The sequence below is a fragment of the Ornithorhynchus anatinus genome, chromosome 2, assembly GCF_004115215.2.
Source record: "Ornithorhynchus anatinus isolate Pmale09 chromosome 2, mOrnAna1.pri.v4, whole genome shotgun sequence".
NCBI lineage: Eukaryota > Metazoa > Chordata > Mammalia > Monotremata > Ornithorhynchidae > Ornithorhynchus > Ornithorhynchus anatinus.
In genome coordinates this window covers 104,113,289-104,220,486 of record NC_041729.1, presented here as the reverse complement: position 1 = coordinate 104,220,486, position 107,198 = coordinate 104,113,289, and the positions used below count along the sequence as shown (strand labels likewise).

The 107,198-nt window shown below is 48.3% G+C and overlaps 2 protein-coding genes and 1 non-coding gene across 4 annotated transcripts; 2 read left to right on the top strand and 1 right to left on the bottom strand.

Moving 5' to 3' along the window:
* Positions 1-2,861: 2,861 nt before the first annotated feature.
* On the top strand, positions 2,862-2,999 carry LOC114809456. The gene has a single exon (XR_003757240.1). It is a non-coding gene; the product is annotated as a small nucleolar RNA SNORA7 (small nucleolar RNA).
* A 10,736-nt stretch (positions 3,000-13,735) lies between these two features.
* Positions 13,736-106,065, bottom strand: MCM9 (minichromosome maintenance 9 homologous recombination repair factor). Of its 2 annotated transcripts, XM_029057292.2 has the most exons (14): positions 106,000-106,065; positions 97,501-97,676; positions 95,595-95,946; positions 90,290-90,603; positions 88,818-88,899; positions 87,014-87,214; positions 83,813-83,938; positions 82,105-82,224; positions 52,728-52,902; positions 29,796-29,998; positions 23,567-23,770; positions 22,699-22,781; positions 21,413-21,558; positions 13,736-16,334 (listed from the first exon to the last, which is right to left on the bottom strand). In XM_029057292.2, exons 3-14 carry the CDS (start codon positions 95,902-95,904, stop codon positions 14,942-14,944), a joined length of 3,357 nt encoding a protein of 1,118 aa, XP_028913125.1. In that variant the 5' UTR covers positions 95,905-95,946; positions 97,501-97,676; positions 106,000-106,065; the 3' UTR covers positions 13,736-14,941. The 2 variants fall into 2 exon arrangements, with proteins under 2 accessions (XP_028913125.1, XP_028913129.1); XM_029057296.2 differs by lacking the exons at positions 13,736-16,334; positions 21,413-21,558; positions 22,699-22,781; ... (1 more) ...; positions 29,796-29,998; positions 52,728-52,902 and adding an exon at positions 81,582-81,955.
* On the top strand, positions 59,265-79,214 carry ASF1A (anti-silencing function 1A histone chaperone). Its single transcript, XM_029057302.1, has 4 exons — positions 59,265-59,628; positions 68,789-68,904; positions 74,410-74,586; positions 78,737-79,214. The coding sequence occupies exons 1-4, from the start codon at positions 59,520-59,522 to the stop codon at positions 78,947-78,949; spliced, it is 615 nt and encodes a 204-aa protein (XP_028913135.1). The 5' UTR covers positions 59,265-59,519; the 3' UTR covers positions 78,950-79,214.
* Positions 106,066-107,198: the final 1,133 nt, after the last annotated feature.

Sequence of the window (107,198 nt, the reverse complement as noted above, 5' to 3'; positions counted from 1 at the left end):
CCCCGCTCCGGTCTATTCTTCACTCCGCTGCCCGGCTCATCTTCCCGCAGAAACGATCTGGGCATGTCACTCCCCTTCTTAAACAACTCCAGTGGTTGCCTATCGACCTCCGCTCCAAACAAAAACTCCTCACTCTAGGCTTCGAGGTTTTCCGTCACCTTGCCCCTTCCTACCTCTCCTCCCTTCTCTCTTTCTACCGCCCACCCCGCACGCTCCGCTCCTCTGCCACCCACCTCCTTGCCGTCCCTCGGTCTCGCCTATCCCGCCGTCGACCCCCGGGCCACGTCCTCCCGCGGTCCCGGAACGCCCTCCCTCCTCACCTCCGCCAAACTGATTCTCTTCCCCTCTTCAAAACCCTACTTAAAACTCACCTCCTCCAAGACGCCTTCCCAGACTGAGCTCCTCTTCTCCCTCTACTCCCTCTACCACCCCCCCTTCACCTCTCCGCAGCTTAACCCTCTTTTCCCCCATTTCCCTCTGCTCCTCCCCCCTCCCTTCCCATCCCCTCGGCACCGTACTCATCCGCTCAACTGTATATATTTTCATCACCCTATTTATTTTGTTAATGAAATGTACATCGCCTTGATTCTATTTAGTTGCCATTGTTTTTACGAGATGTTCTTCCCCTTGACTCTATTTATTGCCATCGTTCTCGTCTGTCGGTCTCCCCCGATTAGACCGTAAGCCCGTCAAACGGCAGGGACTGTCTCTATCTGTTGCCGACTTGTTCATTCCAAGCGCTTAGTACAGTGCTCTGCACATAGTAAGCGCTCAATAAATACTATTGAATGAATGAATAAATGAATGAGTGCTTACTGTGTGCAGAGCACTGTACTAAGCGTTTTGGAGAGTACAATATAACAGACACATTCCCTGCCCACAGTGAGCTTACAGTCCAGTAGAGACGAGCACTGCCAAAGATGCAGCGTGGTTTTCTGACTTGACAGATCGGCAATTTATCTGAAATCCGACTGTAAAGTTCAGGACAAAAAATGCTCTACCACCACTACCCACCCCAACTCCCCTCACCCAACCAGCAAGGGCAACTAAGTGGAAGAGGAAAGTCACAGAAAAGCCATTAAGCACATCCCCTGTGGGTTTGAATGTGGTTTTCTACTAGGCCTTCCCTGCGCGTCTCAGCACTGATTAACCTGAGCAAAAAGGCCGAGAGCTGGTGTTAGTCAGCCGTGCTGTTATCCCCTTGAGCAATTATATCTAAATATGTCCCCAGCAAGTCATCGTGTTCAGAAAGACCAAGAGTGAAAAATTTAGTTGGCAATTTGTACCCCTGCAGGATGGTAATTAATTAATTATGGTATTCGTCAAGTGCTTACTATATGCCAGGCACCGCACTAAGCACTGGGGAGGGTACAAGCAATTTGGGTTGGACACGGTCCCTGTCCCACATGGGGTTCACATTCTCAATCCCCATTGTACAGATGAGATAACGGAAGAGCAGAGAAGTGAAGTGACTTGCCCAAAGATACACAGCAACGTGGTGGAGCTGGGATTAGAACCCATGACCTTCTGATTCCCAGGCCCGTGCCCTCTCCACTATGACAGGCTGCTTCTGTGTCAGTACATACATAGTATTTTACATGTTCCATTTATTTATTCATTTGTCTCTACTCTCCCTATTTTCAGCTGTAGGTGTTCTTTTTTATGATATTTGTTAAGTGCTTACTATGTTCCAGGCACTGTACTAAGCACTGGGGCAGATACAGTATTTATAATAATGATGATGGCATTTGTTAAAAACTTACTATGTAAGCAGTATTCTAAGCACTGAGGTAGATACAAGGTAATTGGGTTGTTCATGTGGGGCTCACAGTCTCAATCCTCATTTCACAGATGAAGTAACTGAGGCCCAGAGAAGTCAAGTGACTTACCCAAGGTCACACAGCAGACAAGTGGCAGAGCAGGGATTAGAACCCATGACCTCTGACTCCCAAGCCTGGGCTCTTTCCACTAGGCCACGCTGCTTCCCTAGTTAATCAGGTTGGACACAGTCTTAGTCCCCATTTTGTCTTGCCCTGTCTTACATTGTCGAGTTATCTCTGACCCATAGCGACGCCACGGACACACTGAACAGATGAGGTAATTGAGGCACAGAGAAGTTAAGCGGCTTGCCCAAGGTCACACAGCAGGCAGATGGGGGAGTCAGGATTAAAACCCAGGACCTTCTGACTCCCAGGTCTGTGCTCTACCCACTGGGTTGCACTGTTTTCCTCTTGCTCCCACTATCTTTATACAAGATGCTTCTACCTGTCTCCCCCATCACAGTTTGAGCCTCTCCAGGGCAGACATTCTATCTCTTATCTTCACTGATTTTTTTTCTAAGGACTCAGTATAGCAGGTGCTCAGTAGATACCACTGCATAAATGAATGAATGAATGATGGCTCACTAGCACATTCCAGTGTTTGTGAAGATAGATGCAGACCACTGTAATAATAATAATAATTATGGTTCTTGTTAAGTGCTTACTATATGCCAAGCAGTGTACTAAGCGCTGGTGTAGATACAAGAGAATGGGGTTAGGCACCATCCCTTCCCCACATTGGGCTCAAAGTCTTAATCTCCAGTTTTCAGATGTTGGAACGCAGGCACAGAGAAGTTAAGTGACTTACCCAGGCTCACACAGCAGACAAGTGACAGAACTGGGATTAGAACCCAGGTCCTCCCGACTCTCACGCCTATACTCTTTTCACTAGGCCACGCTGCTTCTCTACTGGCCTGAGCACCAACCATGCTTAGAGCTTTACTAACCACCTACCATATGCAGAGCACTGAACTGGACATCTACCATGTGAAGAGCTGTACTAAGTACCTACCATTTGCAGAGGACTATATGAGGCAGCTCCACCTCTCAGAGTCGCACCTGGAGAGTTTCCAGTACTCTATCGGTCTCGACTATGGGAGGGAGAGTCAAGCAGAGGCCTAGCCATGCCATTCCTAACTTGGGCAGTGGCTAGCGAGCGGAAGGCAATCTGCTACAAGTCAAAACTCACCTGTGCTGGGCAACAGAGGCACGGGAGACAGTCGAGGGAGGAGACTTGAGTAGACTCTGCGGAAGGAGACACTGGTAAACCACTTTTATATTTTGACCAAGAAAACTCTCTGGATCCACCACCAGAACGATTGCGGATGGAGGTGGGGCGTTCTGGGAGAGATGTGTCCATGGTGTCGGTATGGGTCGGACACGACTCGACGGCGTAAGACAACAACAGCAATATCAGGCATCTGTTATCAGGCACTGTTCAAGTGCCTAATGCTTAGAGAACCACTGTACTGGATCCTTGAGAACACACCAAAGTAGAAGACACAGTCGCTGCCCTCTGGGAACTACAGTCGATCAGAACAGACAACGTGTATACAATATAGAATACACATTGTATACATAAAATAGGTAAAACAACAACAATAACTATCACAGTATTTGTTAAGCATTTACTATGTGCCAGGAATTGTACTAAGCACTGGGGTGGATACAAGTAAATCAAATTGGACACGGTCCCTGTCCCATGTGGGGCTTATCGTCTCAATCCCCATTTGACAGATGAGGTAACTGAGACACAGTGAAGTGACTTGCCCAGGGTCACAAGGCAGACAAGTGGCAGAGCCAGGATTCGAACCTATGACCTTCTGACTGCCAGGCTCATGCTCTATTCACTAGGCCATACCACAAGACAGAGCAAAGACAGAAGTGATTAGAAGAAAAGTAGGGTTGAGTAGTCCCTCAGTTCATAAATATGAGTGTTTGTGAGGGAAAATTTCTTGCAGATTTGCACACTTTGTTCCTGAGAATACAATAGTGCAGGTTTTCTGTTTCCTTGCAACTTGAATGAGCACTGCTAGCACATCAAATAATAATGTGGGGCTCAAAGTCTAAGTATTAGACTTAGACTAATATCACAGTATTAGACTTAGACTAATATCACACACTAATACAGTCCGATTAGACTGTAAGCCCGTCAGTGGGCAGGGACTGTCTCTATCTGTTGCCGATTTGCACATTCCAAGTGCTTAGTACAGTGCTCTGCACATAGTAAGCGCTTAACAAATACCAACATTATTATTATAGTAAGCGCTCAATAAATACTATTGAATGAATTAGTAGGAGGATTCAGACTGTGAGCCGCACACGGGACTGGGACCATGTCCAACTCGATTTGCTTGAATCCACTCCAGCACTTAGCACAGTTAAGTGCTTAACAAATACCATTTTCATTATTATTATTATTATTATTATTATCATCCTGGTGGAGCAGAGTGGGTGACTGGAATGGGGCACAGGAAGTGAGTTGGGCAAAGACCATGGAAGAGGAAGGGGGCAATTTTGAGTTTCCAGCTGCCACATCCTGGCAAAAGCAATCCACTGGGTTACTGTTTAGGTTCTGTAGTTCAAAGGCCCTGGTCCGAGGGAAACTGGACTGAATCCGAAACAAATCTGACAGCGAGCAAGACGGAAGTTAGATAGGAAAGGAAACCGAAGTGCTGCTTGTTTGCTTTAATGATGGCCCAGCCTGCACTGGGGACTGAGGATCCAACTGATTCTGATCGGGTCAGTCCCTTCAATGAATGCGTGTCTCTAGAGCTTGGGATATTGGAGCCAGGTGAACAAGAAACCCAATGGTTGGAAACATACCGTCTCTTTGAAATGCATCTGCCCTTTCCAAGATTTTTCTCCTTCAGCTGAATTACAGGAAGGCGCCAACCTTCTTACTAATAATTCAGGAAGTGGGGGACGCTCAGGAGTTGGGAGGAAAGATGGAATCCATTATTAATGAAACTACCGCCACCATCCAGGGGAATACAGAGCACTTAATACTCCGGTGACCTCATCTTTCCCCGTCCATAAATGCTTCCTTGCTGAGAGGGCCCTGGGGCTCTGAGATTGCCTCTGCTGCCTCCTAGACATTCCCCTTCCAGACAGCATACCTGGAGTGATTAACCCTTCTCCAGACAAAAAGCCCACATCAAGCGAGAGGTGCAAAAGAGGACAGCAGTGTCCTTTTGCTAGAATTCATCCTTTCCTCTCCATCTGAACTGTAACCATGAACCAAGAACTTATCATTTCCCACCTTAACTACTACATCAGCCTCATCTCCCTGTCTCCTGCTTCTCCCCTCTCCACTCTGTTCCACACTTCACTCTGTTGCCTGGATCATTTTTCTACAAAAGCTCTCAGTCCACTTTTCCCCACTCTTCAAAAACCTCAGATGGCTGTTCATCCATCTCTGAATCAAGCAGAAACTCCTTACCCGCTTCGATTTTATATGTATATGTACATATCTATAATTCCACTTATTTATATTCGTGCCTGTTTACTTGTTTTGATGGATACATATCTATAATCCCATTTATTTATACTGATGCCCATTTACTTGTTTTGATGTCTGTCTCCTCCCTTCTAGACTGTGAACCCACCGTGGGTAGGGATTGTCTCTGTTGCCAAATTGTACTTTCCAAGCACTTAATACAGTGCTCTGCCCCCAGTAAGCGCTCAATAAATACTAATGAATGAATGAATGGTTTTAAGACATTCAGTCAGCTCTCCCCCTCCTACTTTCCCTCACTATCTCCTACTACAAGTTAACCATACACTCCACTTTTCTAATGCCAATTTACTCACTCTACCTCGACCTTGTCTTTCTCACTGCCAACCCCTTGTTCATGTTCTCCTTCTGGCCTGGAACTCCCTCCCATTTATATCCAGCAAAACACGACACTCCACATCTTCAAAACCCTGCTAAAATTTTGTCTCCTTCGAGAGGCCTTCCCCAGTTAAGTCCTCACTTTATTTGCTGCATCACCTATGTATTTGCATCTGAAACCGCTAAGTACTTTAATTTCCACCCCACCCCCACAGCATGATGTACATATCCATCTGTAATTTACTGGAATATTGGTCTCCTGTCCCAAGGTGACCCTGGGGTACAGGCCATCTCAAGGTCAAATGTTATCTCGTGACCGCCTCATCCAGCAGGTGGAACTTGGAAGTGAGGGTGGGATACCGCCCACTCAACCAGAACTTCTAGATTTACAGCCCAAGCCGGGAATATAGAAGGTGTCCCTCTACCCCATGCCAATCAAATTAGGTATGGAGGAGGGGGGAGGGCAGAGACTGGATAAACTGAGGCCGGAGGCACCAATTCCGAACGAACCCATCCCCAGGTGATGGATGACATCTGTTTTTAAGCTTCTTATGGTCAGGGATCAGGTCTGCCTTATCCTAAAAAAACTTTCTTTGACCCCGACTCCCTCCAGTTGTTGCTCCATCTCCATATCATTCCTCTCCAAAATCTTTGCAGAGTCGTCTACACCCACTGCCTCCATTTCTGTCCTCCAATGCTCTCCTTGACCCCCTCCAACCTGACTTCCGCCCCCTTCACTTCACGGACACGGCCCTCTTTAATCATTTCTCTTAAAAAAAAACCCAACAAAACTGTTCAGTCCACATCTCCCCACTCCTCAAGAACCCCCAGTGGTTGCGCATCCACCTCTGCCTCAAACAGAAACTCCTTACTGTGCTTTCAAAGCATTCAATCAGTTTGCCTCTTCCTATCTTACTTCATGGATTTCCTATTATAACCCAGTCCACACGCTTGACTCCTCTAATGCCAACCTACTCCTGTACCTCCATCTCACCTTTCTTGCCCACATCCTTCCTGTAGCCTGAACCTTCCACTTCATATATGACAGATGATCGCTTTCCTCTCCTTCAAAGCCTTAATTAAAATTACATCTCCCCCAAAAGGCCTTCCCCGACTAAACCCTCATTTCCCCTCTTCCCTTCTCTGTTCTTCTGTACCCTTTAAGCACCTGGTATTCATCCTAACCTCAGTCCTACAGCACAGATGTACATATCAGTAATTTATTTTAATTTCTATCTCCCCCTGTAAACTATAAGCTCCTTCTGGAGCTTACTCATTGGTACTCAGTGGTATTGTACTCATCCAAGCACTTAGTACAGTGCTCTGCACACAGTAAGCACTCATTAAATACAACTGACTGATTGTGAACAGAGCGCCATATTGGGTGCCCATTCTGTGCACCTTACTGTGTTCCCACTGCGAGCTGGGCACTGTACTGGGCGCCCATTGGGGGCAGATAACTAATAATAATATTGGTTAAGCACTTACTCTGTGCCAGGCACTGTACTAAGCGCTGGTACAGACACAAGCAAATTGGGTTGGGCACTGGCCCTTGTCCCACGAGGGCCTCACAGTCTCAATCCCCATTTTACAGATGAGGTACCGAGGCCCAGAGAAGTGAAGTGACTTGCCCAAGGTCACACAGCAGACAAGTGGCAGAGCCAGGGTTAGAACCCATGACCTTCTGACTCCCATTACGCCATGCTCCTTCTAGAAGTACTACACTAGGTTCTTGGAAGAATACAATAAAGGGAGAAGACCATCCCTACCCTCAAGGAGTTTATAATTTAATGGGGTTGCTTTATAATTTGATGGGGTTGCTCCAGGGGACCCAGGGAGTCTAAACAAAACAGGGTCAAGGCCTGACCTGGACTAGTGGGTAGTCACCCACTTAGTGAGTGTCCCTTCCCTTGGCCACGTCCCATCCTGCTCACAACCTAGCTGTGATTCGACCTAGGAGGCAGGGTGGAAGAAATAGCCGGAAGAGTGAGACAGGTCTAGGGGTCCTATATGGCTGCTTGAGGAGGCCTGTCTCAGCCTGGAATTTTTTTTTTAAATGCCATTTATTAAGTGCCTACTATTTGCCAGACACGCTACTAAGTGCTGAGGTAGATATAAGCTAATCGGGTTGGGCACAGTCCCTGTCCTACAGTCTTACTCTCTGTTTTACAGATGAGGGAACAGAGGCACAGAGAAGTGAAATAACTTGTCCAAGGTCACACAGAAGACAAGTGGCAGAGTCGGGATTAGAACCTAGTTCCCTCTGACTCTGAGGCCGATGCTCTATCTACTAGGCCATGCTGCTTCTCTGCGTTCTCCCAGGCTGAAGGGTATGGGGAGATTGTCAGTCAGTCAGTCAATCATATTTATTGAGCACTTACTGTGTGCAGAGCACTGTATTAACCACATGGGAGAATGCAACAGACACATTCCCTGCCCACAAAAAGCTTTCAGTCTAGAGGGGGAGGCAAGCATTAATATAAATGAATAAAATTACATATATGTACATAAGTGAAACAGTATGGCATAGTGGATTCTAGATTGTGAGCCCGTTGTGGGCAGGGATTGTCTCTCTTTATTGCTGAACTGTACTTTCCAAGCGATTAGTACGGTGCACTACACACAGTAAGTGCTCAATAAATACTATTGAATGAATGAATGAATAATTATGGACCTGGGAGTCAGAAGGTCATGGGTTCTAATCCCAGCTCTGCCACTTGCCTACTGTGTGACCTTGGGCAATTCGGTTCACTTCTCTGTGACTCGATTCTCTCATCTGTAAAATGGAGATTGAGACCGTGAGTCCCACATGGGACAGGGACTGTGTCCAACCCGATTTGCTTGTATCCACCCCAGTGCTAAATACAGTGCCTAGCCCAGAGTACTATTATCATTTTTATTATTAAGGTGTTTGTTAAGCGCTTACGATGTTCCAAGCACTGTTCTAAGCTCTGGGGTAGTAATAATAATTATGATGATGTTGGTATTTGTTAAGCGCTTACTATGTGCAGAGCACTGTTCTAAGTGCTGGGGTAGATACAGGGTAATCAGGTTGTCCCACATGAGGTTCACAGTTAATCCCCATTTTACAGATGAGGTAACTGAGGCACCGAGAAGTGAAGTGACTTGCCTACAGTCACACAGCTGACAAGATGTGTAGCTGGCATTAGAACCCACGTCCTCTGACTCCCAAGCCCGGGCTCTTGCCACTAAGCCATGCTGCTTCTCACTTAAGCAGAGTAAGCACTTAACAAATACCAAAATTATTATGATAAGTGCTGTGGGGCTGGGAAGATGGATGAATAAAGGGAGCAATTACTCAATTGTGGGGCCGAGCTGGAGTTTGGGGTGACGGCTACCCGGGTGACAGGTCAGAGGGGATTTGACAAATGGCTTAATACCCTGTTGGCATAAAATGAAACCGTGTTCCTCATTGCACGTGGAGCCCAGGGTTACGGACCGAAAGGGTCAAGACATGGAAATCTGGAGAGACCAAGGCTGAGGGGGAATCTGGATTGGCGTCTACAGAACCATGAAGAGTTTGGCAGGATGAATGTAGAATTGTTGCTCCCTAGATCCTGCAGATTGCAACCACTTGAGCTTAATAATAATAATAATAATGTTGGTATTTGTTAAGCGCTTACTATGTGCTGAGCACTGTTCTAAGCGCTGGGGTAGATACAGGGTAATCAGGTTGTCCCACGTGAGGCTCACAGTTAATCCCCATTTTATTCATTCAATAGTATTTATTGAGCGCTTACTATGTGCAGAGCACTGTACTAAGCGCTTGGGATGAACAAGTCGGCAACAGATAGAGACAGTCCCTGCCGTTTGACGGGCTTACAGTCTAATCGGGGGAGACGGACAGACGAGAACAATGGCACTAAACAGCGTCAAGGGGAAGAACATCTCGTAAAAACAATGGCAACTAAATAGAATCAAGGCGATGTACAATTCATTAACAAAATAAATAGGGTAACGAAAATATATACAGTTGAGCGGACGGGTACAGTGCTGTGGGGATGGGAAGGGAGAGGTGGAGGAGCAGAGGGAAAAGGGGAAAATGAGGCTTTAGCTGCGGAGAGGTAAAGGGGGGATGGCAGAGGGAGTAGAGGGGGAAGAGGAGCTCAGTCTGGGAACGCCTCTTGGAGGAGGTGATTTTTAAGTAAGGTTTTGAAGAGGGAAAGAGAATCAGTTTGGCAGAGGTGAGGAGGGAGGGCGTTCCAGGACCGCGGGAGGACGTGACCCAGGGGTCGACGGCGGGATAGGCGAGACCGAGGGACGGCGAGGAGGTGGGCGGCAGAGGAGCGGAGCGTGCGGGGTGGGCGGTAGAAAGAGAGAAGGGAGGAGAGGTAGGAAGGGGCAAGGTGATGGAGAGCCTTGAAGCCTAGAGTGAGGAGTTTTTGTTTGGAGCGGAGGTCGATAGGCAACCACTGGAGTTGTTTAAGAAGGGGAGTGACATGCCCAGATCGTTTCTGCGGGAAGATGAGCCGGGCAGCGGAGTGAAGAATAGACCGGAGCGGGGCGAGAGAGGAGGAAGGGAGGTCAGAGAGAAGGCTGACACAGTAGTCTAGCCGGGATATAACGAGAGCCCGTAATAGTAAGGTAGCCGTTTGGGTGGAGAGGAAAGGGCGGATCTTGGCGATATTGTAGAGGTGAAACCGGCAGGTCTTGGTAACGGATAGGATGTGTGGGGTGAACGAGAGGGACGAGTCAAGGATGACACCGAGATTGCGGGCCTGCGGGACGGGAAGGATGGTCGTGCCATCCACGGTGACGGAGAAGTCTGGGAGCGGACCGGGCTTGGGAGGGAAGATGAGGAGCTCAGTCTTGCTCATGTTGAGTTTTAGGTGGCGGGCCGACATCCAGGTGCAGACGTCCCGGAGGCAGGAGGAGATGCGAGCCTGAAGGGAGGGGGAGAGGACAGGGGCGGAGATGTAGATCTGCGTGTCATCTGCGTAGAGATGGTAGTCAAAGCCGTGAGAGCGGATGAGTTCACCGAGGGAGTGAGTGTAAATGGAGAACAGAAGAGGGCCAAGAACTGACCCTTGAGGAACTCCAACAGTTAAAGGATGGGAGGGGGAGGAGGCTCCAGCGTAGGAGACCGAGAATGATCGGCCAGAGAGGTAAGAGGAGAACCAGGAGAGGACAGAGTCCGTGAAGCCAAGGTGAGATAAGGTATGGAGGAGGAGGGGATGGTCGACAGTGTCAAAGGCAGCAGAGAGGTTGAGGAGGATCAGAATGGAGTAGGAGCCATTGGATTTGGCAAGAAGGAGGTCATGGGTGACCTTAGAGAGAGCAGTCTCGGTAGAGCGGAGGGGACGGAAGCCAGATTGGAGGGGGTCTAGGAGAGAATGGGAGTTAAGGAATTCTAGGCATCGATTGTAGACGACTCGTTCTAAGATTTTGGAAAGGAAGGGTAGTAGGGAGATAGGACGATAACTGGAGGGGGAAGTGGGGTCAAGAGCGGGTTTTTTTAGGATGGGGGAGACGTGGGCATGTTTGAAGGCAGAGGGGAAGGAGCCCTTGGAGATTGAGTCGTTAAAAATAGAAGTTAAGGAAGGGAGGAGGGCAGGGGCGATGGTTTTAAGAAGGTGAGAGGGAATGGGGTCCGAGGCGCAGGTGGAGGGGGTGGCACTTGCGAGGAGGGAGGAGATCTCCTCTGAGGATACTGCAGGGAAGGATGGGAAAGTAGGGGAGGGGGTCGTTGGGGGGGAGGGGAGAGGCGGAGGGGTGACTTTGGGGAGCTCAGACCTGATCGTGTTGATTTTCGTGAGGAAATAGGTGGCCAGATCATTAGGGGTGAGAGATGGGGGAGGGGGAGGAACAGGGGGCCTAAGGAGAGAGTTAAAGGTCCGGAACAATCAGCGGGGGTGACGGGCATGGGTGTCGATGAGGGAGGAGAAGAAGCTTTGCCTGGCGGAGGAGAGGGCAGAGTTAAGGCAGGAAAGGATAAATTTGAAGTGTGTGAGGTCGGCTTGGTGCTTGGACTTTCGCCAGCAGCGCTCAGCAGCTCGAGCATAGAAGCGTAGGAGGCGGACGGAGGAGGTGATCCGGGGCTGTGGGTTAGTGGAGCGAGAGCGGCGGAGGGAAAGGGGGGCGAGAGAGTCGAGATGAGTAGAGAGGGTGGAGTTGAGAGCGGAGACCCGCTCGTCGAGAGTGGGAAGAGAGGACAGGGCGGCAAGGTGAGGCGAGATGCTATTGGAAAGACGGATGGGATCGAGAGAGCGGAGGTCTCTGTGGGGCAGTAGAGAAGATTTGCAGGGGGAGGGAGTGTGAGAGATGAGGCAGGTGAGAAGGTTATGGTCAGAGAGAGGGATTTCAGAGTTGGTGAGTGAGGAGATAGTGCAGCGGTAGGAGATGACGAGATCGAGGGTGTGACCGAGTCGGTGAGTGGGCGCGGTATGGTGGAGGAGGAGGTCGGCAGAGTCGAGGAGGGATAGCAGGCGGGCGGCAGAGGAGTCGTCGGGTACATCCGTATGGATGTTGAAGTCTCCGAGGATCAGAGTGGGCAGAGAGAAGGAGAGGAGGAAGGTGAGAAAGGGGTCAAGGTGGTTGAAGAAGTCGGAGGTGGGACCGGGAGGGCGGTAGATGACGGCGACAAGTAACCGGAGTGGGTGGTAGAGGCGAATGATATGGGCTTCGAAGGAGGGGAAGGAGAGGGAGGGGGGAGGAGGGATAGTGCGGAAGCGGCATCGGGGCGAGAGGAGGAAGCCGACGCCTCCTCCCTTACCGGTGAGTCTGGGGGAGTGGGAGAAGGAGAGGCCTCCGCCGGAGAGAGCGGCGGCGGAGACCGTGTCTTCGGGAGAGAGCCACGTTTCCGAAAGGGCGAGGAGGAGGAGAGAGAACTGAGGCACAGAGAAGTGAAGTGACTTGCCCACAGTCACACAGCTGACAAGTGGCAGAGCCGGGAGTCGAACCCATGACCTCTGACTCCGAAGCCCAGGCTCTTTCCACTGAGCCACGCTGCTTCCCGTGAGGGTGAGCTTGAGGGTGGTGAATTCGGAACAAACAACAGGAAACCCTACTTCACAAATTAGAGACGAACCAGGGACAGAGCCGGCAATGCTGGCGGGTTCCAGGAGGTGGGTGAGTGGGTCAAGTGTGGTCATGGGTGGGAAAATTAGGAATGGGGAGAGGAGAGTTAGGGGTTTTGGATGGTCCATCACTTACCATGAGGGTGGTTGTCCAAGAGGATGACCAAGTGTCCTGGTGTCACTGACGGAGACAAGAGTCCTGGGCCAGATGCAATCCATCGATTGATCAATCAATGCCATTTACTGAGCGCATACTGTGTGGAGAGCACTGTCCTACGTGTTTAGGAAAGTGCAAGAGAGTTGTACATGTTTCCTGCCCACAAGGAGTTTCCAGTCTAGAAGGGGATGCACTGGAGGGGTGAGTGAGGGATGGCATTGTTCAGGGTCTGCTGTCCTTTGAGTACCGCTCTTTTTATTTCATTCCTTCAGAGCAGAAATCCCCTCCCAAGCAAGGATCTCATTCACCCCTTCAACAACCTAGGGGATTAGGGTCTTCTTGTGTGTGTGTGTGTGTCCCTGTGTGTGTGTCCCTGCCTCAGACCTCCCTTACCAATCCCTGACCACCAGGCCTGGCCTTCAACCAGTCTGGCCCTCAGAAAAAGCACATGGAAATCCTTCTTCCTTCTCCTTCCCATCTGGGGGCTCTTAGATGGGGGGGGGGGGAACGGGACTCTGGAGGTGCCCAAGCCTCCCCAAGAATTGGGGGTTGCTGCAGGGTGAACAGAGAGATCCTAGCAGGCCTGGAGTGCCTTGGGCTCAGAGCCTGGTCTGCAGGCCCCCTTCCACCCCCTCTCACCATCCAAAAGCAGAAGCCCCTCAGTCCCGGGCAAGGAGGCGAAGAGATGGGCACAACAGAAATCAGGGCCTCACACAACAGCTTGAAACTAAAAAGCTTTGTCCCCAGGTTCGCCACAGAATTTCACAATTCTCTTTTCCCATGTCACGGGGGAAACAATTCTTCTCTCTCTGGGAGATGACTGGGTTCCTAGCTCTGCCTACTTTAGGTTTCAGTTAAACTGGATAATAAGGTGAATGAGACAAGAGCTCTTTACTCTCTTTATTTGTGGAAAATAAAATAAAATAAAATATAAACCCTAATACCGATTGATCGTGCCACAATTTCAGCATATCTAGGTATCTGGGCATGAATAGTGCAGCTGAAATCTTTAGTCTATACCATTCAGTTTTTTGTAGTCAAGTGGTCCGCCATTTTACTACCCAAAATGGTTTCCATGAGTTCCCTAGTGGTTGATAGATTTTCTGACCGAAGCTGATTCAGTGAAAACAGGGAACATTTCTCCCTTTTAGATGAAGCACCCGGCCCTTCAGGTGATGTATGTTTTCTGTTCACACTATGGTCTGTGTCCTGAGCTGACTGACCCATGATGAACATCTTATTACTCTTGCCATTCTCTGGAAGAGAAACATTTTGGGCTCAAATAGAAGGTAAGAAATGCTGAGGGCTCTCAGAGAGGCCACATTGCTGCCGAGAAAGAAACCTGTTTTCAATCCAATGTTCAAGGCAGTGAAATGGACTATTTCTCCTCCACCCCTGAGCCCATGGGGCTGGTTCCCCAAGAACTTCAAGTTTGGGAGCACAAACTGCGCTTCTTGTTGAGGTGAGGAAGCTCCATCTGTTTTGGTAGCCTTACAGCTGCGGGTGGAGGTTCTAGCTGACTGAGGTACCTGGGCATTCGTTTGACATTGGATCATAGGCTCTCCCCTCCTCCCCTTCCCTTCCCAAATGGAGGGAAGGAGAGGTGACAGGGAGAAATAAAAGAGCAGCCCAGATGCAGGAGTTCCAGGCTAAAAAGCAGGCAGCTCCACATCAATCTGTGCCCACGGGAATGTGACCAGAGGTATGGAAAAGAAAGAAAAGTCCCAGGGGCCACGGGGTTCCAGCATGGTCAACAGACAAGACGTTAAGGGTGCAGGCTCTGGGACTGAGAATTTGGGGCTGCCCACGAAGCTCTCTGTTTTTTGGAGCTCCCTGTTCCCAGTTGGACAGGGATGCCCGGAGGAGATGTCTGCTGACATCGCATGGAGCCTTCCCTCCATTTGCAGAACAGGTCCTGAATCTACAGGTCCAGCTGCAGTGGAGCGGTGGTGGGGGAATGGACTCTGATCCCAACACCCAGTGGGGAGTCCGGCCTCGGTCTCTTTCAGGAGCCGACAGGACGGCAGCCCGCAGCCAGCCAGGAGCAGACGCGTCCGGGTGAGACAGAGGACTTGGTGAAGACAAGTCCATTTTATGACTTTGGGTTCTGCCTCATCTCATCGTCCCAGTCGAAGTCGAATGCGTCGTCATCATCCGACTCGGTGACGGTGAAGAGGGATTTTCCGGGAATGGCTTGTTTCTCACAGGTCCCCTCCAGTTGGAAGGTTTTCCTTCTTAAGTCGGGTCTGTCAGGAACTTCGGGAAGCCGGCCTTCCCCGCTGGCATCCGAACCGGCCTTTGACTTTGATTCGGTAGGCGACGTGAAGGCGAAACTTGCCAATCTGACTAGGGTACAGGCCCGTACCTTACTGGGGCCCTCTCCCTGTTTTCCTTTCTCTACAGCAGGGAGAGGCTTCTCCACCTGGTTTCCAGTGGCCTGGGCTCCTCTCTGCTCTTCCGTCTCCACAGCTGGGTGCTGGGCGTCCCCGCGGGGTCTCGGAGCCCGCTTTCTGCTCCTGGAGCTTGGGGTCGGCCTCTCCGGCCCCTGCCCAGGTGGGCCACTTTCTCCCCCTGGCCGTTCTCTCTCCCCCGTGCCGCTGCCCAACCTAGGCAGCTCTCTGGCCGCCTCGCTGGCTCTGGGGAGGCAATCACCCTGTCCGCCGTCTGCAGAATGGACCAGTTTTGCCCTCTGCTGGAAGGAAAACCTGGCCAGCTTAGCCGACGGGGCTGACCCCTCAGTCCCTTCTGGACCCCGGGACCGGGCTGCCTCTTCTTCTTCCCCAGCCCTGTCTTTCTTTCTCTTTCTTCTGGAAGTTGCCGTTTCTCTCTCCGGCGAGGCGTTGCTGAGGCGAGGGGGAGCGGAATTTGCCGACGGGGAAGAGGAAGAGGGAGCAGACTGGGCGTCCGGCGCATCCGCCTCCACCTTCAGAGCCCTTTCCCCCTGAAGCCGCCCAAGTTTCCTGAGCACCAGGTTGGGCTCCTCTGGGCGTGTTTCTGGGCGCTCCTCTGGAAGCATTTCTGTTTCTTGGGCCTTTGTGCCAACCCGGGAGGACCTCGCCTGCTTCCCTTTTGGAGTACCCGCATTTACCACAGTTGCCGGATGCTTCCTGGAGGTCTCTGCTTTAGGTCCCTGGCTCGTCACCCTCTTCCCAGACCCCGGGGGTGGGTCCCCCTGCGGCTCGGGGTGGCCGTTTCCAGACCCGACTCGGGCCCCAGCTGGGGTATCAAACCAGGCCGGGCTGGTGCCGCCGCTGCCGACCTCGTGTACCTCTGAAGGCCGGTGGCCTCTCCTTTGCACGGGGTCTCCTGGTGGAAGTGCGGGGCCCGGGACAGGTGCTGCTGAAGCGGCCCCCCTGGCAGAGGAAGAGGAGGAGGAGAATTGGGTTTTAGCCTGGGCTTCTTGGGCCTCTGAAGGAACTCTCGGAGCAGTTCCCACTTCCTCTCCTCCAGGTGGAGACGGGGATGGAAAATTCTGGTTCTGCAATCTGTGGAAGGGATAGATACGGAAAACACGTAAGCGTGAGAAAGATGTGTTTTGAGCAATTATCCCTTTGGGTCCAGGATGCTTGGGGAGGAGGCAAAGGAGCGTTCTACCCTGGGCCGGTCCCCCAAGAAATCAATCAGGAAAGAAATTTATCTTCTTCAAACAATATATATCTCTGCTCATTATCCTGGGTGACCTTCCCTAAGGAGTTGGGAAGGCTAATCGCAGTTAAACCCAGCCATGCTCCTTGCTTCTCAGTTAAGGAAGCCGGCTAACAGAGGGGCTAAAGCCACACATGCTTTTAGCAGTTAGTGGGGTCGGTGTCTCTCGAGTCCTTTCAACTCCCTCAATCCTGCTCTAAAGAGAAGCTGGTGGGGAAGGAGGGGAAAAGGGAAGGGAAGAGAAAGAAAGGGAATTGAAGGAATTCCACTGCCCTAGCCCAATCCCATTCTGCCCATCATCTCTCTCTGACTCAGGTGCAGGCAGCCTGTGTGTCCCCAAGGGATTCTGAGAAGTGGAGGGGAAAGACTGCTCTTCTCTACTCATCTGGGTCAGCAGGGAGGTCTACACTGGGAGTGGCTCCCTGAGGTAGGTCTCCCACGACCTGGCCTCCCCAAAGACCCATCCCCCTTTCAGGAGGAGCGGTCCCGGACAGAATGGGTTTAGGGTTCGATGGGGCCGGGGGGAAGGGGAAGGGCATATTGGGGTTCACCTGGCTTGATTTGACTTTATCGTGCTCACTGCCTACTGGGTAGAGCGAGGTTGGGCAGCACACCGCAGCAAGGAAGGTGGTTCAGAGGTTGGAGGGCATCTTTTGCCATCTCAGATTTTTGCCTTTTATTATTATTATTGTATTTGTTAAGTGCTTACTATGGTCCATGCACTGTACTAAGCGCTGGGGTGGATACAAGCAAATTGGGTTGGACACAGTCCCTGTCCCACAAGGGGCTCACAGCCTCAATCCCCAAGCACTGTTCTAAGCGGTGGGGTAGATACATGGTAATCAAGTTGTCCCATGAGGGGCTCACGGTCTTATTTCTCATTTTACAGATGAGGTCACTGAGGCACAGAGAAGTTAAGTGACTTACCCAAGGTCAGAGAGCAGGCAAGTGGCAGAGCCGGGATTAGAACCCATGTCCTCTGATTCCCAAGCCTGTGCTCTTTCCACTGAACCACGCTGCTTCTCCAATACTATTGATTGATTCCTGGCCGTTGGGCAGTCAGGTCAGATCCACAACCATATCAGGAGGGGGGAGGCTGGGGTAAGGGTGCATTGGAAGGAGGACCTCTGAGATTCCATGACTTTCACCCAACTCCCCTGAACAAGCACTAAAATCCACATCATCTGCTATGCCAGCTTCTAAGCTCTTTACTAGATTGTAAACTCTCTGAGGGAAGGGATTAAAGCCTACCAACTCTGTGTGTTGTACTCTTCCAAGCACTTAGTCCAATGCTCTGCACACAGTAAGCGCTCAATAAATACCTTTGAACGATTCACCGAATGATCTGCAGAGCTTCCCTTTAAACCGAGGAAGGAGACTGGGGCAGAGGGCATCAAGTTCTGTAACTCTGGTTGCAAAGTACTTTCTCTGGAATTTGGCTCTGACTTCCTAAAGACTTTGGTCAAAAACATCCCCTCAGATTGAAGCTGTCCATATTTGGGACCAAATAAAATGTAGACACAACTTTCAGGAGGGAGTTAGAAGCTCTCCCCAAGAAAATTTCCCGAGCTATAGCTACAAACCTAGGAATTTGGAAGTCAAGAATACCTGAATGTATATGCATGTGTGTGTCTCTTTATGTGTTTGAAGTGCAACGTATATATGAGTTTATGAGAGAGTGTTTGTGTGTGTGACAATGGGGGTGTGAGAATGTGTGAAGGCACACCTGAGCATCTGGGTGTAACTGTGTGTATATGAACTTGTAAAAGAGTGTGCTTCCGGGCGGATATGAGCATATAATAATAATAATAATGGCATTTGTTAAGCGCTTACTATGTGCCAAACACTGTTCTAAGCAATGGGAGGGATACAAGGTAATCAGGTTGTCCCACATGGGGCTCACAGTCTCAATCCCAATTTTACAGATGAGGCAACTGAGGCACAGAGAAGTGAAGTGACTTGCCCAAAGTCACACAGCAGACAAGTGGCGGACCCGGGATTAGAACCCATGACCTCTGGCTCCCAAGTCCGTGCTCTTTCCACTGAGCCACGCTGCTTCTCGTGGTTCGTGTGTTTGCTGCATTTGCATTTTGTTCATGTGCCTGAGTGATACGAGTGTATGTCTGTGTAAAGGTAAATTTGTTGTTTGAGGGTGCCGATGAGTGTATATATTTCTGGGTGCGTCATATTTGTAGAGAGATGTGGGGAGGAGGGAGACTGCAGGATGGATTTAGGCTGAGAGACCTTTTCTCAGTGGACTGGGAGGATGGCCTGAACCTGGCTCTGAAATAGACCCTTTGGGCTCATATTGGGGAATGTGGATGCTGCTCAGCTCTGCTCCTCCATGTGACTTCCACAGAATGCATGGCCCTTCCTCCTCCCTCCTTCTCTAGCCGGGACTTAGTGTGGTTAAAGAGGCAGAGAGCTAAAAAGGACTGTGAGTTCCACAGAAGGAAGACATTTCCCTCATGTCCATCTATAATGGTCAGTAATTCTAAGTGATTTTCTTCATGCGTTATAGTTAACTGTGGGGAGAAGAGAGGAGAATGAATTCCTTCCCAAAGGTCCAGGAAGATTCTCACCTATTTGACAGTCTCCTGCTTTTTCCTCCCCACAGTGCTAAGACCTTGGCCTGCCTTTGGTGGAATCTCTGCAGGCCCCGGGCCTGGGCTGGGCCTACCGGCAGGGGTGGCCTTCCCATGGACCCAGATCTCACCATCCCAGGATCCCAGCTCTCCTTTCAGCTCTGCCTCTTTGGTCTGTGGTCCAGGAGGGATTCTCTCTTTTCATTCCAGACACGGTGGGTAGGGGTCACCAGGGCCTGGCAGAGAGCTCTCTGGGGGTCTTCCCTGAATTATCAGTAATAATAACAATAATAATCACTGTGGCATTTGTTAAGCACCTAGTAGGTACCAAGCACTGTACTAAGTGCTGGGGTAGATACAAGATAATCAGGTCAGACACAGTTCCTGTCCCACATGGGGCTCACAGCATGGCATAGTGGATGGAGCATGGACCTGGGAGTCAGAAGGGACTGGGTTCTAATTCCGCCTCTATCACGTGTCTGCTCTGTGACTTGGGACAGGTCACTTCACTTCTCTATGTCTCAGTTACCTCATCTGTAAAATGAGGATTAGGACTGTGAGCCCCTTGTGGGACAGGGACTGTGTCCAACCTGACTAATTTGTATCTGCCCCAGCACTTAGAACAACCAACCTGACTAACTTGTATCTGCCCCAGCGCTTAGAACAATGCCTGACACACAGTAAGCACTTACCAAATACCATTATTATTATTACTATTAATAAAGTGGAGGGAGAACAAATATTTAATCCCCATTTTACAGACGAAGGATCTGGGGCAGAAGGAAATCAAAGAAATAAAAAAAAAGTGACTTGCTCAAGGTCACACAGCAGGGTAGTGACAGAGCAGAATTAGAACCAAAGTCCTCTTGATGCTTTTTACCAATTATTGTTATTAATTGAATGATTATTTTGTGTAGAGCCTAGTACCACACTCTTGGAAGAGTATAATAATTCATAGACACAATCCCAACCCTCGAGAACATCACAATTTAGCAGACTCAGGACCAACAGATTCACGCTACAATGTATAGCCCTTCCAGAGTCTCCGCTGAGACAGTTGAGCTTCCCTAAATTACTCTTAGGTTCAAAGTAGTGATGATCCACTCAATGCCCTTTTCAAGTTGAGACACAGCCCCTAAGGGTGGACTGGGAAAAGGAGGGAGGGGCCAGCTGGGCAGCATCCTGAGAGGAGAGAGGCCAGGTGCCAAGACAGAGACACATGGATGTGGGGGGAGAAGCGGTGGTGCTTCTTGACAAGACTCCCAGCTCCCAGCATCCCTGAGGGTCGGAGCAAGGCCCCCAGCTTCTTACCTCCCCAGGGGCAGGAGCAAGGCCCGCCCTGATCCCACTTTCCCCTGAAGCAGGAGCAAGGCCCCAACCTCCTACCATCCCTGAGGGTAGGAACAAGGCCCCCCTGTTCCCGCTTTCTCCAGAGGCAGGAACAAGGCCTGCTTCTCCTCAGTCCCTGAGGATAGGAGTAAGCCTCCGCCCCCAAGCCCCGCTCCTTATCTCCCCAGGGGCAGGATTAAAGTTCCCAGTTCCCACTTTCCCCAGAGGCAGGAACAAGGCCCCCAGCTCCCATCTTTGCTGAGCGTAGGACTAAATCTCCCATCTCCTACTTTCCCCAAAGGCAGGAACAAGACCCCCAGCTCCTGCTTTCCCCAGAGGCAGGGACAAAGCCCCAGCTCCCACTCTCCCCAAAGGCAGGACACAGGTCTCCAGCTCCTACTTTCCTCGGAGGCAGGAACCAAGGCCCTCAGCTTCTACCATCCCTGAGGGTAGGAGCAACCCCCCCACCCCACCCTAACAACCCCCACTGCCCGCCGCAGCTCCTGCTTTCCCCAGAGACAGGATCAAGGCCTCCAGCTCTCGCTCTCCCCAAAGTCAGGAACAAGGTCCCCAACTCCTACGATCACTGAGGTAGGAATAAGATCCCCAGTTCCTTATCTCCCTAGGGGCAGAAGCAAGGCCTTCTGCTCCCACTTTCCCTAGAGGTAGGAACCAAGTCCCCCAGATCCCATCATTCCTAAAGGTAAGAACAAGACCCTCAGTTCCTTAACTTCCCGGGGACAGGAACGAGGCTCCCTGCTCTCACTCTCCCCAGTGGTAGTAACAAGACCCCCAGCTCCCACTCTCCCTGGGAATGTGGGGCAGGGAACATGTCTTCCAACTCTGTAATATTTTTCTTGCCCAAGTGTTTAGTACGGTTTGGCTTGCAGACAGCAAGCGCTTAATAAATACGATTGATTGATCGATTGATTGCCGTCAGTAGACCGGCCCCCAGCTCCCACTCCCCCGGCTTGTGAAGTGCCCCCAAGTGTTTCTTTCCTCACCGGTCCAGCCGTCGCAGCTCCTCCTCCAGCAGGGATGGCAGCTCCAGCTTTTCCAGGATCAGCTCACATTGCACCCGGTACTGCTCCAGGGGGTTTTCTGGGAAGGAGGTGTGCAGGGCGTTCACCCCTCCCAGCAGTCCACCTCCCTGTGGAGGCCAGAGAAATGGAAACATTTCGACTCTTCCCCACCCTGACTGGCCCCATTACAGGCCAGTGAGAGCGGTCAGAGGACATTCCTTCAGCTTAGTCAACGACCACATCTGACCGAGCCAACCATACCCTCGGGAGAGATCTTCTCCGAACCTCTTATCCATCTCTCACTCTCGATTCCCCTGCCTCCAACCCATCGTTCCCCATTCATTCAATCTATCAATCACATTTTTTGAGCACTTATTTTGCGCAGAGATCTGTACTAAGTGCTTCGGAGACTACAAAAGAGTTAAGTAGACATGATTCCTGCCCTCAAGGAGCTTAGGGTTGGGGAGCGAGACATCCAGCTTCTAGGAACCCAGGATCCCATCTTGATCTGAGCAGCTTCTCAATCAGTTCAATTCAATTGTTATCTATTGAGTGCTTACTGGGTGCACAGCACTGTACTAGGAGCTTGGGAGAGTCCAATATAACAATAGACAGAGTCTTGAGCTTATAGTCTAGATTCTAGTATGGTCTAGGAAGGTCCTGTGCTCTGGGGCTTTTGTTTCTAGGACTCTGGCACTTGGGGTGAGTTGACATTGTGAGGGCAGTGCTAGGGTGTTCTTTGGGTATTTCTGCTCCCTTTGGTTCTCTCCCAGAGAGAGAGGAGATCGAGAGAGAGAGAGACAGAAGGAAATAGAGGACCTGTATACAATGGAGGAAAAACCTAGTCCTTCAGAATAAATGCCTGATCCCTTTTTGATGATCACACCCTAATGGCCTGACACCTTGGGAAATAGTTCTGGAACCTTTCCCTTTCCCAGGTTGAATCTTCCCTAATGGCAGTGGTGAGGACAGGAATCCGGCAACCTCCCACACCCTGCCTCATGGCCTCGTTCTCAAAGTAGCTGCCAGGAGTATGAGCTTTGCAGACAACAGAAGGCAACCCTGCCGACAGCCATGAGGAACATATGATTACAAGTTCACCTCCGATAAACACGAGAAACCTAGCCCTCCGCCCCCCAACAAGGAAACGTGACAGCCTGTTGAACAGTCCTTTCCGGTTCAGAGATCCAGGGTGATTCATTGGTTTTTGTTTTTTTTACATCTTTTACTAGCGAAGTTCAGGGTCCGGGTTGTCCAGGGCCCCTTACCTGCATAGATGATTCCATCACGGACACCACGGTAACGGCATCTTCCACGGTCACCGTGTCCCTGAACATCAGCCGGGCGTGAGCTGGTAACACAAGCAGCATTTAGAGCCACAGATCATTTGCTATCCAGGAGTGACTGGGGCCGGCAAGAATAATTTCCCTACTGACCCGTGGAAAATCCTGCCTCCTGGAGGCTACCGATGACAAATTAATAGGCCCAGAAGGGCTAAATAGCTTTCGGGGCCTGCCGTTAAGACTGACGGTGTGCTTTTCCATCAAACTTGAGTCCCAGCTGATTGTGCATTAAAAAGAAGGACTCTATTCTCCTTCCAGGAGGGAGGCTGTAAAAATTCAGTAGAATAGCTGGCTCATTGCTCACCCTGCTGGGGAGTTTGTAAAACCATGAAATGCTTGTGTTCAGTTCCTGTCCCTGCAACTCAGGCAGGATGGGATACTGCTGGAGAAGGGGGAGCAGAAGGCCAAACATGATGTTCCGGGTGGGGGAATGAAGAAAGTTTTGCTGCCCACAACAAGCTTACGGTCTAGAGGTGGGTCCAGGCCTCTGCTGAGGCTCCGAGGATGTGGCCCCAGGAGGCGGTGCCCGCGTGAGCCGTACGGGCCTCAGTCCGGATAGCCCCAAGATGCGTAAGCTCAGTGGTGGCTGGGAACAACCTCTGATTTCAGGGTGTGGGGTGTCCTGGAGGTGACCCCCATCCAGAGACCTCTCCGCCCCACTTTCAGGATGTTGGGATTCCCAACCGAAAGGCCCTATTTTGTTCTGTTTGGAACTGGCGGGCCAGAGAGCAGCGCTTAGAGCTTTATTTCAGAAACAAGAGGCCGTGGGGACCCCAGCTCGTTTCCGCCTTACCTTCCGCCAACCGGACCAGGCTCTCCAACAGCCGGATGGTGGTCCGGGCGGCATTCCGGCAGTCATTCTGCCGCTGCAACTGGTAGTATCGGAGCAGGACCTGGTTCCCCTCATCCGACAGGGTGGGCTGCAGCTGCTTTATGAGGCAGAAGTAGGTTTTCATCTTATCCATGCTCCATAGCTTCTGAGATTTGTTTGGACAACCTGTGGGGCAAGGGCCAAGTCAGCTGCGATCAGTCAGTGGTAGCTGCTGAAGGGAGTGATGGGACTAAGCGCTCGAGGCAGTATGATAGAGTTATGAGACTCGATCCCTCGAGGATCATACAATCTAGCATGGGAGATAGATGCTACAGTAAAAACATTACAGGGAGGGGAAAGCAATTGATAATAGTAATAATAGTAATACTTGTAGTATTTGTTTAAAGGTTATTATATGCCAGGCACTGTACTAAGCACTGGGGTGGATACAAGCAAATCGGGTCGGATGTAGTCCCTTTCCCACATGGGGCGCACAGTCTTAATCCCCATTTAATCCTGTTCAAGACATGTCACCAGCCACCACCCTCGAAAAACTCCAGTGGTTGTCCAGCCACCTCTGCATCAAACAAAAATTCCTCACCATTGGCTTTAAAGCAGTCCATCACCTTGCCCTCTCTTACCTGACCTCACTTCTCTCCTTCTACAACCCAGCCCACACACTCTGCTCCTCCAGTGCTAACCTTCTCACTGGGCCTCCGTCTTGTCTGTCTCGCCGCTGACCCCGGCCCACGTTCTATCTCTGGCCCGGAATGCCCTCCCTCCTCAAATCTGCCAGACAATTACTCTCCCCACCCTTCAGAGCCTTATCGAAGGCACTTCTCCTCCAAGAGGCCATCCCAGACTAAGCCCCACTTTTCTTCTTCTCCCACTCCTTTCTGCATCACCCTGACCTGCTCCCTTTGCTCTTCCCCTCCCTTCCAGTCCCACAGCACTTACGTACATACCTGTAATTTGATTATCTGTATTGATGTCTGTCTCCCACCCTCTCCCAGACTGTGAGCTCGATGTGGGCAGGAAATGTCCCCGTTATTGTTGTATTGTACTTTCCTAAGTGATTAGTACAGTGCTCTGCACATAGTAAGCACTCAAGAAATATGACTGAATGAATGTATTTGACAGATGAGGTAACTGAGGCACAGAGAAGTTAAATGACTTGCCCAAAGTCACCTAGCAGAGTGTACGAATAGATACATAAGTGCTATGGGGAGTGAGGGTGCATAAGTGTTTAAGGGATCAAAGACTCAAGCGTCACAAGTGATGCAGTTGGGAGAGAAACAGGGAGGAGAAAGGAGATATTAGTCAAGTACGGCTTCCAAGAGCAGCTGTGATTTGAGTAGGGCTTTGAAGATGGAGAGGGTGGTGGTCTGTTGGATATGAAAGAGAAAGGAGTACCAGGTCAGAGGGAAGACATGAGCAAGAGGTCAACGGTAAGAGAGAAGCATTCATTCATTTATTCAATCATATTTATAGGGCACTTACTATGTGCAGAGCACTGTACTAAGCCCTTGGAATGTACAATTCGGCAACAGAGACAATCCCTGCCCAACAACGGACTCGTAGTATGGTCTAATAGAAAGAGCAAGGGGCTGGGAGTCAGAGGACCTGCTCTAACCCCTGCTCTGCCATTTACCTGCAAGTCAGTTCCCTCATCTGCAAAATGGGGGCTCAATACCTGTTCTTCCTCCTCCTTAGATTATGAACACTATGTGGGACCCCGCCCTTAGTACAGTGCTTGGCTCACAGTAAGCGCATAACAAAAGACCATTATTATTATTATTACCATCATTATTACATCGACACACAGTAAGTTGCTATAGAGGAGTAAAGCGTGCAGGCTGGGTTGTAGTGAGTGAGGAGTGAGGATGGGTAGGAGGGAGAGAGCTGATTATGTCCCTTAAAGCGATTGGTGAGGAGTTTCTGTTCGATGCGGAGATGGGTGAGTAACCACTGGAGGTTCTTGAAGAAGTGGACTGAGGGTTATTTTAGAAAAACGATCTTAGTGGCAGAATGAAGTATGGACTGGAGAGGGGAGAGGCAGGAGCAGGGAAGTCAGCGAGGAGACTGATGCAGTAGTTGAGATAGACTGCGTCCGGTGTTGCGTACAAGGATAGGCAGAGAACTCCTGATGATTATGGTACTTGTTAAGCACTTACTATGGGTCAAGCACTGTTCTAAACACTGGGGTAGATACAAGTTAATCAGGTCGATTAAGGTTGGAGGCCTTCCCAGACTGAGCCCTCCCTTTCTCTCTGCCCCTTCTCCCCTTCCCATTCCCCCATTCCCTTCCTCTGCTCTACCCCCTTCCCCTCCCCACAGCACTTGTCTATATTTGTCTATATTACCTATTACTTAATGATGTTTATATATCTATGATTCTATTCATTTATTTTGAAGGTATTGATGCCTGACTACTTGTTTTGCTGTCTGTCTCCCCCTTTTAGACTGTGAGCCCGTTGTCAGGCAGGGATTGTCTCTATCTGTTGCCGAATTATACATTCCAAGCCCTTAGTATAGTGCTCTGCACACAGTAAGCACTCAATAAATATGATTGAATGAATGAATGAAGGTCGGACAGAGTCCTTGTCCCATTTCTGTGGGTTATTTTAGACTTCATGAGACCCTTTTGTCTTTTTTGTTTCCTTGAAGAATGCACAGGGCTACTCCAGCTCTTGAGCAGGGGCCTTTGCAAAAGAAAGGGGGCCCTCCCTGACCTTTCCCTCAGGTATGTACCTGGGTCCCAGGAATCCCAGAAGCCTAGCCAGTTCTCCACAGAAATGAGGGGTGGAGAAAGCAAGAAAGGAATCATTGAGAAGCAGTATGGCCCCAGTGGAAGGAGCATGGGCCTGGGAGACCCAGGGCCTGGGCTCCAATTCTGGCCCGGAAGGAGCATGGGCCTGGGAGACCCAGGGCCTGGGCTCCAATTCCGGCCCGACCACTTGCCCTCTGTGTGACTGATTTCCCAGAAAGGTTTGGGGGTTCTTGGCCTTGGGCCTCCCTCTCCAGAGGGCCACCGGTCGTGATGTTGCCCAAGTCCCATCCCTCTGCCAGAGTGGGAGTGTTGAAGCAGGGCCAAAACCATTCTACATTTCAGGACGCTGGGGACTTGGAGGTTCCTACACAGTGGATGGGGAAGAGGAAGGACTAGAATTGGTTTCCAAGTTTCACTGCTTGCTTTTTCTCTGTTTGTCTTTCCCCCTAGAATGTACGATCCTTGGGGACAGGAACTGTCTTCACTGTATATACTTTAGCCACAGGTTTTATCATTGGTAATATTACTATGGTAATATAGGCATGCAGCAAATAATGGAAAGAAGCATGGCTTAGTGAACAGAACACTGGGTTCTAATTCTGGCTCTGCCACATGTCTGCTGTGTGTCCGTGAGCAAGTCACTTTGCTTCTCTGTGCCTCAGTGACCTCTTCTATAAAATGGGATAAGAGTGTGAACCCTATGTGGGACAGGGACTGTGTCCAAACTATTAACTTGTATCTATCACAGCACTTAGATCAGTGCTTGCCACATAGTAAGCGTTTAACAAGTACCACAATTATTAATTCATTATTATGATAAATACACTTAACCTTTTCTTGAGCAGCCATCACCACTGGGTTGCTCCTGAGGTCTAAGACTGCTCTACGCACTGCCCACTCTTCTTCCAGACAAAGTGGCCAAGGAAGCTAAATGAGTGGCAGTCAGCTCGCTGTTCTGAATCCAAGGGGCCTGGGATTTGAATGGCAATTTGGGTCGGTCCTACCAAACTTGTGGCACTCATTTTCTGAAGGGAAATCTACAAAGAGAGAGAAGAGGAGAGGGCGAGAGCGAGAGACAGGAAGAGGAGAATGGGAGGGAAAGAAAAGGCTTTCACTTCTTGCTTCCTGGGGAGTCTCAGACTCTCCCCATTTGTAGGGGACAGAGAAGCAGCATGGTTTTGTGGATAGAGCACAGGCCTGGGAGTCAGAGGACTTGGGTTCTAATCCTGGCACTGTCTACTGTGTGACCTTCCTCCTGGGCTGGGCTTCCTACTGCCCAGCATCTTTAACATTTTTAAATGCAACATCAGTCATCAGCCCCAGTGAATCTCAGGCAACTATAAGCAAACTACACCCATTTAATCCTGCTTCCTGTCACCATAATGAATCTCTTCTCATCCCCAATCATTCTGGTTCCCTTTCCTTTGGAATTCTCTGCAATCAGCTGGCATCCTTTGGTCACCACGCTGGTTACCACACAGGGAATATTACTGCTTATTGTTGTTTTGTTCTTTCCCAAGTAAGCACTCAATAAATACGACTGAATGAATGAATTTGACAGATGAGGTAACCGAGACACAGAGAACTTAAGTGTGACTTTGGACAAGTCACTTCACTTCTCTGTGCCTCAGTTACCTCATCTGTAAAAAGGGGATAAGAGTATGAACCCTATGTGGGACAGGGACTGTGTTCAAACTATTAAGAAAGAGTGCAGGTCTGGGTTCGGAGAACCTGGATTCAAATAATAATAATAATAATAATTACGGTAGTTGTTAAGCGCTTACTATGTGCCACGCACAGTTCTAAACGCTGGGGTAGATACAACAAAATCAGGTTGGCCCATGTAGGGCTCACAAACTTAATCCCCATTTCACAAATGAGGTAACTGAGGCACAGAGAAGTAATATCCCAGCTGGATTATTGTGTCAGCCTCCTCTCTGATCTCCCTTCCTCCTCTCATGCCCCACTCCAGTCTATTCTTCACTCCACTGCCCAGCTCATCTTCCTGCAGAAACACTCTGGGCATGTCACTCCCCTTCTTAAACACCTCCGGTGGTTGCCTATCAACCTCCGCTCCAAACAAAAACTCCTCACTCTAGGCTTCGAGGCTCTCCGTCACCTTGCCCCTTCCTACCTCTCCTCCCTTCTCTCTTTCCACCGCCCACCCCGCACGCTCCGCTCCTCCGCCGCCCACCTCCTCACCGTCCCTCGGTCTCGCCCATCCCGCCGTCGACCCCCGGGCCACGTCCTCCCGCGGTCCCGGAACGCCCTCCCTCCTCACCTCCGCCAAACTGATTCTCTTCCCCTCTTCAAAACCCTACTTAAAACTCACCTCCTCCGAGAGGCCTTCCCAGACTGAGCTCCCCTTCTCCCTCTACTCCCTCTACCACCCCCCTTCACCTCTCTGCAGCTTAACCCTCTTTTCCCCCCATTTCCCTCTGCTCCTCCCCCTCTCCGTTCCCATCCCCTCGGCACTGTACTCATCCGCTCAACTGTATATATTTTCATTACCCTATTTATTTTGTTAATGAAATGTACATCGCCTCGATTCTATTTATTTGCCATTGTTTTTACGAGATGTTCTTCCCCTCGACTCTATTTATCGCCATTGTTCTCGTCTGTCGGTCTCCCCCGATTAGACCGTAAGCCCGTCAAACGGCAGGGACTGTCTCTATCTGTTGCCGACTTGTTCATTCCAAGCACTTAGTACAGTGCTCTGCACATAGTAAGCGCTCAATAAATACTATTGAATGAATGAATGAATAAAGTGGCTTGCCCAAGGTCACAGAGCAGACAAGTGGCGGAGCTGGGATTAGAACCCATGGCCTAGAACTCCCAAGCCCGTGTTCTTTCCACTAAGCCCCGCTGCCTCAAACTCCGGGTCTGCAACCCGTCTGCCCCATGGCCTCCGGCAAGTCGCTTAATTTCTCTCTGCCTCAGTTACCTCATCTGTAAAATGAAGACTAAACCCTTCTCCCTCTGATTTAGACTGTCAGCCTCATGGGGGACAGTGACTGTGGACAACCTGATTATCTTGCACCGGTGCCTGGCACATAGTAAGCAATTTAAAAAATGCCACATGCACACACACACATAAACACACACACAATATCCTTTTGGTCCCAACTAGAAGGGAATTTGCCATCACCCTAGTACCATGTCAAACAACACAGACACAACCTCTCTCTCTCAAAGTCTCTCTCTTTCTCTCGCCCCAACCTTCTCTCTCTCTCCCTCCCTCCCGCTGATCAAAAATCTACAAAACCATCATGCGGTTCCCTGCGACCCTGTGCAATTACACGCTTGAATTTCCTTTGTTTTCTGCTGCCATCCCCAGGCTACTCTAGGAATTAAAAATTACCGTTTCCTAGAGTGCGCTCCGAGGCCAACATCGCTTGACCTCATCTTTCCGGCCCCTTCCATCCCGTGGTATTCACTTACCCTTGTTTTCTAAGATAAAGGAGGAGATGATGCGATCCCAGTCTTCATTTCTGGTGTCAAGCAAGACTAAGACCAGGTCGAACCGGCTCAAGAGGGGGCTGCCCAGGGCAATGTTCACCGCCAGGGACTGGCTGGGGTCGTACTGGCCTTTGGGGTTAGTGGCTGCCAGGATGGTCGCCCTGGTGTTCAGCTTGCACACGAGGCTGCAGGCGAACGACAACGTTCGATTACGGACATTTGCCATGAAGTGAGTGTGAGTTCACTACACACCGGAGTGCAGAAGTCTCTCCCCAGTGCTGACAGAAGAGACCTAGTTATAAGCAAAACCGACTTTTGGGAACTATTGTTTCAGAGGATATGGGGTGATGCTCTCCAATTGCCTCCTTCCACTGACTTCTCAATGCTCCAAAGCTACTGTAAAGCAGAATACACCCTCTGGGAAACACCCAACTCCTAGTCAAACCCCACATGTGATTAATAATAATAATAATAATAATAATTGTGGTATTAAGTGCTTAATAAGTGCCAGGCACTATACTAAGAGCTGGGGTGGATACAAACAAGTCGGGTTGGACACAGTCCCCTTCCCACACGGGGCTCACAGTCTCATATCCCCATTTAACATATGAGATAATCAAGGCCCAGAGAAGCAAAGTGACTTGCCCAAGGTAATAATAATAATGTTGGGATTTGCTAAGTGCTTACTATGTGCAGAGCACTGTTCTAAGAGTTGGGGTAGATACAGGGTAATCAGGTTGTCCCTCATGAGGCTCACAGTCTTAATCCCCATTTTACAGATGAGGTAATTGAGGCATAGAAAAGTTAAGTGACTTGCCCACAGTCACACAGCTGACAAGTGGCAGAGATGGAATTTGAACCCATAACCTCTGACTCCCAAGCCCATGCTCTTTCCACTGAGCCACACTGCTTCTCCAAGGTCACACAGCAGACAGATCCTTCTGACTCCCGGGCCTTGCTCTATCCACTAGTCTATGCTGCTTCCCTATATCTATATCTACTAGCGAGGTTATGTTTTACCTAAATCCCCCTTGCTGTGCAATTGATGTCCATGATGCACAAGGCCACAAAACCACCATCCTTTGTTATTTTCCCTCACTTTTTCTATTCTTTTTAATCTCATTTCACTAAGGAATTCATGGGCAGTTTTTTTCGGTGAACTTTTGGTGTGAATCATTCAGATGTGAAATTGGTGAGATAGAGACTGTTTTTAGATCATGACAACTGTACCTATTTCTTTTCACTAACACCCTTACTTCATGTGAAGGAAAATGAACCAAAAGGTTTAAAATACAAAAAAAAAAAGGAAAAGTAGAGATTACTCAGTGAGATATCTCACAAGTTATTTAACAGAACTGAACATTTTAACTATTTCAAAAAAGGACAGTGAGCTTCTTGTGGGCCAGGATTGTCTATACCTATTCTTTTGCATTGTACTCTCCCAAGGGCTTAACACAGTGCTCTGCACACGGTAAGATATCAATAAATACCACTGATTGATTGACTGATAGTTAACTAATGGTTAGATCCCTAGCATCCAAGGAGATAAAGCCTTGCAGATGAGGTGGAAGGTGGATGCTATAGGATTTCACTCAGTGATATATGAATTTCCTCCTCTAAATCTTTTGCTCTGTGGAAACGATTTTGAGTTTCTACGGGCGTTTTCCACACTAGTCACCAATCAATCAATTGTACCATAATAACTTGGATGATTCCCACTATCAGATATTTTCCCCTCATGGCCTATTTCTGAGATGGAAATAACATATATATGAAAAAAGGTAGGGTTTGAGCCGTAAAGTTTTATTTTTTGAAGAGTATGTGCCTTGAGATAGGAAGAGGAGAGGGAGGGAGATAACCCAATTCACCAAGCGCTTATTTTATCCAGCTACTGAGTGTCCAATAGAAGTATCTATTTATCTATTTTGATGGTATTGATACCTGACTGCTTGTTTCGTTTGGCTGTCTTTCCCTCTTTTAGACTGTGAGCCCGTGGTTGGGCACGGATTGTCTCTATCTCTTCCTGAATTGTACATTCCAAGCCCTCAGTACAGTGCTCTGCACAGAGTAAGCACTCAATAAATACAATTGAATGAATGAATGAAAGTGTCCTTTTAGCTTTCTCTTCCTTCTCCTCTCCATTCCTCCTTTTTTTTTCCTTCTTCTCCCATTAATCTTAAGCCTCATTTCCCTCTTAATGCCTCTCCCCACCATTTTGGGGTTGCAAAAATTTTGCAAAACACTGGAGCAATCATGAGAGTACATACGGTACTTACTGTGTAGATTACTAAGTGATTGGGAGAATACTACACTGTAGAGTTGGTAGACATGATCCCTGACCTTGAGTAATAATGTTAATAATGTTGGTATTTGCTAAGCGCTTACTAGGTGCCGAGCACTGTTCTAAGCGCTGGGGGAGATACAGGGTCATCAGCTTGTCCCACGTGGGGCTCACACACTTTTAATCCCCATTTTACAGATGAGGGAACTGAGGCACAGAGAAGTGAAGTGACTTGCCCACAGTCACACAGCTGACAAGTGGCAGAGCCGGGAGTCGAACTCATGACCTCTGACTCCGAAGCCTAGGCTCTTTCCACTGAGCCACGCTGCTTCTCCAATCTAGTGGGGGAGACACACTGAAATCAATTACAAGTAGAGTGAAGCAACTGGATAGTACATATGTGCTACAGGGGGAGGGGCTAGGGGAGTGAGGACCCTCTAGACTGTAAGCTTACTGGGGGCAGGGAATCGTTCTATTTTACTCTCTCCCAAGTGCTTGTTACAGTGCTCTGCACACAGTAAGCGCTCAATAAATCCGATTGGATGAATGAATGCCCCAAGTGAACCAGGAGGGCTGAACTGGCGGTAGGGGTAGAATTAGGGTGGGGAGATGAGAGGTTAGTCAGGGAAGGCTTCCTGAAGGAGATGTGATTTCAGAAGGGATTTGAAGGTGGGAAGAAAAGTGGTCTGCTAGATGTAGAGGAGGAGGGAGTTCCAGGCGGGAGAGGGGGGAACATGGACAAGGAGTCAATGGTGAGAGAGACGAACTGGAGGTACAGCAAGTAGGTCGGCAATAGAGGAGTGAAGTGTGCAGGCCGGGAGGGAGATGGAGAGGAGTGAGGATAAGGAGGGCGAGAGTTGGTTGAATGCCTTAAAGCAGATGGTGAGGAGTTTCTGTTTGTTGTGGAGGGTGATGGGCAAGCACTGGAGGTTCTTGAGGAGTGAAGAGATGTGTGCAGAATGATTTTCTAGGAAAACAATCCATGCAGCAGAGTTTGGACTGGAGAGGCAATATAGCCAGTTCTCTACACCAGGATGGCCAAGTGGTTAAGGAGTTGGATTTCATTCAATAGTATTTATTGAGCGCTTACTATGTGCAGAGCACTGTACTAAGCACTTGGAATGTACAATTCGGCAACTGATAGAGACAATCCCTGCCCACTGACGGGTTTACAGTCCAAAGGACGTGTGTCCATGTGGGTTCGAGCCCCACTCCCGCTAGCTTCTTTGAGAAGCAGCACGGAGCAGTGGGTAGATCACAGGTCTGGGAGTCAGAAGGTCATGGGTTCTAATCGTGGCTCTGCCACCTGCCTGCTGTGTGACCTTGGGCAGGTCACTTTACTTCTCCGGGCCTCATTTACCTCATCTGTAAAAGGGGGATTGAGACTTTGAGCCCAACCTGGGACAGGGACTGTGTCCGACCTGACTTGCTAGAAGCCACCCCAGCACTTAGAACAGTGCTTGGCACAAAGTAAGCGCTTAAGAAATACCATGATTATTATTATTATTGGAGAGGGGAGAGGCTGGAGGCAGGAAGGTCAATGAGGAGCTGATGCAGCAATCAATTCAGGAAATCCACCAATCAGTCAATCACTATAACATAATTGTGTGAAGAGCACTGTACGAAGTGCTTGGGAGGGTACAATATAACAGAGTTGGTAGCCACATTCCCCGCCCACAACTTCTGGACTGTGAGCCTGTTGTTGGGTAGGGATTGTCTCTATCTGTTGCCGAATTCTACTTTCCAAGCCCTTCATCCAGTGCTCTGCCCACAGTAAGCGCTCAATAAATACGATTGAATGAATTGAATGAATGAATGAACAACAGGCTGACTCAAGTTTCCTGGCAGGAAGAAAGGAAGCAGTGGCAGTGTGCGGCTCGGCCTCCCAATCCACCGGGGAGCTGAGCTGCTTGGCCGATAATCCAACCCTCGCCCTGCATCCTCCAAGAGCCCTAACCCCATCCTCTCTCCCTCCATCCCGGTGGGAAGGACAATGCCTCCACAAAATGGAGACCGTTGGGAAGGGTGGCAGTTATCATTCCTGCCGCCGTGACTATTAGACCAGCTTCAAGAACCCCGAAACTCTACTCTTACAATAACTGTGGCATTTGAGTGCTTATTATGTGTCAAGCATTGTACTAAGCACTGGGGTAGGTACAAGGGAATCTGGGAGGACCCAGGGGGTTCACTGTTTAAGTAGGAGAAAGAACAGGCATTTAATCCCCATTCTACAGATGAGGAGACAGAGGAACAGAGCAATTAGGTGACTTGCCCAAAGTCAAACAGCAAGCAAGAGGCAGAGCTGAGATCAGAACCCAGGATCTCTGACACCCAGTTCCATGCTCTGTTTCTAGCCACAGTTCCCTATGGCTTTAATTTTATTTTTATGTTTATCCTTACCCTTATCTTTCATTTTTTTAAGGTATTTCTTAATTGCTTACTAGGTGCTAGGCTCTGTTCTAAATAGTGGCATAGATATTGGGAAGCAGCGTGGCTCAGTGGAAAGGGCCCAAACTTGGGAGTCAGAGGTCATGGGTTCGAATCCTGGCTCCACCACTTGTCAGCTGTGTGACTGTGGGCAAGTCACTTAACTTCTCTGGGCCTAAGTTCCCTCATCTGTAAAATGGGGATTAACTGTGAGCCTCACATGGGACAACTTGATTACCCAGTATCTACCTCAGTGCTCAGAACAGTGCTCCGCACACAGTAAGCACTTAACAAATACCACCATTATTATTATATAAGATAATCAGGTTGGATACAGTCCATGTCCCACACATGGATCCGATCCTCATTTTACAGATGAGTAACTGAGGCAAAGAGAAGTTAAACGATATTCCCAAAATCATGGAACTGACAAGTGGCAGAGCCGGGATTAGAATCTGTGTCCTTCTGACTCCCAGACCCATGCTCTATCCACTAGGCCGTCTGCTTCTCTGTTCTGAGTTAATAATAATAATAATAATGTTGGTATTTGTTAAGCGCTTACTATGTGCCGAGCACTGTTCTAAGCGCTGGGGTAGACATAGGGGAATCAGGTTGTCCCACGTGGGGCTCACAGTCTTAATCCCCATTTTACAGATGAGGGAACTGAGGCACAGAGAAGTTAAGTGACTTGCCCACAGTCACACAGCCGACAAGTGGCAGAGCTGGGATTCGAACTCATGAGCCCTGACTCCAAAGCCCATGCTCTTTCCACTGAGCCAGTTCTTATTGCTTTATTTTATCTTCATGGGTCCGTCGTCAGACCCCATTCCCTCTCTATCCTCAGATCGTGAGCCCCCTGAAAGCCAAACCAGGAACCTTGTCGAATTCTTATCTCTGTCAATCAATCAATATCGATTAATCATATTTAATGAGTGCTTACAGGGTGCAGAGCACTCTACTAAACACTTGCAAAAGTACAATATAACAGAGTTGGTAGCCATTAATGTAAATGTTATAAATGTTATACATATTAAAAATAATCTATGAATATATACCTACATGCTGTGGGGCTGAGAAGACTGCAAATCCAAGTGCACTGCATGTATTCTTTCCCAGAGCTTAGTACAGTGCTCTGCACACAGTAAGCGCTTAGTAATAGCATTTATTAGGCACTAAAAATGCTTGGACCAGTATGGTGACAGTTTGCACGGAGAGGGAAGGGTGGATTTTGGAGATGTTGGGGAAGGGAACTGGGAAGATTTGGTAACTGAATACGGGGCTTGAAAGAGAAGTGGGTGGGGCAAAAAAATGAAAAATTTAGAGCTTTGAGAGTTGGGCAGTATGGTAATGTTATCAACAGTGATGAGAAAATTAGGAGGAGGAGAGTACTGGGGAGGGAAGGTGAGGAATTCCATTTTGGTCACGTCGCAAGCTCAAGGGACTTCCATATGGAGATGTCCCAGAAGTAGGAAGAAATGGGGGATTATGGAGAAGGCAAGAGGTCAGAGCTAGTGAGGGAATAGATTTGGGAGTCATCCTTGTAGAAATGGTAGTTAAAGATGGGCGAGCAAGCGGATGAGCTCCCCAGGGGAGTGGGGGAGTGTAGATGGGGAATAGAATGGAATACAGAATGGAGCCCTGAGGGATGCGTACATTTAGGGGGTTGAAGGCACAGAAAGAGCTGGAGAAAGAAACCGAGAAGGAGTGACGCAAGAGGAAAAAGAACAAGGAGAGGGCTGTGCCGGTGAAGCAGCACGGCCCAGTGGATAGATCATGGGCCTGGGAGTCAGAGGACCTGGGTTCTAATCCTGGCTCTGACACTCGTCTTCTGTGTGCCCTTGAGCAAGTCACTTCCCTTCTCTGGGCCTCAGTTACCTCATCTGTAAAATGGGGATTACGACTGTGAGCGCCACGTGGGGCATGGACTGTGTCCAACCTGATTATCTTGTATCTACTCTTGTATCTACTCCTGCACTTAATACAATGCCTGGCACATAGTAAGCACTTTACAAATCCCATTTAAAAACAACAACAACAAAAAAATCTCAACAAGCATAGATAGCGTTTCCATGGAAGAGGGTGATCCTCCATGATAAAGATGGCCAAGAGGTGAAGAAGGATTAGGATTAGGATAGAGAAGGAGGTCATTGGCAACCATGGAGAAAGGTTTTTTCAGTGGAGTGAAGAGGCGGAAGCCAGACAAGGGGCGGAAGCCAGACAGTAGAAGGTCAAGGAGAGAATTGGGGCGAGGAAGTGGAGGCAGCCGGTGGAAAAAACAACAGCCCCAGCTCAGACTCTGCAGTGACTTCATTAGCAAGCTCCTTCTAAATATTTTGGATCACTGATCTATTTCCGGTTGGCTGCAGACATGAGTTGTCTCATGTTCTGTGTTTCAGCGGAGGCTTGAAACTGAGAATCTTTCTCTGCTTACAACATAGAGCAAACAGCCCCACTTCTGTCACCCGCAAAATAAACAAACAGACATATTCCAGGGTGTCGTCTGCTTCTCACGGTTTGTCACCAGGAGGGCTCGGGGCTGGTGAGAACCGTGAGTTGGGCACAGGCTGTGGATCCTCAAAATCTTTAGCTGCTGGAGGGGTTTGGCATTGGGATTTCAGTAGCCAGTTTTCTCCCCGTCACAGCCTGTGGGAATGGATGTAAAGACACCCCTAGAAGCCCATGAAATTCTGGCTAGAAGTGGTGACCGCAGGCTTTTGGTACCCACGGTCCGAAGCCACCGGCTAAAAGGCATTTTCAGTCAGTCAATCACATTTATCAACTTTTACTGTGTGCGGAGCACTGTTCTAAGCTCTTGGGAGAGTACAATAGAATGATATAACAGACACATTCCCTGCCCACGATGAGCTTACCGTCTAGAGGGGGAGACAGAAATTAGTAGAAATAAATACATTACAGATATGTACGTAAGTGCTGTAGGGGTGGTAGGGGGGATGAATAAAGGGAGCAAGTCAGGGCATAGCAGAGGGGAGTGAGAGAAGAGGAAAGGAGGGTTTAGTCAGGGAAGGCTTCTTGGAGGAGAGAAAAGGAAAGGAGGAAAGGAGGGTTTTCCTGGTGGCTGGAGACGGGGGGTGGAAAATCCCAACATCTCTGTTGTGTCTTCAACTCAGACCCTTAATGATGTCACACAGGAGGCTTCCATTCCTTTGAGACCCTGTACCTTGGAAGCGCTTTGCAGAGACCAGACATCTCAGAACTCAAATCATTCAGTCGTACTGATCGAGCACTTACTGTGAGCAAAGCACCCAGCACAAACTCAGGGCCTCCGAGAGCAAGGCGGTCTAGTGGAAAGAGCCTGGGAGTCAGAGGACCTGGATTCTAATCCCGACTCTGCCACGGCCCTGATGGGTAAAATCACTTCACTTCTCAGTGCCTCATTCCTCTCCTTTACAATACCAGTTCTCCCTTCTTCATAGACCATGAACCCCATATGGGATAGGGACTGTGCCCAACCTGATTATCTTTTATTTACCCCACAGCTTAGTACAGTGCTTGGTTCACAGTTAGCACTGAACAAATACCATTATCATCATCATCAGAAAGGCCACAGCCCTGGGCTCACGGACACAGCACGCACTGATCCATTTGAGCTGTTCTCCAATAACGCTCCTTTCATTCTGATTGATCCAAGGACTTGCTGCTTCACTCACTTCCCAAACTGTCTACGAATACTCTGTCAGTCAACCAGTCAACTGTATTTATTGAGGGCTTACTGGGTGCAGAGCACTGTACTAAGTGCTTGGTAGAGTACCATATACCACTAAACAGACACATTCCCTGTCCACAACGAGCTTATAGTCTTTAGAGGGACACAGATATTAATGTAAATAAATTAATTACAGGTATGGACCTAATTACAGGGCTGGGAGGGGGGATGAATAAAGGGAGCAAGTCAGGGCAATGCAGAAGAGAGTGGGAGAAGAAGAAAGGAGGGCTTAGTCACTAAGGGTCTCTTGGAGGGGTGTGTGGCTTAGTGGCAAGAGCACGGGCTTGGGAGTCAGAGGACATGGGTTCTAATCCCGGCTCCGCCTTGCGCAAGCCACTTAACTTCTCTGCGCCTCAGTTACCTCATCTGTAAAATGGGGATTAAGACTGTGACCCCTACGTGGGACAACCTGATCACCTAGTATCAACCCCAGTGCTTAGAACAGTGCTTGGCACATAGTAAGCGCTTAACAAATACCATCATCATTATTGTTATTAATAATAAAGCTTTGAAGGCGGGGAGATTATTCGTCTGCCAGATAATACTCTGCAAAGCAGCCAGGGTGTGTCAGTGCGTGTAATAACATTAATAATAATAATGGTACTTATTAAGTGCTATATGCCATACACTCTTCTAAGCACTGGGGATGAAGCAAGTTAATGAGGTTGGACACAGTCCCTGTCCCGCACGGGGATTGCACTCTTATCACCATTTTACAGATGAGGTAACTGAGGCAGAGAGAAGTTAAGTGGCTTGCCCAAGGTCACACAGCAGACATGAGGCAGAGGCAGGATTAGAATCCAGGTCCTTCTGACTCCCAGGTCCGAACTCTGTCCACTAAGCCATGCTGCTTCCTCCTCTTTAAGGTAGCAAATGGGAAATCACCAGGAAACTTCATCAGGAGGCAGCTGTGTCCCTCTAGGTTGTGGCTCTGACACCGTGTGGAACAGGAGCTAGGCTCCTTCAGCTTTGCCCTGCACTCTGCCCGGCGAGAGCCCACCCAGACAGCAGCACTTGCCTCCTCCGCGGGGGCCGCCGCTCTGTCGCCTTCCAACTCGCCTGGCAGCAAAAATGGGGGTCGGCCAATTGGGGATTTTGGTCTCCCTTTGAGACCATTTCACCTGGAGAATGTCATGTGGATCCCACAAAAACAGGACAGCCAAGGGGCAGAATAGCTTCCTTTTGCAGGTTTCCCAATTGGCTGCGAAGCGCGGTTGACCTCTGGTGCCTAGGGATGCTTACGGGTGATCGTGGTCTCTCTATTTTTCTTTGGGTGGCATTTGTTAAGGCCTTACTATGTGCCAAGCACTTTTTTCAGGGCTGAGGTAGATACAATCTAAGCATAACAGATACAGTTTCTACTCCACATAAGACTCACAGTGAAAAGGAGGAAGGACAGGTGTCTTATCCTCATTTTAACAGGTGAGGAAACTGAAGCTTAGACGAGTTAAGTGACTCGACCGAGGTCACAGAGCAGGCCGGGACTAACCTCGGGTCTCCTGACTCCCACACCCGTGCTTTTCCCACTAGGCAAACACTGCTTCTCCGTGGTTGTAATATGGAGCCTGCCCAAGGTCTCCCAGACAGGCAAAGGCATTCGGGGTCAGGGATTTGCGTGTAGCAAAGTCAGTCAGTCGGGGCCATGAGCTGAGACATGGTCTCTGGGGCAGGCCTAGAAGTGTTGAGTGTCACTGTGCATCTCTGCACATAATAATTACTATTATTATGGTATTCATTAAGCATTTACTACGTGCCAGGCACTGTTCTAAATGCTGGGGTAGATATGAGATAATTGGGTTTGACACCATCCCTGCCCCACGCGGGGCTCACGCTCTTATTCTCCATTTTACAGATGAGGGAACTGAGGCCCAGCGAAGTGAAGTGACTTACCCAAGGTCACACAGCAGACAAGTGGCAGAGCTAGAATTAAAACCCGTGACCTTCTGACTCCTAGGCCCGTGCTCTATCCACTAGGCCACGCTGCTTCTGCTAGAGTTCATTGTGTCTACCCGACTCGCCCAGGGTTAAAGCTAGTTAGGGTGCTGAGCGTCAGGAATGCTCCAGGTTCATCATAGTCTAAGTAAAACTTTAAGGAAAAACATGATCGCCAGCCCTAGGCACTGACACTAAATCCGCTTCAGTCTATACTTTACTCCGCTGCCCCGATTATCTTTCTATAGAAACGCTTTGGGCATGTCACCACCCTTCTCAAAAATCTCCAGTGGTTGTTTATCAACCTTCACATGAAGCAAAAACTCCTCACTCTTGGCTTCAAAACTCTCCATCCCCTTGCCCCCTTCTACCTCACCTCCCTCCTCTCCTTCTACAGCCCAACCCACATACTCCGCTCCTCTACTGCTAACCTTCCCACTCTGCCTCCATCTCACCTGTCCCACCGTCAACCCTGGATCCACGTCCTACCTCTGGCCTGGAATGCCCTCCCTCCTCACATCTGCCAACTCACTCTCTTCCCCTCTTCAACGCCCTATTGAGAGCTCACCTCCTCCAGGAGGCCTTCCCAGACTGAGCCCCCCTTTACTTCTGCTCCTCCTCCCCTCCCCATCGCCCCTACTCCCTCCCTCTACTCTATTTCCTTCCCCCCCACCCCCGGCTCAGCACTTGTGTATATTTGTACATATTTATTATTCGATTTACTTTATTAATTTATTTTATTAATGATGTATCTGAATCTATAATTCTATTTATTTATTTTGATGCTATTGATGCCTCTCTACTTGCTTTGTTTTTTTGTCTGTCTTCCCGCTTCTAGACGGTGAGCCTGTTGTTGGGCAGGGATTGTCTCTATTTGTTGCTCAATTGTACTTTCCAAGCACTTAGTACAGTGCTCTGCATACAGTAAGTGCTCAATAAATATGATTGAATGAATGAATACATCCTAAAAGAAGGTAAAACAATGGAATATTACCTTTCTCCGTAATCACTCGATCCATCAATCAATCATATTGATTGAAAGCTTTCTGGGGTGCAGAGCAGCATACTAAGCTTGCTCAGGCGAGTACCATATGACAGAGTTGGTAGACTGTAGACTTTAGACCGTAAACTTGTTGCGGGAAGGGACTGTGTCTACTATATTGTTATATTTAATAATAATAATAATGGCATTTGTTAAGTGCTTACTATGTGCAAAGCACTGTTCTAAGAGCTGGGGTAGGTACAAGGTAATCAGGTGCCCCACGTGGGGCTCAGTCTTCATCTCCATTTTACAGATTAGGGAATTGAGGCCCAGAGAAGTCAAGTGACTTGCCCAAAGTCACCGAGTTGACAAGTGGCAGAAGTGGGATTAGAACCCAAGCGCTTAGTGCAGTGCTCTGCACAAAGTAAGTGCTCAATAAATATGGTCGAATGATTGACTAGACACAGTCCCATAACAATTAAAATTACAGAACAACACATTTACCTTCTTGAAAATGCCCAGCCACCTACCTTCCTTCCTTCCTTCCTTCCTTCCTGCCTGCCTGCCTGCCTGCCTCCCTCCCTCCCTTCCTTTCTCTCACTCATCACTCATATTTATTTAGAGCTTACTGTGTGCACAGCACTCTAGTAAGCTCTTGGGAAGTACAGTTTGGCAACAGATAGAGACAATCCCTACCCAACAACGGGCTGACAGTCTAGACCGGCTCGGCCACTTGTCAGCTGTGTGATTTGGGGCAAGTCACTTAATTTCTTGGTGCCTCAGTTACCTCATCTGTAAAATGGGGATTAAGACTGTGAGCCTCACGTGGGACAACCTGATTCCCCTGTGTCTACCCCAGCACTTAGAACAGTGCTCGGCACATAGTAAGCGCTTAACAAATACCAACATTATTAAGGGCGAGACAGACAACAAAACAAAACAAGTAGACAGGCATCAGTAGCATCAAAATAGATCAATAGAACCATAGATAAATGCTCCACCCGTCACTGTAAAGCATCTTAGTCGCTAATGCAAAACACGTAGAAAAAGACAAAGACTAAATTCCCATGACGCACATGCTAAACAAATCTGTACTAAATTTAGAGCTCTGTGACTATATCCATGACTCTGAAGAGTCAAAATCCCATAAATCTGCTGCTAAATGTAGACATGGCTTTGTGCTGCTATTTATACATGGATTTCCCTAATTGCAAACACTTTCATCTCCGCACAGTTTGAAAAGACAACAGTTAGACTGGAATAGAACGAGGAGCCAGGAATGTTTCATTTGTGTGCTTGGCTTTTATTCTCTCCCCTTTCCCCTACTTCCTCTGGAAACACCAACAGCATTACAAAGGGCCTTAAGCTCAAACGATCAAAACCTAACAATTTCAAAAGGGAGCCCGCATAAACCAAGACAAAAATAACCGTGCTTGTAAAAAGCAGCAGCCTGGCCTGGTGGATAAAGCGCAGGCCTGGGAGTCAGAGGACCTGGGTTCTAATCCCAGCTCTGCCACTTGTCTGCTGTATCAACTTGGGCAAGTCACTTCACTTCTCTTTGTCTCAGTTACCTCATCTGCAAAATAAGGATTTAGACTGTGAGCCCCACGTGGGACAGGGACTGTGCCCAATTCCTTCATTCTTTCAGTCGAATTTATTGAGCGCTTAGCGTGTGCAGAGCACTGTACTAAGAGCTTGGAAAGTACAATGCAGCAACTCAATTTGCTTGTATCCACCACAGTGCCTGGCATATAGTAAGCACTTATTAAATACCATTATTATTATTATTATTTTAAAAATGGGGATAAAGACAGTGAGCCCCATGTGGGATATGGACCGTGTCCAGCCTGATTATCCTGTATCTACCCCAGCACTTAGTACAGAGTCTGGTACATAATAAATGCTTCACAAATACAATTTTAAAAAAACAAATCAAAAAGCAAGAACACACTCTATACCACATAGATCCTGGTTCTTAGTTTCGCCTTTCAGCTTTCCTAAACAGAGTGAAAACCAGAGGCCGTTTGTACAGAGAGCACAGGTGCAAGAGGAACACGTTCCCCGCAGACCCGACTTGTAAAATCCACCCACGGCTGAGTGGTTACTGTGTAACGGGCGAGGTTTCTCAGCAGGTTCCAAAGGAAGAGTATGAGGAAATTATTTATAAAGAAGCCTCCGTTTGGCCTGTAAGTCTGTCTCTGAAAGGCGAGTCTGAAGTCGGTGTTTGGCTAGCATTCTAGATCGGTGAGGAGGCCGAGGCAGGGCAGCAGGGATCATCTTTGGATAGGGATGGTTGGCGGGACAGGAATCATACTCTCAGACGGGGTTGAGTCGGCTGGGCAGGACCAGGGGTAGACAGAAGCAGGAAAGAGGAGAGAGGGAATGGAGGGGGTCCTGGTGGGCGACAGAAGCAGCATGGACTAATGGATAGAGCATGGGCCCGGGAAGCAAAAGGACCTGGATTCCAATTCACTCATCTGTTGTATGACCTTGGACAAGTCGCTTCATTTCCCTGTGCCTTGGTTACCTCATCTAGAATCCAATCTGGAAAATGGGGATGAAGGTGGTGAGCCCATGGGGGGCAGGGGCTGTGTCCAACCTGATTAGCTTGTATCTACACTAGCCCTTAGTACAGTGCTTGGCACATAGTAAGCGCTTAACGAATACCAAAAAAAAAAACCCCAAAAGAGGCAGGTTGGGGGGTAGTCAGAGAGGGAAGGAGGAAGGCTGACTGTTTTTTCTTTGGTCTAACTGTCAACAGATGTTCCGGGCAAAACGACTTTGAGGAAATTGATGTTCTCGCAGAGGCCGACTTTATCAGCATACCCGAAGACAGGGTAGCTGTGGTTGATCCTCTAACAGGTGTGTAGGTGTGGATGAAATGGCTGACGTAGGGCCAGCAGTCCTTTCCAGGCAATCAATCAGTCAATGGTATTTTTTGAGCACTTACTGTGTGCAGAGCAGTGTGATAAGCGTTTGGGAGAGTCCAATATAACAGAGTTGGTAGACATGTTCCCTGCCCACAATGAGCGGGTACCAGTGGAGACTGCAGAGCCCGGGGAGGTGTGGGCCTCTATCCCAAAGGCTCACAATCTCCTTCCATTTCTGGGGGCTTTTCCCTGGCCCATCCTTCTTACTCTGTTGTCTCCCAGCCCTCCTCATCTGAAAAGCTCACAGTCACCCTCCATTTCTGGGCACTCCTCCCTGGCCCGTCCTCCTTACTCCACTGTCTCCCAGCCCTCCTCATTGAAAGGCTCACAATCTCCCTCCATTTCAGGATACTTCCCTCTAGCCTGTCCTTCTTACTCCACTGACTCCCAGCCCTTCTCATCTGAAAGTTGTGATTCAATATAAACATTCCATCTTTACGTCTGGGGGACACTAACTCTTCTTGCCCACCCAAGAGCCCCTAGACTCATCGCTTCTAGACTGTTGGCTTGTTGTGGGCAGGGAACGTCTCTACCTACTCTGTTATATTATACTCTCCCGAGAGCTTGGTACGGTGCTCAGCACACAGGAAGGGCTCGATAAATTGATTGATTGATCTAGTCTCTAGAGTGTAAACTCATCTCTAGACCATAAGCTCATCTCTCCGTTGGAGAGCCGTCCTGGGTTTCAATTGTACGGTCAAAGTCGTTGTTGAGAAGCAACAAAGCTTCAGAGGGAGACTTAAACAAAGACGACAGGCACAAGAACGGCAGGATCTGGAAAAGGTAAGAGTTGACTTGGTGTCCAATTCCAACAGAGAAACCTGAAGATCAATTAATTAATCCATGGTATTTACTGAGCACTTACCGTGCGCTGAGCATTGCATTAAGTGCCTAGGAGAGTACAACAGACAGACGTGGGAGATGCATTCCCTGCCTATATACAAAGAAGGGGAAGGGCTGGGGGTATCATTTGAGTTCAATGGAGGTTTTATCTGAAGGAAAAAAGAACCAGTGGGAAAAATGAAATCATGTGATCCCCACAAGTGGCTACGACTACAACGCCGGCACTGTCGGAAGCACGCTAGGCCAACCAGCCTGCCGTGACAGCCTCTGGACATTGCCATAGGGGGAAGATCAGCCTTTCCGAGGATCCTATGCTGCTTTCCCATGTCTCCACTGCTCCTGTTTGTGTGGCAGCGACACAGTGGTTAAATGGACCTCGGAACTGAGCCGGGATGGAATCGCTCATTGCCACTAGGTTTTAGCGGGGGTGGTCGTGAAGCCCTCCACCTCCACTACCCCGTGGGGCCCGCATCGTTGGACGCACCAGTTCGCCATCAGGCTTGGTGGGCAGCGGTGGTGGTGTTTGACCCTCAAAGGATAGCGGGTGGACCTCTATTGTGAAGAATGGGGTTCGGTGTGGTCCCCCAAATGCCCACCCTTATAAAATCAGAGCCTGAACATTCACAGCTTTAAAAAATACTGCTTCTGTGACACCTGGCATCCCAGGAATCTAAGGTAAAATCCTTCTCCTTCCGCAACCTCACACAAGCCCCTCCACCACCAGGCTCACTGGCCTCAGGACCTGCACAAGCCTAGGCGCTCCCCTGAACAGAAGCTCAGCTCCAGCTACAGAGGAAAAGTTTCCGTCATTCATTCATTCATTCTATCATATTTATTGAGCGCTTACTGTGTGCAGAGCACCGTACTAAGCTCTTGGAAAGTACAATTCGGCAACAAATAGAGACAATCGCTTACGTGGGAAATTAGACTTGGAGAAGGCACCCAGGAAATCACTTGGCAGGCTACTCGCAACCTGAACTGAGGGAGAATACCCTAAACTTCAGGGCCTCGATCAACTACTCATGGTACTTACTGAGCGTTTGGAGAGCACTGAACTAAGGGCTTGGGAGAGTCCGATATAACAGAGTTGGTAGAAACTTTCCCTGCCCACGTTGAGCTTATACTCTAGAGCTTACATGCATAGACACCACACTCGCCCGCCACCCACACAGAACCAACCTCACCACAGGCAGCTAAAGTGCAAGAAACAGAACAGCAGAAAGGTTGCCTCCGGCCGAGGCCCTGTGTCCTGGCCTGAACTGAACGCGATGGGCTCCTTGCCAGCAGGAGTGGGGCTGAGTCGCCGCTCGCTGAGGGGATTCCTGCTAGGACCCTCCCTCCCGGAAGCTCCTCTGCCACTAGATTTCCTAGAGATCCTCTTTTTCAAGTGGCACTCCCTGTGGGCGTTTTGATTTATTATGACAGTGGTTGCTCGGAACCGAATCTTCCGTAAGTCACTCGGAAAGAACAGGACCATCAGGGAACACTGGCTGTTTTATCTCTTCGCTGCAGATGACATCCTCACTGGTGGATCATGGGAGCGGGCTTTAGAAACGGTGGGTGTCCCCGCAGAACCGGGCGGAAATTCTCATCGGAGAAAAAGGGGCGGAAGCTCTGGAAATATTTCTGTGGCTTTCATAAAAGTCCAACAGAGGCTTCTAAATGGGTATTGGCTGATTCAATCGATTGTATTTATTGAGTGCTTACTGTGTGCAAAGCACTGCACAAAGTTCTTGGGAGAGCACAATATAACAATAAACAGACACATTTGGATAGCTAATTTCATACTCCTGAGGTCTCCCCCCAGCACGTTTAAAGTGAAATACCAGGGCAACTAGTAGCGGAGGAAATGTCAGGCAGTATTTGACTGAAGTCCAGGCTATACATGTGATGCTCTCTTTGGAATTAAAAAGAACAAGAGTAATTGAGGCTGACTCTATTTAGACAAGCCTAGGGATGCTACAAGATCCCAAATATTAATACAAAATAGCACCGGGGAAGGCATCTTCACCTGAAAACAGCCTCTTCACCAACCCATGGAGAAAGAAGGTGGTCGGGCTGAGAGCATCTTTTGAGTTAAAAGATGTCAAAAAGTTAAAAAGTTCAAAGCCTTTACTGAAGGCATATCTCCCCATTCTCTTCCTTAGCCTTCCCAGACTAAGCCCCATTTTTCCTCATCTCCCACTCCCTTCTGCGTCACCCCCATTTGCTCCCTTTGCTCTCCCCCACCTTCCCAGCCCCACAGCACTTATGTATACAGCTCTAATTTTATTATTTATTTGTATTGTTGTCTATCTGTATTGCTGTCTGTCTCCCCCCCGTAGACTGTGAACTCGTTGTGGGCAGGGATTATCACTCTTTACTGTTATATTGTACTTTCCCAAGTGCTTAGTACTGTGCTCTGCACACAGGAAGCGCTTAATACATACGATTGAATGAAAGTTAGGTGGAAGTCTTATTTTGAGAAAAAAAGAACCAACAGAATTGTACTTTCCAAGTGCTTAGGACAGTGTTTTGCACATAGTAAGCGTTCAATAAATATGATTGAATGAAAGAATGAATGAAAAGTGAAATCATGCGATTGTCCCAAAGTGGTCATCTGTGACCATGGGGCTGTCAGCAGCACACTGGCATCACAGTCTCTGTACACTGTCTCAGGGGGAAAGAAAATCAGGCCTTCACAGGGGCCCATGCTGCTTTCTTCAGTCTCCACTGCTCCCGCTTGGGCGGGAGTGACACGACAGTTAGATGGACCTCGGGACTGAGCCGGGATGGCATCGCTCGTTGCCATAAGGTCTCGGTGATGATGGTCGTGAGGCCCTTCGGGGCCACACCCTCTACTCTGTCTCTCGAGTATCTGAAAAACATTACCTGCGCCTCATCGCTCAGCTCAGTACGATCTGGCTTAATCCAATTTATCAGTGGAAAGAGAAATGGCGGCTACGCCCAGCGGCCCTGGAGGGAACATAAGCTCCCGCTGCTGCCTCTCTGATAACTGAATCACCAGCAGCCAGCCCGGCCCTCTGCCCTCACCCACCCCGAGACAGAGTTCCATGCAGACCTGGCACAGGGTGTCAAGAAGAGACACACTTTCCCCTCTCTCCTTTCCCTCCGACATTCATTTCCCAAGGGTCTCCTTCCACGGGCTAATGACAGTTCCTAGGCCAGAAGGAGAATCAGGCTGCAAGATAGCAGTGGCAATAGGAAGAAGAAAAAGATAATATAATCTTCTCTTTATCCTCCAAAGTGCTAATTTTAGAAAATAAGCTTTCCATTGTGAAAGGTTTAACCTGATTAGGATATCTTGAGGAGAAAGTGCCCAGGCAATACTGAGAAGCAAGGGACTACGGATAAGCTTCAAACTGGGGGGTCAATGCTGCCGGCAGGGGTGCAATTGGTAGCCAGAGATGGATTGTGGGCAGAGGGCAGGGGGTACACTGAGGCAAGGTAATAGAATGAGGAGAATATTCTCTTCCTCCAAGGACAAACAGGTAATCCTCATCAATCAATCAGTAGTATATAGTGTGTGCAAAGCACTGCACTAAACCCTTTGGAGAGTACAATAATCAATCCATTGTATTTATTGAGCACCTACTGAGTACAGAGTGCTCTACTAAATGCTTGGGAGACTATGGTACAATAGAGTTGGAAAACACGATCCCTGCCTTCTAGACTGTGAGCTTGTTGTTGGGTAAGGATTGTTTCTATTTGTTGCCGAATTGTACTTTCCAAGTGCTTAGTGCAGTGCTCTGCACAAAGTAAGCACTCAATAAAAATGATCGAATGAATGAAGGAGCTTACAGACTAGAGGGGGGAGACAGACACTGAACTACATTACATATAACTCTATCCTAATCCTCCTCGACCTCTCAGCTGCCTTTGACACTGTTCACCATCCCCTTCTCCTCCACACCTTATCTCACCTTGGCTTCACGGACTCCGTCCTCTCCTGGTTCTCCTCTTATCTTTCTGGACATTCATTCTCGGTCTCCTTTGCGGGCTCCTCCTCCCCCTTCCATCCTCTAAGCATAGAGGTTTCTCAAGGGTCAGTTCTTGGCCCTCTTCTGTTCTCCATCTACACTCACTCCCTTGGTGAACTCATTCGCTCCCAAGGCTTCAACTATCATCTCTACGTCAATGACACCCAAAGCTACATCTCCTACCCTGTTCTCTCCTCCTCCCTCCAGGCTTGTTTCTCCTCCTGCCTCCAGGACACCTTCACCTGGATGTCTGCTCGCCACCTAAAACTCAACATGTCCAAGACTGAGCTCCTTATTTCCTTCCCAAACCCCGTCCTCCCCCTGACTTTCCTGACACTGTGGATGGTACAACCATCCTTTCCTTCTCTCAAGCCTGCAACCTTGGTGTCATCCTTGACTCAGATCTCTCATTCACCCCACACATCCAATCCGTCACCAAGACCTGCCGGTCTCACCTTTACAATATCGCCAAGATCCGCCCTTTCCTCTCCATCCAAACGGCTATCATGCTGGTACAGGCTCTCGTAATATCCCGGCTGGATTATTGTGTCAGCCTTCTTTCTGATCTCCCTTCCTCCTGTCTCTCCCCACTCCAGTCTATTCTTCATTCTGCTGCCCGGTCATCTTCCTGCAGAAATGCTCTGGGCATGTCACTCCCCTCCTTAAAAACCTCCAGTGGTTGCCTATTAACCTCCACATGAAACAAAAACTTCTCACTCTGGGCTTCAAGGCTCTCCATCACCTTGCCCCCTCCTACCTCACCTGCCTTCTCTCTTTCCACTGCCCACCCCGCACGCTCCGCTCCTCTGCTGCCCACCTCCTCCCCATCCCCCGTTCACGCCTATCCCGCCGTAGACCCCTGGCCCACATCCTACCGCTGTCCTGGAATGCCCTCCCTCCTCACCTCTGCCAAACTAACTCTCTTCCCCTCTTCAAAGCCCTACTGAGAGCTCACCTCATCCAGGAGGCCTTCCCAGACTGAGCTTTTCCCTTTTCCCTTTGCTCCCTCTCTGCTCCTCCTCCGCCCTCTGCTCCCTCTTCCTTCTCCCCTTCACCTCCCCTCAGCTAAGCCCCCTTTCCCTCCGCTCCTCCCCCTCTCCCTCCCCTCCCCTCAGCACTGTGCTCATTTGTATATATTTTTATTACCCTATTTATTTTGTTAATGAGGTGTACAACCCCTTGATTCTATTTATCGTGATTATGTTGTCTTGTTTTTGTCCATCTGTCTCCCCCGATTAGACTGTGAGCCCATCACTGGGCAGGGATGATCTCTATCTGTTGCCGAATTGTACATTCCAAGGGCTTAGTACAGTGCTCTGCACAAAGTAAGTGTTCAATAAATACTACTGAATGAATGAATGAATGAATGAATAAGGGAAAAGGCAGAGTATAAAGACACGGTCATAAGGGCTGTGGGGCTGGGGTGAATAGCAAAGTGGCACATAGCCAAGGGCAGAAGGGGTTCATTCATTCATTCAATCTATTTATTGAGCTCTTACTGTGTGCCAAGTACTATGCTAAGCGCTTGCGAGAGTCCAACAATAAACAGATGCCTTCCCTAGGAGGGTAGGTGGGGGGATGAGGGCTTAGTCAGGGAAGACTTCTTGGAGGAGAGGGTGCTTTCATGAGGGTTTTGAAGGTGGGGAGAGAGGTGGACTCTGCGATATTAAGGGGGAGGCGGTCCCCAGACAGAGGCAGGATGTCAGCAAGGGGTCAGTGGTAGGAGAGATGAGCTCAAGGTGGAGTGAATGGATTGTCATAAGAGGAGTGAAGTGTACTGGCTGGGTTGCAATTAGTAGCGCTGTGCGCTAAGGGAAGAAGAGGAGAGCTGACTGAATGCCTTGCAGAGGGCAAGGAGTTTCGCTTTGATGTGGAGGACTAAGCACTGGAGTGTATACGAGCAAATCAGGTTGGACACAGTCCCTGTCCCACGTGGGGCGCACAGTCTCAATCCTCATTTTACAGATGAGGTAACTGAGGCACAGAGAAGTGAAGTCGCTTGCCCAAAGTCGCACAGCAGAAGACTGGTGGAGCCATTAATAGAACCCGTGACTTTTTGACTCCCAGGCCCATGCTTTATCCACTCTGCTATGCTGCTGGAAAATTCTTGGGATTGATATGGTTTAGCTGGGGAGTTAGGTTCTTTTTGGGACATGAGGTGTGCATCTGCCTGATTGCCTGAGAGCACAAGGCCCTGACCTTATTGAAGTGTACAGCAGGAGCCTGGTCTCACATGCTCCCAGTGACCTACTACAGTGCTCTAGTATATTGCTCCTACTAGAATATAGCATTCTACACACACGACAGGGGCCCAGCATCATAATCTGCAAGGTCACACAGTAGCTGCCAAGTCTCAAACTCTGCACATGGTATAGGCACTCAATAAATACTGATTGATTGACTGACCCCTGCACATCCTGCTCCTTGTCTAAGGGAGAGACGTTTGGGCTGTTCCTGGGGTCCAAGTAGAGGGGAGTAAAGGGCCAGCTGCTTAGTATAGTGTTCTTTACCCTATAAGCACTCAATAAATACCACTGATGATGATGATAATGATGGGAGGGGAGAGCGCAGGGCCACCAGCATCCTTGGGAAGCAGCAGCAGAGTGTCCTGCTGAACGGAAGAGCGGAGAGTGACGTGATGCTCAAAGTCCTCGGGGGCCCCTAGGAATTGTAGCTCAGGGCTCCCACCGGCCCTCCGAATAGGTCCACGGGGCATCGGTACCACCGTGTGGGCATCGAGTTTGCAGAATCCTCATCCCACCCACCGCCCCGCGACTGCTGGCTAGGTACGCTTCCTCCCGCCACTCCTGGTTCTGGTCCTTCGTTCTGGCAGGAAGGGCAGGATCCCCACAGAACTGCGGATAGACCCCTAAAATCCTCCACTGCCCTAATGATTGTTGTGCCCCACGGGATGCTCAGTCTAGGACTCCGTTCCCTAGGGTGGGCGGGGGGGAAGGAGAGGTCCTTGAAGCACTTAATCATCTTGTCCCTTCCCACCTCACCTACTGCAACCCAGGCCGCACACTTCTCTTCTCCAATGCCAACCTTCTCGCTGTATCTCACCACCGACCCCTCGCCCACATCCTGCCTCTGGCCTGGAATGTCCTCCCTCTTCATATCCGACAGATAATTACTCTCTCCCCTTTCAAAGCCTTATTGAAGGCGCATCTCCTCCAAGAGGCCTTCCCTGACTCATTTATTCATTCACCAGTGGCGACAGCACGGGCTTGGGAATCAGAGGACGTGAGTTCTAATCCCGGCTCCACCACTAGTCTGCTGTGTGACCTAGGGCAAGTTACTTCACTTCTCTGTGTCTCAGTTATCTCATCTGTAAAATGGGCATTAAGAGTGTGAGCCCTATGTGGGACAACCTGATTATCTTGAATCTACTCCGGCACTTAGAATAGTGCTTGGCACATATTAAGTGTTTAACAAATACCATCATCATTATTATTATTATTTATTGAGGGCTTTTTGTGTGCAAAGCATTGTACTAAGCGCTTGGGAGAGTACAACAACAAACAGACACATTCCCTGCCTACAATGAGCTCCTAGTCTAGCAGGGGAGACAGACATCAAACTAAATTACATAAGGGAAAAGGCAGAGTATAGGATATGTCCGTAAGCACTGTGGGACTGGGGGTGGGGTGAGTAGAAAAGCGGTACACAGCCGAACACGTAGCAGATGCAGAGAGGAGGGTGGGTAGGGGGATGAGGATCTACTAAGCCACAGTAAGCACTTAACAAATACCATTATTATTATTATTATTATTATTATTATGTCCTTAATACCACACACACACCCAAAATCTTACCCAGCCTTGGCCACACTGATGGTCTGCTGTTCCATCGCTTCATGGATGCTGGTCCGGTCATGCTCCTTGATGCTATTAAACTCGTCGATACAGCAAAGACCTCCATCTGCAAGCACCAATGCTCCAGCCTCCAAATTCCACTCCCCGGAGTCTTTCACTGCTGTCACAGTCAGACCTGAGAGGGAAGAGACCAGTCAATCGATCTATCGTATTGACTAAGTGCTTACTGTGTGCAGAGCACTCTACTAAGTGTTTGGGAGAGTTCGGTGTAGTAAAGTGGGTAGACACTTTCCCTGCCCACAACAAGCTACTTTTCATTCGTTTGATCGTATTTATTGAGCGCTTACCGTGTGCAGAGCACTGGACTAAGCGCTTGGAAAGTACAATTCGGCGATAAAGAAAGACGATCCCTCTTTCCAAGGGCAAAGTCAGTCAGTCAATCGTATCTATTGGTCGCTTAGTGTGTGCAGAGCACTGTATTAAGCACTTGGAAAGTATAATTCATCAATAAAGAGAGACAATCTCTCTTTCATTGGGCACAGTCAGTCAGTCAATCGTATCTACTGAGTGCTTACTGTGCACAGAGCACTGCACTCAGCGTTTGGGAGAGTACAATAAACAGACACCTTCCCTACCCACAATGAGCTTACAGTCTAGAGGGGGAGACAGACAATAATATAAATTTTTAAAATTCCAGACCCATACATGAGTACTGTGGGGCCAGGAGGGGAGATGAATAAAGGGGAGCAAGTCAGGGTGACAAAGAAGGGAGTGGGAGAAGAGGAAAGGAGGGTTAAGACGGGGAGGAGCAGAGCAACCTGGTGTATGGAGGGGAGGTGTGCAAGAGGGCAGATGCTGACTCTCTACCATTTACCACATCATCATTTATCAAGAGCTGCCAAGAAAAGCACTGTGCTAAGCATTTGGACTCGTAAAATGGGAGCAGGGTGCACGGTTCACCGCTCTCCATGAGCAGATTTCCTTCTTAGAATCTAACTGCAGGCTAGAGGGTTCTGTCAAGGAAAAGGGTGGTGTTCTTTGACTGGGGTCTTGTCTTATGCTGTCGAGTCGTCTCCTACCCATAGCGACGCCATGGACACATCTCTCCCAGAACGCCCCGCTCTCCATCTGCAATCTTCTGGGAGTGGATCCAGAGAGTTTTCTTGGTAAAAATCTGGAAGGTTGACCACTGCTGTCTTCCACGCAGTCAACTCGAATCTCTGTTCTCGACCGTCTCCCATGCCGCTGCTGCCCAGCGCGGGTGAGTTTTGACTTGTAGCACATTGCTTTCCCTTCGCTAGTCACTGCCCAAGCTAGGAATGGAATGCATATTCTTCTGCTTGACTCTTCCTCCCATAGTTAAGACCGGGCGAGCACTAGAAACCCTCCAGGCGTGACCCCAAGAGGGGCACGACTGGGGTAAGCACATAGAAATGCGTGTATACTAACAGATGCATGTGCCCTCTATAACTTTATGAGGAACATGTCGACATTGGTGAAAACTCTTTGGTGAAAAAAAAAGGAAACAAATTCCAATTGGAGCACCATAGTGATTCTACTCTCCCTCTCAGTGCCCTTCACTATAACAATAATAATCCTGTTATTTGTTAAGTGCTTACTATGTGCCAAGCACTGTTCTAAACCGGGGTAGATACAAGGTAATCCGGTCATCCCATGTGGGGCTCACAGTCTCAATCTCATTTTATAGATGAGGTAACTGAGGCCCAGAGAAGTGAAGTGACTTGCCCCAGATCAAACAGCAGACGAGTGGCCGGAATTAGAACCCACGACCTCTGACTCCCAAGCCCGGGATCTTGCCACTGAGCCATGCTGCTATAGTGGGGAGACGTAAGAGGTAGAGGCAGGGGAGAGTATGTTGGAGCTTTATGCCCTTTCCGCCTGAAGAACCGTTTTGGGCATTTCACAGGGCCGGCTGGCTCAGTGGGAATCCCGCAGAGAGCTGGCTGATGCGGAAGCAGAGACCACAGCATCTGTGGGTTCGAGGCGCTGCGGCATGGTCCGGCGCTAGGCTGCAGTCTCTTCCACTGGACCCGGGTTTTCCATGCGAAATGCTCCTGGGAGCGTCTGCCCACCTACTTGCTTGTTGCCCTCTGTCCCAGCAGGAGCGTGACTAGCAGGAGTGAGAGAGTCAGGGGGTGCTGAACAAGCCATTAACACTACAGTCAATAATGATGGGATTTGTTAAGCGCTTACTATGTCCCAGGTACTGCACTAAGCGCTAGGGTGCATACATTCAGGACACGTTTCCCCTCTCCTCAAGAACCTCCAGCGGTTGCCCATCCACCTCCATAGCAAAGCATTCCATCACCTTGCGCCCTCCTACTTCACCTCCCTACTCTCCTGCTACAACCCAGCTCGCACACTCCGCTCCTCCAATGCTAACCTTCTCACCGGTCCTCAACCTCACCTGTCCCACCACAGACCCCTCGCCCACACCCCTTGTCCTGCCTCTGGCCTGGAACCCCTTCCCTCCTCAAATGCTACAGACGATTACTCTCCCCCTCTTTCAAACTCTTACCGAAGGTACGTCTCCTCCAAGAGGCCTTCTCTAAGCCCCCACTTTCCTCTTTTCCCACTCCCTTCTGCATTGCCCTGACTTGCTCCCTTTGCTCACAACCCCTCCCACCCCCACAGCACTTGAGTACAGATCTGTCATTTATTTATTTATATTAATGCCTGTCTCCACCTGGCCCTCTAGACCGTAAGCTCGTCATGGACAGGGAATGTGCCTGTTTATCATTGTATCGAACTCTTCCCAGCGCTTAGTTCAGTGTTCTGCACATGGAAGCGCTCGATAAATACGATTGAATTAACAAGCAAATCGAGTTGGACACAGTCCCTGTCCCCTGTGGGACTCAGTGTCTCAATTCTTATTTCACAGATGAGGTAACTGAGGCCCTCAGAAGTGAAGTGACTGGCCCAAGGTCACAGAGTAGACAATTCGCAAAGCTGGGTTGAGGACCCATGACCTTCTGACTCCCAGGCCCGGGCTCTATCTATTACATAATAATAATAATACATAATAATAGCGTTTGTTAAGCACTTACTATGTGTCAAGCACTACACTAAATGCTGGAGTCAATACAAGATGCAAGATAATCAGGTCACATGCAGTCTGTGTCCCACATGCAGTTCATTGACTAAGGGGGAGGAAGAATAGGTATTCATTCATTCATTCATTCATTCATTCAATCGTATTTATTGAGCGCTTACTTTGTGCAGACCACTGTACTAAGCGCTTGGAACATACAATTTGGCAACAGAGACAATCCCTGCCCAACGACGGGCTCACAGTCTAAACGGGGGAGACGGACAACGAAACAAACCAAAAGAAAACAAGCAATCTGACGTACTGAATCCCCCTTTTACAGATGAGGAAATTGAGGCACTGAAAAGTGACGTGACGTCCCCAAGGTCAAAGAGCAGGTGAGTGGTGGAGCTGGGATGAGGACCCAGGTCCTCTGACTCTCAGGCCTGGGCTCTTTCCACTAAGCCACACTGCTTCCTCTGCACAGGTTCTCTCACTCCTGAAAAGAGGATTTAGGCTCATCTGTTGTTTTCAACCAGAGACTCTCACACCTCCCCACCCTATTCCACCTCCACTACCACTTCCAAACTTCTACCTCACCTCTGCACTTGAGTCCTAACCCTCTCCTCTTTCGGAACACCTACGTACATATATTTAAAACCTGTTGCTTCCTCTCCTATCTGTAAATTATTTTGGTGACGATCTTTTCTGCTTCTTTGGAAGTTCCTGGAGGGCAGGGATTATGTCGATCAATCAATCGTATTTATTAAGAGTTTACGGTGTGCCGAGCACTGCACTAAGCACTTGGGAGAGTATACTATAACACTACAAGACGCATTCCTTGCCGACGAGCTTACCACCAAGAGGGGTAAACAGACATTAATATAAATAAATTACATATATGTACTTAAGTGCTGTGGGGTTGGGAGGTGTTGGGTGGTCGATAAAGGGAGCAAATCAGGGCAACGCAGGAGCGCAGGAGCGGGAGAAAAGGAAATGAGGGCTTAGTTGAAAGGCCTCTTGGAGGAGATGTGCCTTCAATAAGGCTTTGAAGGGGAGGACAGTAATTATCTGTGGGAGATGAGGAGGAAATTCCAGAGGCAGGACGTGAGGGAGATCAATGGGGAGATGGATGAGACTGAGGTACAGTAAAAAGGTTGGCATTAAAGGAGCAAAGTGTACCGGCTGGGTTGTAGTAGGAGAGCAGCGAGGTGACTGACTGCTTTAAACCCAATGGTGAGGAGTTTCTGTTGGATGTGGAAGTAGATGGGCAACCCCTGGAGGTTCTTGAGGAGTGGGGAAAATGGCCTGAACGTTTTGTAATAATAATGTTGGTATTTGTTAAGCGCTTACTACATGCAGAGCACTGTTCTAAGCACTGGGGTAGATGCAGGGTAATTGTAGAAATATGATCCGGGCAGCAGAATGAAGCCTGTCGACTAATTCTGCTGAACTCTCTCAAGTAAACTGGTCTCTTGACTGTAAGCTCATTGTGGGCAGGGAATGTGTCTCTTTATTGTTATACCGCACTCTCCCGTATGTTTAATACGATGCTTAGCCCACAGTAAGCCCGTGATACGACCGAATGGAGCCTTTAGTACCAGTGCTATACACAGATTAAATGTGACTGTGAGATTGTTGTGGGCAGGGACGGTCACTTTTTATTGTGGTATTGTACTTTCCCAAGTGCTTAGTATAGTGATCTGCACAGTAAGCGCTTAATAAATACCAGTGAATGAATGATTCAGCTCTCAATAAATAAGACTGACTTTCCAGATAATTGGGTTTGTAAACATATTTACTTCCCGCTTTTTGAAATACTTTGGTGGAACAGTAGACTGTAAATTCCACATCTATGAACTCTGTTAGGTTGTATTCTCCCGAGTGCTTAGTAGAGTGCTCTACACACAGTGAGTACTCAATGATTGGCTCATGGATTGTTCTACCGTCCTTTGCTAAGCGCTTAGTACAGGACCCTGCGCACAGTAAGCGCTCAATAAATACGACTGAATGAGCGATCGATCGGATCTGTCTTTCTTTGGAGGTCGCATCGGGCACATTAACTCCCCGAGCTCCTCACCTCAAGCTTCCCCAAGTGAACGGTCCTCTGGAAACTTTTTTTTTTAATGGTATCTGTTCAACGCTATGTGCCAAGTACCGCATTAAGCACTGGGGTGGCCAGAGAAGCAGCGTGGCTCAGTGGAAAGAGCCCGACCTTGGGAGTCAGAGGTCATGGGTTCGAATCTCAGCTCTGCCCCTTGTCAGCTGTGTGACTCTGGGCAAGCCGCTTCACTTCTCGGTGCCTCAGTGACCACATCTGTAAAATGGGGATTAAGATTGTGAGCTTCACGTGGGACAACCGGATCACCCCGTATCTACCCCAGCGCTTAGGCCGGTGCTCTGCACATAGTAAGCGCTCACAAGCCAATCGGCCCGGACACGGTCCACATCCAGCACGGGGCTCACGATCTTCATCCTCATTTTCCAGATGAGGTAACCGAGGCCCAGAGAAGCGAGCTGTCCTTCCTAAGGTCACGCAGCGGCCGGAGCCGGGATTCCGACTCCCAGGCCCGGGCTCTGGCCCATCAGGGCCCGCTACTTTAGCGGGGATTCTTGGGGAACCTCGACTCAACGACGGGCTCCCCAAGCATGTGGAGGGCACCAGCTCCGCTCTCCCGGCCAGGCCTGAAAACCGCTCCGTGGGTTTCCAGGGTGCACAGGTTGGGGCAACCCTTCCTTCTGGACCCGCAGGCCTGGGCCGCTGCCAACGCAGCACAACCAGGGCGGCCTTTGGGGGGGGGGGGGGGGGGGGGAGCGCTCCATGCAGCCAGGAGAAGGCGCTGCTGTCCCTCCTCCTCTTCCCCCCCTCCCCCCTTTCCTCCCCCCCCCCCCCCCCCCTTCCCCCTTCCTACCCCTCTCCCCCTCCTCTTTCCCCCTCTCCACCCCTCATTCCCCCTTCCCACCCCCTCCCCCCTGTCTTCTTCTCCCTGTCTCCCCCTCCCCTCCCCCCCCTCCCATTTTCCCCCTCCCCCTTTCCTCTCTCCCCTCTTCCCCCCCTTCCCTCCCCCCCCACCCCTCTGGGCCCTCTTCTCCCTCTCCCCCTTTCCTCTTCCCCCTCCCCTCCCTCCCCACCCCCTCCCCTCCTCTTCTCCTTTCCCCCCCTTGCCCCCTTTCCCCCCACCCCTCTCGCCCCCTTCTCCCTCTCCCTTCCTTCCCTCTACCCCCTTCCCCCTCTCCCTCCCTTCCTCTCCCCCATCTCCCCCCTTCCCCTCCCCCTTTCTCTCCCTCTTGCCTCCCCCCCCTTTCCCCTCCTCCCTCCCTCCCCTCCCTTCCCCCCCCACCCCTCTCTCCCCCTTCTCCCTCCCCCCCCCCCCCGGCCGGTCGTCAGTGCGCAGGTGCAGCTCGGCTCGGCCCCTCCCTGGGCGGAGGGGGGCGGGGCGGAGGCGGTCGCCGGGTGGCGGTCCCTCCCTGCCTCCCTCCCTCCTTCCCTCCCTCCCGTCGGTCCTTCCGTGTGTCCCTCCGCCCGCCCTGGGCCTGCCCCAGCAGGTGGAGCCTCGGGCCGCGTTGCCGGAGCGGAGCCGGGAGACGGCGGCCCACCTTGGCCGTCGGGCGGCTTGGAGGGGGCCGCGGCGGCCCAGCGGGGCCGGAGCCGGTCCTTCCGGCCCGCCCGCCCGCCCGCCCCAAACTTTCCCGAGGGCCTCCTCCTCCTGTTCCATTGTGTGCGGCGACGGCGAACCCCCGCCATGGCCAAGGTCCAGGTGAACAACGTGGTGGTGCTGGACAACCCGTCCCCCTTCTACAACCCCTTCCAGTTCGAGATCACCTTCGAGTGCATCGAGGACCTGTCGGAAGGTGAGGCCGGGCCGGGCCCCGCTTGGCCATTTTCCCGGCAGCCTCCGCGCCGCCGCGGCCTCCTCGGCCCTTGGCCACGGTTGGGGCCTTTGGCCACGGTTGGGGCCTTTGGCCACGGTTGGGGCCTTTGGCCACGGTTGGGACCCTTGGCCACGGTCGGGGCCCGAGGCGGGGATGGCCACCCGCACCCCTTTCGGGCCTCCCCTCCTCCCCCACCGCTCGACCGGAGGGAGCCATGTTGGGGCCAGCTGGGGCCGGGGGTTAACGGCCGCCCCCGGCGCGCCCGCCTTCCCCTCCCCGAGGGAAAGGACCGCCCAGCCGGGCCACCGGGGCCATCTTAGTCCTCCTCCCTCTGCCGCCGCCATCGCCCCCGGCCCCTGCCAAACTTCCCCGAAAGTTGCCCTCTCCCCAGCACCAATCTGGGGGGGGAGGGGGCGGGGCCCTAACGGGACCCCCAACTCGCAGGGCCTTCCCCCCCCCCCCCCGGATCGTAACAACGACGATAATACTCAGCGCTTACTACAGGCCGAGCGCCGGGGGGGGGCAGACAGGGTGATGAGGTGGGCCCTTGGGCTCGCAGTCTTCATCCCCGTTTTACAGATGAGACCCCCGAAGCCCGGAGAAGTTAATCATCATGATGGTGGCATTTGTTGAGCGCTTACTATGTGCGAAGCGCTGTGCTAAGCGCTGGGGGGGGGGATACAAGGTGATGGGGTTGTCCCACGTGGGGCTCACAGCCTTCATCCCCGTTTTACAGATGAGGCCACTGAAGCCCGGAGAAGTTAAATAATCATCATGATGATGGCATTTGTTCAGCGCTTACTATGTGCGAAGCGCTGTGCTAAGCGTTGGGGGGGGGGATACAAGGTGATGGGGTTGTCCCACGTGGGGCGCACAGTCTTCATCCCCGTTTTACAGATGAGGCCACTGAAGCCCGGAGAAGTTAAATAGTCATCATGATGGTGGCATTTGTTGAGCGCTTACTATGTGCGAAGCGCTGTGCTAAGCGCTGGGGGGCGGGGTACAAGGTGATGGGGTTGTCCTACGTGGGGCTCACAGTCTTCATCCCCGTTTTACAGATGAGGCCACTGAAGCCCGGAGAAGTTAAATAATCATGATGGTGGCATTTGTTGAGCGCTTACTATGTGCGAAGCACTGTGGTAAGCACTGGGGGGATACTAGGTGATGAAGTTGTCCCACGTGGGGCTCACAGTCTTCATCCCCATTTTACAGATGAGGGCACTGAAGCCCGGAGAAGTTAAATAATCATAATGATAATGGCATTTGTTAAGCCCTATGTGCGAAGCACTGTGGTAAGCGCTGGGGCGGATACAAGGGGATGAGGTTGTCCTACGTGGGAACTGAAGCCGGGAGAAGTTAAATGACTTGCCCAAAGTCACACAGGCGACAAGTGGCGGAGGCGGAATTAGAACCCATGACCTCCGACTCCCAAGCCCGGGCTCTTTCCATTGAGCCACGCTGCTTCTACAGCTCCTTAATAATGATAATTAATATTATGGTATTTGTTAAGCACTTACAGTGTGCCAGGCACTATTCCTTGTGGGCAGGCATCCTGACTGTTAATTCGCTCATTTGGTAGTATTTACTGAGCGCTTTCTGTGTGCAGAGCCCTGTCCTAAGCGCTTGGAAAGTACCATTCAGCAACAGAGACCATCCCTGCCAAGGACAGGCTCACAGTCTAGAAGGGGGAAGACAGACGACAAAACAAAACAAGTAGACAGGCAACCAACTATATTGTGTTGCGTTGTATTCTCAGTCCATCGTATTTGTTGAGCCCTTTCCTGGTGCAGAGCTGGGTACTAAGCGCTTGGGAATGTACAATCAATCAGGCGTATTTTATTGAGCACGTACTGTGCAGAATACTACACTAAGCACTTGGGAGAGTAGAACAGTGCAATCATTTTTACTGAGCGCTTACTGTGCGTAGGGCAGCGTACTAAGCGCTTGGGAGTACACTGTAACAGTTCAGTCATACTTTATTGAGCGCTTATGGCGTGCAGAACACTGCGCTAACTGCTTGGGAGAGTACACTATAACAGTTCAATCAGTTGTATTATTCAGCACTTACTGTGTACAGAGCACTGCGCTAAACACTTGGGAGAATACGGTATATGCGAGTTGGTAGGTATGTTTCCTGTCCACAGCGAGTTTACAGCCTGTTCAGTCAATTGTATGTATTAAGTCCTTACTGTGTGCAGAGCACTCTACTGAACGCTTGAGAGAGTACAGTCGAACAATAAACAGACACAGTCCCTGTCCCCAAGGAGCCCCCAGTCTAGAGGAATTAAAACCTAGAGAGGCTGCATGGGGTAAGCAGTCAATAAATAGGATTAATTGCCCCCACGCTCCCCCAAAGTGCCAGGGACCGGGCTAGTTGCCCCAGCCCTGGTCTCCGCAGCCAGTTTCCTCCTCAGCTGCAGATACAGGCCGGGCATGCACGGTCACCCCGCTCCCCAAATAAAATCTCCCAACAGGGTTGCTGACCTCCCCCCGGGGTTTTTGAAATGCAGTTCCCTGAAACGAACCCCTGAAAGTTGCAGAGAGTAAAGACGCGGAAATGTTGCCTTGGCTTGGGTCGGCTTTTTTGGAGGGGGCCAATTTCTGGGACTGAACAATCCGTATCAGGGAGGTTGAGGAGGAACACACGCCCATCCACCTTCCAGAGTTGCAGAGGGGGTTGGTAAAGGGAGGGCGATGGGAGGAGAGAAAATAATAATAATAATGTTGGTATTTGTTAAGCGCTTACTATGTGCAGAGCACTGTTCTAAGCGCTGGGGGAGATACAGGGTAATCAGGTTGTCCCACGTGAGGTTCACAGTCTTAATCCCCCTTTTACAGATGAGGTAACGGAGGCACAGAGAAGTTAAGTGACTTGCCCACAGTCACACAGCTGACAAGCTAATCATAATTATGCTATGTGTTAAATGCTTACTATGTGCCAAGCACTGTTCTAAGCACAGGGGTAGGTACAGGGTAATCAGGTTGTCCCACGTGGAGCTCACAGTCTCAATCCCCCTTTTATAGAAGAGGTAACTGAGGCACAGAGAAGTTGTGACTTGCCCAAGGTCACACAGCAGACAAGTGGCGGAGCTGGGATTAGAACCCACGTCCACTGACTCCCAAGCCTGGGCTTTTTCCACTAAAACCACCCTGCCTCTTAGGAGTTGAAAAAAGTTGAACTTAAAACAGATCAAGAGGATCAATTCACCATCAGAGGTCCACAATAGACTATTAGATGAAAAGTTAGAGATGGGGAGGGAAAAGTTCGGATGGATGGTCCATCCCTAACTGTGAAAATGGGTGTCCAGGCAGGCGACCAGCACATGGTTCCTTCAAATCTCCTGGTACCTCTGTCAGAGTCCTGGATTGGATGGACCTTAGGGCTGACCCAGGTGGAACAGGACTATAGTTGTATGAATTAAGGCCCTTTTTTACATATACATCTCAAAGTAACATTTTAGAGGGGTCGAATTAAGGAGAAAAACCATTACAAAGATTGGGTGGCAGTTTGGATTTGCTCCCACACTCTCTGAATTTGGTAACATTAGCGGAAGACTTTTGCTGTTTGGTTTTTCATGGGTTTTTCTTTAACAAAAGGGAAAAAAAATGTTAATTTAACTTACTCTTATGTTAGACTTGATTTGCTAATCTCGAACCTTTTCACTTTATTTCCTCCCCCCCCCCCCACCTCAATTTAGAATTAACGTGCCTGTTCTTGTCGGTGCTGCCTCAACTTAGACATTTTTGTCTGTTTAAAAATAAAATATTTAAACTTAGTACAGCATTTGTTCAGCGATAAACATGACTACGGACCACTAAATTTGAAGCGGTGGAATGAGGGAAAAGGGATCGTGGGAAAGAAAAATACTATTTTGCAATTTATTTTAAGTTCAAAAATATCCCTCCAGGCCCTCCAGCTTCATGTTTCTGGGTTAGAACAAAATGTGAAAGAGCAATATTTTACAAATTTGCTAATGGCCTTAAAAACGAGGTGTAAAGTGGAAACCTAAAGTCAACTTGAATCTTACTACCCTAGGGCGAGTTTGCCAAATTGCGGACTTCACTGGGATTCTTTCTAATTTAGGAAAGCAGCTGAATAAATTGGAATTATGGCTTAGGAAATCGACCTTGCAATTTCTCTTGTCTTTATCATCATCATCAAAGGTATTTATTGAGCGCTTACCATGTGCTGAGCACTGTGCTGAGCGCTTGGGAGAGTACCATACAACAGAGTGGTTAGACCCGACATACTCCCCACCACAGTGAGTTGACGGGCTAGACGGATGTTACCGTTTGGAAAATAAATCCAGTGGCGACTGAGGGGTTGGGACCACGGTTAACCATTTTTTAAAAATGTTCGGTGAGTTGCTCGTCTCCTCTCACTGCCAGCAGAAAGACGTTCAGACGTCAGAACACCCCGAAAGGCCGAGCTGTGGGCGGTCACATCACCCCTCGTCGGACTCCCTTCAGCACTGGGGTGGACCGTGCTACAGGGCCCAGGGGGGCGGGTAGGGGGACTCGCCCCGTGGCCGCTAAAATGCCATGGCGTCCTAGGATGCGCTTTGGGGCCGAGCACCCAAACCATCCAGGATGTATGATCAATCATCTAATTTAAAGCAGGGAGGTTCCCCTAATCATCTAGGGCATGTGAGGTAAGGTTTAGGCTGAGCCACTACACGCCCAGTGATACTGATACAGATTTTTAATGGCCCTGCCTGGCTTAAAAATAAATCTATAGATTATATATTGAAATATATATGCATTTAAATATATAATTCATCTACATACATATTATGATGGTATTGGTTAAATGCTTACTACGTGCCAAGCACTCTTCTAAGCGCTGGGGTAGATACAGGGTAATCGGGTTGTCCCACGTGGCGCTCCCAGTCTTAACATTTTACAGAGGAGGTGACTGAGGCACAGGGAAGTTAAGTGTCTTGGCCAAAGTCACACGGCTGATAAATGGCGGGGCTGGAATTAGAGCCCATGACCTCTGACTCCCAAGCCTGTGCTCTTTCCACATATATATATATATATATTCATATATTTTTCCCACAGGGAAAATTAATGGGATCTAAGTCGACACAGAGCACATGAAATGTGGGCAGGGAATGTGTCTGTTTATTGTTATATTGTACTCTCCCAAGTGCGTTGTACAGTGCTCTGCACACAGTAAGCACTCAGTAAATACGATTGAATGAATGAAATGCGAAGCTCCCAAGTTTCCCAGGGCAGAAAAACAGTTTTGGAGACAAACACTAGTCCCGTCATCAACCCGGCCTGAGGAAGCCTGCACACCCACCTAATATTATTAATGGTTCTTGTTAAGGGCTTACTATGTGCCAAGCTCTGTTTTAAGGTCTGGGGTAGACACAAGTGACCGACATTGCATTTTACGGCTTTTCCATTGGTCCCCAGCCCTGACTCCTTAACCCCACTGCCCCCCAGGACAGTCTGAGAAAACAAAAGCTCTGCCGCGAGTTGATCAAACTACATCTAGGGAGTAGAAAGTGCTTTGGCCCCAGAAAGAAGGGGGAGAAAAGAGAGATCCAGAAACGACCCCGAGAACAGATCTAAAAATGCAAATCCTTCTGAACAGCAAAGTTTGGAAAATGAGAGCAGACATTATTCCGTACAGCGCTGGGCACATAAGCGCTTAAGAAATACCACCCTTGTCGTTATTTAAGTTATTATTAAGGACCCCTACCCTGACAGTAACTAGCCACTTATAAGGCAGCCCTTCCCAGACCAGTCAGGAGCCAAGTGCCAGAATGCAACCCTGGGCTGAGGAGAATTAGTCCGACCGGGCTCAAAGAGATGGTTTTCATCCGTAGCGGGGATTGGGGTAGAGGCGAAAGAACGAGCCGTAACCCTACTTTCACTAGACTGGTGGTTTGGCTGCTAAAACATGTGACTGTTTGGAATTCTCTTCCCCCTGGACCTTGGTTTAGCCTCAGACCTGGCCGATATATTTTTATGTGCAGATGGACTGGCCTTTTCTTTTTTTTCCTTTTCCTGATGAGATCAGACTATCTTATGGACCAATTTGGGGTCAACTTTCATTTTGTAAACAAACAAATTGCAAATCAGAAATCTGGTGCTGGAGAGTAATGTTCTCCCTCGTTTTGAAGGGTAAATTCAGTTCTGGGCACTGACAGAGCAAAGAGGCTGTAAACACAAAGAAATCATTTATACCATGACAATATTGATAAACCAGCATCTGTTAGTACTGTTGCAAGCACGGTACTAAACTTTGTCTCATATGGGCTTCGCAGACTAACTGGGAACGAGAAGAGGTATTTTGTCACCATTTTACAGATGAGAAAACTTGAAGCACAGAGAGGTTAAGTGACTTGTCCAAGATCACTGAGCAGGCAAGTGGTGGAGCCAGGATTAGAACCCAGGCCCAAGTTTTTTCTACTGTATTAAGTTGCTTCTCAAATGGGCTTGTTTAAAGCGTTCCCCTCCCACAACCGGGCATCTGTGAACTTTAACTCCCCCAAATACAGGAGAATGGCGCTGTGCTGAGTTTCAGGGGTATGTATATCGACATCCGAACAGCTTCACAGATTAAAAGTAATATTCCAGAAAGAGCTGTACCAATAATTCCTACTGTACTGGTATAAACATACATTATATTGTCACCATACCAGATTGTACTCACTGTGAGACATTATATTTGCCTTCCTCCAGCTTATACCTCCAGGTCATAACTCAGTTTCTGACAGTTCCTTTGCCCAACAACCAGAAAAGGACTCTTAGGCATAAGACGAACGCATCACTTGAAACAGCCTTCTTGGATCCCTTATATATATATCTCCGTTGTTCAGAACAGGGAGGTGAAGAGAAAGATCAGCAGAATATGGGGTTACTCTTTCTAATCAGAAATTCAGACCGATGTCAAGTCCAGAAGTGTTCACTGCTTCTTATCACGGGTTCACTCCATAGATTTGACCCAGCACCTCAACACATGCCTTTTTGCCTTTTAGAGAGCAGAAGTGAAATATTAAAATGACTGCAAGGTAGAGTCCTTGCACAGGGCAAAATCCTGGGGCCCAACCCAGCCTGAACCAGTCCAACCAGCACCAAGCTTCAAGAATGAGGAGCCCTAATTGCCCAGATCGGATGACTTCTGGGAAGCAACGTGACCTAGTGGAAAGAGCATGGGCAGGGGAATCAGGGGACCTGGATTCTAATTCTGACTCTGCCTCTTGCCTGCTGTGTGACCGTGGGCAAGTCACTTAACTTCTCTGTGCCTCCGTTTCCTCATCTGTACAATGGGGATTCAGAAGCTGTTCTCCCTCCCTCTTAAGACAGGGAGGCCCATGTGGGACAGGGACTGTTCATCCCTGAGTTAACTGCCATCCATTCTACCCATCTGAGGATGTCTGAGACAGTTGTCCCCCCTCTCCTTCCTCCCAATTCCATGGCTGGACCAGCCTGGGGTTGCGGGTTTGCAGAGAACGCTAGGTAAGCTCATATCAATCACCAGGATTGACCGAGCGCCGATTGGGGTGCCTACTCTGTACTGGATGCCAGCCGTGGGCAGAGGCCACATATCGGATGCTTCGGTAAACGTAGAAGACATAAAAGGAGGTTTTAGACTGGGGAAAATGGTGGCTACACATTAATATGCATTAATTATTAATAACCATTACATCCTAGAAGGTGGTGAGGTTAGCTATAAACAGGTCAATGTGTTGAGTGCTCAGGTGGTTGAGGGGATAGCATAAGTAGGAGAGGAGACCTGATGAAAAGCAGGTGGTATTAATATAAATACAGGCATACAACCAGTCCTGTTTATTGAGCGCTTACGGTGTGCAGAGCGCTTTACTAAGTGCTCCGGAGAATACAAATATAACAGACACATTCCCTGCCCACTTTTAGAGGGCTTAGTGTCTCTAAGCACTTTCTATTAGTGCTACCACTAATGGTCATTTCATTTTGGCCAAGCCACAACAAATGGTCCTAATACGCATTGTTAACTATTGTTTCAGTAGGCGTTCCCAGGTAATGACCCCAATTTTAAGGCAGCCTCTTCAGCTCCAGTTACAACGGTGGATCCCCGTGGCTGTATTCTGACATCTATGTGGTAAATTCTCAGAGAATAAGGAAGATGGAGTCCTTCTTTGTTATACATCAGGCGCCAGGGTTTACGTTTCCCACCCGGCAAATGTTTCCAGTTGAATCGAGCATGCACTGTAGGCAGGACGGCCGGGGCAGGCCAGAATCTGTGATTGCTGAGCATTTTTTTTTTATATCTCTGATTAGTTGTAACAGGAGCTGTTACCGTTGTGTTACATTTAGATAAGAAATCTTGGTGAATGTGTTGGCTGTCCCATTCGGCCAGAAAACCAACACTATTCAGCGAACCCCATCGGCCAGGCTAGTGAGAACAAAAAGCCAAATATTTCTGCCCTGCAAACCTAGAGTACCTTTCCCTGGCATGGAACGACAGGCACAGACCACCCGGACCAAGAGAAGGGACGCCAAGATAATTGGGTGCAGAGGGGAGGGAACAGCTTCTGGCCAAGACTGAAAAGATTGAGAAATAAACATTAATAATGAATGGATTTTTAAATAAAATGTATATTGAATTGAAATACTAAATATTGCTGATTTGTATTAACGTCTCTCTCCCCTTCCCGACTGTAAGCTCATCGTGGGCAGGGAATGTGGCTGCCATCTGTTGTACTTTACTCTCCCAAGCGCTTAGTACGGTGTTCTGCGCACAGTAAGCCCTCAATAAATATGATTTGATCGACTGATCAAGTCTTTTTGTTTTGGAAAGACACAGACTGGGAAGCGGTTTAAAGTCTACCGAATCAGAAAGGGTGCGGACAGGTGAACTTGGAATTGCGGACTCCCAAATCCCCAACTTCAGGACAGTGGTCCCCTCATTGGAACTTGAGAGCAGTAGATTCAAGAGACGAGGCAAAGCAAGACCCTTGTTCAGCCAGTGAGTTACTAAGCCTGTGGGAATCGGCTAGCATTGGGAAGTGTCTAGGCAGAAAGCATCAATCGGTTCAAGGAGGATTCGGATAACTCCAGCAGCCCCCAAAGTGAGTTGCAGTGAGAACGGATGATTTAATTAATTGAGCGTGAATTAACATGTGGCTTTTGTGTTTTACTCTAGACTTAGAATGGAAAATAATCTATGTGGGCTCAGCTGAAAGTGAAGAATACGACCAAGTTTTAGACTCTGTTTTAGTGGGCCCGGTACCTGCGGGAAGACACATGTTTGTATTTCAGGTAAGATTGTCGCTATAAATGCTTGTTCCAGATCCACTGCCAACCACATACCCCGTGATGTGGAAACCATTTCCCACATCCAGTGTCTAGCGTCTATCACGGCTCTTGAGTGCTCCCCAGCGGGGTTGAGGACTTGGGGTTCAGAGATAACTAGACTGTAAAGCAGACCTGCCATGACTGGCTATTTTACCTCCGGCCTGGTTTACCAGGAAAGGGAGAATCTGCTCAACTGAGCTGTTCCGTTCCAACTGGAAAGATACTCTAAATCAATGAAGATTGGGCAAGACCACTTCATTTTTCTTGTTTCCAGTTCCAGATCCCAATCCAGCATTCCCCATCACCTTCCTGGAGGAGAAGCTGCATTTTTTTTTTTTACACTCTGGTTTATTTGGGCTGCCAGTTACCTCCTGAGATTTATGTATGGGACAGTGAGGATTTTTGCACTTGGGATATGACGTAGTGCATTAGGGTGATGGGAAGGGGCCATGAGGAGGTTAATAAAACAATAATCATTGTGGCATTTGTTAAGCATCTACTATGTGCCTCGCACTGTACTACGAGCTGGGGTAGATGCAAAATCATCACATCCCACATGGGACTCCCATTCTAAGTAGGAGGGAGCACAGGTATTGAATCCCCATTGTGCAGATGAGGGTAGTGAGGCACAGAGAAGTTAAGCAAGTTGCCCAAGGGTCACCCAGCATGTAAGTGGTGGAGCGGGGGATAGAACCCACGTCTTCTGACTCCCAGGTCCATGCTCTATCCACTAGGCCATGCCGCTTCCAACATTGATGTTATGTCGACTCATCTCATTTTAATGATCTAAGTCTGAAGAACTCAAGACAGCATGGAATGCATCTGTATAAAACAGGCTGCTGTCCTTTACCATCTCAGGGATCGGGTCTACCAAAGCTTGTAGTATATTCTCCCAAACACTTAGTGCAGTCCTCCGCACACAGTAAGTGCTCAGTAAATACCACTGATTGAGTCATTAGGAAGCAACATGATGTAGTGGAAGAAGCCCAGGATTGGGAGTTGAGACCTGGGTTCTAATCCTGAATTCACCAGTTGCCTGCTGTGGGACCTTGGGCAAGTCACTTTTCTATGCCTCAGTTTCATCATCTGTAAAATGAGGATCGAATACCTATTATCTCTCCTCCATAGACTCAGCCTCATGTGGGACAAGGACTGATAGGTACCCCAACTTAGTACATTTAATAAATACCATAATAATAATAATTACCATCTTTTTGCAAAGCTTCCCCTCCTAACTCCAGTTAGGTGGAGCCATGTGGAGTTGTGGATTAGCATTCAATTTCTCACTGCCGGTTTTCCTCCTCCCCGTGCTTAGGCAACACAGTTCTTTCTGAAAGTTCCTTTCTGCAGAGTCACAGCAGTCTTTTCTAACCTCTCTGGTTGTGAGAGTTAACGGTCTTCAGTTCTCTGTGGGGTAGCAAGGGATTCTGTGGGGATCCTTTTCTTTGACAAACTATTCCTGGCTAGAAGGCTCCAAAAGATGGTTTTATCAGGATTGAAACGGCCAGTAGCAGGTAGTTTAGGGGTATTTTTTCTGGGAATTTAGATCATTAGAAAGAGCTCCATTTTTGGCTCAGTGAGTAGTATCGAAAGAGTCTTGTTGTTTTCTTTTCATTATTCTCCCCCAAAGACTCTGGGTTCCTCTTTCTGGGACTGTTGGTAAAGAAAAGCTGAAGCATAAAGGTGTTTAGTGTGTGTTTCAGTTTACAAAACCCATTGGTCAAAACACCAGAGATTAAACTGTAGTTTTCCCTGCCTAATCTGCGTTGGATACGCTTTGTTTTTCTCTGCTGTCTTCCTGCATGCCCAAACACACTTGGGAAGTGGCTTAGTTTTTTCCTCCTTGAATCAACTATCCTTCAGTTGACTATTAAAAACACTCCACTCAATAATTATAATTTTAAACATAAAACCCTTACCAAATGCAAAGCTTTATCACCTGAAGCTTTGCAGTTGCATATCAGTCAGTGGTATTTGCTCTTACTATGTGCAGAGCACTATATTAAGCGCTTGGGAGAGTACACTACAACAGAATTAGCAAACACATTCCCTGCTCTTTTGAGGTGGGTTGACATCTGGAGATTTTCTCAAGTCAGGGGCCTTGGTGTTAACTAGGCAGGGAATGTGTCAGTTTATTGTTATATTATACTCTCCCAAGCGCTTAGTATAGTGCTTTGCACACAGTAAGCACTCAATAAATACGATGGATTGAATGAATAAGGGCAGAGCACAGTCTCTTTAAGCGTGTGTTCCCCTGTACTCTCCCCCACTTAGCTTGGCTGTCGTATATACCACTCACACACCTCTGAGGGTCATTTCTTGGGAACAGTTTACATTTCATAATTAATTTGAAATTCCACTTGTGTGGGTTGTATAAAAATTGATATTCTGAGATCTTCCCTCTTCTTCCTGTTTTTCCAGCTTTAGGTCACTATGGCATTTGTTAAGCACTGTGCTTGCCCAGCCCTTTGCTCAGTGAGTGGCTAGATACGAGATAAAGCCCCTTGAAGGCGGGGATCGTGCCTACCTAATCTGTTATCCCTTCCCAAGTGTTCAGTGCAGTTCTCTGCACTCAGTAAATGCTCAGTAAATACCACTGCTTGATCAGATCAGACACAGTCTCATGTCAGTCAGTCATATCAAAAGATCTGGTGAACACGTCTCTGATCCCTACCTTACAAATGAGAGGAAGTGAGGCACAGGGAGGTAAAGCGACTTGCCCAAGATCACCCAGTAAAGAAAGTCTCCCGAGAACTAGTCCCACATTCTTCCCGCAGTCTGGGTGTTTTGTCCTCATAGTTTCTATTTCCCTAACTTGGCATTTCCATTTTCTCTTAAGAGCAGTGGAGGGAAAGGAGATCTTGCTTTTGGTCAGGAAGGAGAGAGGCAGAAGAGGAAAGTGGGAAGGGAAGGGGGAGAAACGTAGTAGGAAAATCCTCCCAGATTTTCAGGAAGGCACAGGGAAAGAGCTACTCTTGAAATCAACAGAGTTTAGGCATGTGGTCCTCTGGCAGGCTTGACCCTGTCAGAATGAATGTTTCTGAATTTGTAAACTGGAGGGAAGACATTTCTTAAGCATAAACCATGTTTTCACAAAGCCCAAACTTCTGCCTGAGGATGCACTGGGGAGCAGAAGTGGGGTGTCACGTGTGTGAATGCGTTTGTGTCTTTGAATGGGTGCGTGTCTGGGAGAGAAACACAAGGAAAACTCGGGTGCAGGTTGGAACCCTGAAACTCAGGAACCAGCAGCAGCAACAGGCAGCCCCACCTTCCTCTTTGGCAACCTGGTTTGCAGGGCAGAGCTCAGCAACCCCAAGCCATGAGGGTAACGGCGACTCTCACCCTGACAGGACCAAAGAGAGGACACCCGTACCGAGAGCCATGCATTGGTGTAGGCACAAGTATCTATCCTTAATACTCTCCCATTGCCCCCATCTAGAATTTAGCTTAATGTCAGTCTCCCTCTGTTGACTGTAATCACACTGTGGGCAGGGATCACATCTGTCAACTCTGCTGTGTTGTACTTTCCCAAGCACTTGGTATTAAAGTGCTGTACGGCCCATAAACACTCATTAAAAACCATTGATTCATTGGTTTGTTACTTTAAAAGGGGACAGGAGAACTTTTTTCCAGTAGGTAGAGTGTAGAATAATAGTAATAGTCATCATGGTACTTGTTAGGTGCTTACTGTGTGCCAAGCACTGTTCTAAGCACTGGGGGAGGTACAGGTAAATCAGGTTGGACACAATCCGTGTCCCACATGGGGCTCACACTCTTAGCCCCTATTTTTTACAGATGCAGTAACTGAGGCCCAGGGAAGAGAAGTGACTTGCCCAAAGTCACACAGCAGACATGTGGCAGAGCTGTGATTAGAACCCAGGTCCTTCCGACTCCCAGGCCTGTGCTCTATCCACCAAGCCACACTACTAAGATAAAGACCGGAAAGAGGGCTGCCCCTTCCCTAGGGGGGACTATTCACCCCTGTTCCACTTTCTGGGAGCTGGCGGCTGTCCTGCCTGGTTGGGATCAATCAGTGGCCTTTATCGAGTGTTTAAGGTGTGCAGATCACTGTACTAAGTGCTTGGGAGAGCAGTAGATTTCGATGTCAGGATCCCTGCCTTCAAGGAGTTTGTCAGCAACATTCCACCCTGAGGTTGTGGGGAATCTCTCTCTTGGCCCTGTCCCGCATTGTTGGGGGTTCAGGGGGAGGTTACTAAACTCACTGTTCAGAACAGTGCTTGGCACATAGTAAGTGCTTAACAAATACCATCATTATTAATCAGCGGTGTTTATTGGGGGCCCACTTGGTGCAGAGCACTGTACTAAGTGCATGAGAAAAGATCCCAGCAACAAAGACATGGTCCTTGGCCCTAGGTGCTCATCTTTGACCTGCTTTCCCAGACCAAATCCCAATTTTTTCAGGACCCACCGCTGTAAGCTTGCCTCACAGACACATCAGGACATTGTGACATCTCATTTTTTTAGGGCTTCGCTAGAGTGGAGCAGGGAGAGACCCATCACCACAGTTATTACTGTTATATTTAAAATGCTTATGGCCACTTAGGATTCTCTGCTAAGTGCCCTCTCTACTGCCATCACTACTGATACGCCCTAAAACCCCAAGTTTGAAACAGGCAGAAGTAATAGAGAAAGTCCATTTAAACTGCTGCTTATTTGGGGGCTGGAAGAGTAGACATTTCAGGTCCAGTTAAGGCCAAACTCTCATAAACCAGAAAATACCAGAAACAGTTTTCTCAGGAAGCAGTAATTCTTTTGAACATCCAGGGCATTAAGGTGCACAGGGAAAGGCTCATTTTGTCACCTGTATACTTGGCTCTGTACCCCTTAAGCATTAGATATTCACTCCAGCTCCTCAGCACTTAATGTACACAGCCTCCATTTCCCCTATATGTAATTTATCTTAATATCTGACCCACCCCGCTGCACACACAGAGACAGAAAGCTCCTCGTGGGCAGGGAAGATGCCTACCAACTCTATTGTATTCTCCCAAGGAGCTCAGGAATAAATGAGAAGCAGCGTGGCTCAGTGGAAAGAGCACGGGCTTTGGAGTCAGAGGTCATGAGTTCAAATCCCAGCTCTGCCACTTGTCAGCTGTGTGACTCTGGGCAAGTCACTTAACTTCTCTGTGCCTCAGTTACCTCATCTGTAAAATGGGGATTAAGACTGTGAGCCCCACGTGGGACAACCTGATTCCCTTGTGTCTACCCCAGCGCTTAGAACAGTGCTTGGCACATAGTAAGCGCATAACAAATACCAACATTATTATTATTATTAAATACCATTGGTGTGGCTTCTGGCCATAAACAAGCCACTGCAATGAACAGATACCAAGATGGCATCCTTGGAAACTGTCTTCTGAGTCTTTCCCACCGTCGCGATGGAGGCTGGTGGATGGTGGTCCCCATCCTGCCTGTGCTAATGACTCTTTTTCCTCTGTCTCGTTCCAGGCCGATGCACCTAACCCGGGACTCATACCAGATGCGGACGCAGTAGGTGTGACAGTCGTGCTGATCACGTGCACCTATCGAGGCCAAGAATTTATTCGAGTGGGCTATTATGTAAATAATGAATATACTGAGACAGAATTGAGGGAAAACCCTCCTGTAAAACCAGACTTTTCTAAGGTAGGCAACATTCCATACTGCACTTTCTGGACGCTCCCTACTCGACCGCTGGGAGGAGAGGCTGTGAAAGATAAAGCTAGCATTTTGGAGCCACGTATTTTTAAACGGGCGGGCTATGGTTTGGGGTTGAAGTCGCCACAGTCATTCAGAATGGGAATAGCACATCAAGAGCCTGCGGGAAGACGGGTGCTGCGCTAGGCTCAGATAAACTAATTGAGACCTGCTGGTGGGGAGATTTTATTCAAGGCATTCTGGGCGTCTCAAAGAGCACAGAGCCCTTCCCAAAGTCTTATAATGCCACAGAACCTCGCCTTTTGGGTTGCGGGTTCCCACATGTGCTGGGACTGTCCTCTGCGGGTGTCCGGAGGCATGAAGGATCCTCCTTACACCCTTACAACGTGCCAGGCACTGTACGAAGCACTGACGTAAGTGCAAGATCATCAAGTGCTCTGCACATAGTAAGCGCTCAATAAATACTATTGAATTGAATGAATGAATGAAGTCAGTTATACAGTCCCTGTCCTACATGGGGCTCACAAATCTAAGCAGGAGGGAGCACAGGGTTGAATCCTTATTTTACATAAGGGGAAACGGGGCATAGAGAAGTTAACGTGACTTGCTCAAGGTCCCACAGGCCTTTTGAGGCTATTAGATAACTAGCACCTCCTTGCCACTCTGTGGCCTTGGATTGAAACCCGCCATCTCCTGCCTCTCTGCTCACTTTAATCGCCATTTCTGGATCTTCTCGCTCTTCCCTGTTTCTCGAGGAGCCAAACTGCCCTTGTGGTTTCAACAGTCCCTTTCTGCAGATGATTTCCGGGGCTGGCTCTTCACTTGCTCACCAGCCTCATTCCTTCACCTGAATACCACCGCCTCAAATTTGATTGGCCCAAAGTTGGAACTCTAAACCTTCCCTCCCTCTTTCCCACCACTGCTGACAGTACCACCGTCTTCCCACTCATCTCTGCCTTCCCTTCGTTCGCCCACCCCAGGCAATCCCACACTAACTAGATCCTGCCGATCCTCGGCGATATCGAGTGAGCAGGCGTGTCTGCTTCTTCCCACCGTATCCCCACCGGCTTTGGCTGTTGACACCTGTGCTTGTTGTTGGGCTGAAAATGCCTGCTCTGATTTCCCAAGGCCACTTAAATTAAATATCTTGGCCATGGGCTTCAAATCTCTCTCCTCTATAATCTCATATTTGGCCCTGCCATCAGGACATCTCTTCACAGACGTCTCACCAGTATCTCAAACTCATGTCTGAAAGCAAATGGTCCCTCTTCCCTCCCGAATCCTCTTCCACCTACCTGTTCCATCACAGTTGACAACCATCATCCTCTCCCTTTCCCTCAAGCCTGAAACCATGACATTATCCTTGATTCCTTTTTGTCTTTCCACCCCTATGCTATAGATGCTGTCTACTTGTTTTGTTGTCTGTCTCCTCCCTTGGAGACTGTGAGCCTGTAGTTGGGTAGGGGTTGCCTCTGTTGCCAAATTGTACTTTCCAAGCGCTTAGTACTGTGCTCTGCACACAGTAAGTGCTCAGTAAGTATGACTGAATGAATGCACCCATCTCCATCATATGCTTATGTGCTTCTTTTTTTTTTTTTACAGTATTTTTTAAGTGCTTACTATGTGACAGCTAATCAGGTCAGGTCAGGCTAGAGAAGCAGCGTGGCTCAGTGGAAAGAGCACAGGCTTTGGAGTCAGAGGTCATGAGTTCGAATCCCAGCTCTGCCACTTGTCAGCTGTGTGACTGTGGGCAAGTCACTTCACTTCTGAGCCTCAGTTACCTCATCTGTAAAATGAGGATTAAGACTGTGAGCCCGTGGGACAACCTGATTCCCCTGTGTCTACCCCAGTGCTTAGAACAGTGCTTGGCACATAATAAGCGCTTAACAAATACCAACATTGGTCATGGGTTCGAATCCCGGCTCAGCCACTTGTCAGCTGTGTGACTTTGGGCAAGTCACTTAACTTCTCGGTGCCTCAGTTACCTCATCTGTAAAATGGGGATTAACACTGTGTGAGCCCCACGTGGGACAACCTGATTCCCCTGTGTCTACCCCAGCGCTTAGAACAGTGCTTGGCACATAGTAAGCACTTAATAAATACCAACATTAATGGGAAGCAGCATGGCTCAGTGGAAAGAGCACGGGCTTTGGAGTCAGAGGTTGGACACAGTCCGTTGTCCCACATTTTACAGATGAGGGAACTGAGGCTCAGGGAAGTTTAAGTGATTTGCCCAAGGTCACCCAGCAGACAAGTGGCGGAAGCAGGATGAGAACCCAAGTCTGACTCCCAGGCACTTGCTCTATCCCCTAGGCCATGCTCCTTCTCATACTTCAATCAGCTGTATTTCTTGAGCACTTACTTCTCTCTCTACTCTGTTCCTTCCCTTCATCTGTAAACTCTTTTAGTGCCTATTCCCCCATTAGATTCTAAACTCCTTGAAAACAGGGATCCCGTCCCCTGATTTCTACTGGGCTTAGTACACATCGATTAAAGCCCTCCTCTCACACTACGCCTCCCCTCAAGCCTTCCAAACTGCCGAAACAAACCCGCTCGTCAGCTCCGGGACCCCCACACCTCTCTGCTATTCCTCTCACTCCCACACAACCGCTCCAGTTCGGAATGCCTTCTTTCTGCTTTGCCAGTATAGAGCCACCCTTTAACTCCCAAGTTCCCCTGAACATAATCTCTCCTTCAGGAAGCCTTCCTCGATTAAGACCCCTTGGTCTGGGTCGCACCAACCACTCCAGCCACCTTACTATTCAGGTTTTAGATGTTCAGTCATGTGAAAACGTTTCTACTAATTTTATGCCCTTGGCATTTGCCCTTTCTGCCCAGTTGGATTTTTATGCCTTTGTGTTTCCCTGATCTGTCTTTGTAACGGTGAGCCCTTTGAGGGACATGGTTCATGAACAATACTTGGCACATAGTAAGCACTTAACAAATACAACTCTAATTACTCTTTCCCAGTGCTCAGCACAGAGTGCTTAGTAAACATTATGATGACTACTGCTTTCCCCCCCAGAGTCCAGGACTCTCTTGATGTTTACCATGACGATGCAGAAACCTGAACGGTATCAAAGATTCCCCCTTCGGCCCCATGACTTCATAAATTGGTGAAGCTGCTGAAAGGTTTCTGCTGTTCATGGATCCCTGACTCAAGACTATAAGCTCATTGTGGTCAGGGAAGGCGCCTGTTTATTGTTATATTGTATTCTCCCAAGCACTTAGTACAGTGCTCTGCACAGTAAGCGCTCAGTAAATACGACCGACTACCTAGCTCAGGGCATCCCCAACTTACAGGGAAAAAGCCCTTTGTAAATTGTAATTTGGACGATATACACCAGGCCTTCAAAGCCTACTTAGATCACTACTTAGATATACACCTATCTTCAAAGCCTTACTTAGATCACATCTCCTCCAAGAGGCCTTCCACGATTAAGCCCTCTTTTCCCTGGCTCTTTCTCCCCTGTGAGTCATTTGTAAACTTGGATCTGTCTTTTGGGAATTTAGTATTCACCCCCACCCTCGGTCCCACAGCACATACCTTATTTTAATATCTGTCTCCACCTCTAGACTTTAAGCTCTTTGTGGGCAGGAACATACAGTGCTCTGCACTCAGTAAGCATTCAATAAATATGATTGAACTCTTGCGTTGTACTCCCCCAAGCACTTAGTACAGTGCTGTGTACCCAATAAGGGCTCATTAGATACAGTTGATTGTTCGGAGCTGCTTTAATTAAAACTTCCCCTTGGATTTTTAAAATTAGTATTTTTTAAGTGCTGAGGCTAAGTGACTTGCCCATGGTCACACAGCAGACAAGTAGTGGAGCCGGGATTAGAACCCAGGTCCTTCTGACTCTCCTCCCCGCGCCCCTTCCACCAGATCACACTGCTTCTCTAATGCTGCCCATGATCCCCTTCAAAACCTTCCCATGGACACGGAAGGGGCAAGGATTCTCCCCTTTTAAGAGGCCCAGAGAAGTGACATGGGCCCAGCCCCTCTCCCTGCTCTTTCCCCTGGACCACAAGGCCTCCGCTAACCGCACACCTCCCGGGGGGTGTGTTACAACTGGATGTCTCAATGCTAAGCCTACAGGCAATTCTAATAAGAGCATTTTCTCTCCCTCGTCTCTAGCTTCAAAGGAATATTTTGGCATCCAATCCCAGGGTCACGAGATTCCACATTAACTGGGAAGACAACACAGAAAAACTGGAAGACGCAGAGAGTAGCAACCCCAACCTACAGTCCCTTCTTTCGACAGACGCACTGCCCTCGGCGTCGAAGGGGTGGTCGACGTCAGAAAACTCCTTAAACGTCATGTTAGAATCGCACATGGACTGCATGTGACCACCACCCGCCCCGTTAGCACACGTTACGTGGTAAAAATGAACGGACTCTCTCCCTAAAGTTCCGTAAGTACAGAGTTGAGACGCAACTTGAAGAATTTGTTTGGAGAACCTCCTGTAGAAAGTTTCTATGGAAAAGGAAGCCAGTATTTGAGCAAATTGTGGAATATAAATACAGCTATTTTTAAATAACTTTTTTTTTCCTCTTTGTGGTGTTATTTTTATTTGGTTTTAAACTATTGAAATTAAAGCATACGTGTTATCTATTTCTCCTCCTCTGTGATATGATTAAAGCCCAAAGGAAAATACAGATCTCCTCAAGGCAGCATTATAAAGAAAATGACTTGATCTCCTGGACATTGTTAGGAATGTCAGCTAGGCTAGGAACAGAGAGCCTTTTTCAGTCCGAAGTGTAAAGAAGAGTTGAAATTGGGAAACCAGAAATCCTTCCTGGTCTTTGTGGAATTTGAGGATCTGACTTTCTTTTTGCCCTTTCTTCTAACCCTTCAATTTTGGCAAATCTGTACATCAGGTGGCATTTCATTATTACGTAGGTTCGTTGAAAAGAAATGCAGATTTGCACTTGAATGGATACTGTGCATCCATTTCTTAAGAGGATATTTTAGGATAACACAAGTCTGTTTCCCTTCATTATGCCCCAAATGGAAAACACTTCAGATGGTGCTGGGTGCACTCGATATGTAGACGGATCTTCCTCCTCTGCCCACGTCCCCCTCCTCCAGATCTCAGATTTATGGAAAAAGTCTACAAAGAGCGGGAGTCAAGATTTTTGTAGAGAGGGGTGGCTGGCTGAAAGAAAACTTGAGTGGCTTTCCAGAAGAAAAGTGAGGTTAAAATCTAGAGTGAGCCTTGATGTTTGTTTTAAATAAATACTTCTCTATATTTATCAAGCTTTGCATAGTAAGGTGAAGCCCAGAAGGTGATATATTACTGTTAAAAATGAAGTTTAAGGGAAACAAACATTAATTGAAGCCCTTTGGTGCTGAATTTATACTCCTACTGATTTAACAGCAATTGCATCTTCTATAATGAAAATCACGGTTGGTGCTGAGTATATATATGAGGAGCCCTTTCACCAAGAAGCCGGTGAACAAAAATGCCCACAATGATTTAACCGCCCATGCCAGAAACAGTCAAAATAGTGCTATTTGGGTAGCAATTTAAACTGTGGAATTTTACCTCGAGGCCACAAAAGTCAATGCTTGAGCTAAGCAGGTCTCAGTTGGTCCTGAAAAGGGCTCTAAAAATAGATCCTAATCTTTAGCTGGAAGGTAGGGTGGGAGGAAAATCTGCCGTGAGTAATTCTTTTTTTTTTTCCTTCATGTTGGCTGCTTTTTCAGAATGTACTGAGCCCCAGCTGAGAAGTGTAGCGGAGGCTTGGGGGCTAAATTATTATTTCAAAAGAAAAGACTGCAGCGTTGTTCCTTCTTTGACTGAGTCTCCATTAGTCAACGAACTGTGCAGAGAACAATTATCTCCTGCCACTGAACAGATGGGTGAGGGGGTGGGAGAGAATGAGGATAATCACTGGAGCTGAGGTAGCACCAAGCAGAGGAACAGAGAGAGCAGAACTTGAGCCCGGATGTGTCTGTGTGCGCGCCCTGGGGTGTGGGAACCTGCCCTTAGAACAATTTCTGCTCTTGGTTTCAGGAATGGAAGATTCGTGGTTTCCCCCAACCCAAAGGGATCTAGGGGACCAGCAGGGATTAAGCAGACAGGGCAGACCGACCTCTTGGGTGGGGAGGGAGGACGAATAATGATAATATGGTATTTGTTAAGCGCTTCCTCCAAAGAGTTGCCTAGAACTCTGGATTCCCAATCTCCATCCCTCTTCTAATGTAATTGAACCATGAGCTTCGCCCAAAGCTTGGAGAAGCCCCAGCTGTTCAGAGCGATAGGGAAAATTCCTCCTTTAGAGTGAATAAGATTGTGGATTTTGAAATAATCTTTCTGAAATTGCCAGAACCCACGAATTAGTCAGGTTTCGATACACAGCCAAGCATCATTTGGGCCTCCCCTTTCTCCCTCTCCCCAAGTCATCATTTGGGAAACATTTCTCTTTTTCCCTGATGCTGGGATCATTTTACGACATAAGGTCAGGACAGAGATTTCAAAAACCTTACCCCAGAATGCCTTGAGACACACTGCCTGTTCCTTTTCCAGAAAGTTAGCTCCAGTTCCCCCCAAGTTTCCACTTTCCTTAATTTCAGGCCAATTTACAATTTAAAGTCAATAACCAGACTTTATACAGCATTTCTACCTGGGCCTCCTTCACCCTTTAAAGAAACAAAATCCATCAAGGGACGTTAAATGTAGCCTCACCACAAAGGTGACAGCTGAGCTAGGTTATGACCTCCCAAAACCTGCTTTTTAGGAAGGAAACAGTTGAATTACCGGTTGGACCAAAACTGCAGGAGATATTTAACCGTATAAAAGTTGTGAGTTGGAATCGGTTTAGAAAACCACTCCTAACTTCCTTCAGATAGCAAATGAATCCAGCACTGTTCACGGCATGTCTTCGTATGAGTATCTTTCCAAGAGCCCAGGCTCTGCCCAGGCAAGAGAAGACAACTGTAATCGACGGTGTATACGACGCTGAAGACTACAATGGATTAGGCAAGATGCTTCTCAGGCTTTAATAGAAATCCTTTTCCCAACCGAAAAATGTGCATTTTGTTTGTTTCTGGGGACTGTGGGTCAGCATGGCCATTAAAGGACACAACTCTGGAGAGGGGATATCGGGTAGGGCTGTTCTAAACCGAGCCCCAAGGAAGACTGCTTCAAGATGGTGTACGTGTCTTTCAGCCAAATACATACATAGGTAATTTATCGGTTAACTAAACAGTGACGATGCTGCCCATTCACATGCTACATATTTTCCTCACGCCTTCATTCAGCAGGAATTGGCTCTGCTTGAAAATTTCAGGGAACTCACCCCTCTTACCAAGAAGGAAAACGCGGTACTAATTTGTTTTCACCCTGCCAGCTGGAAAAGGTAACGGAGGACCATTAAACAGGTTCAATCCCTTCCTGAATGGCCAATAAATTCCTGAACGATGCGTCCAAGGAATTTGCTCCCTTCATGCCCCAGCCCCATGGACCGCCCCAGAAGCCCACATTATCGGGTCAGAGTACCTGCACTTGTGGACCCGATTCCGGCGGTGAGTACCGATCTCGGTGTAATCTTTACGGCGTATTTGAGGAACTGCGATTTCCCCGTGCCTGGATCTCCGACCAATAAGAGATGGGATTCCCCTAGGAACAAGGAAACATGCCAGGCGTCAGATTTCTCATTTCTAGAGTCTCGAAGCCGGGGTGATTTTTTAATTAGGATCTGAACTAGATTCAGCTTATTTCGTACTAGATAAGGTAGAGAATCCCAGATCAGTCACTGGTATTTCTCGAGGGCTTACTTGTGGGCTGAGCATGGACTAAGCACTCGGGGAAGTACACTAGGACAGAGTTGGAAGACGCAGTTTCTGCTCACAAAGAACTTACAGTCTATAGGTAACCTCCAATCTCCAGGCAATTGAGCAATGAAACCAAGTATAGACCCCCCAAAACAGTGTACGCCTTAACTGCTTGCCCAACAGCCGGTATTCTCGATCTGGCAGCAAAATACAGGCATCAACATTTTGCCTCAAAAGATTCAGCCTCTTTTGTTTCGCAAAATTCCAGTAGTAGTTTTTTGTTTTTTTCAAATGGCCAACTAGTGGAAAAAAAGAATCATCATTTCCATTCTTGAACGATCAATAGTAACGCAGCATCGTCTAATTTGGGGTTTCCTTAGCAGCTACATTTCTGCCCCGATAAGCAAGCAGTTGCTCGTTTGTCTTTTAAAACCTTGTATTTTAATGAAACGCCAAGGGTGGTATGGTGCTAAAAACCTGAAAGAGATTCAAATTCGAGAGCTGGTGTTTTCCAGGAGCCAGTGGAGCTTAAAAAGAGTTGATTTCAGCTTATATGTGAACCTGTTTTACGGTGTTTTTGCTCAAACAGAAGTATATTAATGCAAAAATCTTGCCAACGTTAACCCGACTATAAAACCCTCTCAGGACCATCTGAGTCCCTGACTGACAAAAGTACCTCATCGCGGGTGGTAGGGATGCCAACTTCCGGCAGAAGGGGAGAGAGCAAGCTGAGAGCCTGCGGCGGCAGGTCTAGAAGCCGGGTCCTGGGCTGTCGCAGATGGAGGGAGTTGGCACCGGGACCAGAAAGAACATTATTTCCTCTCCGACTCCCTGAAGTAGAGGGTGGTGGCCCACCCTCTGCCAATGCTGCTCTGGGTAGAAGGTGTCCCCACAAATCAGTCTTTGGGGGGCAGAGTTTGGAATTCTAAGTTTGCTAAAGTTTTGTTGTTCAGAAGGCTGCTGTGGTTCTTCGCTGGAAACTTAATCGTGTCCAGTTTTTGGCGAAAACAGTGCATTTGGATATTCACCACCCTTAAAAGGCTCCGACCATAAAGGAAGTTTGGGAAGCCATGCATTGGATGGCCTGGTGGGAGAAGCAGCAAGGCCTAGTGGATAGAGTACGGGCCCGGGCATCAGAAGGACCTGGGTTCTAATCCCAGCTTTGCCACTTGTCTGCATGCGTGACCTTGGGCAAGGCATTTAACTTCTCGGTGCCTCAGTTCCCTTGTCTGTCAAATGGAGAATAAAACTGTGAGCCCCATGTGGGACAGGGACCTTGTCCATCCTGAATATCTTGTATCTACCCCAGTGCTTAGTACAGTGCCTGGCACATAGGAAGCACATAACAAGTAGCATGATCATTTTCCTTTAGCACAGTGGAAAGGGTGCTGGGCTGAAAGGGTCTGGAGGTTTTCAGGGGGGACCGAGGATACCTCTGACTCGTGTTCCTGTGGCGTCGGTCCGCTGCACCCCACCGGCCAGCACCATGGCTACGGCGAGCTTCACCAAGTACAAGCCAAAGACCTGGGGACACAGACTGGCCAGGATTGTATTCCTTCCTAAGAAGAAACAGAAGGGGGAGAAAGTGAACCTGACCATCTTGATCATCAGATCTGATTTGGGCAACCTCAACCTGTGAGCTCGTTGTGAGCAGGAATGTCATAGTGATGTTATACTTTATTAAAGTGCTTAGTACGATGCTTTACACAGTCAGCACTCAATGAATACGACAGGAACCGATGATGCTCAATTGGATTTACTGAGCGCTATGGGCAAAGCACTGTACTAAACGCTTGGGAGAGTTCAGCGTAACAGAATTAGCAGACTTGTTCCCTGCCCATAAGCCCATAATGAACCTACTATCTAAAGGAAGCTTCTCTCCCAATAACAAGACCTGGCCCCTTCATTAGATTCTAAACACCTTGCAGGTAAAGAATGGGTGGTTTGGCCTTAACCACACCCCCCAATACATTGCACTGCATTCAGTAGGTGTCCAGTACAGCCTAATTCAAATTCATTGAGCACCTAGTATAGGTGCTTGGAGAGTACAATAAAAGACACAGTCCCTTGCCCTCAAGAACCTTACAATCTGTGTAGGAAACATATAGACATAAACTGCACACTCATAGCAGAACAAAGAGGAAAAATGGAAATACTTGGTTAGAAGTACAGAGAAGAACATGGTCTAGTACATAAAATACAAGCCTGGGTGTCAGAGGATCTGGATCCTAATTCTGGCTCTGCCACGTGTCTGCTGTGTGACCTTGGCCAAGCCACCTAATTTCTCTTTGCCTCAGTTACCTCATCTGTAAAATGGTTAAGACTGAGAGCCCCATGTGGGACAGGGACTGTGTCCATTAGCCCGTATGGAGATACAGTGCCTGTTACATAATAAGTGCTTAACAAATGCCTTAAAAATAATTAAGTACAGTCCTCTCAACCCAGCAGATAGATACTAAATACAGTTCTTTGTTCACTCAGTATGCCTAGCACCCAGAGAAACTTATACTTAAATGGAGGCAGGCAGAAACAACAAAGCTGTCGTACACGGGGGATTGGGTTTTGAAGAACCTCAAGTAGGGAAAAATTGCTGTATCAATCGATTAATGGTATTTATTGAGCACTTTCTGTGTGCAGAACACTGTACTAAGTGCTTTGGAAGTACCCTATAACACAGTTAATCAGTGGTACTTATTGAGTGCTTACTGTGTGCAGAGCACTTTTCTAAGTGCTTGGGTAGTACAATATAACAGAGTTGGTAGGCACTTTCCCTGCCCAAATCAATACTGGTAGATTGTTCCCTCTGTCCACCACAATGGTAATGTAATTTATGCCTTGACTCAGTGTATAACTGCCTCTTCTGACACCGCATCACACTCTAGGCCTGGCAGACATGTTTTTGGAAACATAACTGTAATTCCTCAACAGAGTGCTAACTCAAATGAGTAGTGAAAACGTGCACTGTGGCAGAGCTGACTTGGGTACATTCAGTGGGAACGAGAGACAAAATGCACATACAGCTAACTGGGAGCAGAAGTAAGCAAAATATGACCAAATAAGTGAAATAAATAGACATGAGCATAAATGCTAAAGTGGCTGATGGGATGACATAACCATATTTTTCCCAGAAGATGCTGCCGGGAAAGGCTTAAATGTGAAGAGCCGTGAAAAGGGGTCTAGAAGATGTTTTATAGGGGTGAAGCCCTTAAGTAAAACACTGCCCCTAAAAGCCTACTGACCTACAATTTATTAAAATCAAACTACGTCCTAGCACGGTACCTAAAGTCAAAAGGTCCCCATTATGTGATGAAACCACATCACCCAACTCCATTGGCTAATTCTCTGCTGTTCGTATCTTTCCTTCCACCCACTCGCATATTTCTGTGGGAACGTGATATTTACTGAAAGTAGCAATGGTGTTTTCTGAGCACCTACTGGACACCGGGCACTGTACTGAGCCCTTGAGAAAATACAACAGAAGAATAGAGACCCGTTCCCATGTCCCGAGAAAACTGCTTGGCCATAGAAGCCACACCAAAAAAAGAAAGCATGGCCTAGTGGGAAAAGCACAGGCCTGGGAGTCAGAAGGACTTGGGTTCTAATATTGGCTCCACCACTTGCCTTCTGTGTGACCTTGGGCAAGTCGATTCACTTCTCTGTGCCTCGGTTTTCTCAACTGTAAAATGGGGATTCACTATCTGTTCTCTCTCTTATTTAGACGTAAGCCCCATGTGGGACAGGGACTGTGTCCGACCTGATTGATTCGTATTTACCCCAGCACTTAGAACAGCGCTTGACACATATTAAACGCTTAACAGATACCGATTATTTTTATAAAAAAATATCCTATAAGGTAACCTGGTTTTAATAGGGATGAGCAACAAATAGCTTTAACTTGAATTAAGGGGACAATCTCCATTCGTGTATTTGAAATAACTAAATTTCTTTAGAAACCGCTCTGCTAGGATAGTTGACACTCTACACTGTAAGCCCTTTGGGTAGGGATTGTCTCTATTGGTTGCCAAATTGTACTTTCCAAGCGCTCAGTACAGTGCTCTGCACAAAGTAAGCACTCAATAAATACAACTGAATGAATGAATTTACAGCAGCAGGAAGCCGAGGTCTCAAATTCCTTCTTAGCTACGGGTCACTGTGCAGCCTGGGTCCAGACACGGCTAGCGATGTGAAAGCCCTGGTTCCATCACCTCCATGCCTTGGCTTCTGAGAGGAGAATTAATTATTCAGATTGAAAAGCTGCTCTGGGCTCACCCACTTACAATAATCCACCCTCCACTCATCATAGGTGGTATTTATTAATAATAATGTTGGTATTTATTAAACGTTTACTATGTGCTGAGCACTGTTCTAAGCGCTGGGGTAGATACAAGGTAATTAGGTTGTCTCACATGGGGCTCACAGTTTTCACCCCCATTTTTACAGATGAGGTAACTGAGGCCCAGAGAAGTTAAGTGACTTGCCCAAGGTCACACAGCTGACAAGTGGCAGAGCAGGGATTAGAACCCATAACCTCTGATTCCCAAGCCCAGGCTCTTTCCACTAAGCCACGCTGCTTCTGTGCGCTGGGCATCATACTCTAGCAGAAAGCTTACGGCGATTTATCCCGAGTCACTGACCTGCGAAGGGATCCCTCTGGTAGAGCTCCCAGAAGCGTTGGAATTCCCTGCGGACCTCCTCGTCGATGACCACGCCCAGGGGCTGCTCGTTGTTCACTTGGACATAGTTGGCTTTCAAGACGATCTCCACCTCACAGCGGGCGGCCTGCTGGAGGGGCTTCCACCGCTGCATCACCACCCCGAAAATGGTCAGGTCGTCACCTGAGGAAGGACCCAAGGTGTGTCAGAGACAATAGGAGCAAGAACTGTGGTGTTTTTTAACGTTTATTACGTATCTAGTGCTGTGCTAGGCGCTGGGGAAGAGGCCACAAGATTGGTTCATTCATTCATTCAGTCTTTCGTGTATTTATTGAGTGGTTACTCTGTACCAAGTACTGTATTAAGCACTTGGGATAGTACGATATAATAATAAACAGACCCATTCCCTGCCCACACAGTCCCCGTTCCACAGAGCTGAAGACTAGGTGGGGGAAGAGAGAGAAGGTACTCAATCCCCATTTACTCATCATAGGTGGTATTTATTAATAATAATAATAGTAATAATGTTGGTATTTAAGCACTTACTATGTGCCAAGCACTGTTCTAAGCACTAGGGTAGATACAAGGTAATTAGGTTGTCCCACATGGGTTCCCAGTCTTCATTCCCATTTTTACAGATGAGGTAAGTGAGGCACAGAGAACTTGTGGCCTGCCCAAGGTCACACAGCAGGTAAGTAGCAGATCTGGGATTAGAACCCAGGTCCTCTGACTCCCAGACCTGGGCTCTACTAAGGGCTTAATCTGGACAGCCGGGTGACACAGGAAGATCATGAGAAGTAGCGTGGCTCAGTGGAAACAGCACGGGCTTGGGAGTCACAGGTCATGTGTTCAAATCCCGACTCAGCCACCTGTCAGCTGTGTGACTTTGGGCAAGTCACTTCACTTCTCTGTGCCTCAGTTACCTCATCGCTAAAATGGGGATTAAGACTGTCAGCCTCACGTGGGACAACCTGATGACCTTGTATCTACCCTGGTGCTTAAAACAGTGCTTGGCACACAGTAAGCGCTTAACAAATACCATCATTATTATTATTACAGGGAAACTTGAAGGGAGGTGATTGGAGTGACTCAGGGAGGGGCTCCCTCAAAAGGTGGTGGCACCCAAAGGCTTGTGTGGAGAGGAAGCCTCTTTCCCCATGTTACAGGGATTCATTCAATAGTATTTATTGAGCGCTTACTATGCGCAGAGCACTGTACTAAGCGCTTGTAGTGTACAATTCGGCAACAGATAGAGACAATTCCTGCCCAAGATCACCACTGGAGCTTCCTAAAAAGCAAGAGTCCCTTATCTCCCACCCCAAGGCCATGTAATCTCCAAGCTCTGCCCACCCCTGACTAGGCTGTAAACTCCTCAAGGGCAAGGATCGGGCCTTCCAACTCTTCTACTATATCATTCATTCATTCAGTTGTATTTACTGAGTGCGTACTGTGTGAAAAACACTGTACTAAGCACTTGGGAGAGTCACTCATTCACTCAATTGTATTTACTCAGCGCTTACTGTGTGCAAAGCATTGTACTAAGTGCTTGGGAGAGTACAACCTAACGAGAGACACATTCCTGCCCACAACAAGCTCACAGTGTAGAGGGGGAGACAGACATTAATATAAATAAATAAGTAGGTAAGCATGCAATAAATACCACCGATTGATTATTGGTAATTTTGGGGAGAAGAGTTGAGGAAGAGCCTTCTTTCCAGTAAGCTTTCATATCCAATTGGAAAGTGTTCAAGAATCAACTCTATTGGGTGCCCTCCTGAACTCTTACCAGATTTACAACTGTCCACTAAGTCATCTTCCAGGATAACCTTCATAGAGCGAGGGATGCTTCCGACAGACAGTCTCTGGACCTGGCAGGCAAGAGAAAAAAGTGGACCAGTGGGTAAGACTACAGGCCTGGGAATCAGAAGAACCTAGGTACTAATCCCAGCTCCACCACCCATCTGCTGGGTGACCTTGGGCATGTCACTTCACTTCTCTATGCATCAGTTACCTCATCTGTAAAAGGGGGATTAAGACTTTGAGCCCCATGTGGGACGTGGACTGTGTCCCACCTGATTAGCTTGTATATACCCCAGTTCTTAGGACAGTGCTTGGCACATAGTAAGAACTTAACAAATACCATTAAAATGTTCAAACTTTACACACATGCCCCCCAGTTATGATGAAACTAGCCGAATGGTCTCTAAGGAAGGCAAGAGAGCCATGGCTTGGGGAGGAACATCAGTGGGGTTGAGGCCTGGTTCACCGCTGTTCCAGAGAGAGATCCTCCACCCCATCTTCCCCCGTTAGGCCTCCCTGGCTTCCTCCCACCAAGTCGTCCCAAACCCTAGCCTTTTTTTCTGCAGAAAGTTCACTGACCAGGTAATCCCGACATACACTGGGGTTTTTGGTAAGCCAGAGAACCAATGTGCTTTGGGTCTGCAAATCCTATGAAACCACAGTCCCTCATTTCCAAAGTTGCTGGAAATCGCAACCAGGACCTGGTCAGAGCCAAGTCTAATGGAAGATTGTGGTCTATATAACCCCGAGGGCTGGCTGATGCTTTATTTTTTACCCAATCGACTCTCAGAGTTCCGCTGAATTTGCAGGCCTCATTGCCCATCCACCTCGGCATCAATCGGAAACTCCTCATCATTGGCTTTAAAGTACTCAATCACCTTGCCCTCTCCTACCTCACCTCGCTCCTCTCCTACCACAACCCAGCCTGCACATTTCGCTCCTCTAATGCTAACTTTCTCACTGTGCCTCATCTCGTCTGTCTCGCCACCGACCTCTCACCCACATCCTGCCTCTGGTCTGGAATGCCCTCCCTTCTCATATCCCACAGACAATTACTCCCCCTTCATTCAAAGCCTTATTGAAGTCACATCTCCTTCCTCCAAGAGGCCTTCTCTGATTAAGTCCTCTTTTCCTTTTCTTCAACTCCCTTCTGCATCACGCTGACTTGCTCCCTTTATACTTTCCCCCTCCCAGCCCCGCAGCACTTAAGAACATATCTGTCATTTATTTATATTAATGTCTGTCTCCCCCTCTAAACTGTAAGCTCATTGAGGGCAGGGACTGTGACTGTTTATTATTATAGTGTACTCTCCCAAGCCCTTAGTACAGTGCTCTGTACCCGATAAGTGCTCAATAAATATAGTGGACTGACCGACTGGTCCCATCTCTGGCTACAAACTGCTAACCGCTTTCAGCCCCTCTCTGATCACCTGTTGAGCTCCCGCCCAGCCTTCCCACCTGTTCCTGGATTTTGATTTCTTGGTAGTCCCTGCAGCTGGCAGGGGCAGACGAGCCCGAGAGGCATGTGAACTTGGAGGACCCGCAGCCTTCCGGGTTGGGGCAGGACGTGGGGCGGCAGAAGGTGTAGTGTTGTTCGAAGTCAGCCTTGATCACGAACACGTGCTTGCACTTGTTACACATGTAATCCCGCTCAAACTCCAGGACCTTCACCAGGCTGGTTCGGATGACTGTCCCAGTGACAGACAGGAAGTGTCCCACGTCTTTGGTTTTAGGGATGTGCTCCCTCGTCAGCTCTGGGCACACGGGCAGACCTGTCAATGAAACACAGCAATTGCATCTCGGTGGTTGAATGTCCTAGATGACTCAGAGTCGACGTTATAATCTCATAGCAGGCCAAAATTTCTTCGTGTTTCCAACAGGGAATCCTTGCCTGGGCAGTAGCGGCTTGCACCACCACCCATCAACATGACTTCTTTGTGGTGTTCGTTAAGCGCTTACTATGTGCCGAGCGCCGTATTTAGCGCTGGGATAGGTACAAGATAATCAGGTCGGACACAGTTCTTGGCCCACCTGGGGCCCCCAGTCTAAGGGGGAGGGAGCACAGATATTTATTCCTCATTTTACGGATGAGGAAACTGAGGCAAAGAAGTTAAGGCTCTTGCCCAAGGTCACACAGTAATCCTGACTGCAAAGTCAGGATTAGAACCCAGGTCCTCTGACTCCCAACCTGTGCTCTTTCTACTAGACCATACTAGAGGGCTTTTTGAGGGGAGTCCCTGCTCATCCACTCTTTTCCCACTACACCCCAGCTTGCTTTTATTCCTCTCAAACTAACTTTCTTCATTTGAATTTATTGAGCACTTACTCAATGCAAAGCACTGTACTAAGTGCTGGGGAGAGTACAACATAACAAAAAACAGAGACATTCCTGTCCACAGCGAGCTCAACCTAATCCCTGTACCCCCTCCTTGTTTCTCCGACACCAAACTCTTGCTCATTTCCTCCTCCAGGCCTGGAAATTTTTCCCCCTTCATAAGCAACAGACCACAGGCCACAGAGAAGTGAAGTGACTTGCAGAGCTGGAATTAGAACCCACGACCTTCTGACTCCCAGGCCTGTGCACTATCCACTACGCCATGCTGCTTCTCCAAAAGATAGCCTGCTGTCTCCTATCAGGTGGAGGGGGGCAGATAGGAGAAGAGATGGAAAAATTAAACTTATTGTTTTAAAAGAAAAGTGCAGTACGATCTTGAAATGGAAAATAAATCAATTAATCGTATTTATGGAGCAATTATTGTGTGCAGAACACTGTACTAAGCTCGAGAGAGTAAAATATAACACAGTTCATTCAATCGTATTTACTGAGCGCTTACCGTTGGCAAAACACTGTACTAAGCACTTGGGAGAGTACAATACAACAACAGACATATTCCCTGCCCACCATGACCTCACAGTCTAGAGTTGGTAGACACATTCTCTGCCCATAGGGATCTTACAGTCTAGAGGGGGAGACTGACGTCAATAGAAATAAATTACGGATATTGGCCTAAGTGTTGTGGGGCTGACAGATGGGGGAAAGAGTGCAAATCCAAGAACACCGATCTAGCACATCTATTCTCAAGTGTCCAAAGGATCCTTCCATGCTGGTTTCTGAAGAAACGGAGACCAGGGAAGCTCACAGAACATCATGAAAAAGGAAGGGTATGGGTCAGAACTTGGGGATATCCTGGGGCAGAGGTTGGAATGAATAGTGGGAAAAAACTCTCAACTAGATGAAAATATCCCTGGAAGAGGCATGCTGGATGGATTTATCTGCCATTAAATAGTTCCACAGAGTCAAGATCTCCAAACATTCTGCAGTAACGCATTCATGTCTCGAAATCTTTAATGCACAGAGAACTTGTATGCCTTCGTCTACTCTGTACCCAAATGATTCTAAAGAAAAGTGCTATTTATTAAGGAAAGAACAATGAACAAAAGACGATCATCATTTTTCGTGTAAGCAAACTTGGTATGAATGTCTATTATATTGTACTCTTCCAAGGGCTTAGTACAGTGCTCTGCATACAGAAAGTGCTCACAAGTAAGATTGAGTGATTGAATCCCTGAATTATATTAGTCAGAGACTGATACATAGAGTTCATTGGTGATTATTAAGAATATAGAAGCATTTTGCCAGAGCTCCATAAATCCACTGAAAATGAAAGAAGGCAAGTCTGGTTTATTATCCACATGGAAGGTCCTTCTAAGGGGTTTCAGTTCATTTTGTCTATTTTGTCTTTTAAGTAAACATCAGGTAGGATGGTTCTTTTTTTAAAAAAAACCCAAAAAACAAAAGAATAACAAGCCGGGAGGTCAGTGAGGAGGCAGATGTAGTCCTTCTAAGGAGTTTCAGTTCATTTTGTCTATTCTGTCTTTTAAGTAAATGTTAGGTAGGATGGTTCTTTTTTTAAAAAAACCCAAAAAACAAAAGAATAACAAGCCAGGAGGTCAGTGAGGAGGGAGGTGTAGTCCTTCTAAGGGGTTTCATTTCATTTTGACTACTTTGTTTTTTAAATAAACGTTAGGTAGGACGGTTCTTTTTTTAAAAAAAACCCAAAAAAACAAAAGAATAACAAGCCGGGAGGTCAGCGAGGAGGCAGATGTAGTGAGGTAGTCAAGGTGGGATAGGATAACTGCTTGGATCAGCAAGACAGCAGTTTGGAGAGGAAAGGGCAGATTTTAGCAATGTTGTGAAGGAAGAATAGCCAGGATTTGGTGATGTTGAATATGTGGGTAGAACGAGAGAGATGAGTCGAGGACAACCCCAAGGTTACGGACTTATGAGATAGGAAGGATAGTGGTATTGTCTACGGTGAATGGAAAGCCACCGGGAGGACAGGGTTTAGGTGGGAAGATATGGAGTTCTGTTTTGGACATGTTTAGCTTGCGGTGTCAGCGGGACATCCAGGTAGAGAATTATGCCCTGAAGACGGGAAGAAATGTGAGATTGCAGGTAAGGACAGAGGTCGGGACTGGAGATATGGATTTGGGAATCATCTGTTTAGAGATGGAGGTTGAAGCCATGGGAGCAAATGAGTTCTCCAAGGGAGAGGGTAGAGATGGAGAATAGAAGGGGCCTGAAAACAAAGCTTTGAGGGACCCACCCCCCACTGTCAGAGGGGGGAGCCAGAGGAGGAGCCAGCAAAAGAAACTGAGGAGGGAGGTCAGAGAGCCAGGAGAACCAAGAGAGGATAGTGGCAGCGAAGCCAAGGATGGATAAAGTTTGAAGAAGGGGGTGGTCTACACCTTCTACCTCCCCAACATTGCAAAAATCTGCCCTTTCATCTCCATCCAAACTGCTACCACATTAATCCAAGCATTTATCCTATCCTGACTTGATTACTAAATCACCCTCCTTGCTGATCTCCCTGCCCGCAGTCTCTCCCCACTCCCGTCCCTACTTCATTCTGCTGCCCGGATCATTTTCTACAGAAACATTCAGTCCACGCTTTCCCACTTCTCAAGAACCTCCAGTGGTTGCCCACCTACCACTGCATCAGACACTCATTACCATCAGCTCTAAAGCACTCAATCACCTTTCCCCAAAATACCTTACCTCTCTAATTTCCTTCTACAACCCAACCCGAAATTCTTTTTTATTAATATTTGTCTCCCCCTCTAGAATGTAAGCTCGTTATGGACAGGGGACATATCTACCAACTCTCTTTTACTGAACTCTCCCAACGGCTTAGTACAGTGACTGTGCACACAGTGACTGCTCAATACAAAGATTGATTGAGGAGAGGAAGGACAATCTGCCTACCCCTTCCTTCCTCCTATTTGTAAAGCCTCCTTTTTAAGATCACAGGAACCTGCAAATTAAAACAACCTAAAATTCCAAATGCTCACAAAAGTCTGGAACAGAGCCTAAAACTATTGTGAGACATGATTTTGCAGGGCTTGGTATCTTTCTAACACTGGCTAGAGAAAGCATCGGGCTACTAGCCTTTCTCCTTCTTCACTCCATAAAGCTTATTTAGGGAGAAATCAGAGGGACCAATTTTAGGGAATTTTGTTATTCCGGAGTCCTCTGGGTGGACATCCCTCTTCGATTACTGTATCAGCCGGCTCACTGAGCTCCCTGCCTCCTGTCTCTCCCCTCTCCCATCCATACTTCACTCTGCTGCCCAGATCAAATTTCTAAATAACCGTTCAGTCCACATCTCCCAGCTCCTCAAAAACCTCCATTGGCTACCCAGCCATCTCTGCATCCAACTGAAACTCCTTATCATGGCCTTTAAGGCACTCCATCAGCTCTCCCATCCCTTATCTTATCTCATTAATCTCCTACTATACTCCAGCCCACACTTCGCTCCTCTAATGCTAACCTAATCACAGTTCTTCGATTTCCTCGGTCTCACAGCCAACCCCTTGTCCGCGTCCTCCCTCTGGCCTGGAAATGCCTCCCCCTTTGTATCTGACAGACCACCCATCTCCTCATCTTCAAAGCCCTACTAAAATCACATCTCCTCCAAAGAGGACTTCACGCACCAACTTCCCATTTCCTCTCCCTCTTCACCCTCCCCTGTAGACGGTAAGCTCCTTGTGGAAAGGGAGTGTCATCTACGTCTACCAACGATCCCTGCCCTCAAGAACATCAACTTGGGGACTCCAACATTAAAATACATTAGGTAGGAGTCTCGGCAGAGTCTAACAATATGTACTTAAGTGATATGGGGCTGGGGAAGTGGGGCGAGTATCAAAATGTTTAGAGGATAAGGACCTAAGGGAAGAGGTACGTACTAAATTCTGCAATTGTCAATAATTCTCCATCTCTATGACGAATAGTCTATTAAGGTTTTTTATAGGTAGAGCTATAGAACATACAGGCTGCCTATTAATAAGAATTACTTCTGAATAGCAGTGCAGCAAAGACTAGTGGAAAGGGCAGGGGTTTGGGAGTCATTGGACCTGGGTTCTAATGCTGCCTCTACTAACTGCCTGTGTGACCTTGAGCCAGTGACTTCACTTCTCTGTGCATCACTTTCCTCATCTGTAAAATGGGGTTTAAGATTGTGAGCCCAATGTGGGACGACCTGATGACCCTGTATGTACCCCAGTGGTTTACAAAAGTGCTTGACATATAGTAAGCACTCAACAAATACCATCATTATTATTTTAATAAGTAGTATTAACAATAGTAATATTAGGCAATTAGCAGGTATTTAAAAGGCCAAAAAAATATTTTTCCCCACCTCCACCTCACAAAAAGAATCCCCACCACCAAGTTCTGAGCAGCTGGGAGGCTGGGGCAACTCACCAGCTATCCTGGTGTGAAGATTCTGCTTCATGCTCAGCTCCTCCGGGGCTGGAGCACCGTTCAGGATGGCCAGGGCAGCCCTGCGCAGTGCTCCGTCCAGAACGGGGAGCACCTGGCTCGGGAAGGCATTGAAATAGTCCCCGATCTCCATGTTGGTCTCAAAGAGGGTCAGGGCGTCCACCACGACTGGATAGTGCGCATCCTCATCCTGTTCCTTCAGGATCTGCAGGAGATGACCCCGGTGCTGTTCGGTCACGTACGATTCGAACACCTGCCCGATCAGGGCGATCTGATCGGCGCTCAGGAGCATCCTTCGGCCCTCAGAAGCAGCAAAGGAAAGCCTAAAGACAACCTACGGTGACAAGACGAAGAGAGAAACAAAACCATTTTTACCTCTGGGGCTTCTACATGATACCCACCAACACGGTGCATGACCCATTCCAAACCCCCAAAGCAGCGTGGCTTTGGAGAAAGAGCCCGGGTGGGGAGTGAGAAGGTACTGGGTTCTAATCCAGGCTGTCACTTGTCCCCTGTGTGACTTTGGGCAAGTCACTTCACTTCTCTGTGACTTAGTTCCCTCATCTGTAAAATGGGGAAGACTGTGAGTCCCACATGGGACAATCTGATTACCTTGTATCTATCCCAGCGCTTAGAAGAACACTTGGCACATTGTAAGTGCTTAACAAATACCATCGTTATTATTACTATATTCTTGCGAAATATTCTCCAGCCAATGTGTCTGTGATTTGGACGCTCCTAAGCCTTTAGTACAGTGCTCTGCACACAGTAAGTGCTCAATAAATATGATTGACTGACTCTGGGAAGCCTTCCCCAACTAATCCCACACTTCCCAACCGATTTTCCCTCCCTGTTTCATCACCTATGCATTTGAGTCCTTATCCCAAAGCCCTTAGGGATTCATCACACTCCTTCCCTCAGCATTTACATACATACACACTTGTCTTTCCTATCTGAAATTTATTTTAATGCCTGCCTCCCCTGCTAGATTGTAAATTCCCTGAGGACAGGGATCGTGTTTACCGAATTCGTAAATTCCCTGAGGACATGGATGTGTTTACCATATTCTTCCAGGTGCTTAATTAATACAGTGTTCTGCACACAGTATTAGGATCACATTTCCTCCAAGAGGACTTTCCCAACGAAGCCCTCTTCTCCCCAGCTCCCTCTCCCTTCTGCGTTGTCTGTGCACTTGGATCTGTGATCTTTGGGCATTTGATACTTGTTCCGTCCTCAACCCCACAGAATTTATGTACATATCTTTAAATTATAGATCATACATGACTTATTTATTCACATTAATGCCTGTCTCCCCTTCTAGACTGTAAACTCATGGTGGGCAGGGAACATGCCTGCCAACCCTCTTGTATTGTACTCTCTCAAGCACTTAGTACGGTGCTCTGCATAAAAAAAGCATCCAATAAATACCATTATTGATGATAAGTGCTCAAAAGACACCACTGATTAATTGATTACAAAAATGCATGACCCATTCCAACCCACTCAACACATTCCTATGGTAACTGGGAAAGAGCGGATAGAGCACAGCATAGTGGATAAAGCACGGGCCTGGGAGTTGGAAGGTCATGGGTTCTGATCCCGGCTCCGCCACTTGTCTGTTGTGCGACCTTGGGCAAGTTCCTTCACCTCCTTGGGCCTCAGTTACATCATCTATAAAATGGGGATTGAGGCTGTGAATCCCACATGGGATAAGGGACTGTGTCCAACCTGATTTGCTTTAATCCATCCCAGTGCTTAGCACGGTGCCTAGCACATAGTAAGCACTTGAAGAATACCATATTTAATATTCTCACCATCATGATCAGCATTCATTGCACCTCTACTGTGCATGGACCACCTGGACTGGCTGCCTACTATATACACTTACTGTGAAAATTGCACAGAATTTGGAGTATGGCAGTTGTGCAGCTGTGAAGAGGAACAGAAGCCACAGTCTTTGTGAGAATCAGTCCGGTTCTTTGTTAGGAAGGTCACCTGAGAGTATCTTAGACAGCATGACTTGACTTCTTCATGTGTCAAATAACCCCATTTCCTACTGGAAAGCTGCAAAACATAAAAATACGTCTCAGCTGAGAGGGCAGTCACCGGGGAGCTTCAGAGCCCCAAACTCAAGAGTTTGGCTTTTCCCTAGCCCACCCGACAATTAGCAGGATGCAACCCTCCCCTTAATCATCCTTCTGCTTGAAGCTCAAAACAGGTCCCTGGGAGCCTCAATCTCTAAGCACAACTGGCTGACCTGTAAACCCTGCCTGGTTCATAAAAGAAAAAAAAAAACAGTTTTAGTTTCTGTAAATTTTAATTTATCATTTCTTACTTGGAGTAATAATAATAATGGTACTTAAGCGCCTACTTCAAGTTAGTCAAGTTGGACTCAGTCTCTGGCCCCCATGGGGCTCACCCTCTTAACCCCCATTTACAGGTGAGGTAATTGAGGCCCAGAGAAGTGAAGGGACTTGCCCAAGGTCACGCAGCAGACATGTGGCGGAGCAGGATTAGAACCCATGACCTTCCAACTCCCAGGCGCGTGCTCTATCCAATAACAGTAATAATAATAATAATAGTATTGATTAAGCACTAAGTGCCAAGCAGGGGCATGGGGAGGGAGATAAGCAAAATAAAATGAATGTTTGGGGTGAACAGTGAACAGTAACGCTACTTTCCTCCCTCAGTTTTTGTGAAAAGCTGATCACCCCCACCATCCAAGCCACAAAAGAAAAAAAAATTAGTGCATTTTGTCATTTGTGTTGATTAAGCTCTGTGTGTATTACACTGTACCTGGAACCTTTTAACAAAATTAGGATCATAAAATTGAAGTGTCATAGTCCCTCCCCTTGAAGAGCTTCCAATCACACAAATGACAATTTACGGATACACTCAGTCCACACCTCTATCACAAGTTCTAGTTCCCAAATCCTCGTTCTTTTGGCACTTAAATATTATTTATAATAATTACACCTAAGAGTTGGCTCCAGGACACGCAGAAGTTCTCTGAGGCGCGGAGTGATTAAACGGCTTGCCCAAGGTCACTCAGCAGCAAGTGGCAAAGCTGGGAGGAGAATCAGCATGATCTATTGGAACAAACAAGGGCCTGGAAACCAGAGGACCTGGGTTCTAATCCCAGCTCCACCACTTGCCCGTTGTGTGACCTTCACTTAATTCTCCTTCACTTAATTCTCTGTGCTTCAGTTTCCTCACCTGCACAATGGGGAGTCAATACCTGTTCTTCTGCCTACTTAGATTGTGAGTCCCATGAGAGACAGGAACTGTATCCAACCTGATCAACTTATATCAGGGCTTAGAATAGTCCTTGACATAGAGTAAGTGCTTAACAACACCATGATTGCAATTATAACAGAATCCGGGTTCATTCATTCATTAGTATTTATTGAGCGCTTACTGTGTGCAGAGCATTGTACTAAGCGCTGGGATAGTATAATTTGGTTCCTTGACACCCAAGCCCGAGGTTCTTTCCACTAAGCCAAGGTGCCTCTGCACTTAGCAAATACGACTATGATTATTATAATCAACAAATTGCTAGTGGTAATAAGACTAAATCAATTTCTGCCAGGAGTCCAGGGACACAGAAGGGGTTGAATTCTATCCCAAAGCAGTGGGGTTCTTATTATAATCAATAAACAGCTAATAATAATAAGGCTAAATCCATTTCTGCTAGAAGTCCAGAGACATAGGAAGGGCTGTATTCTATTCCAAAGTAGTGGGGTTCTTATTAGAAACAATAAACTGCTAATAATAATAAGACTAAATCAATTTCTGCTACAAATCCAGGGACAAAGAAAGGTTTGTATTCCAACCCAAAGTAGAGGAGTTCTTAATTTAAACAATAAACTGCTAATAATAATAAGGCTAAATCCATTTCTGCCAGGATTTGTATTCCAACCCAAAGTAGTGGACTTCTTATTATAAACAATAAACTGCTAATAATAATAAGGCTAAATCCATTTCTGCCAGGATTCCAGGGACATAGGAAGGGTTGTATTCTATCCCAAAGTAGTGGAGTTCTTATTATAAACAATAAACTGCTAATAATAATAAGGCTGAATCAATTTCTGCTACAAATCCAGGGACAAAGAAAGGTTTGTATTCCAACCCAAAGTAGTGGAGTTCTTATTATAAACAATAAACTGCTAATAATAATAAAGCTAAATCAATTTCTGCCAGGAGTCCAGGGACATAGGAAGGGTTGTATTCTATCCCAAAGAAGTGGAGTTCTTATTATAATTAATAAACTGCTAATAATAATAAGGCTAAATCAATTTCTGCTACAAATCCAGGGACAAAGAAAGGTTTGTATTCCAACCCAAAGTAGTGGAGTTATTATAAACAATAAACTGCTAATAATAATAAAGCTAAATCCATTTCTGCCAGGAGTCCAGGGACATAGGAAGGGTTGTATTCTATCCCAAAGTAGTGGGGTTCTTATTATAATCAACTGCCAATAATAATAAGGCTACATCAATTTCTGCCAGGAGTCCAGGGACCTAGGAAGGATTATATTCTATCCCAAAGTAGTGGAGTTCTTATTCTAAACAATAAACTGCCAATAATAAGACTAAATCCATTTCTGCCAGGAGTCCAGGGACATAGGAAGGGTTGTACTCTATCCCAAAGTAGCGGGTTCATGCCATGCTCTGCATTTCTCCAGGATTCTTGGTGGAGAGGACTAAGGTGCCCCAGATTGGTTGACAGTTTTTCTATATATAAAGAGCAAACGGATGGAGCACTGACGGATGTGAGGCAGGGGCTCCTTCAGCTCTGCTTGCAAGAAGGCCTGCAACACCACAGCCTCCATTTCCTCTCTCCTCCTGTACGTTTCCAAGCCCCCCTGGCCTTGGCATAATAATAATCATTATTATTAATATGGTACTTGCTAAGCGCTTACTATGTGCCAAGCACGGTTCTCAGCACCGGGGTAGATACAGACCCTGCCCCACATGGGGCTCACACTCATATTCCCCCATTTGACAGATGAAGTAACTGAGGCCCAGGGCCAGTCCAGGTTGGTTAGAGATGCCACTTCGGCCAACCTACGAAAGTTGGGCATCGTCAGCGACTGGTGATGGGGCCTGCCCTCCGGCCGCAGGCAAGTGAGGATCTGAGCTTATTCACTCAATCGTATTTATTGAGCGCTTAAGGTGTGCAGAGCCCTTTACTAAGCGTTTGGGAGAGTACAATACAACAATTAACAGACCCATTTCCTGCCCACAATGATCTTACAGTGTAGAGGCGGGGAGACAGATTAACAAATTTGAGCATCTGTTCTTCTTCACTTGCTCTGAAATGTAAAGGGGGACCTGGGTGAGGGAGACCCCTGCCTGGGAAGAATCAATGGTATTCATCGAGCACCTACTGTACAGTGCTGAGCGCTTAACACAATGCTTCGCACACAGTAAGCAGGCAATAAATACAATTGAATGGATACTGTGGGTGGAGCACTGTCCTAGGTGCTTGGCAGAGAACCGTAAAGTAGCATGGCCTACAGGATAAAGCGTGAGCCTGGAAGTCGGAGAACCTGGGTTCTCTGTGTGCTGTGTGACCATAGGCAAGTCACTGAACTTCTCTGTGCCTCGGTTACTCCCTCTGTAAAATGGGGATTAAGACTGTGAGCTCCTTGTAGGACAGGGACTGTGTCCAAGCTGATTAAATTGTATCTACTCCAGTGCTTAATATTTATTCATTCAATCATATTTACTGAGCTCTTACTATGAGCTAAGCACTGTACTAAGCACGTGGGAAAGTACAATACAACAATAAACAGAGACATTCCCTACCCACAACATGTTCAAAGTCTAGTCCCGGTGAGGGCAGGGATTGACTTTCTCTATTGCTGAATTGTACTTTCCAAGCACTTAGGACAGTGCTCTGCACACAGTAAGCGCTCAATAAATACGATTGTACGAATGAAGGGTCATGGGTTCTAATCCCGGATCCGCCACTTGTTTGCTGTGTGACCTTGGGCAAGTCACTTCACTGGGCCTCAGTTCCCTCATCTGTAAAATGGGAATCGAGACTGTGAGGCCCACATGAGACAGGGACTGTGTCCAAACCATTTTGCTTGTATCCACCCCAGCGCTTAGTACAGTGCCTGGCACATAGTAAGCACTTAACAAATGCCACTATTATTATTAGTACATTGCCTGGCACATAGAAATCAATTAACAAATACCACTATTATAATTATTAATAGTAGTAGTAGGCACATAGTAAGAGCTTAACAGATACCATAATTATTATTACTATTAGTACAATGCCTGGCACATAGTAAGCCGTTAACGGATAACCAGCAATAATAATGGTGGTATTTGTTAAGTATTTACTTTGTGCAAAGCACTGTTCTAAGCGCTGGGTGGGGGGGGGGGATACAAGGTGATCAGTTCATCCCACGTGGGGCTCACAGTCTCCATCCCCATTTTACAGATGAGGTAACTGAGGCCCAGAGATGTGAAGTGACTTGCCCAAAGTCAGACAGCTGACAAATGGTGGAGCTGGGATTAGAACCCACAACCTCTGACTCCCAAACCTGGGCTCTTTCCACTGAGCCATGCTGTTTCTCTGTAGTAGTGCAGTGCCTGGCACATGCTAAGCACTTAACAAATACCATAATCATTATTATTAGTAGTAGTAATACAGTGTCTAACACATAGCAAGCACTTCACAGATATCAAAATAATAATTATTAGTAGTAGTAATAATAAAGATGGTATTTTTTAAGTGCTTACTATGTGCCACGAACTGTACTAAGTGCCGGGGTAGCTACGGCTTATTAGGTTGGACGCAATCCCTGTCCCATGTGGGGCCTCACAGTCCCAATCCCCATTTTCCAGATGAGGTAACTGAGGCCCAGAGAAGTGAAGTGACTTGCTCAAGGTCACAGAGCAGACAGGTGGCGGAGCCGGGATTAGAACCTATGTCCTCTGACTCCCGGGCCCAGGCTCTTTCCACTAAGCCACCCAGCTTCAGTACAGTGCCTGGTATATAGTGAGCGCTTAACAGATACCATAATTATTAGTAGTAGTAGCAGTAGGAAAGTGCCGGGCACATAGTAAGCACTTAATAGATACCATAATGATTATTAGTAATAGCAATAGTACAGTATTGGCACTTAGTAAGCACTTAACAAATACCAGAATTATTATTCATTCAATAGTATTTATTGAGCGCTTACTATGTGCAGAGCACTGTACTAAGCGCTTGGAATGTACAAGTCAGCAACAGATAGAGACGGTCCCGGCCCTTTGACGGGCTCACGGTCTAATCGGGGGAGACGGACAGACAAGAACAATGGCAATAAACAGAGTCGAGGGGACAGTGCCTGCACATAGTAAGCGCTTAACAAACACCATAATTATTATTAGTAGCGTTCATTCATTCAACCGTATTTATTGAGCGCTTACTGTGTGCAGAGCACTGTACTAAGCGCTTGGAAAGTTGGGAGTGGAGGAATTCGAGGCAGCGAGTGTAGACGCCTCGTTCTAGGAGCTTGGAAAGGAAGGGTAGGAGGGAGATAGGGCGATAACTGGAAGGGGAAGTGGGCTGGGGAGAGGGGTTTTTTTAGGATGGGGGAGACATGGGTGTGTTTGAAGGCAGAGGGGAAGAAGCCGTTGGAGAGTGAGCGGTTAAAGATGGAAGTTAAAGAAGGGCAGGGGTGATGGTTTTTATAAGTTGAGGGGGAATGGGGTCCTAAGCACAGGTGGAGGGGGTGGTATTTGAGAGGAGGGAAGAGATCTCCAGTGTCTAGCACATAGTAAGCGCTTAACGGATACCAACATTAATAATTATTAATAATATTATTAATAATTACTACGTTATAATTAATAACATTAATATTAATAATAATGTTGGTATCCGTTAAGTGCTTACTATGTGCCGAGCACCGTTCTAAGCGCTGGTTGTAGACACAGGGGAATCAGGTTATCCCACGTGAGGCTCACCGTCTTAATCCCCATTTTACAGATGAGGTCACTGAGGCACCGAGAAGTGAAGTGACTCGCCCAAAGTCACACAGCTGACAAGTGGCCGAGCTGGGATTCGAACCCACGACCTCTGACTCCAAAGCCCGTGCTCTTTCCACTGAGCCACGTATTAGTAATAGCGACAGTATAGTACTGGCACTTAGTACATTCCAAGCGCTCAGTACAGTGCTCTGCACATAGGAAGCGCTTAACAGATACCAAAATTATTATTAGTAATAGCAATAGTACAGTACTGGCACTTAGTACATTCCAAGCGCTCAGTACAGTGCTCTACACATAGGAAGTGCTTAACAGATACCAAAATTATTATTAGTAATAGCAATAGTACAGCACTGGCACTTAGTACATTCCAAGCGCTCAGTACAGTGCTCTGCACACAGGAAGCGCTTAACAGATACCAAAATTATTATTAGTAATAGCAATAGTACAGTACTGGCACTTAGTACATTCCAAGCGCTCAGTACAGTGCTCTGCACACAGGAAGGGCTTAACAGATACCAAAATTATTATTAGTAATAGCAATAGTACAGTACTGGCACTTAGTACATTCCAAGCGCTCAGTACAGTGCTCTGCACACAGGAAGTGCTTAACAGATACCAAAATTATTATTAGTATTAGCAATAGTACAGTACTGGCACTTAGTACATTCCAAGCGCTCAGTACAGTGCTCTGCACGTAGGAAGGGCTTAACAGATACCAAAATTATTATTAGTAATAGCAATAGTACAGCACTGGCACTTAGTACATTCCAAGCGCTCAGTACAGTGCTCTGCACACAGGAAGCGCTTAACAGATACCAAAATTATTATTAGTATTAGCAATAGTACAGTACTGGCACTTAGTACATTCCAAGCGCTCAGTACAGTGCTCTGCACGTAGGAAGGGCTTAACAGATACCAAAATTATTATTAGTAATAGCAATAGTACAGTACTGGCACTTAGTACATTCCAAGCGCTCAGTACATTGTTCTGCACATAGTATGCACTCAATAAATACTGCTGAATGAACTTAGTAAGCACTTAATACCATAATTATTATTAGTAGTAGTAGTCCACTGCTTAGCACATAGTAAGCGTTGAACAGATAGCATAATTATTAGGAGTGGTTATAATAATAATAATGTTGGTATTTGTTCAGTGCTTACTATGTGCAGAGCACTGTTCCAAACGCTGGGGTAGATCCAGGGGAATGAGGTTGTCCCACGTGAGGCTCACAGTCAATCCCCATTTGACAGATGAGGGAACTGAGGCAGAGTGAAGTTAGGTGACTCGCCCACAGTCACCCAGCTGACAAATGGCAGAGCCGGGTTTCGCACCCATGACCTCTGACTCCCAGGCCCGGGCTCTTGCCACTGAGCCACGCTGCTTCTCTAGTGCCTGGCACATAGTAAGGGCTTACCAGACACAGTAATTATTATTATTAGTAGTAGTTTAATAGTGGCACATAGTGAGCACTTAGAGAAGCAGCGTGGCTCAGTGGCAAGAGCCCGGGCCTGGGAGTCAGAAGTCATGGGTGCGAATCCCGGCTCGGCCACTTGTCAGCTGGGTGACTGTGGGCAAGTCACTTCGCTTCTCTGGGCCTCAGTGACCTCATCTGGAAAATGGGGATTGAGACCGAGAGCCCCAGGTGGGACCACCTGATGCCCCTGGATCTCCCCCCGCGCTTAGAACAGTGCTCTGCACAGAGTCAGCGCTTAGCAAATACCATCATTATTATCATTATTATAAAGAGAGGCATGCTAGGACAGCGTGGCTCAGTGGCAAAAGCCCGGGCTGGGGAGTCAGAGGTCGTGGGTTCCAATCCCGCCTCCGCCACGTGTCAGTTGGGTGACTTTGGGCAAGTCACCTGATTTCTCTGGGCCTCAGTTCCCTTGTCTGTAAAATAATAATGCTGGTATTTGTGAAGCGCCTACTATGTGCCGAGCACTGTGCTAAGCGCCGGGGGAGATCCAGGGTCATCAGGTGGTCCCACGTGGGGCTCCCAGTCTTCATCCCCATTTGACAGATGAGGTCACTGAGGCCCAGAGAAGTGAAGTGACTCGCCCACAGTCACCCAGCTGACCAGGGGCAGAGCCGGGATTCGAACCCATGACCTGTGACTCCCAAGCCCGGGCTCTTGCCCCTGAGCCACGCTGCTTCTCGGGGAGGAAGCTTGGGAGCCCCAGGTGGGACCACCTGATTAGTTTGCATCTCCCCCAGCGCCGAGAACAGTGCTTGGCACATAGTCAGAGCTTAACAAATACTATTATTATTATATTATATTATTTTGATTATTATTATCATAAGAAAGAAAAGCGAAGGCTGGAGGTTCCCGGGGGCTTCTCCCCCTCTAGGTTTGCGCACGTGGCTCCGGGTGCCCCTCCCCCGCCGTTACCTTCGACCCCGGGAATCAATCCAAACGGGAATCGATCCGATCGGGAATCGATCCGATCGGGAATCAATCAATCCAGCGGGGAATGAATGGAGGCGGGCGGGCGGGCGGATCGGCCGCTTCCCGCCCCGCGGGGACCAACGGGCCGGGCGGGGGGCGGGGCCTGCTGCCAGAGAGGGAACGCCATTGGCGGAATGGCGGGAGGGGGCGTGGCCTGCTAGGAGAGCCGGAACGCCATTGGCGGATCGCTGGAGGGGGGGCGTGACCTGCTAGGAGAGACGGAACACCATTGGCGGGATGGCTGGAAGGGGCGTGGCCTGCTGCGAGGGACGGAACGCCATTGGCGGAATGGCTGGAAGGGGCGTGGCCTGCTGGGAGAGCCGGAACGCCATTGGCGGGATGGCTCGAAGGGGGCGTGGCCTGCTGGGAGAGCCGGAACGCCATTGGCGGGATGGCTGGAAGGGGCGTGACCTGCTAGGAGAGCCGGAACAGCATTGGCGGAATGGCAGGAGGGGGCGTGGCCTGCTAGGAAACCCGGAACGTCATTGGCGGATCGCTAGAGGGGGCGTGACCTGCTAGGAGAGCCGGAACGCCATTGGCGGAGTGTCAGGAGGGGGCGTGGCCTGCTAGGAGAGCCGGAACGCCATTGGCGAATCGCTGGAGGGGGCGTGACCTGCTAGGAGAGCCGGAACAGCATTGGCGGAATGGCTGGAAGGGGCGTGGCCTGATGAGAGGGCTGGAACGCCATTGGCGGAATGGCTGGAAGGGGCGTAGCCTGCTAGAAGAGCCGGAACACCATTGGCGGAATGGCTGGAAGGGGGCGTGGCCTGCTTGGAGAGCCGGAACACCATTGGGGGATCGCTGGAGGGGGCGAGGCCTGCTAGGGGAGCTGGAACGCCATTGGCCGGAGGGGGCGGAGCCTTATGCCAGAGCTGTTGCCCCATTGGGGGAAGCGCCGGACGGGGGGCGTGGCTTATGCGAGGGCGGGAACGCCATTGGTGGGATCGGTCGGGGGGCGTGGCCTTCTAGAAGAGCTGGAACGCCATTGGGGGAGCGCCGGAGGGGGGCGGGGCCGACTGGGGCTCCATTGAGAGGGCAGCGGAGAGGACCGGCCAGCTGGGGGCTGGAGCGCCATTGGACGAAGAGCGGAGGGGGCGGGGCCTGTTGTGGGACGGGCCGCTATTGGTCGTTCTTATGGGGGC

Coding starts and splice junctions, on each gene's coding strand:
- ASF1A (XM_029057302.1), top strand. CDS start 59,520: ATGGCCAAGGTCCAGGTGAACAACGTGGTGGTGCTGGACAACCCGTCC. Junction 59,629..68,788: donor CATCGAGGACCTGTCGGAAG/GTGAGGCCGGGC, acceptor GTTTTACTCTAG/ACTTAGAATGGAAAATAATC. Junction 74,587..78,736: donor TAAAACCAGACTTTTCTAAG/GTAGGCAACATT, acceptor CCTCGTCTCTAG/CTTCAAAGGAATATTTTGGC.
- MCM9 (XM_029057292.2), bottom strand. CDS start 95,904: ATGCTCCTGAGCGCCGATCAGATCGCCCTGATCGGGCAGGTGTTCGAA. Junction 87,215..88,817: donor AGTGGACAGTTGTAAATCTG/GTAAGAGTTCAG, acceptor GTCCTTCCTCAG/GTGACGACCTGACCATTTTC. Junction 23,771..29,795: donor CTTTATCTTAGAAAACAAGG/GTAAGTGAATAC, acceptor CTTGCCCCACAG/GTTGTCCAAACAAATCTCAG.